The 121,896-nt window shown below is 35.5% G+C and overlaps 11 protein-coding genes, 1 long non-coding RNA gene, 1 other non-coding gene and 2 pseudogenes across 19 annotated transcripts in view; 6 read left to right on the top strand and 9 right to left on the bottom strand.

Annotated features, from left to right (window-relative positions):
* Positions 1 to 863: 863 nt before the first annotated feature.
* On the bottom strand, positions 864 to 7,311 carry LOC121792956 (methylcrotonoyl-CoA carboxylase subunit alpha, mitochondrial). Its single transcript, XM_042191105.1, has 16 exons — positions 6,898 to 7,311; positions 6,201 to 6,322; positions 5,596 to 5,743; positions 4,871 to 5,008; positions 4,535 to 4,630; positions 4,383 to 4,442; positions 4,196 to 4,288; positions 3,997 to 4,108; positions 3,315 to 3,419; positions 2,666 to 2,802; positions 2,244 to 2,478; positions 1,998 to 2,155; positions 1,766 to 1,882; positions 1,385 to 1,630; positions 1,209 to 1,304; positions 864 to 1,122 (listed from the first exon to the last, which is right to left on the bottom strand). The coding sequence occupies exons 1-16, from the start codon at positions 7,219 to 7,221 to the stop codon at positions 1,099 to 1,101; spliced, it is 2,211 nt and encodes a 736-aa protein (XP_042047039.1). The 5' UTR covers positions 7,222 to 7,311; the 3' UTR covers positions 864 to 1,098.
* Positions 7,312 to 13,948: 6,637 nt separating this feature from the next.
* Positions 13,949 to 14,947, bottom strand: LOC121779616. Its single transcript, XR_006045859.1, has 3 exons — positions 14,601 to 14,947; positions 14,393 to 14,521; positions 13,949 to 14,306 (listed from the first exon to the last, which is right to left on the bottom strand). It is a non-coding gene; the product is annotated as an uncharacterized LOC121779616 (long non-coding RNA).
* A 2,438-nt stretch (positions 14,948 to 17,385) lies between these two features.
* LOC121780169 lies at positions 17,386 to 23,963 on the bottom strand (annotated as a pseudogene).
* Positions 23,964 to 24,000: 37 nt separating this feature from the next.
* On the bottom strand, positions 24,001 to 25,320 carry LOC121792954. The gene is made up of 3 exons (XM_042191103.1): positions 24,733 to 25,320; positions 24,506 to 24,646; positions 24,001 to 24,432 (listed from the first exon to the last, which is right to left on the bottom strand). Exons 1-3 carry the CDS (start codon positions 25,255 to 25,257, stop codon positions 24,229 to 24,231), a joined length of 870 nt encoding a protein of 289 aa, XP_042047037.1. The 5' UTR covers positions 25,258 to 25,320; the 3' UTR covers positions 24,001 to 24,228.
* An 8,508-nt stretch (positions 25,321 to 33,828) lies between these two features.
* On the top strand, positions 33,829 to 33,953 carry LOC121793226. The gene has a single exon (XR_006049062.1). It is a non-coding gene; the product is annotated as a U11 spliceosomal RNA (small nuclear RNA).
* A 1,985-nt stretch (positions 33,954 to 35,938) lies between these two features.
* Positions 35,939 to 43,292, bottom strand: LOC121792955. The gene is made up of 9 exons (XM_042191104.1): positions 42,734 to 43,292; positions 42,493 to 42,633; positions 42,247 to 42,419; positions 41,297 to 42,174; positions 41,026 to 41,198; positions 40,681 to 40,938; positions 38,937 to 38,992; positions 36,908 to 37,059; positions 35,939 to 36,314 (listed from the first exon to the last, which is right to left on the bottom strand). Exons 1-4 carry the CDS (start codon positions 43,232 to 43,234, stop codon positions 42,147 to 42,149), a joined length of 843 nt encoding a protein of 280 aa, XP_042047038.1. The 5' UTR covers positions 43,235 to 43,292; the 3' UTR covers positions 35,939 to 36,314; positions 36,908 to 37,059; positions 38,937 to 38,992; positions 40,681 to 40,938; positions 41,026 to 41,198; positions 41,297 to 42,146.
* Positions 43,293 to 44,759: 1,467 nt separating this feature from the next.
* LOC121792953 lies at positions 44,760 to 46,035 on the bottom strand. Its single transcript, XM_042191102.1, has 3 exons — positions 45,440 to 46,035; positions 45,199 to 45,339; positions 44,760 to 45,125 (listed from the first exon to the last, which is right to left on the bottom strand). Exons 1-3 carry the CDS (start codon positions 45,992 to 45,994, stop codon positions 44,922 to 44,924), a joined length of 900 nt encoding a protein of 299 aa, XP_042047036.1. The 5' UTR covers positions 45,995 to 46,035; the 3' UTR covers positions 44,760 to 44,921.
* Positions 46,036 to 55,268: 9,233 nt separating this feature from the next.
* Positions 55,269 to 63,862, top strand: LOC121792951 (protein NETWORKED 1D-like). The gene is made up of 6 exons (XM_042191100.1): positions 55,269 to 55,460; positions 55,805 to 55,882; positions 56,002 to 56,267; positions 56,502 to 56,782; positions 56,863 to 62,280; positions 62,663 to 63,862. Exons 3-6 carry the CDS (start codon positions 56,165 to 56,167, stop codon positions 63,770 to 63,772), a joined length of 6,912 nt encoding a protein of 2,303 aa, XP_042047034.1. The 5' UTR covers positions 55,269 to 55,460; positions 55,805 to 55,882; positions 56,002 to 56,164; the 3' UTR covers positions 63,773 to 63,862.
* A 196-nt stretch (positions 63,863 to 64,058) lies between these two features.
* Positions 64,059 to 65,778, bottom strand: LOC121792952 (protein ANTAGONIST OF LIKE HETEROCHROMATIN PROTEIN 1-like). Of its 2 annotated transcripts, none has more exons than XM_042191101.1 (2): positions 65,581 to 65,778; positions 64,059 to 65,157 (listed from the first exon to the last, which is right to left on the bottom strand). In XM_042191101.1, exons 1-2 carry the CDS (start codon positions 65,753 to 65,755, stop codon positions 64,112 to 64,114), a joined length of 1,221 nt encoding a protein of 406 aa, XP_042047035.1. In that variant the 5' UTR covers positions 65,756 to 65,778; the 3' UTR covers positions 64,059 to 64,111. The 2 variants fall into 2 exon arrangements, 1 of the variants encoding a protein (XP_042047035.1); XR_006048969.1 differs by having other exon boundaries at positions 65,020 to 65,157; positions 65,616 to 65,753.
* Positions 65,779 to 67,326: 1,548 nt separating this feature from the next.
* LOC121792950 (sulfate transporter 3.1-like) lies at positions 67,327 to 72,624 on the bottom strand. The gene is made up of 12 exons (XM_042191098.1): positions 72,219 to 72,624; positions 71,843 to 72,050; positions 71,364 to 71,535; positions 70,429 to 70,494; positions 69,894 to 70,007; positions 69,416 to 69,532; positions 68,998 to 69,124; positions 68,535 to 68,821; positions 68,249 to 68,439; positions 67,894 to 67,979; positions 67,713 to 67,789; positions 67,327 to 67,634 (listed from the first exon to the last, which is right to left on the bottom strand). Exons 1-12 carry the CDS (start codon positions 72,556 to 72,558, stop codon positions 67,458 to 67,460), a joined length of 1,962 nt encoding a protein of 653 aa, XP_042047032.1. The 5' UTR covers positions 72,559 to 72,624; the 3' UTR covers positions 67,327 to 67,457.
* Positions 72,625 to 92,189: 19,565 nt separating this feature from the next.
* On the top strand, positions 92,190 to 96,866 carry LOC121792949 (serine/threonine-protein kinase Nek4). Of its 5 annotated transcripts, none has more exons than XM_042191094.1 (15): positions 92,190 to 92,519; positions 93,470 to 93,613; positions 93,702 to 93,768; positions 93,888 to 93,953; positions 94,209 to 94,255; positions 94,349 to 94,394; positions 94,493 to 94,573; positions 94,658 to 94,700; positions 94,793 to 94,842; positions 94,923 to 95,004; positions 95,096 to 95,145; positions 95,264 to 95,337; positions 95,437 to 95,488; positions 95,569 to 96,024; positions 96,098 to 96,866. In XM_042191094.1, the coding sequence occupies exons 2-15, from the start codon at positions 93,528 to 93,530 to the stop codon at positions 96,707 to 96,709; spliced, it is 1,812 nt and encodes a 603-aa protein (XP_042047028.1). In that variant the 5' UTR covers positions 92,190 to 92,519; positions 93,470 to 93,527; the 3' UTR covers positions 96,710 to 96,866. The 5 variants fall into 5 exon arrangements, with proteins under 5 accessions (XP_042047028.1, XP_042047031.1, XP_042047027.1 ...); XM_042191097.1 differs by having other exon boundaries at positions 92,190 to 92,523; XM_042191093.1 differs by lacking the exon at positions 92,190 to 92,519 and adding an exon at positions 92,563 to 92,870.
* Positions 96,867 to 100,754: 3,888 nt separating this feature from the next.
* Positions 100,755 to 105,833, top strand: LOC121792948 (VAN3-binding protein-like). The gene is made up of 7 exons (XM_042191092.1): positions 100,755 to 101,115; positions 101,193 to 101,312; positions 104,202 to 104,646; positions 104,725 to 104,964; positions 105,233 to 105,282; positions 105,370 to 105,427; positions 105,509 to 105,833. The coding sequence occupies exons 1-7, from the start codon at positions 100,798 to 100,800 to the stop codon at positions 105,721 to 105,723; spliced, it is 1,446 nt and encodes a 481-aa protein (XP_042047026.1). The 5' UTR covers positions 100,755 to 100,797; the 3' UTR covers positions 105,724 to 105,833.
* An 896-nt stretch (positions 105,834 to 106,729) lies between these two features.
* On the top strand, positions 106,730 to 111,008 carry LOC121792946 (protein TIFY 4B-like). 2 transcript variants are annotated; one of them, XM_042191089.1, is made up of 9 exons: positions 106,730 to 107,042; positions 107,108 to 107,274; positions 107,438 to 107,586; positions 107,802 to 107,892; positions 108,014 to 108,173; positions 108,510 to 108,575; positions 109,514 to 109,574; positions 109,665 to 109,864; positions 110,790 to 111,008. In XM_042191089.1, exons 1-9 carry the CDS (start codon positions 106,907 to 106,909, stop codon positions 110,795 to 110,797), a joined length of 1,038 nt encoding a protein of 345 aa, XP_042047023.1. In that variant the 5' UTR covers positions 106,730 to 106,906; the 3' UTR covers positions 110,798 to 111,008. The 2 variants fall into 2 exon arrangements, with proteins under 2 accessions (XP_042047023.1, XP_042047025.1); XM_042191091.1 differs by lacking the exon at positions 110,790 to 111,008 and having other exon boundaries at positions 109,659 to 109,799.
* Positions 111,009 to 111,095: 87 nt separating this feature from the next.
* Positions 111,096 to 115,572, bottom strand: LOC121792945 (annotated as a pseudogene).
* A 5,787-nt stretch (positions 115,573 to 121,359) lies between these two features.
* LOC121767113 (heat stress transcription factor A-7a-like) overlaps positions 121,360 to 121,896 on the top strand; it is a 1,820-nt gene continuing 1,283 nt past the window's right edge. The window contains exon 1 of the mRNA XM_042163309.1: positions 121,360 to 121,812. Within this exon, the coding sequence (XP_042019243.1) occupies positions 121,540 to 121,812 (273 nt within the window). The 5' untranslated portion in view covers positions 121,360 to 121,539. The remainder of the gene's footprint in view (positions 121,813 to 121,896) is intronic.

Genomic DNA, 121,896 nt, shown 5'->3' with positions numbered 1-121,896 from the left:
AAAAAGTATAGTGGGGCCCTCAAATAGTGGTTTAAGGAACGGTATAGGAACAGCGTTGTGGATGGCCTAATGTAAGGGCAAATTGTCGAACAGTCCAAACTTCATATATTTTTTTTGGGCAAATTGATGTTATTTTAATTAGTTTATGGGGTGAACTCATTTTTACCCATGAAAGTTAAAATGAGGCCATCACTGTCGACTCCAACTATGCAGAACACATTCAATTTAGGTCAGATCATGATACAGAGAATTTACTTTTAAAGTGCATAATATTGAAGGACCACTCTTACTCATATAGATGTCACACCGTATTGAAAGATAATTTTACTAGTTTGTTGGGCCAAGTAATAGTAGAACAAAAACACCCCATATCTCAGAATTTTGTCATCTTCGATCCACTCTCTCCGTTCGCAATTAAAAATTGAGTTCGGAGCGGAAAGAAAATAGTAGAATGTTTGGGCTCACTTTTATACATCAGATTTATAATGATATGTAAGTGAAATGGGGTGGTAAAATGATGAACGGAAACAAGACTCCTAATCACACTAGCTAAAACCGACAATGCGAAACTAAGAACTACTAATATAAACCATACACCCAAAATAGATGGTCCAAATCAAATATTAGCCGCAACATCATCGAAAGGGTGTGATTTACGAACCCAAATCAAGAACAATGGCGTGATTTACGAACCCAAATCCTCCCACAAATTTGAGGTTTGGAACTTTAAAGCATAAAACTAATCGAATTAGTACATAGTATAACATACACTTACAAAAATTATACTTCCTTTGTCCCATAAAATTTCATTTTTGGAGACTGCTCCACCACGAATTTCATTATGATATCATGTAGTAATGATATTAAACAGAGAATAACGAGGAAATAAATTTAGACATAAAGATTTAGGAACATGATGACCCACACAACCCACTTGGATACAAGAATAAAGTCTGGCAAACTTCAAATCAACACACACTGGAAAGTGTAAATAGTTGTTTGATCTATTTTTCAAGATTCTTACATCTTTTATATGAGATGTATGGACACATACAAGGTATGAAAGAGGTACATTATCTACCTATTTATTTGGACAACTTACGACACTTCTCCACAGTTTTCCTGTTTCAGATAAAATACAGTATGCTGCATTATCAAAACATGCCCAAAATATTAAAAATATTTATGAGTAATAAATTTATACTTACCTTTACAGTGAATAGAAGAGTACCATCGGAAACTTGTTGGCCGGCAGAAACCCGAAGCCCACTGATGTAACCAGCACGAGTTGCCTTCACAACATGCTGCACACGGAAGTTAACACGAATGGGATAAGGCATCGTAACATAGGTGGAGGAAAGCTTCGTAGGAAATAACGACATACCTCCATTTTCATTGCCTCTAAGACAATTATCGGTTGCCCTTCTGGAACTTTCTCCCCGTCCTTCACCAAAACTTTAACAACTAGGCCAGCCATAGGAGCTGCAACGGAACCAGGAGGATGTGAGGATGCCTCAGTGGTGGGTCTGTGTTGATTGGATTCATCAATGTCAATGAGATCATGTCTGTTTTTCCGTCTGAAATGATGATGGCACGATCCATGCCAGATGTGGATGTGCTCGAACTGATCCTGTGAGTGTGAGCGCAATTCATATTCTTGAATTAGCACAGAAGTGAAAAACGGATAGCATTAACAAGGTGCAATGTTAATCATGTGGCACGAGATATCATGCTTGCTATAATGGTTATTGGCTTAAGATCAAACCTTCTGGTAAACAGCCATGCTGGCATTCATGCTTAAACCATCATGTTCAACTCGGAAATCGTGGTTGCCCAAGTGCACTATGTTCAGCTCGAGATCAGGAAAACTGCTTCCTCCCGTCTGTAAAGGCATATTAATAGTTAAGATGCGGGTTTCCGAAATAAAAAGTGCAATATCTGAAGGAATCCAAAAGCAAAACAAAAATTGGCTCAAGATGAGGGGACAACAAGAAAACCTCAATTAGATATTTCCCTTTCGGCATATGTGTGACATGTACAGGTACGAGTTTTGGGCCACACTTGCTCGATTCATCTTCCCATTCAAGCGCCATCGTGCGTTTAACAAAATGATTCATTCGGAAAGGAGGATTAGCATACCATATAGAAAGGCTACCTGCACAGATTACAGAATATGTATCAACAGATTCTGCTAATACAGCAGCTTTGATGCGTCTAGGGGGTTGAGTCCTAAACAAAATTACCAGGGGAACTTTCACTCGCTGATGCATGCTCTTTTTCACAAAGACAAGCAGCAGCAATGGCTGCACTACGTGCAGCAGAATTGTACACTAGCTTAGTTGATAACTCATCATCGGGATCAACAAACAGATCATCTTTATGCAGCTCGATGAAATGGGTTTCAACTTCTCCTTTCTCAAAAGCTCCGTGATTTGCAAGCTTTGAGAGAAAATCAATATTGGTTGGCAGACCTGCAACCTAAGAAAAAGTAATACATCTAGCAAATTAATTAAATCATTCACTACAATTTAAAATTTATGCATCAAGAAAAACTAAGCTGGTGATTAAATTATGAATTAGATAGCAGAACTCCCATAGCAGTTCGTATAATATAAAATTCATTGAGAGTCTAAAGAACCTTATCAATATTGCCAGTTCATACTACCTGAAACTTCGAAAGGCTGTCCCTCATTTTAATCAATGCACCTGTTCGATCTTCTCCCCACACTACAAGTTTAGCTATCATGGGATCATAATGCATGCTAACTGTATCTCCCTGCTCCACTCCAGTCTCCACCCTAACTGGTAATTGGATTCACTAGATATAAGAAAAGATGTCTACGAAACAAGAAAAGTGCAAAATTCCACATCAAAGAGAATGATATTCAAAACAACAAAAATAAAACAATGAAAGGAGTATTCTATTCGTCAAACAAGCTATAACATTTTGAAAAAAATCATCTAAACTGTTTATTTCTCTTTTCGAGTCTATGGCCACCAAAACTATTTAAGTTTCTGCAAACATTTATGGAATATTAATATTCCTTAGATAATCTGGCTAAAGTGGAATTAGATGGAAACTAGCAGTATAATACTAGTTCAGGAGGCAATTGGAAAAAAAATAATCTTTTGCATGGAAAATGCAAAAGAGAGGCAGAGTTGATCAGAAATAAGCAATTTACCCAAAAGGAGATCAGATTAGTTAAAGATTTCCTTTATTAGAGCCAACAGTTTCCCTGTGCACATTTTTTAGAAGGATAATTTGAGGTATGGCATGCCCTTTCCTTTGATTTAGTCATCATTACTTTGTGTACCTTCTGATGAAGCGTGGACAGGATGATAATGATGAAGAATTCCAGTTGCTGGAAGAAATCCTTTTGGAACATTCTCAGCATATATTCGGGCTTCAAAAGCATGGCCTGTCACAAGAAAATCCTTAAAAGAATCTTGAATAAACCCAAGGAACAGGAAATGTTCAATTAAATTTCAATCCCAGGGTTTGGAGCAAAATAAGGTTAATCATTATATTAAGTAACCTTATCTATACATGAGATGCAAAAAAAACTATACTAGGAGATGTCAACTATACATGACAACAGTCAAGAACATAATACAAGACCCACGAAGGGTGAGAGATGTTTAGTGGAAACTTATACTCCTAAGAAACAGCCTGTCAATAAATTTTTTGACTCAAAATCAGAGCATCCTGACTATGACATTTGCCTATTTCCAGGCATGCAATGACATAAATAGGAATGATAAGATTGGTAATGTTCAACAATTACACATACTTATCCAGTAATCAATAAAAATTTAGATGATCTGAGTTTGGGAATAAAAGCCCTAAAATCTATATACTCTATACAATCTGAGATCCGATCTCAACTCAAGCTCTATATAAAAAGCTCAAAATCAACTCCAAAGCGCGCGCGCGCACACACACACACACCATGTAAACACGGTGAATTTAAATCTCCCACATAGAAGATATCTTACCTAACAAGGGCACCTCTGATTGACTAACTGGAAGAGGTTCTCCATTAGCAACACGTATTTGCCACTCCACGAGATCTTGACCAACAATCATCTCAGTGACTGGATGCTCAACCTGCAAGAAAGGGTGATATACTTTTCTGCATTTAGAGGATATAGACATAGAATAAAGAGAAGAGATGGCTCGGAGTGATTTAATCACCTGGAGACGGGTGTTCATCTCCATAAAATAAAATTCTCCAGACAGAGTATCAACTATAAATTCAACAGTACCCGCACTGTGATAATTCACTGCCTACAAAAACAAAAAAAGACATTTATTATGAGGAGTTACAACAATAAAAGAAATGTGATAATGGACATAGATTATATGGGTGAGCATAGTTCACCTTAGCTGCAGACACAGCTGCTTGTCCCAAGTGTGACCGAAAATCACCACTGATGTTCGGCTGCATATACAAAATTTGTCAGAGATCAGGAAGAAATCATTATGGTTAATCACTATCAGAAATAATGCAGCAAAGTTTGAAAGAGGAATTACAGCAGGAGCTTCTTCAATAATCTTTTGGTGTCTCCTCTGTACACTGCAATCTCTCTCATTTAGATGTATGATATTGCCATGTTTGTCCCCGAATATCTACAATTAGAAACATATATAAGTGTACTGCTGTCCTCACTACCATGGCATTAAGTGGATTACATCTTTCAATCTGTCTTTTGTATCAAATTCTGTGTTTAAAATTTCCAAATAGTAACAATATGACCATTTCATCTCTTAAATCCCCTTACCAGTATATATTGCAAGAGCTTCAGAAACAAAAGTTAACATATGAAAGGTTTTATATAGCCAACTGAATAATCAATGTCAAATGAATACCTGTACTTCTATATGCCTTGGTTTTGTAATATATTTCTCTAGCAGGATAGTGTTTATTCCAAAAGATGCTGCAGCTTCTCTTTGTGCTCCAATAAATGAATCAACAAAATCTTCAGGACTTTGTACAATCCTCATGCCCTAAAGTAGGCAAGAACCCGATAATGCTTCAAGGATATCGATGACATTGACCTAATTCAGGTTATAAATAGAAGGAACGACAAGAAAACATAAAGAAGACAAAAAAGATTTTTTATGATCAGAAAATAACCTAAGTGGCTAATTTTCCCAAATGTCACTTTTTTCAGATTTCAAAATCATTTTCTATACACATTCTTTTTTTCAAAAATGAAACAACAACAAACTCATAAACTACATTGGAATCATTGAAAACTGAATTATGAATGAAATGAACTCGAATAGTAAATATTACACAAAAAATGGTTCAAGCAAGTGTCAAAATCAATGTTGCATAGTTTGAGCACTTACTGCTCATTGAGTATACTTGCTAACTGTTCTCAGATTTAGTACAGTAAAACATGCCCAAACACAATGTGTCTCAGTTCCATGCAATTGTTAGATTTACAAACATTAAAAAAACAGATTCCTACATGCTACCAGTTTTGAAAAAAGTATTCATATGATTAAAACAGAAATGGCATTTCTCCTATGACATTTACACCAACAATAATCTTAGGCATAAGATCATAATAAGAAAGTAGCATCACCTTTCCTCCACCTCCATGTGTTGGCTTTACCAATATAGGATATCCAATCTTCTCGGCTTCTAACTTCATCAGATCAATATCTTGTTCATAGCCATGATACCCAGGCACAAGAGGTACTCCAGCAGCACCCATTATTCTCTTTGAAGCACTGGCAGGGAATAAGAAGGCTAAGAAGAATTTACAAAATCAATAGCTTTATCTCATTTTCTCCATAGCACATAACAATTAGGAACCTTTTGCGCTTACTTTATCACATGCAACATCTACTGTGCCCTTTCTACCATATCTTAGATGTTCAAAATACCAGTCAATCAAGATGAGGAGTAGAACATGTTTATCCTACCCCAACTTTATTTTTCCATCAGGAGTCAAATTATGTCAATAGAACATAGGAAGTACAGTTTTGTGAGATAAGTCAGCTATTACACATAACTACTCGGCATTAACTAAATTCTTACGATAGAGGAGAACCAAATTGCATAAGAAAGGAATGAGCAGGGAGAAAGGAGACGAGAGAGAGGGGATAAAGGGAGTAGAATAATGAAGAAGAAAACGGAGAAGTATGCACAAAAAAAAGAAGGTAACTCAATGCCCTGTTGTTTTACCTTTTATCACCCATGTCACGAATTGCAGATGCAGGAGGTCCAACAAATGTAATCCCCTCATCTTGACAAAGTTGAGCAAACTCTGAGCTTTCTGATAAGAAACCATAACCAGGGTGGATAGCCTAACTATCACAAACAATACATCCCACTCAAAGTGTGTCTCAAAAACTCCAAACAACCACACACATCAAAATACGTAATGCAATATACACCACCTTTGTACCCCTAATTTAATCAAAATGGACTCTAATAGACTATCCATGAAAACTTAGATATCCACTATTACTCATTATTTTAAATTTTACTCATGTTTCAGAACATTTATCCTCAATGAGCATTATCTACACTTCCCTAGCACCAAAGTTACTTTATCCAATCTGACTTTCCACATAAACTGATACATCCAGTTTTACTCATCATTTCTAAATTTCACTCATGTTTTAGAACATTTAAATGCATCATCCACACTTCCCTAGCACCAATTGGTGATTAATAAGTTACTTATCCAAGCTGAATTTCCACAGAAATTGATACATCCAGTTTTACTCATCATTTCAAATTTTCACTCATGTTTTAGATCATTTAACTTCAATGAGCATCATCCACACCTCCCTAGCATCAATTAGTTAATTTATCCAAGCTTACTTTCCACATAAAAATTAACACGGAGTATCAACCAATCAGCACAACGTACAACCTGCGCGCCAGTTCGGGAAGCGGCTTCGATGATGGCGGCAGCGCTCAAGTAGCTGAGCCGAGCCGGTGGCGGTCCGATGCGAACGGCTTCGTCGGCCAATTTGACGTGCAAGCTCCGATCGTCGGCGTCGCTGTACACGGCGACGGTTCGAATCCCCAGCCGCTTCGCCGTTCGCATAATCCTGCACGCAATTTCGCCTCTGTTCGCGATTAACAGCTTCTCGATTCTTCCAGTAGCTCGGTCGATTGAATTCGACGAGAATCCTCTCAGCCGGAGAGGTACTGGCCTGGTTCTTCTGCGGAGTAGAGAAGCTAAAGACGACATCGTTTCGTAGTGTATTATGCGTTTAAAGATGTGAATTTATAGTAAGAAGAAGAAGCTGCTTTGCATTGCATTGCATTGCATTTATGGAGGTTGATTTGTTAATTTTAATTCAAATAATATTATACTATACTTGTATTAATACAGATATGGATAGATGAACAATGCAGGTGCAGCGCTTGCGTGGCATGTTTATCATATTTTGCTTAATAACTTTATGTTTGTTGATAACTTTGTGCACATAAAAAATCTTCCTATATTTATATTAATTTGAGTAAATTTACATTGTGTTGTTCTAAATTATTTCCGACAATTAACAAATCCAAAATGAGTTCAATTACCAGTCATGATTTATTTCTAAAAAGCAATTATGCAAATAGCTCATATTCTATCGCCCCAATTCACTACCATCAAATTTATTGAGTAACAATTTGTTGACAAATAATTGGCCCAATCTCAATGTAAAAAGAGAGATTTTTTATTCAAATCATAGCTTGCTTTTGGATGGGTGAGAGTTAAATTCCAATTCCAATTTTTTTATTTTTATATAGAATCTTTTACAATTGTAGCACTAAAATATAATGACATCATCGTGTTCAAAACAATGTTGATTTTGTCGTTTTGATTTAACCATAGTGGGATAATTGCAAAAAATTGAAAAAGTCAGTGGTTTTATATTCCAATTTCAAAAATTATGGAATAGACTTGAATACAATGAAAAGTTATGATTTAAATAAAATTTATCCATTTCTTAAAACTTGTGAACTAATATTCATTGTCCACAATATAATGACTTCTCGATTCTTCCAGTAGCTCGGTCGATTGAATTCGACGAGAATCCTCTCAGCCGGAGAGGTATCGGCCTGGTTCTTATGCGGAGTGGAGAAGCTATTGAAAGTGTGTGCGAGCGGAGATATGATGAATTTATAGCAAGGAAGAAGCTGCTCGAAGTAGTTTGATTGTTTCAATCAATGGCGGACCCACATGTAAAGAGGGGAGGGCTTTAGCCCCTAATGAATTCAATTTTTAAATTTTTTTTCTATTATAAAATTTTAAATTTTATTCATATTTTGAACATATTGGTATATAAAAGCCCCTAATAATATTTTAAATTACATGAAAATTTATTTTTGTATAAAATTTTGAAAATTTAACCCCTACTCATGTTTATTTCTGCGTCCGCCCCTGATTTTAATTAAAATAAATATTATCTGGATTATTGCAAATAGGAGTAGACTATTCCTTTCATATATCATCATGTAGCTTAGCCACGGTTCTAGTCAAGCAATAAGCTATAATAATTAAAGGTTTTAGTATCAAGCAGAACTCATAAATTGTTGCAGTAGTACTGAAATTTCCTCAACAAAATGACATAATCGTAACTCGTGTGGAGATACAAAAGCAATACTGCAAATAGCAAAACTCAGAAATTGTACCAGCAGTTCAATTATCAGCCATGATTTTATTTCTAAAAAGCAATACTGCAAATAGCTCATATTCTATCGGCCCAATCCGCTACCATCAAATTTATTGATTAACAATTTGTTGGCGAATAATTGGTCCACTACCCTATCTCAATGTAAAAAGACAGATTTTTTATTTGAACCATAGCTTGCTTTTGGATGGGTGAGACTTCATTCCAATCCATATATTTTTTTTATGTAGATTGTTTTACAATTGTAACGCTAAAATATAATGAATCATTGTGTTCAAAACAATGTTGATTTTTGTTGTTAGATTATGATTTAACCAAATGTGGGATAATAATTGCAAAAAATTGAAAAGTTGTTTTTGTTGTTAGATTATGATTTAACCAATGTGGGATAATTGAAAAGTTGTTAATTTTTATTCCAATTTCAAAAATCATGGAACAGTCAACAAACTAACTAGAAGTCAATGAAATTTTATATGATTTAAATGAGATTTATGCATTTGTTAAAACCTGTGAACTTATACTCCTTGTCCATGATATAATGACTTTTTTTGTCTCATCTATGTGACTTAAAAAAATCATATGATAATTAGTCATAGTCAACCCCTTTAAATTAAAATAATTTTACAACTCCATCACAGATTATATCTTAATACTATTTTATCTAGAAAATCGAATACCAGCATAACGTACTAATTATGATACCATGACTAGTTGTTTGAATTATACTCACACATATAGTATTAGATAACGTGTGGAGTAGTTTATTTTAGAAAAAATGGATTAAAACAATCTAAAAATGAACTCCGTAATTTTTACAATCTAATTTTCTTAAAACGAACTAAAAATGAATTTCGTATTATCTAAAAATGATAGCTTTGTTGTTCAACGCTAGGAATTATTTTGACACTGATCATATCCGAACCGAACTAAATAGAAATTTTAAAATTCAGTTCGATTTTTAAAATGCAAAGTTTTTTATTTTTTCGGTTCAGACGGAAAAAAAATTTTGAAAATTCAAATTATATACAATATTATACTATATATTATATATATTCTATTAATTTAATACGAATACTTAAAATGAATGCTGAACCATAAAAGAATACCATAACATATTAACATTAGTATGATTTTCGGTTTTTTGAAATCTCATATAATTTTGATTTTTTCGGTTTAGTTTGATTTTTGTAGTTCGGTTTTTGATTTTTTGGTTCCGGTTCGATTGGGATTTGAACTAAATTTGGCTTTTCGATTTAGGCAAAAAGTGAAACCGAAACCCGAATGCTCACCCCTATACATATTCCACAGTACTACAAACTAGGGATTAATTATTATTGTTTATTAATTTGGCTCTAACCAAGAATTTATGAATAGATTAATCAAAGCATAAAATATAGTAATTTTTAGAAAAAAAAATCAGGATTTAGTGGTATTGAAATATTACATAATCATTTCTTTATTTAAGGGACAATTGGTTTTGGCAACAAGTTTCCTTCGCTGTTGATAGTCACTGGTCAAAAACACGCAAGTCACCTGGTCGGGTGCCATGTCACGACACGGTCACAAACCTATCGCGCAGTCTATGCAGATGGGCGGGGATGATGGGCGAAGGCATCACTTAGGCCGTGAAGCCGGTGGGCAATGCACATGGTTCGTGCATGATTCTCCTTTGAGCCATTTCTCAATCAAAGTTTCATTCTAACTTCGCTTTCATATCTTCCGATGAGAAATAACATAATTGTTTGCGAATACATAAACACAATAAAAACATAAAATTTAAAAAGAAAATGAATTATATTTAATTCACATTAAAGAAGCAACGTTTTTAATTTCACGTATCAAGTGAAACTAGTGATCTTATTTATGATTTACCTAAATATAATTCTAGCTCGCAATGAAAAATAATAATAATGGAATAAAAGTATAATTATAAAAAGTGAAATACACTTTTATTATTTAATACCATATCTCAATTCTCACACGACTCTCCATATTTTATAAATGTAAGCCTCGCAACAAAAAGGAACAAGAAGACCAAGGCTAGTTCACGAGACCGAATCCGGCTGGAGGGAGGCTAGTTCACGAGCCACGAGGGTTGGGAAGGGCTAGTTAGCTTACCAAATGTATCACGAACTCCGATGATGTGTGTGTAAAAAAAATCCACAATGGGGCGGCCGCCCGATGCCTCGGGCGCGCCATCGTCCGCCACTGTGGGTGCACGGACGACGGACGATGCCCTATCGTCCGCATAAAAAAAAAGGAACAAGAAATTCCATCCAAAGAAAGAATGATGACATTTAAACTTCACGCTTTTAGTTCACCCAAAGACAACCGCGCTTTTCAGCTTCTGCTTTTAGGCTTTTAGCCATATCGCAAACACGACTTTTAGTTTAGTGTAATTAATTACACTAAACTAAACTCAGGAGGAGCTCCGAACCATGGCTTCTGAGCTGCAGAATCGGGCTCTTACGCAAGAGAGATCTGGTCTTCTCGATGAGAAGGAGACTCTCACGACACAATTGCAGGAAACAAACAAGAATCTAGAGAAACTCACAGAGAACAACACAGTTCTAGAACTCTCCCTGTCTGATGCACACCATCAGCTTGATGCTTTAAAGGCTAAATCAAAAATCTTGGAAGATTCATGCCAGTTGCTTGTAAATAAGAAAGCTGATTTGATGAGTGAAAATGACAGTTTAACTTCTCAGCTGGAACAGACTCAGAGAAGACTGAGAAACTTCATGGAGAACTTGAAGGAAGATGTGAGAATCTAGAAAATGAGAAAGAATTAACTCTTCGGAAAGTTGAAAAGTTGCAAGTGTCATTGGAGGCAAAGAAGCAAGAACATTCAAACAGTACCGAGATGAACAAAGCTCGACTGACTGTAATTCAATCTGATATGCATGTTCTGAAAGAACACAGAAGAAGAAAGACAGAACTCCTTGATAGTGCCATAACTAGTGAAATTGAGATATTTGTGTTACGCACGACTGCCCAGGTGATGAAAGAAAACTATTGTTCCTTGGTCACAAAGAATCGCAAACTTATTGAGTAGTCTAGGTTATCGGAAAAGGAGATCTCACGGCTAGAACATGACAATCTCAGGCAGCAGTCTGATATCAGATTGACGTCAGCTCATTTCAGTACTCTGAGGTCAGTTATTGAAGGTTCTCAGCATTGCTGAGGATTGTGTCTATGCGGATAACGTGGAACTAGACCAGGTTTACATCAGCCAGCTATCAAGTACACTCCAACATTTGAAGAAATCACTCTATGACGCTGATGAAGAAAATCTGGAGTGGTATGTTGCATTCTCAGTTCTTGTCACATGGATTAAGGAACTGGGATTACATTCAAAGAATGTCGAGGTGGAAAAGGGCAAACTAGAGCATGCGCTCAAGCTGAAGACTGAGCAGGTGTTACAGTTGCAGACTGACTCTTCTACACTCCTTGAGATGAATAAAGAGTAAACACAAAACTGAGGGAGGAAGACCGCAAAAAGGAAGCTCTGATGATCCAGATTTGAGAATTTGAACTCAAAGCTAACAGACATGCAAGTTACTTGCCAGGACTTACATAGTGAAAACTTACAGAGTTCTGAGGAGAAAAGATCTTTAAAGGATAGTATCATGCATTCCGAGGAAAAACATAATGTTTTGGAAGAGGAAAATTATGCCTTATGTGATCAAGTGTTAGCTCTTGAGAAATCAAGATCTGTTGAGTGTTGAGATTGAAATCGGAAAGGACGTTTTGCATCAGATGGCACAAGAACTCCAGGAAGCAGGACAGAAGATAATTCTAGCAGAGAAAAAGAAAATAGAGTTACGTAAACGTGTTGAAGATCTTAGAATGGAATACAATGAGATCAAAATGGCTTGAGATGAGCAAGAGAGTCATATTCTCAAACTCTCTTCAGACAGTGACAATTTGAGCAAGGAGAATAATTTCTTAATGGATAGTATCATGCACTACGAGGAAAAACATAATGTCTTGGAAGAGGAAAATTATGCCTTATGTGATAAAGTGTTAGATCTTGAGAACCTATCATTGATTTTCCAAAGATTCGCAGAAGAGAAACTTAGGGTGCTAGGAGATCTTGGTGATGATCACAACAAACTTAATGTGATGATATATTTACATAGTTACATTATTGATAACGAGTAATATTATAAATAAGTTAATTAGTTAGATGTAAAACAGTACAATTTATAAAAAAACAGATGACATAACATAAGAAAAACACAAAAATAGATAAAGAAACAAAAACAGAAATAATATTATTAATAATAAATAATATAAGAAAAATATATAGATATAAAATAAATTAAAAAAAGCCAAAGTTGGAATTGGAGCCACATAGTTTAGCCATAGATAAGCAAATGCATTCACAATATACTGCTCTTCAAGTTCCATTGAATGAAATCAAACATGATAAAAAAGGGATCATAACATTCACAAATATCCAAAATAACTATATGACCAATCTTCATGCCAGAAGACTAAATATGAATCAAAGCTCATGATTCATTCATTCATTAATCATTTAAAGAAACACTAGGTGGAAAAAATTAATCAAAATTTCATTACTAAGACTAAATCTTATTGCTAATTGAACACAGATACTAGTAGTCTAGGTTTATTTATACGGACTATTATGAGCTTAAAACAATAAACACTAGTTTTAGCAAAGAATAGAAGGACAACTATTGGATTATGAATACTTCGTATTTTAGCTACCAAACTATGACAGATTAATAACCGCAAGTCAGTTATAACTGATTTTTAATGAGCAAACAGAATGCAATTATCACCAGAAACTAGAGAATATATAGAAATTAGCCTTATTGGCAAAATTAAGCTACATGGGCAATTTTCTTGATAACAAAGTTCAATAGTCAAATACTATATCCAAATATGTAAATTGAACCTTGAAGAATGTCACGCATACAACCTTCACGACCTTGACAAGGTGTTACTGTTGGGATATTAAAATAATAATTAAATTGAGTTTGTAGTAGAATTATCTAGATTTGATAAATATCTAGATATTATATAGAATTCTTTAGAATTATGTAATAGAATGTCTAGATATTTTAGTATAAATATCTATATATTTTAGGAGAATAGTCTAGATTATAGATATTATTTAAGAAATATCAAAATTTTTCTAGATAAAAATCTAGATATTTAGAATATAAAAGTAGTAAGTAGATGATTCTAGAATAGAAAGTGGATGCCTATAAATAAGGGCCTTTTCAATTTGAATGACTTAGATATCAAGATGAGATTGTTTTTAAGGCTTATCACAAACTATAACTTGCAAACAAAACAAGCTAGTAAACATATTTGTAAAAACACAAATTTAAATATCTATATAAATTGCTAAACATTTAACTAGTGTATAATGAATATATCTAGTGACAAGCATCAAATAACTAGTGTATAATGAATATATCTTAGTATGTACGGGAACTTAAAAGTCCTTAACAAGGTCACTCCAGATCTTGCAATACCCTCGATAACCCCAATCGAGCCCGTATGAATTCTGAACAATGTAGTACTTGTCGCTGCCGTCATGTTCATAACCTACAAGGGTTACGGAATGCTTTTCATAGCCCAAACACCCTGATGGGCGATCATATTTCAACATATCCTAGCAAGTAACAATTTTATCAATTAATAATGTTATCAATATTAAACTGGAGTGTGAAAAGTTGAGAATTAAAAATGATGTTATACCTCATTCTCACACACTGCTAATTCTGATGTTGCTATTACCACACCGGTTACCGGTTGCTCACGTAGCAATTTTTCAACATTGTTCAGACTTTCCACCTTTGCAAAAATTGTAATCTTGATTTTTTCATGCTGTACCAAAAATGAACAGTTAAAAATATTAGAATTCAGACCTTTTTAAAAAAAATGTATGCACGATAAATTTACTTACATATTGTACTTTATGTGTCCTGACTTCAATAGCACCATCCCACTGGCCTTTCTTCGATCACACATAATAGGTTGTGTAGGATCTGTAGGAACATAACCTCGCACGGTCCCCACCCATGGGTAAATTGTTTTTGGGCATAGGCCATGTCTTTTGATGTACTTAAATGCTGTTTTGTAGTCACACCCAAACCCTGAGGTGACACTTCAAATGGACCCTCGGATTGAACTTTATATGGGCGCTTGTACCAATGTACATAGTCCATTAATTCTTGCACAGATCCTTCTTGGGAGGACCTTCTTTTGCAACCTCTTCACCGTACATCACAACAGTGACGACGAATCCAGTACATAAATCTAAAACAAGCATTGAAAAGGATTAGCGTTGTATAAATATTAAGATAATACTAGCAATAGACAACTATCGGCCTATTTTATTAAAAACTAATTAATAATAACATCATAGATGAAAAAACTAAATAAAATGTACAGCGATGTATACCTCTTTGAAGAATGCAAGGTTTGGTAAATCAGGATCATTTAAAACATCCACAAGTGATCCTGAGAAACATAATAGAATAGAATAGTCAGTTTATAAACAGCCATAGTATTTTGTTTGTATATACCGTCAAGCTTCCAAAAGTAGGATGGTACCTAATCTCTCAAATTAATAGTCAAATTTTGTTATCACAGTTATGCTTGCTGAATACATAAGCTTATAGCCTCTTGTATTGAAATTTGATGACCTAATAACTAATGGGACTAGTTTTCATACTTCAAAGGTGCAATAACAGATGCAATGAATCTAATAAAAGGTTAGCACGAGGAATGGATCTTGTTAGAGCATTTGGATGTGAGCTACTGAAACCTAGGTGTCCCACGAAAATGCCCAAAAAGTCAAGGCATTAAAGGAAATACAAGCTTCAATTACATTTCCTGTTTTTTATTTCTCCAAATAACACTAACTGCAGAACTTGAAGAAACCGCCTAACTGCATCTCAGATGAAGCTACAATGCTGCCTCTGATCAGGTATATATGCTATTAAGGTGTAATGAACACATTGATTTGCACAAATCTCTAAGCAGCATTGTTCTTTTATGAACTTATGCAAAGTGAATCTGTTTTCAAGTTTATTATAGTTCAAAGGCAGGAAAATTTCATGAATAGGGAAGTTCGCTCATTGCTCAATCATGCCCTTAAATTCTATAAAAGTTTGTGTAACTATCATGTCAGTCCAGAGAGTACTCAATTCATATCTACAACAAAAAATCCATGCATGCATGGGTAAGTTTGACAAAAAAATGACTTATACCCCCTCATAAATATCATTCACCAATAATAACAATTTGGTGGTGAAATTCCAGTGGAAAAGAAACAATTCAAGCCTCTTGCAAAAAAAAATCTCCCAGCCTTAATCCCCACTACTTTTCAGTCTAATGACAGTTGAGAGAGTAGTCTTTCCATGGTATGCAAACATTTGCCTTTGTACATAAATACAGATTGGTTGTGGCTTTGGGGTTTTTTGGGAAAGAGCTTGTCAATAGTTTCATCACCACTCTCGTCTCATGGATTTATGTATACAAAACCCATAACTGCAACCGCTCAAACTAGCAGCTCATAATTACAGATATGGACCTTCACACATAGATTTCGTCAGTGATCTTGGATCCTTAACATGATCATAGATGATCAAATTCTTAAGGTTATAGTAATCAATGTTATCATAGATTCATATGTGATACCATGCATGATTTAAGCAAAATGGAGACAGTTTTGAGAAGAGATGAATTGAAAGAAGTATCCAAGGTCAGAAAAATGCAGGTAATTTCTTTCTAGAACGGGAATGCAGTACACGTATGGAAATTAAAAAAAAATATTAAACAACTTCTTCAGAAAGAAGTTTTGATTAAATATAATTACTACTACTCATGATCAACTCTTGACACGTTTTGAAGCATGTATGAGGAATATAGGAGTAGGTTCATTTGATGGTTCCTAATTTTATCATTAAGCAATAACATGAAATTAGTCAATTTTTTACACCTACAGTCAGCCTGGAGCAGACATGTCAAATTTAGAAAATCCATCCAAAGATTATAGACATGGACTATAATTCCCAACAATTTAATAGTTATTGCTACCAACTATGCAAGGAGATCTACGCACCATCCAAAAAATAAGTCATAGTTCCAAAATAAAGAGTTTGATTTTGCTACATTTAATGCAAAATAAAGAACTTCGTATTTGTCTCGTAAATTAAATTCCGTATGTTGATACGAGTGTAAATTAAATTATATAATTGTTATTAGTGATGTGGATAGATAGTGTGAAGGCTATATGAGAGCTATTTGATGTCCAGTTGATGTGGCAAGCTGATGTGGCAGGAGAATTGTAGTGCTGATGATGTGACAGTGTGAAGGCTGTGTGAGGGCTATTTGACGTCCAGTCTTACTGGAGATGCTCTTATGAGAAAGTAATTGCTTGTTTTACACGATGTCAATTAAATAAGGGCTTTTTCAATTTGAATGACTAAGACTAAGATATCAAATTCACGGTATGATTAAAAACCCGAACTATGATTTTGTTCCAAGCCAAATAAAAATCAGAAATTGAAAAATATACAAATTTTTGTATTATAATTAATCTACAGAGATATCATACAAAAAAGCGTCAAACTTTAGATTAAAATAGTGTTACACTATACCATTATTGAAAATGAAAAAATAGGGAAGATGCCAAAATACCCAACAAGAATATCTAAGATAATGAAACCAGAAGAGGAAAATAATTTCCACAACAAGATGAATATGAAATATTGAGATAAAATCAGCTAATCAAGGATCCAAAAAGTTTGCAAATTAGAGATCCATATTTTAACATCACAAGATAAACCTAGTCTTTGAACAGCATTTCAAGCCAAAAAAAAAAAACTAACATAGAGCAGCCAGGCGTTTTCTCTTCTTTAAAGATGACGAGCTCCAACGGGATTTCCCAATGCATCCATGTCACAAGAAAACTGTAACAAAATCAAAGGTTAAATTCGAACTGTTTACACATTGAGCACAATGCTCCTTCTCATCAGGCGACTCAGAGTAGAACCGAAAACAAGTCACAAATGCTGCTCTAGTGCTGTTCCTCAGCTTCAGCCTTCTTCTGACTCCATCTGTAGAATTTTAAACATGCTATCTTGCATCAACTTATCTGTATGATTTTAAATGCGCCGCCTATATCACAAAATTTTTTATGATGTATTATAGCATCATTCCATAATCTGTATACCTAAATACAAAAGTTCACACAGAACTAGGAATTACAGGGAGCTTCAACCATGATGAACAGAAACAAGAATACTCGACTATTATTGCAAATGCAGACCTGCAATGTTATAACACCTGGTGTGAGAGTGTCAAATCAAGCAAAGCACAGCACTGGGATGTTAGCGTTCACTCGTGATACTATTGCTAGTCTAACTATGATTATAACAGCAGACACAAATAGGCATCAGCATCCCCAAAAGCTTATGAAATGTACAAGATCAAATATATATGAGCAACTACAAGAATCACAAACAAATCAAACAAAAATGACTTATGCTCTGCTACAAAGCAAACAAATTTATGCACCATAATTTTGCACATATTCTCCAATTACAAAAAGCAATTTGGATATACATAGAGTGGATTTTATTGGATCTATACTGATATATGTGCCCGAGCTCATCACATTTGATTTATTCAAAAATTTGAGCCCAAACTTCGCACACTTGATTTTATGGAAATTTATTTAGTATAATACACTGGATTTATGTACACTCCAGCTATAGCAACTGTAAATTCCTGTAAAATAAATGTATATATGAATATTAAGGCCTAAGGGATATTCATATCAAGAGAGAAATACGGCAGGGTTATGAACAAGTCCAAGAAAGAAAAAGAGAGTGCAAGCAAAAGAGAGTGCGGGTTAGATTCATATAATTCCATAAGAAATAAAATCCATGCCTATAAGTACATGGATGACTGACACAATGGACACACAACTTGCTTCCACAGTTCACATTCATTGCACAAACATACATATGTTAACAAGGGCATCGAGATCTTTGCTCCATCAAGAGGATTATAATCAAACAGCCATGTCCATTTTCAAAGGTTTGGGCATGTTCATGATGTTTTCTAGTATCAAGCATGTGAACATGCGTTGTTGTGCAAACTTGAGCAAAAACTTAATAAGATGTTAGTACTAGTATTGAGTAGTTTCCAAAAAAAAAAAGAAACTGCACAATTTTGAGGGAAGTGACTATAATTGCAAAATGAGCACACTGACAAGGGAATGGACGTGAGAGTATAGATTAAGAGCAAATGAGTCCACTACAAGAAAAGGGCTAGAGAAACCATCGCTATTCTCAAAAAGTTCATCGTTGATTTAATTAACGACAGTCAGCAACAGTCACAAATTGCCGTTAAATATGGCAACATAGTATCAAAATTAATTGTAATAATACCCCATCCAGGACCTAAATTTCGTTCATTCATGCCATTGATAATTTAAACTAACACAAATTACTGCATTCAAAATTAACCACAATCAGTTCATGATTCTGACCATTTATTTTTTTCTCCAATATTTCTAAGTTAAGAATACATAAATAACTATACATTTCTAATTGGATTACTAATTAAATATCCTCAGCGAACACAAATTTAAAATGATATTGCAATTAGAGGTTTAAAAACACAGATTTTTTAACAGATTTCACTTTTATTAGCCACAATCTGTTTTCTTATGGCTTAAATGCTAGCGTGTCCATAGTTTATTACTACAATTAGTACTTTTGTTATATTACGAACTAAATTTTTGGTTTAAATGATATTACCTCTTTATAATACAAGGGGATAGAATGTTAATGAAAACCATGGCAATTATTGTTAACCCCCTATAGAAATATATGTGTTCTTATAATTTATAAATGACAACTAATGATAAAATTATTACTTCAGGTGATGCAAAATCTCTGGTCTCATATAATGGACTACAGATTCATTTATTTGAATAAACAATACATTCAACTGTTCAAGAAAAGCAATCAGACAAACCCACCTGAGATAAAAGTCCAGAAAGAGACAACCCACGCAGAGAAGTTTTATCAAATGCATCCTTATAAGAAGCTTCATCCAAGGACTACAATTACATAATACTAATAAAAACCAAGGAATGCCAGAAAGACAAAAGGAAAAGTTACTAAAATTCATGATGCTAAATTGTGCAAAAGGCAAGAGGACCAAGTTCCAATGCTGGCAAAAATATGTTGTTCCATCTATCACCACCCATGTGAAAATCAATGTTATACATACACCATTCACTCCAGAAAACTAAAATGTACGCAAACAACCAGAGCAAATGGATCCTTACCATTTTTCTAAGGTTGAATAGATTTATTACAGAAAACACATCAAGAAGTCATGCAGTTTGAGGTTCAAGAGTATATGATATCTGAAGAGACGGGGGGAGAAATATAACAATAACAACAATAACAAAAAATAAAATTTATAGATTATGTTTACCATTCTGGTGCAGTTAAAAATAGATCTTCAAGCACATTTTCCCAAAGAACTCCATCCTATAAAAGCACAAAGGAAGAAAAGGCATAAAGATAGCAGTATCAAATGTTTGATAGTCTATTGGATGAATTTGACTATATTTACATTAGTCAAGAAAAAGAAAGTGTCTACGAAGCAAGAAAATAAAACATTTAATAATATCAACCTAATAAACCAATGAATGTAATCGAGTTTGGATAGGCCCTGAAAGCCTGGAGCTGGTGAGAGTTTAAAACAAAACCAATTTTATGTTGGCGTCTAGCTTGCTATTTTAAACTCATGAGTGTGGGTAAGAAATTTAATGAGTTATGTTCTTAAGAAATCATCAACTGATTTCTCAGTTGTAACATGTACATATTTTTTAAATTAAATATTAACGAAAGTAGTTTGACATATAATGCAATTGAAAGCTCTTATGAATGCAAAAGGTCCAACTCCAAAAGCAATGCCCTAAAACTCCATAATATAATTCCATAGATCAACTTTTGGTTCATGCACTCGAAAGATTTGAGTACTGAATATGGTACTTGTCATTTAGGAGGCATCATCATTGCAGAAGTAATTTTCCTCTTTATAAAAAAAGGAACAGAATGAATTGGTTTTACAAAATTTTAACATCATAACATATACTCCCTCTGTCCCACTCTAAGTGACATTTTCCTTTACATTTCTAAATATCAAAACATCACTCTCTACTTTTTCCATCTTTCTTACTTTATTCTCTCCACTTTATTCACAAAATAACACTGCATAAAATCCCATGTCGAATTAGAAATGCTCCACTTAGAGTGGGACGGAGGGAGGACAATATGTCCAACCAGCTACCAGTAGGTCAGTGCTTGTAACACTTATACCCAGTTTTTTGGCAAAGCACTTATAACTAGTTTTACTAGTGATTAAAAAGAAGTTGAGTTTCAAACAATAGGCAAATAAAGGCATTGATGTGCCAGAAGCAAAATTATCTTCAAGAAATATATTGTTCAACTTGTTCTTTTGTGATTCTTCCTTTTCCTTTTTCAGTAGATAGGTACATTTGTTTGATTTATGGTTCAAATATCCTTAATCCAGCAACGCAACGATTAAGTGCAACGTATCTCAAATAAATGGCATGAACAGGACCCAACATCAAAACAAGACTAAACAAGCACATAAATTATACTCCTAGCAAATTACCTCTACTGAGGGGAGTATACCAATTATACAGACATATGGGTCAATGAAGTAAAATGCACATTCTAAAAGAACTAGTAAGACAGTAACGAGATAAACATACTTCGTCATCATTGAATGTGCTGAAGATTCCTGTTAGAAACTCTACTGCTTGCTTCACTATATATTCAACACTCTGCAAGCTTATGAGCATAAAACAAGGATAAAGTAAATGCTTACAGAGGTCAACCATTAGAAAGATAATGGAATGATATACTTGTACTGTTGTACATCAACTCAAAACATATGCCACCATCAAATAATTTTAATTAATAACTACTTAAATCATTACTGTGTTTGGACTTCATTGATAAGAGGCTGAAGATTATTTAATTTTTTTTAAACTTTTATGGGCTGTTCTCTACCTATATACCAGTACCACACATTACTATACGTCATCAAACAGTTTAAATATTTATTCATATCTTTAATCTGAAAAAACTCATTTTGAAATGAAAAAACTAAGATTTAAGGATCTTCCACCAACTCGGCATCCAGCTACAGGCGCTTCACCCACTAAGATTTTATGTTAATTCAAATAAATACTATCACAGTCATATTGCTCAATGAATAGAGACACGCCTGGCAATACCTGATCTGGGGACTTGGGAAAGGATAAATAATCATCCCCAAGTTTTAGCACATCATTGTACTCGAACTTTCTCAAAACAGTCCATGTGGTCTCAATTCGTCCTCTCTCTAAAAAAAGAGCGTGTGAAGAAAAAGAAACCCTGCAAAGGTAAGACCAAGTTCCTACACCCCTTCAGGCAACTTTTCTCACCTAAGTAAAGGAGAAATGAAGCACTTCACCTAAGTAAAAGAAGTTAGATAGAGTTAACGAAATGTAAAGTAGAAACTTTATCATCAAGTTTTAGATAAGAAGCAAAATAAAAATACCCGAAATTCATTTAGCTCGTCATCACTGAGAGCACCATCCATGTCAAGATCACAAAGAAAGATATCCTTTGCGCTCTCATGCATCATGGTCTTAAAGCTTGGGTTTCTTGATCAAACAGAGGTGCTGTAGGGCGAAGGATAGCCTTTTGAGCAAAGTAGAACACTTCTTGGATCTAAAACAATTTATGAAGACTTCAGTTATCTGAAAAATCTCATTTATCTAGGGAATTTCAAATGGAAGTCATAAAGCAGGTTAAACATTGTCTTAAACCTGGAGCATATTAGCTGCAGTATATTCTGTGCAAGTCTCAATCTCCTGAAACTGATCCATAAGAGCATCATTTCAACACTCAAACTGTACTCTTCATCTCACCTGACGAGCTTGCAACCAGCCACAATTACCGGTGCTCTGATCTAAGCAAACCAAATCTACAAGTTCAAATAAAACAACGAAAAACACCAATACAACTCAACACAAAGATGATCAATTTCCTCAGCATATATCAGTTGCAAATGGACAATAAACATCCATAGCTGCACATGCATCTCAGGTACTGTACAAATGAACCTTTTAAGGGAGTGGAGTTGTGGGCAGTTAACAAAGAAAAGAGGCAGTTTCTATAATATTGGTTCAGGTCAAACTCAAATGGATTCTCTTATCAGCCAATTTCTGAATGGTGTACTACTAAGAAAAAAAATCAGCATGATAATCGAGCTCACTCACTTTCCAGTTAGTTATGCAGCAGCAATCAGCTGTTCAATCCCCTGAGCAGCTCATACAAAATACTAGGGTAGGTAACAATACGTCTCGCTGAACAAACACAGTTCTTCATATATCATCAACGACGGAGGCCTTTGCATTACCAGCAAGATCAGCATATTTTCTTCACCTTCTATATCCAATAACAGCACAATACCAAACAATTCGAACCTCCAACCTTCGAAGCCCATGGAGCCAGACCGTACTGAGGTAATTCAGTGTCAGATGTTGATCGCATGCATAAGTCAACACTACAGCATTGACTGACGCGCTTCAATTCCTTAGCAATTCTTCCCTTTATACTCCAAACTGCAATGACAGATCAATGAATCAGAATCAATTATTATATGCAAGTGACAAAAATATGTGTGTGGCGTGCACCTGCTGGAGATGTCTACAATGATGATGATGGGGACATTACCGGGATAGTAATCTGATGGACGGGAGGAACTTCAGGGAGGCGGAAGGACTCGACTGCAGCAGCAGCGATGAGACTGAATTTGCCGGTGCTGAGGTCACAAATGACAGCGATTCAGAAGCTCGTGCGGGTGCAGGAGGTTGCACCGCCACCTTGCATCAATTTGGCACTTGTTTTATGGGTTGATTTTGGTGATTATGATTAGATTTTTACACTTGATTTTTCAACTCCAGTTTTAAATCTGCAATTAAAAAGTTGTGTCCACCAAATTCTTCTACTATTTTTTATCTTATTTTAGGAGGTACATGATTTAAAAACTCAATATCTTTTTTCCATTTTTTGTAAGTGGAGTCCACACTTCACTAAATCACCATTACTCTCACGTTCTGTTGAAAAGGTAAATGAGTGTAATGGTATTAACTCAAACAGGGGAGTAGTACTATATACACATCCATTCACTACCACATACTAGAACAATGCGGCATTTTATGACTTGTAAAAGGGAATTCAAATATTCTTGAATTGGTAGACGAGACAGCATAATTCAGATAACAAGTTGAATTAGATTCTACAAGAGTTGTTCAAACATAACATATCTAATACTACTATTATAGTGCATACTTGAATTGGTAGACGAGACAGCATAATTCAGATAACAAGTTGAATTAGATTCTACAAGAGTTGTTCAAACATAACATATCTAATACTACTATTATAGTGCATAAATGGATAAACGCAGAGATGGAAGAATCAAGGGCTGGCGTCTAGTTTAAACATCCACTGATCGAGTTTGAAAGGTTTAGCAATGGGTTGATTGACAATTGCTTGGATAGTCATAGTAGCAGCTCCTTCTGCTTCGGCTTTTTTTACAACAAGAGTCAAAAACATTAGCATCCCTGGGTTGTACACGTAGACAGCCTTAGCAATTTCCACAAACTCATAAGTTTTGCTTTCCTGCAAACGATGTTTCAATCATAAACAAACAAACAAATTTGATCATCAACAAATATACATGCATGTACCATACCAAGTCAACATTGATTTCTTCAATTGCAAACCTTGCTGCCCTATGCACATGATCATGATAGATGGGGTCAGACACATCAGCGGGGACGAATTTCAGATAACTCACCAGCCAAGAAGGAAGGCGCACATCCACATCAAAACCCTACATCATCAATCATTACTCATAATCTCCAAATTAAATATGAATCAATCATAATATTCGGATGGGATTGGATCAGATTTACTTACAAAGCTATTGCGGACTTGACTGATGTATTTGAGAATGGTCTCGCGGTCGCAAGTATCTTCTTCAGTATCCTCCACCATTGCATCGTTTCCAGTCTCGTCCTCCATACCCTCCAACATATGTAGATTACCTTTCCCATCTTCCTCACTTGAGTAATCATCATTCCTTGTGGGATCATAAGTTTCATCTTCGAATGGCATCTTTCCGTTGTACCGCTGAAATAAATTATATCTATCTACGAATTTCAGTACCTGTCTCGTTTCTTTTTCCTCTTTCATGGCGGAACCACCACCGGAATCGATTTTCGCAATATCGCCACCACCGGAATCGACTTTCGCAATCTTGCCACCACAGCCACCGGAATCGATTTTCGAAATCTCGCCACAACAGCCATCGGAATCGATCTTCGCGATCTCGCCACCACAGCCACCGGAATCGATTTCCTCTGTTTCCTGAATCTCTCCTCTTTTCCGTTTACCACCCACAACGGAATCGACGGAATCGGTGTCGGATTCCCCCAAAGCCATTTCTCCAATCTGGATTTTAGGGTTTTCCGTATTTTCAGAATCACTAGTAGTATTATTTTTTTCAGTGGTGATAAATTAACAAAGTTAATTACTATATTAATTAGTTTCCTATATTACATAATTACCCTTCTACGATACTTTAGTAAAGATTGATTAAGTTTTTCACAATCAGCAGTATTAGAAAATGATTGACTGAATCTTCCGTAATAAATTGCTTAACTTATAATTAGGTAAATAATACTAGTAGTACACATTAGTGGCATAATTTCTTTCAAGAGGATATTTCTTCATTCCTATTTCTCAATATTTAAAATCCACCATACAAACAAAATTACGTAGATAATAAACATCATTCTCAATATTTAAACTCTACCCAACAAACTAAATTATGTAGATAATATACATTAGTTGCATAATTTCTTCTTACATAATTTAAACTAAATTTAAACTCTTCCCTATAGATTAAATTATCTATTAAAATACGTTCGCACTAATTATTAATTAGTATTAAATAATCTTTACATTTCTAAGTTAAAAAAACGACTATGTATATAATTAATATCCTAGGGTTATCACCAAATGAAATAAAAAATAATAGTAATAGTTTCACATTCACATTCAATTATTTTAAAATTCTAAATTTAAAAAATGACTCTATGTGTATATTAATTTCTTTATAGTAATAATAATAATGGTAGTTCTCATCCAAAGAAATAATAATGGCAGTTCGCATCCAAATAATCTTAAAAATTCTACTCCATCTATCTCAGCTAAGATGACACATTTCTCTTTCGCACTTGTTTTAGAAAAATTATAGTAGGAATAATAAATAGATAAAGTTAACATAAAGTAAAGTAAGAGAGAATAATATAGAAGAGACTCTCCTCTATATTATTCTATATCTTACTTTACTTTTTCTCAATTTTAATTATTTATTGTCATTTTTTTAAAATACATACAAAAAAACAACGTGTCATCTTAGCTGGGACCGAGAAATTAAGCTATAAAAACGACTTATGTGTGTATAATAATTTCTTAGTCATCCAAAAAAATAAATATAGTCATTCACATCCAATTAGTTCATTATTAAATCATATTTAAATTTATAAGTTATAAAACTGTCTTCATGTGTATATAATCAATTTCTAGTGTTATTATCCAAATAAACAATCGTAATTATTTGCATTCAATTATTTTATTAATAAATAATCATGGTCATCCAACGAATAATCATAGTTATTCACATTCAATTATTTCATTATTGTATCAAATAATTCTTAAAATTCAAAGTTATAAAAACGACTACATGCATATATAATAAATTCATATCATTACATCAAGTGAAACATAAAATAAAAATAGTCATTCGCATACAATTATAAGTTATAAAAATGATTACATACGTATATAATCAATTTCTTTTTGTTATCATCCAATGATAATAGTCATTCACATTTAATTATTTTATTATTAAATCATCTTAAAAAAAATTTAAGTAATAATAACACTACATGTGTATATAATTAAAATTTTAGTGTTATCATCCAACTAAATAATCGTAGTAGTTCGCATCTAATTATTTTATTAATAAATAATTCTTAAAAATTCAAATTATAAAAACGAGTACATGCATATAAACATACATTCTTAATACTAACATCACACAAAATAAACATAATCATTCGCAACCTTTTAAGTCTTTACTATATTAAATAAACATAATCATTCGCAACCTTTTAAGTCTTTACTATATTATTCATATATAATTTAGAATTGGCATATACTCCGTAGTAATGTAATAGCATAAGAGCATCCGCAATGGGCGGACGATGGCACGCCCGATAGCGCATCATCCGCGCCATCCATCATCCGCACCCATTGCAGGTGCGTGCCATAGGCCGCGGACGATAGTCGCAGCCTATACTTCGGGCGCGGAGGATAGCGCGGACGATGCCCATCGTCCGCGCCATCGTCCGCTCCATTGCGGCTTTCGCGGACGATGGCTGCGGACGATGGCCATCGTCCGCCCCATTGTGGAGGCCGCGGACGATCGACGCGGACGATGGCACGCGGTTTTGATTTTCTATTTAAATCTCGTTTCTCATTTAGTTGTGCATACGAACATATCGACTATCTCTTTACATATTCTCTCTCAACATCCAACCAAAATGAATCTCGGCGACGACACCAATAGTTCTAGTTCGTCTGATTCCGGTCGTTCGATTGACGAAGCATTAGATGCAGCCGTTGAACAGGCCATGGCGACATGCTATGCGCAAATGCAGCGCGACAAGGAGGCCGCTGCAGCAGCGGCGGCTGAGCAAGTCCATAGGCCTATTCGACATAGGACGTATGTCCGACGCGACCACCAGGAAGCTCACAGACGTCTGGTTGAAGACTATTTTGCCGATCAACCATGATGGGGCCCGACTGTTTTCCGCCGCCGATTTAGAATGTCGAGGTACCTTTTTCTCAGCATTGTTCGGACATTGTCTTCACGTGATGAATACTTCACGTTTCGGGAGGACGGCATCGGGAAACCCGGCCTTACACCATTGCAAAAGTGCACGAATGCTATTCGTCAGTTGACATACGGCACCACGGCGGACCTTTTTGACGAGTACCTCCACTGTGGGGAGACTACAGGCCGCGAGTGTCTGAAGAGCTTTTGTCGGGGGATAGTAGAGGCCTATGGCGACACATATTTGCGCAAGCCGACAGCCACTGATTGCCAGGGTCTGATGCAGATGCACAAGAGGGCGCATGGGTTTCCTGGGATGCTCGGGAGCATCGACTGTATGCACTGGGATGTTGTAGCCTGGTGTCCATTTTCTCATTTTAACTTTTTCGTTTCGTTAATTTGTACATGAAATTAATTTAAATCAAAAAGTAACAGTATTTGTGTTTGTATGTTTAATTTTGTTATATTGTTATAATTTTGTAAATTTCAATGTTAATAAGTGGCCGAGTGGGAAATTATGTATTTTATGTCTTGTTCTTTTCGTAAATTTATAATAAAATATAATTTTGTTTATTTTTGTTTTTTTCATAAATTTCTGTAATAAATCAGTTTAAAATTATTAAATAATAATATTTATATTTGATTTTAGAATTGTTTGTGCCATTAAGAATAAGAAATAATTGCAACCTAATATGATTCCACCCTAAATAAGAACGTAACATGAAGTATATGAATCAAAATGGCTAAGAAAACTATTTGATCCAGCAATATATCCATATTTTTGTTGTAGTGATCTTCCATATTTTCACATTTTCATCAATATAACTTAATAGTGATTTAACTTTACAAATATAACAAACTGGCAATTAAGTAAAGAAATAATAGCTAGTAAAAAACTGATTTTTATCAAAACTGGTTTAATATGCAAGAGCATTTTGTTTACACAGGTTTTGTTAATTTATCTTTACTCTATTTTTTTGATGATAATATAAGAGAAAAGAAAACCTTGCATGAAATGAAAATAGAAAATATTCCATTTATAAAATATGATATAAGTACCATGCTATTCTTCTAAAACGTCAAGTAATATGGTTTACTCAATAATTTTCTTCAAAGCACCCCACACACAAAATATAATCTACAGTTTCTATCTAAAACTAGTAGTATAAAAGCCAAGTTTTGAGTCTCTAATATAATTACTACATTTTTTAAAATAAATTTGTTATTGTTAATTTAATTCTTAATTTTAGAGCATTTACAAACCTATAATCATCAATAGAAATATAAATGCTACTACGACATATAATTATTTTATAATAATTAATTATTTTATATTGATCAAATTAAATTTTAACTAATGTCTCTACATTGCAATGAATGCTACGTACAGTTAAATGAGAACCACCATTCCACCTCCAAATTACTACTTGGACTCTTCATACATAAAAATAAAAATCAAAATAAAAATCAAAATAAAACGTTTTTAATTAACATGTAGTACTAATCATCTTTACATTTTCCATTTCTTAATCATCTTTTACAAACTTTAATTATCTTTATAGCACCTAATTTATGTACGAAATTGATTTGACCCAATGTTAATCACGTTTTTATAGGTTATAAGAGCATCCGCAATGGCGCATAGCGCACCGCCCAGCCGAGCGCCGGCGCTAGGTTGTGCGCTAGGCGAACCATTACCTCCGCCTAGCGGTTTTCGGATTAAAAAACCGCCTAGCGCTAGGCGATTTTGTGGCGCTTGGCGATCCGCTCGGCGCCATTGCAGCGTTCGGATCGCCTAGCGGATTTTTTAATATTTTTTTATTTTCGAAACATTATATATACGCGGTTTGCACGTCATTTTCATTCGCACCACTTGTTTTAACGAGTACTCTCTCTATCTTAATTTATGTACAATATCAACACCAAGAAATGGAGAACACCAACGAAGGTACTCCAGTGACGAGCGGGTCTCAAACTCCCCCAGTACCCGTGGGAGGTGGATGGGCTCCGATGCCAGGGTACTACAACATGTACCCTTGGCAGGGGATGATACCCGGGATGGCAGCTGGGGGGAGTATGTTGGCGTGGCAAGGGGTACCGGGGATGCAGCCCGGTGTGCATATGATGCCGGGGTGGGCACCCGGGATGCAGATGATGCCTGGGGGGGACGACGATGCAGCCCCCGAAGCAGGGGATGTCAGGGTGGGTACAACCCCCGACAGGGGGGGTACCGGGGATGCAGGGGACGCCGGGGGGAGGAAAACGTCTATCGCCCCAGTTTTGATTTTTCAACTGCTTCTTCGCACACTTCGACCCCAGCGGAGGCGCAGTTCACGCAATTTGAAACTTTCTCCTTAGAGGAGTTGGGGTTTGATATGCTCGGTGTTCCGGAAACTCCCGTTCAAACGGGGGGAGCAGTGCGGGGCGCCCTGAAGTGTAATTTTAGGTTTACTACAATAAGATTATATAACACTCAAGTTCAATTATTTAACCCAAAATTACTACTTCGCTGCAAGATTACAGGGTCGTGTGTAGTACTTTGAATGTCGATCCACAGGGAAGGTAACGATTATTTAATTCCAAAACACAGAAAAGACATAATAAAAGAAATTTTGGTTTGAAGATTTTGATTAAAGATCAAGCAAAAACAATTACAAGAAATTAAACGATTGAGACAAGTGAAGAGAAGAAACGGTCACTCCAAACAGTTATAGACAACAAGAAGATTTATCTTATATATTCGATTCTATCTCATAACATGCGGGACAAAAGCAAGCTATATAAGATGAAATCACTAAACATGATAATCATCAATGGTTAGAGGATAGCTAGACACATATACCTAAAACCAAATTCCACCACTCTAAAAATCCTACGGAAGCGCTAGATTCAAAGAACAGTTTCGATTATGCTCAACGTCCATTACCAATTTGTCATCTGAACAAATCCAATTGATAATCCAATACTACTTTAATCTATCTCATTTCAAGCTAAAGAGGCGTCAAAATAAGATTATTAAACTATCACAAAAGATGCACCTTGAGGGATAATTTCATTCAATGTACAAGTAGTAGAGACGATCATGAAATAGATACGAACATTGGATAAATCACGAAATTTACTTGTCTACAACATGTTTGGAGCAACACTAAGATTTCTAGCCAAGCATTTCCAAAGTAGCGATAATAATAAATGGAGAGTCAACAATTAAAACCATGGACCACATTTCCAAGTGACTTGGTTATTTCTTCTTCACGATCGTGCTTCTCCAATTCTCAATTCAACTCTTTGTAGTGCCATTCTACCCAAAATCAATGCTTCATTTCTCCCCTGATTTTCGTCTCGCCTCCCCCTACAAAAAAACGTCTCTTTTCTCCCCACCAAAGCAACCGCCGCGAAAACTGCCATAGTGCAGTTACGACATCAAATGCCCGACCGAGCGTTTTTAAGAGACTAAATAGCCCGACCGGGTGCCTGCTTCTTGTTCACGCCGTGCACATTTCGCCCGACCGGGCGTTTCCCGTTCTAAAAATCGCCCGATCGGGCAAACTTTCTGGACTCCTCATGCGTTTCGCCCGACCGGGCGTTTTGGCAGCAAAGAATCGCCCGATCGGGCAAAGAATCTGACCTCTGCAAGCTTTCTGTATTGAACGAACCCCATGCTTAAATTACTCCAACTGAAAAAGTATCCAAGAATCGCCTTGAAGCTGAGGTTGATTCGAGGCTGGAGGGGGTAATTATGTTGCCACAGCTGGGGACGACTTGTCTGCAGTTGAGATTTGGGATGTTAATATTGCTGAAAAGCTTGTGAAGCTGCCTAGGAGCTCATTGGATCGTTCTGCAAAGTCGAGAGGAATGTGCATGGCTGTTGGAGCCTTTTTGCCATCTGAATCAGAGGTTTATGCACATGTTGTTGCTGGATTTGAGGATGGATCAATGGTGTTATGGGATTTGAGAAATCCTTCCTTGTCGGTGACTGGTGTGAAATTTCACTCGGATGCAGTCCTAAGCTTGTCAATTGACAGTTCATGAGTTATAATTTACATAAAAAAATGTAGTCTAAGGGGAAAAAATATAGAAAATATGCTTCGCATCACGCCCCAAAGAAGAAGGGCAAGGGGAAGAAGAAGGGCGAGTCGTCGCAGCCGGGTGAGGATAGCCAGATCCGGAGGAGGTGGACGGACGCTGAGAACGTCACGCTGTGCAAGGCGTGGGTCAGTGTTTGCGATGATCCTCTCGCTTCGAACAACCAGATGATCGTCAACTTGTGGGGCAAGATAGCAGAGCCTACAAGACATTTTGCCCGGAGGGGAGGCCACGCAACGGGGAGGATTGCCGGAAGGGGTGGGACCGAATTAGGGCTGCGGTCTCCCGATTTGCGGGCTTGTACACCAACGTCCCCCGCATGCAGCGCAGTGGCCAAACGGAGGATGACTGCAGGAGGATAGCGGAGAAAGCCTTCCCCCAGCCCGGGTTGTATAAGGAGTTCACCTACTGGAATTGCTATCTTGTGCTAAACGACTCCGAGAAGTTCCGGGCAGGTGTCGACGCTAGCTGGCCGAAGAAGCACCGACTGAACTATACCGGTGATTACAACGGCAGCAGCGGTGGTTCCCACGACCTCCCCGAGACGGCCCAGGAGGTCCCGACCCCTCGTTCGTTCGCTCGCCGAACTCGACCGGCTGGGCAAAGGAGGGCGCAACGGGAGGCAAGGGGGGCGCCGAGGGTTCCCAGGAGGTCCAGTCGGCATCCCCCCTTGGCCAGTCCACAGAGGATCTCAAATTCTTCGCGCGTCAACAAACGCGCGCTCTGATGTTGAAGACGTTAGCCGAATGGCGGGCGGCGACGGACCCCGGCGAGAAGAGGTTTCTTCACTCATTGCTCGAGAGCATGCGTGACGATTTGGAGGCGGCACGGGGGTACCGGCGGGAGTGGAGGCGGCGGCGACGGTGGCAACTTTGGCGGCGGCGATGGTGGCGACAGAGGCGGGGGCGAGGGTGGCGACATCGACGGAGGAGGCGACGATGGAGACGAGGAGTGAACTTTTTTTTATTAATGTACTTTTTTAATTATTGTAATTTTTTTAAATTATTGTACTTTTTTTTAATTAATGTACTTTTTAAAATTTTAATAGTATTATTAAATTTTCCCGTATATGTGTCGTAAATTTAATTCTGTATGTTGTGTGATTGTTAATTATTTGTTTTATATAATTTTGAGTGATGTGGCTAGGCTATGGCTGGACTATTTGCTTGTCTTGATGATGTGACAAGAGGATTTTTAAGGCTAATGATGTGGCAGGAGGAGTTTGTGGCTTGGCTATTGCTAGGCTATTGCTGGGCTATTGCTGGGCTATTCCTATTGTGGATGCTCTAATATTGGAAAATTTAAAGAGTTTTTCTTATTGCATCAAGTATAGAAAGTGAAAGGATTTTGGAAGAATCTCGTAATAATTTTTTTGTCTAGAAATATGGTAGTATGATAGTATTTGGTGAATCAACATTTAGAGCATCCACAATGGTCTACGACCTCCAATAGCCCCCACATAGCCTTCCCACTGCCACATCATCCAGCACTAAAATCCTCCTGCCACATCATCTCGCCACATCAACTGGACATTCAATAGCCCTCACATAGCCTTCCCATAACCTATCCATATCACTAATAACAATTATATAATTTAATTTACAATCGTAGCAACATATGGAATTTAATTTACGAGACAAATACGGGAAAATTGAATAATACTATTAAAATTTTAAAAAGTGCAATAATTTTTTTAAAAAAAGTCCATTAATTTAAAAAAAAGTACAAAAATTAAAAAGTACAATTAAAAAAGTACAATATTTCTATATGGAAATATAAAACATTCAAGGATGTCTCTATAAAAGAGAGACAACCTAGAATGGTTTTTGTCCCACATCGAATGTGAAACATAAAACATTCAAATGTCTCTATAAAAGAGAGACAACCTAGAATGATTTTTGTCCCACATCGAATGTGAAACATAAAACATTCAAGGATGTCTCTATAAAAGAGAGACAACCTAGAATGATTTTTTGTCCCACATCGAATGTGAAACATAAAACATTCAAGGATGTCTCTATAAAAAAAAGGGTCGGTTGGCTAAAATGCCATGCTAGCCTTAGTTCGGTTAGTGCTGTATGGAAATCAAGACATGCGGCCGACATCATTTTTGGAAACTTCTAGGGTTGGCTCCTTGGCCGACCCTTTTGAAAAAAAAGAAAAATGATGTCTCGATAAAAGAGAGACAACCTAGAATGGTTTTCATAAATTCGCAAGCCCATTAAATATATATGGGTTATTACGAATTTCTTGTATAAATTTATTTGTAAAAATTGTTTTTAAATATAAAAAACAATTTTCATAAATAAATAGTATTTTTTAAAATTTGTTTTTTTTTTAAAAAAAAATTCGAATTTTAAAAATTCAAATTAAAAAAAAATAAAATCTGACGTCGGTCTGACGCCGATCCGGGGCCTACAATGGCGCCGTGAGGATCGGCGTTAGAACCGGTGTCAGAACACGAATCGGCATGGGCACGCCCAAGTTGACGCCGATTTCGCCGACGCCGGTTGCAATGGTTCGGCGTCAGGACCGGCGTCGGCGAAAAATCGGCGTGCCGGTTTTGACGCCTCCATTGCGGATGCTCTTTAGTGTAAATGCATTAATTCTCATTTCCCTAGCTACGAATTTTCTACAAATATTTATCGGAAAGGGTCAGATCGGTTGACTATTTGAACTTTTGGCTATTGTTCCCCAAATGAATGCGCTTGTAAACAATTCTTTTTACTCTGCTGGATTTTATTTTTTACATTCCTATTTTATTTTTTTTTTGTATTTCTATCTCGGTTTGTTCATTGATTTGTATTTGTAAATTACTATGTTTTCACCCACATAAAAACTAAAGTTGGCAAAATAAGTGCCTTGATCAATGGATATTATATTTAGCTAATATTTAAGCAAGAAAGTCACAAGTAGTGATATAAGACAACCACTACTTAAATGCATAACTATAGAACACGAATTCAGTTCATTGTAAGAGCGATTTAGCTCACTCTAAAAGCGTTTTACTTTAACACAAATTTAAAAATACGAAGTGAACCAAAGTGTAATTATAGTGAACTCAATATTTCACGGAGTAAATACAATTCATTATCAAGTTATAGTGAACTAAATCGCTCTTATTATGAACTAAAATCGTTCTTATAGTGAGTTAAATTTGTGTTCTCTGATTATACACTTAAGGCTAGTCATATTTTGATCATCTCCCAGAAAGTCAATATATAAAAAAAGATAAGTTAGATTTATTACAACAAAATTTTCATATATAACAGATCTCTATTTTCAGCCTACATAGGTTCAGGTTCAGCGTTAGTTTTCTTCTACCATTTCTATTTCAATCACTTCATTTTTATGTGAGTTGATCAAAAAGAATATTAGATACATTTGAACGTATAAAACAAATCTCCAAATGAATTTTCAATTTTGTTAATTTTCAGCTTTGATAAATGAAATCAATGTTCAATTCCAACCTATTATTAGAAGCATGTACTCGAAATTCTAAAAATAGTAATGGTAATTATGAGTAAGAACAAGAATCTACTTTCAATTTGCTAAAGAAAAATAAATAAATAAATTGATGTTTGAGCTTTGAATTTGATATTCGAATTTGAAGATGGACTCTAGGTTGGAATATCAGTGTTGCCCAACTGTTTTGGGTGAGAGACAGAGAGGCGTGGTTGGAGGAAGCAATTGAATTGCTATTTTTTTCCTTCTTTACTCTCTCCGTCCCCGATTAAAAGTCACACTTTTCTATTTCGGTCCGTCTTCAATTAAGAGTCACACTTCATTTTTATCATAAATGGTAAGTAGGCACCACATTCCACTAACTCACTTCGCTCACATTTTATTATAAAACCAATATAAAAGTAGGTCTCACATTCCACTAACTTTTTCAACCAACTTTTCTTTACATTTTTAAAATCCGTGTCCGGTCAAAGTGTAACTCTTAATTGAGGACGGAAGGAGTATTTGTTATCTCCGGATTGCAATAGTCAACTGAAAACAGAAATGTGATATGATCTTCAAATATCATTTACTTTATGGCTCGTATATGATAGTATCTGTACCAGGAAATATTTACCCAATTTTACTAATACATTTCACCCATTTTTTTATATTTCTTAAAACTGACTCTTAATCGCAGAAACAGTATATGTCAGTGACTCTTCAAGCATTAACACAAAATTTCAGATTCCAGAAGATACAGAGATGCTGCATTTCAGTTTGTGTCAATCTACACAAGACTACGCACACAAATGTAAAAGTATGCCTTCTAATTTGTACACAACTAATCTAAGCTCATACACGAAAATTCACTAAGGCTCAGAATTATCCAAAGCACACTATATCATTTCACATGATATTCATCGAGGCATGTTAGCAACATAGCAAACAAATTCACATGACACCATAAGAAATAATGGTACTTACAATTCCCTCGGCCATTTTTCAATAGCGCTTGTTGGACACCTTCCGGAGATACATCACTACTAATGTTTAGGCTCTCTGCCTGTGGAGTAAACAAAGAACAAGTTGGATATTCGGAAGCCATATAATCAGTAGCCTAAGAATATCATGATAATAACAAGGGTAGAAATGAGGCAAGAAAAAATAAGGAAAAAAAGGAGTATATAGATATAATAACAAGAATAAACGTTCACAAAAGTTGCACCCATTAATTCTATCAAGTAAAAACATTGATAAGGTTAGAAACCATTTTCAGCAAAAGAAATTCAAAAAACCAATGAATAGACAAAGAAAGATGCACACAAGATGCTTGACCTGATCTACTCATTGGTGCAAGGTACATTAGTTCAGAGCCTTAAACTGTAGAGTTTGATCATAGAAGTCCCTATCCGGAAAGCTCTTTTATGTACTGAACATTTTATGACTGCATATCTATTTTTTCATAAGGAACTATGGAAATTCAAAACCTCAAAGAGAAAGGCAGAGGCTACATATAGACACATGGAAATGGGAATTATACTTTAGTTTAGTGAATATGGTAAGGGCATTCATCAAAAGGATCAAAACAAAACTCAAAAGAAGTAAAGCACATGATTCAGATCATAAATTTACACATGTTAAGTGACAAATGAAAACCTGATAAAGCAGCAAAATAAGAGCACACCCTAATGTACCCTGATGAAAGTGCCACTAACATAATAAGCAGCCTCCCTACCCAAGTCCGTAGCTGCTTCAACTGAGGGCACACCAAATTGCACCATAACTGAATCGGTATCTCCAAATATGACCTGTGAATTTAAGGTTTCAATTATCAAAATACGAACATGACCTAAGAGACCTTGAAAACGAACTAGAGATTACAAGGAGTATATGATATAGAAAAAAAAAGGAATAGAGTGACAGCCAAAGTTAAACAGTGAGTAAATGACCAGGAAGACAAATTACTAAAGACATTAGTATTCTTCTACATAACATGTTTGTGCATATATATTGGTAATAAGACAAAGGGGGAGATGATATGTGGTTCCTCTGGGACTATGTATCATAAAATAAAAGGGTTCGCCTAACTAGCCCCTTCAGTATCATGTCTACACGACAGAAGAAATAAGGAACTATTTAATCAGCTCCCAAAGAAGTCAAGTCAGATACATTTCACTACTGTGAATTCCAAGGTTAGAAGTAATCTGCCAACTTCATGTTCAGTAAACCATATCCAATTTTCTAGCATAAAGAATGAACCTCACTGTATAGCACTATTACAGTTATGCATATCATCTCTGCTTCTTTCTTACTTCAAAATTTTCAAGGAGCAATGCTTCCCTTAGTTTGTACCAATGGTATTGCAATGAAGCAATTACCATTTAGGTGGCATGCGTCTTTTATGTTGTAAATGCAAAATTTAAGAAAGCAGCGTTGTAATTGCAACAATTGCAAAATAAATACCAAATAACTAAGGATACACAGGGAGTGCAGGGCAGGGAATGTACTCCGTCAGTGAGCGTTCCATCCATTAGTGCAGGGAAGTCCTCTATCAATTTATTACTCAGTGTATTTTGGTTTTGCACACGAACTTAATTGTAGTAACAATTTGATGGAAGTTGATGTGGCTTGTAACAATTAGACTGGAAATAACAATGAATTATGCAGCCCAAAAGTTGTCTTAAGATTACTTTTCCTGAACAGAAGAAAAGTCCCTAACAAACTTGAAAAGAAATTTTTTCTCAAATTTATCTGGAACAAGTATACATGTGGCATAGTAAAATATGAATATATCTATGAATAAAATATGTAACTGTAGTGAGTCTAAATTCACATTTGAAAGGTAAAACGTACAAGGTAGTAAAAAAAATAATTTACTTAAGTCCCTTCAAATCTGCCTTGGCCCTTCTACGAGCAGTCAAAATTGCAGGCATAATTCCCCCAGTTGAATGAATTTGACCCCACGATCCCATCACCGCCTCATATAAAGAGAATGCATTTCGTGTGAGTCACAAGAAAACAGAGAGAGATGTAAAAGTATTCCTTATGATGTGCACAACTAATCTAGCTCATACATGCAAATTTGTTAAGGCTCAGATTCATCCATAGCACATTATATCAAATTCGTTAAGGCTCAGATTCGTCAAGTTCTATCAACTGCATCCTTGTAAGGATCTTCATTCAAGGACTAAAATTACATAACAAAAACAAGGGGCGGAGCTAGGAATTAAACTCAAGAGGGGCAAAAATATACACAAGCAAATAATTGAAAATTTAAGAAGGAAATCAAATAAATATTTAAATTTAAAGAAAAATTAGTATAGAAGAACATTTTTGAACAGGGGCAATTGCCCCACTACATATACATGTGGATCCGCCCATGACAAAAGCCAAGGAATACCAGACAGACAGAATAAAAAGTTGCTAAGACCAAGATCCAATTGCTAGGAAAAATATGTTGTTCCATCTATCACCACCCATGTGAAAATCATTCACTCCAGAAGACCAAAACGTACACACACAACCAGAGCAAATGGATCTTTACCATTCTAAGGTTCATGAGATTTATTACAGAAAACACATCAAGAAACCATGCAGTTTGAGGTTCAATATATTCGACATCTGAAGAGAAGGGGTAGAAAAATAACAACAATAACAAAAAATAAAATTTACAGATTATGTTTACCTTTATGGTGCAGTTAAAAATAGATCTTCAAGCTCATTTTCCCGAAGAACTCCATCCTATAAAAGCAAAAAGGAAGAAACAGGCATAAAGAAAGCAGTATCGAATGTTCGATAGTCTATTGGATGGATCTGAATATCTTTAGATTAGTCAAGAAAACAGAAGTGTCTATGAAGCAAGAGAATAATATCACCCTAATAAAAAAAATGAATGTAATATAGTTTGTCTAGGCCCTGAAAGCCTGGAGCTGGTGAGAGTTTAAATCAAAACCAATTTTATGTTGGCGTCTAGCTTGCCATTTTAACCTCATGATTATGGATTAGAAATTTAATGAGCTATGTTCTTAAGAAATCATCAACTGATTTCTCAGTTATAACCTATTCAGTACATATTTTAAATTATGTATTACTGAATGTAGTCTGACATATAATTCATTTGAAAGTTCTTATGAATGCAAAAGGTCCAACTCCAAGAGCAATGCCCTAAAACTCCATAATATAATTCCATAGATCAACTTTTGGTGCATGCACTCAAAAGATTTGAGTGCGGAATATGGTAACTAACACAGTATAGTAGTTGTCATAAATTTCCAAATTACTTGCCATTTAGGAGGCATCATCGTTGCAGTAAGTAGTTTTCCGCTTTATAAAAAAAAGGAACAGAAATGAATTGGTTTTACAAAATTTTAACAGCATAACATATAGTACAATATGCCCACCAGGAGGTCAGTGATTGAAACACTTATAGCCAGTTTTTTGGCAAAGCACTTGTAGCTAGTTTTACTAGTGATTAAAAAGAAGTTGAGTTTCAAAAACACGCAAATAAAGGCCTTGATGTGGCAGAAGCAAAATTATCTACAAGAAATATACTGTTCAACTTGTTCTTTTGTGATTCTTCCTTTTCCTTTTTCGGTAGATAGGTACATTTGTTTGATAATGGTTCAAATATTCTTAAGCCAGCAACGCAATGATTAAGTGCAACATATCTCAAATAAATGGCATGAACATGACCCAAACATTGAAGCAAGACTAAACAAGCACATAAGTTATGGTAAATGACCTCTACTGAGGGGACTAAACAAGCACATCATAACGTATCTCGATTTAATAACTACTTAATTCATTACTGTGTTTGAACTTCATTGATATGAAGCTGAAGATAAAAGAAACATATATCATCCATTTATCTGGTTTTAACTTTAGGTTGTGCTCTACCTATATACCAGTACCACACATTGCTATGCCTCATAATACAGTTTAAATATTTATTCATGTCTTCAATCTGAAAAAACTTATTCAACACTCTGCAAGCTTATGAGCATAAAACAAGGATAAAGTAAATGCTTACAGAGGTCAACCATTAGAAAGATAATGGAATGATATACTTGTACTGTTGTACATCAACTCAAAACATATGCCACCATCAAATAATTTTAATTAATAACTACTTAATTCATTACTGTGTTTGGACTTCATTGATAAGAGACTGAAGATTATTTAATTTTTTTTTAACTTTTATGGGCTGTTCTCTACCTATATACCAGAACCACACATTACTATACGTCATCAAACAGTTTAAATATTTATTCATATCTTTAATCTGAAAAAACTCATTTTAAAAATGAAAAAACTAAGATTTGAGGATCATCCACCAACTCGGCATCCAGCTACAGACGCTTCATCCACTAAGATTTCTGTTAATTCAAATAAATATAATCACAGTCAATGCTCAATGAATAGAGACACACCTGGCAATCACCTGATCTGGGGATGTGGGAAAGGATAAACAATCATCCCCAAATTTTAGCACATCATTGTACCCGAACTTTTTCCAAAGAGTCCATGTGGTCTCAATTTGTCCTTTCCCTATTAAAAGAGAGTGAAGAAAAAAAAAAGCCTGCCAAGGTAAGACCAAGTTCCTTCACCCCTTCAGGCAACTTTTCTCGAACCAAACTCTTAATAGCCACTACTTCAGCAGGTTGTAAAGGAGAAATGAAGCACTTCACCTAAGTAAAAGAAATTAGATAGAGTTAACGAAATGTAAAGTAGAAACTTTATCATCAAGTTTTAGGTAAGAAGAAAAATAAAAATACCAGAAATTCATTTAGCTCGTCATCACTGAGAGCACCATCCATGTCAAGATCACAAAGAAAAATATCCTTTGCGCTCTCATGCATCATGGTCTTAAAGCTTGGGTTTCTTGATCAAACAGAGGTGCTGTAGGGTGAAGGATAGCCTTTTGAGCAAAGTAGAACACTTCTTGGATCTAAAACAATTTATGAAGACATCAGTTATCTGAAAAATCTAATTTATCTAGGGAATTTCAAATGGAAGTCATAAAGCAGGTTAAACATTGTCTTAAACCTGGAGCATATTAGCTGCAGTATATTCTGTGCAAGTCTCAATCTCCTGAAACTGATCCATAAGAGCATCATTTCAACACTCAAACTGTACTCTTCATCTCACCTGACGAGCTTGCAACCAGCCACAATTACCGGTGCTCTGATCTAAGCAAACCAAATCTACAAGTTCAAATAAAACAATGAAAAACACCAATACAACTCAACACAAAGATGATCAATTTCCTCAGCATATATCAGTTGCAAAAGGACAATAAACATCCATAGCTGCACATGCATCTCAGGTACCATATAAATGAATCTTTTAAGGGAGTGGAGTTGTGGGCAGTTAACAAAGAAAAGAGGCAGTTTCTATAATATTGGTTCAGGTCAAACTCAAATGGATTCTCTTATCAGCCAATTTCTGAATGGTGTACTACTAAGAAAAAAAAATCAGCATGATAATCGAGCTCACTCACTTTCCAGTTAGTTATGCAGCAGCAATCAGCTGTTCAATCCCCTGACCAGCTCATACAAAATACTAGGGTAGGTAACAATACATCTCGCCGAACAAACATTCAGTTATTCATACATCTTCAACGACGGAGGCCTTTGCATTACCAGCAAGATCAGCATATTTTCTTCACCTTCTAAATTAATTAATTAAGATGGAAAAAGGATGCAAGAAAAAATAACTCACATGTATTACAAAAGTTTAAACCAATTATTTCATCCAATAACAGCACAATACCAAACAATTCGAACCTCCAACCTTCGAAGCCCATGGAGCCAGACCGTACTGAGGCGATTCAGTGTCAGATGTTGATCGCATGCATAAGTCAACACTACAGCATTGACTGACGCGCTTCAATTCCTCAGCAATTCTTCCCTTTATACTCCAAACTGCATTGACGGATCAATGAATCAGAATCAATTATTATATGCAAGTGACAAAAATATGTGTGTTGCGTGCACCTGCTGGAGGTGTCAACAATGATGATGATGATGATGATGGGGACAACAAGAGTCATAGTAGCAGCTCCTTCTGCTTCGATTTTTTTTACAACAAGAGTCAAAAACATTAGCGCCCCTGGGTTGTACACGTAGACAGCCTTAGCAATTTCCACAAACTCATAAGTTTTGCTTTCCTGCAAACGATGTTTCAATCATAAACAAACAAACAAATTTGATCATCAACAAATATACATGTATGTACCATACCATGTCAACATTGATTTCTTCAATTGCAAACCTTGCTGCCCTATGCACATGATCATGATAGATGGGGTCAGACACATCAGCGGGGAGGAATTTCAGATAACTCAGCAGCCAAGAAGGAAGGCGCACATCCACATCAAAACCCTACCTCATATCATTATCAATCAATTACTCATAATCTCCAAATTAAATATGAATCAATCATAATATTCAGATTGGATTGTATTGAATCAGATGTACTTACAAAGCTATTGCGGACTTGACTGATGTATTTGAGAATGGTCTCGCGGTCGCAAGTATCTTTTTCAGTATCCTCCACCATTGCATCGTTTCCAATCCCCTCCCACATTTCCCCATCTTCCTCACTTGAGTAATCATCATTCCTTGTGGGATCATAAGTTTCATCTTCGAATGGCATCTTTCCGTTGTACCGCTGAAATAAATTATATATATCTTCGAATTTCAGTACCTTTCTCGTTTCTTTTTCCTCTTTCATGGCGGAACCACCACCGGAATCGATTTTCGCAATATCGCCACCACCGGAATCGACTTTCGCAATCTTGCCACCACAGCCACCGGAATCGATTTTCGAAATCTCGCCACAACAGCCATCGGAATCGATTTTCGCGTTCTCGCCACCACAGCCACCGGAATCGATTTCCTCTGTTTCCTGAATCTCTCCTCTTTTCCGTTTACCACACACAACGGAATCGACGGAATCGGTGTCGGATTCCCCCAAAGCCATTTCTCCAATCTGGATTTTAGGGTTTTCCGTATTATCAGAATCACAAGTAGTATTATTTTTTTCAGAGGTGATAAATTACTATTAATTAGTTTCCTATATTACATAATTACCCTTGTACGATACTTTAGTAAAGATTGATTTAAGTTTTTCACAATCAGCAGTATTAGAAAATGATTGACTGAATCTTCCGTAATAAATTGCATAACTTATAATTAGGTAAATAATACTAGTAGTACACATTAGTGGCATAATTTCTTTCAAGAGGATATTTCTTCATTCCTATTTCTCAATATTTAAAATCCACCATACAAACAAAATTAATAATAAACATCATTCTCACTATTTAAACTCTACCCAACAAACTAAATTATGTAGATAATATACATTAGTTGCATAATTTCTTCTTACATAATTTAAACTAAATTTAAACTCTTCCCTACAGATTAAATTCTCTTTTAAAATACTTTCGCACTAATTATTAATTAGTATTAAATAATCTTTACATTTCTAAGTTAGAAAACGACTATGTATATAATTAATATCTTAGTGTTATCACTAAATAAAATAAAAAATAATAGTAATAGTCATTCACATTCAATTATTTTAAAATTTTAAATTAAAAAAACTACTCTATGTGTATATTAATTTCTTTATAGTAATAATAATAATCGTAGTTCGCATCCAAATAAATAATAATAGTAGTTCGCATCCAAATAATCTTTAAAATTATACTCCCTCTGTCTCAGCTAAGATGACACATTTCTCTTTCGCACTTGTTTTACAAAAATTATAGTAGGAGTAATAAATAGTTAAAGTTAAGATAAAGTAAAATAAGAGAGAGAATAATGTAGAAGAGACTCTCCTTTATATTATTCTATCTCTTACTTTACTTTTCTCAATTTCTCAATTTTAACTATTTATTGTATTTTTTTAAAACACATGCGAAAAAACAGCGTGTCATCTTAGCTGAGACTGAGAAAGTAAGTTATAAAAACAACTTATGTGTGTATAATAATTTCTTAGTGCTGTCATCTAAAAAATAGATATAATCATTCACATTCAATTAGTTCATTATTAAATCATATTTAAATTTGTAAGTTATAAAACGTTTTCATGTGTATATAATTAATTTATAGTGTTATTATCCAACTAAACAATCGTAATTATTTGCATTCAATTATTTTATTAATAAATAATAATTGTCATCCAAAGAATAATCATACTTATTCATATTCAATTATTTTATTATTGTATCAAATAATTCTTAAAATTCAAAGTTATAAAAACGACTACATGCATATATAATAAATTCATATCGTTACATCAAATGAAATACAAAATAATAATAGTCATTCACATACAATTATAAGTTATAAAAATGATTACATACGTATATAATTAATTTCTTATTGTTATCATCCAACGATAATAGCCATTCACATTTAATTATTTTATTATTAACTCAAACAGGGGAGTAGTACTATATACACATCCCTTCACTACCACATACTAGAACAATGCAACATTTTATGACTTGTAAAAGGGAATTCAAATATTCTTGAATTGGTAGACGAGACAGCATAATCCAGATAACAACTTGAATTAGATTCTACCAGAGTTGTTCAAACATAACATATCTAATACTACTATTATAGTGCATAAATGGATAAACGCAGAGATGGAAGAATCAAGGGTTGGCATCTAGTTTAACCTTCCACTGATCGAGTTTGAAAGGTTTAGTAATGGGTTGATTGACAATTGCTTGGATAGTCATAGTAGCAGCTCCTTCTGCTTCGACTTTTTTTACAACAAGAGTCAAAAACATTAGCATCCCTGGGTTGAACACGTAGACAGCCTTAGCAATTTCCACAAACTCATAAGTTTTGCTTTCCTGCAAACAATGTTTCAATCATAAACAAACAAACAAATTTGATCATCAACAAATATAAATGTGTGTACCATACCATGTCAACATTGATTTCTTCAATTGCAAACCTTGCTGCCCTATGCATATGATCATGATAGATGGGGTCAGACACATCGGCGGGGAGGAATTTCAGATAACTCACCAGCCAAGAAGGAAGGCGCACATCCACATCAAAACCCTACATCATATCATTATCAATCAATTACTCATAATCCTCAAATTAAATATGAATCAATCATAATATTCAGATTGGATTGTATTGGATCAGATTTACTTACAAAGCTATTGCGGACTTGACTGATGTATTTGAGAATGGTCTCGCGGTCGCAAGTATCTTTTTCAGTATCCTCCACCATTGCATCGTTTCCAATCTCGTCCCCCATACCCTCATTTCCAATCCCCTCCCACATTTCCCCATCTTCCTCACTTGAGTAATCATTCCTTGCGGGAACATAAGTTTCATCTTCGAATGGCATCTTTCCTTTGTACAGCTCAAATAAACCATATCTATCATCGAATTGCGGTACCTGTCTCGTTTCCTTTTCCTCTTTCATGGCGGAACCACCACCGGAATCGATTTTCGCAATCTCGCCACCACCGGAATCGACTTTCGCAATCTCGCCACCACAGCCACCGGAATCGATTTTCGAAATCTCGCCACAACAGCCATCGGAATCGATTTTCGCGATCTCACCACCACAGCCACCGGAATCGATTTCCTCTGTTTCCTGAATCTCTCCTCTTTTCCGTTTACCACACACAACGGAATCGACGGAATCGGTGTCGGATTCCCCCAAACCTGTTTCTCCGATGTGGAAATTAGGGTTTGCCATGATTTTCAGAATCGTAATTTGGTTTACACAATAATTTTTCTTCAAAGCACACCACACTCGAATAATAATAATAATAATAATAATAATAATAATAATAATAATAATAATAATAATAATTAACAAAACTATATAGTGTACTAATTTTAATATTCATGACTAATTGATTGAATTATTTAGCACACATATAGATAGTATTAGATAATATGTGGAGTAGTTTATTTTAGAAAAAAATGAACTAGAACGATCTACAAATGAACTCCGTAATTTTTACAATCTGAATATTTTAAAACTATCTAAAAATCATAGTTTTGTTGTTCAACGCTAGAAATTATTTTGACATTGATCATATCCGAACCGAACAAAATCGAAATTTTAAAATTTGGTACGATTTTATAAATGCAAAATTTTCGGTTTTTTAGGTTCTGACGGAAAAAAAATTGAAAATTCAAATTATTTACAATATTATATTTCCTCCGTCCTAACTAAGTCGTGTTGTATTTTTTTGGGTTGTCCCAACTTAGTTGAGTCATTTCTTTTTTTTGACAAAAAACAAAACATCTAATCAATTTTACCTTTTTCCATCACTTACTTTACTCCCTTTATCTTTTCTACCTTATTAATCTCTCCTACTTTTCAACATGATTTCTTAATCTCCGTGCCCAAAAGTTATGACTCAACTTAGTTGGAACGAATGGGGTAGTATATATTATATATTCTATTATATTTAATACTAATACTTAAATGAATTCTAAACCATAAAAGAATACCATAACATTATATAATTTCCGTTTTCTCGGTTTTTTGAAATCTCATATAATTTCACTTTTTCGGTTTATTTCGATTTTTGTAGTTCGGTTTTTGGTTTTTTTGGTTTCTATTCGGTCATTTTAAACTAAATTAGGCTTTTCGATTTAGGCAAAAAACGGAACCGAAACTCGAATGCTCACCCCTATACATATTCCACAATTCTACAAATTAGGGATTAATTATAATTGTTAATTAATTTAGCTCTAACAAAGAATTTAAGAATAGATTAATCAAAGCATAAAATATAAGTTTTAGAAAAAATAAGGATTTAATGGTACTGAAATATTACATAAAAAAATATTTCTAATTTTTCTTTTTTGCTAATTATTAATGTACTTTTATTGTGTTTTTAAATAAATACATCAAACAAAAATAGAAATATGAAAAAAAGAGAAGGAAGAGAAAATAAGTAAAAACCGTGTATCCTAATTATCAAGGTGGCTCATTTTAATTCAGTAGTATTAAATAGACAAGGTTTTACTATTATTTAAAACCGATAAAATCTTCTATCCTATTCACGTCTTCTTCACTCATTCATGGAAGATGAGTGTTGCTTAATTGCTTAATTTGCACCATACAATCGTATGCTTCCTTCCTTTTGATTTTCAGTGGAGATTTTTTGGCTAGTAGTAAACGGGAATTCAAATATTCTTGAATCGGTAGAAGAGACAACATAATTCGGATAACAAGTTGAATCAGATTCTACAAGAGTTGTTACTACTTCATCCGTCCCACAAGAATATGCACTCTTTCCTTTTTAGTCTGTTTCACAATAACAGTAAAAAACATTAGAAAGCGTGGGTTGTACACGTAGACTGCCTTAGCAATTTCCACGAACTCATAAGTTTTGCTTTCCTGCAAACGATGTTTCAATCATAAACAAACTGTTGCAAACGTGAAGGAAATAGAGAAGCCTCAAGCTTTTCATTTCCTAAGCCTTTTGGCTTTTCACTCCCAAGGTAACCTCCAAAATGTTTATGAGGTGACTTAATGCCGAGACTCTTCATGTAGGTACTCCCATCCTATAAATAGGTGGAGCTTGGGAGAGTAGAACACAACACCAACACTACAACAAGCATTCTCACTTCTCTCTCTAGTTATCTACATCATAGTGTGCATTCTAGGAGCATTGCATAGCTCAATTCTCGGAACTCCATCAAGTTCGCCGGTGCCTAGCGGGTTTGAGGTGCTTCTACACGCTAGGAAGAAGTCGTTTTATCTTTGGGGGCAATACGTCATTCCGTGAGCACTAGCCGGGGCGTAATTTGTCTTGCGGAAAGAGGGTTTTCCTCGACTCGACTTATAAATTTGGTTTGCTTTATTTCCATGGTAATTTTCATTCATCTTTTTGTTGCAAGTGTGAAAATGTTATATTGACCAAGTATGGAAAGTTCATAGGTGAAGGTCACCTAGTGAATGAACTTTTTGAGCTGAATGTTACGGTCATTCACCGTGGAAAAAGGAATAAGCAATAAGGAAGATGACACTTCCTCTTATTTGCTTGAATGCTCTGATTTAAATTATGGCATAATAGATTGGGACATGTAAATCTAAATGCTATAAAAATATTAGTAAATCTTAATTTACTGAAAGTAGATAAGTTTAACTCACAAGAAAGATGTGAAGTGTGTGTTGAAGCCAAAATGGCTAAACTGCTGTTCCATTCGGTAGAGCGAAGCACAAAACCTCTTGAATTGGTCCATACAGACGTATATGATTTGAAATTTGTGCAAACAAGAGGAGGTAAAAAGTACTTCATCACATTTATAGATGATTGCACAAGGTATTGTTACATTTATTTATTAAGAAGTAAAGATGAGGCAATTGAAGCGTTTAAAGACTTCAAAAATGAAGCCGAAAATCAACTTAATTGTCGAATTAAGTGTGTTCGAAGTGATAGAGGTGGTGAGTATGTAGCGCCGTTTGTAGAATTATGCCATGCAAGTGGTATAATTCACCAAACCACAGCTCCATATTCTCCTCAATCAAATGGCGTTGCTGAACGCAAAAATCGAACACTAAAAGAGATGATGAATATAAGCCCGATGGTACTATAGATAAATCTCCAGACTTCATAACTTTTATGTTGGATGACGAACCAAAGTCAGTGACGGAAGCTTTGTCTGGCCCAGACGCAGCATGGTGGCAAGAAGCTATCAACAGTGAAATTGAATCCATCATGAGAAATAACACTTGGGTGTTAGTAGACTTGCCTGAAGGCTGTAAGGCTTTAGGGTGCAAGTGGATTCTGAAAAGGAAATATAAGCCCGATGGTACTATAGATAAGTACAAAGCTCGCCTAGTTGTCAAAGGCTTTAAGCAGAAAGAAGGGCATGACTTCTTTGATACATTTTCACCTGTTACGAGAATCACTTCCATTCGGGTGCTTCTTGCGATTGCTGCTTTGCACAATCTTGAGATTCACCAAATGGATGTGAAAACTGCGTTTCTGAATGGTGATCTGGAAAAAGAAATATATATGGAACAACCCGAAGGGTTTGTAGTGCCTGTACAAGAGCGTAAAGTATGCAAACTGGTAAAATCATTATATGGGTTGAAGCAGGCAACGTTACAATGGCACTTGAAATTTGACAATGTGATGTTGTCAAATGGGTTCACTATCAATGAGTGTGATAAGTGTGTTTACATTAAGAACACAGATAACGGTTTTGTTACTGTGTGTCTTTATGTAGATGATATGTTGATTATGGGCAGCAATAGTGCCATTATCAATGAAACCAAAAATATGTTGAAGAGAAATTTCGACATGAAAGATATGGGTTTAGCTGATGTGATTCTCGGAATCAAAATTAAAAGGAATCATGAGGGAATTGCTCTGACACAATCTCATTATATTGAGAAAATGCTAAAGAAATTTCACTCGTTCGATTGTGAGCCAGCTAAGACTCCATTGGAACCCAACGTGCATTTGAGTAAGCACACGGGTGAGCCTGTAGCTCAAGAAGAATATGCAAGGATCATAGGGAGTTTGATGTTTATCACAAACTGCACCCGACCAGATCTTGCGTGTACGGTGAATAAGCTGAGTCGATTTACGAGCAACCCAAGCAAGGAACATTGGAAAGCTCTGCGTAGGGTTTTAAGATACTTGAAGTATACTCTTAACTTTGAGCTGCAGCACACAAGATATCTCCAAGTACTTGAAGGGTATTGTGATGCAAATTGGATCTCTGATTCAAAAGACTCGTTCTCGACAAGTGGTTATGTGTTCACTGTGGGGGGTGGAGCTGTTTCGTGGAAGTCAACGAAACAGACGTGTATTGCTCGATCCACCATGGAATCTGAGTTTATCGCATTGGATAAAGCAGGGGAAGAAGCCGAGTGGCTCAGAAATTTCCTAGAATGTATTCCATGTTGGAAGAAGCCAGTGCCGACAGTAGTGATATACTGTGATAGCCAAGCAGCTATAGGGAGAGCACATAGTGGCTTATACAATGGTAAGTCTTGACATATTCGTCGACGACATAATACCGTCAGATAATTGATCACAAGTGGTGTTATCACAGTTGACTATGTAAGGTCAGTGGATAACTTAGCGGATCCGTTTACAAAAGGTTTAAACCGTGATCAAATGCATAAATTGCTAAAAGAAATGGGACTGAAAACCACATCTTAAAAGATGATTATAGTGGTAACCCAACCATACGATTGGAGATCCCATGGGCTTGGTTCAATGGGAAAACGAAGCTATATGAATCTAGTTGTAACACTCGGAAGATTTTTAATCTTCGCCCATTCTTTAGAAAGCATTGAGTGTTGTAACCTGCATGTGGTAAGAGGCTAAGTTTTGACTTTTAATGATTCTTAGAAACCTCGAGGAGGTGGGTATTGCAGAATACCTAGAAAAGAATTACCTATGTAAGTGAAGAAGTGTGGGCCGCTTCAACATGTGAATCACTTATGAATCCAAAGTGGTGTTCCATGGCCAGTAAAGGACACAAACGTGAGAACTGATGAGTTTGTAAATAATATTGTGTCAATATTATTGTCTCGGTATACACCAAGGAGCAATGGTTCAAGGCATCACGTCCACCAGGCCGCCGGTATGCCCGATAGTGTTGACTATGGAAAGTTCAAAGCCCCAAGCTACTATTCCAAATGCAATATTGTTTCTCGAGAATTGAACAAAAGAGTCTGCATACATGCATTTTGTGTCTGGTGTTGGTTTGAGCTTGCAGCGCTCTAACCAATGTGGGGGATTGTTGAAAACGTGAAGGAAATAGGAGAAGCCTCAAGCTTTTCATTTCCTAAGCCTTTTGGCTTTTCACTCCCAAGGTAACCTCCAAAATGTTTATGAGGTGGCTTAATGCCGAGACTCTTCATGTAGGTACTCCCATCCTATAAATAGGTGGAGCTTGGGAGAGTAGGACACAACACCAACACTACAACAAGCATTCTCACTTCTCTCTCTAGTTATCTACATCATAGTGTGCATTCTAGGAGCATTGCATAGCTCAATTCTCGGAACTCCATCAAGTTGCCAGTGCCTAGCGGGTTTGAGGTGCTTCTACACGCTAGGAGGAAGTCGTTTTATCTTTGGGGGCAATACGCCATTCCGTGAGCACTAGCCGGGGCGTAATTTGTCTTGCGGAAAGAGGGCTTTCCTCGACTCGACTTATAAATTTGGTTTGCTTTATTTCGATTGTAATTTTCATTCATCTTTTTGTTGCAAGTTTCCTTTCGATTGTAATAGTTAGAGTACCGCCTGTACACGGCTTGGGAATTTCTTCCCTTATTTCTAACACAAACAAACAAACAAATTTGATCATTAACAAAGTTCTGAATCTATTAGCTTGACTGATGTATTTGAGAACGGTCTCGCGGTCATAAGGATCGTTTTCAGTCTCGTCCAACATATATACTTTAGCTTCACCATCATCACTTGAGTAATCATCATCTTTCCTCAAAGGATCGTAATCTTCATCTTCGAAGGACATCTTTCCTTTATAGCGCTGAAATAAACCATATCTATCTTCGAATTTCATTACCTGTCTCGTTTTCTTTTCCTCTTCCGTGGCAGAACCACCATCGGAATTGATCTTCTCTGTTTCCTGAATCTCTCCTCTTTTCCGTTTACCACACACAACGGAATCGGTATCGGATTCCCCCGAAGTTGTTTCTCCAATCTGGAAATTAGGGGTTTCCATGATTTCCAGAATATCTATTTTTGTGTTTTAATGGAGAAAGGATAATAACTAATGATGAAAAGAAAACCTTGCATGAGATAAAATAGAAAATATTCCATTTACTATAAAATATTGACATTATGGCATAACTATCTATGTGGAGATGTCATGTAATTTGGTTAACACAATATTTTTTCTTCAAACCACACCACACTCAAAATATAATAATAATAATAATAATAATAATAATAATAATCCATAATGAAGGATTATGTGTCTTGATCAGCAGTACCTTCACGGCTTCACCACGGTTAACAACTACAGTACTACACCTTGAAATGAATTAACAAAATTATATAGTGTAATAATTTTGATATTCATGACTAATTGATTGAATATATTTATTTATCACACACATAGTAGTAGATAACATGTGGAATAGTTTATTTTAAAAAGAATTAAAACGATCTAAAAATAATTTTCATATATTTTTAAATGAACTAAAACAGACTAAAAATAAATTATATGTTATCTAAAAAATGACAGTTTGTGGTTCGACGCTAGCAATTATTTTGATATTGATCGTAATCCTATAAATGTATATATTCCACAATCCTATTAATTGTTATTGTTAATTAATTTATCTCCAACCAAGATATTTAAGATTAGATTAAGCAAAACATAAAATATAGAGTAATTTTTAGAAAAAATAAGGATATATTGGTATTGGAATATGACATAAAAGATCATTTCTTTATATATGGGACAATTGGTTTTGGCAGCAAGTTTCTTTGGTCACAAGTCACTCGGTCGGGTGCCATGTCAAGACACGGTCACCCAATCGGATGTGAGGTGCAGCTGGATCTGGAGATTTCCGCACGGCCTTGTGCAGGTGAGAAACCCATCGCACAGTCTGTTCGGATGGGTGGGGATGTTGTGCGAAGGCATCCCACGGGCCGTGCAGCCGGTGGGCAACGCACGTGGTTCGTGCATGGTTTCTTCTTTGAAACACAATAATAACTTGAAATTAAAAAAGAAAATGAATCATACTTAATTCACATTAAAGAAGCAACTTTTTAAAATTCCACATAACAAGTGAAACTAGTGATCTCATTTATGATTTATCTAAACATAATTTTATCTTGCGATAAAAAATGCAATAACAGAACAAAAGCATAATTATAAAAACTGAAATACACTTTTTTATTTATTTAATACCATCTCAGTTCTCACACAAGAAAAAGGGACAAGAAATTTCACCCAAAGAAAGAATGATGATTTATAAACTTTACGAACAACACACGATTTTCATCTTTACGCTTTTAGTTCACCCAAACACCACCAACCACGCTTTTCAGCTTCTGCTTTAGGCCATATCCCAAGCACGACTTCTAATTTAGTAATTAATTTTTAATCAGTCGCATTCTTATAAATTCTTTCACTATCAATCACTGTTAGAAGCCTTGTTTGGAATTTTCAAAGATATCTTTTTTTCTTACCAAACTGGTAAATTCCCTTCTCAACCTAATTTTATTTTCTTGGATACTAAATTCCAAAATTGAAAACGATAATTTTGTTAATCTTTATTAATGTGGAGTTTCGTATTCATAGAGAAGATAAAGTTTATGATTTGTTAGCCTCTTTCGGCACATAAGCCAAAACACCATCTTTCTTCATTGTCATCATAAAGATAGTGTTTAGTTTGTCAAAATTAAAATATGGTCAAAATTTGTGTATTTACCTTAGCTAAGCTTGTCATTGTTTTGTATTTCAAATTAAAAGAAGTGTTTGGTTTAGTTTTTTTTTTATAAAACAAAGAGCAGTTTGATACCAAGGACATAAACATCGTTCAAAACCTCACCTATGATAGTAATTATTAAGTACTACTAACTAGTTAAAAAAGAAAAGCCTTAAGTGAATACTAACCTTTAATCCAGATGCATATTAGAATAATTCATATCAATAAACTTGATTAAATGTAAAATTTAAAATATTTAAAAAGTTCCCACCACAAATAAATTTAAGGACAATTTATCATCGGAAAAAGAATTATTTGTGTTACATCACACAACAAAATTATAAGCCCGCAATCATTTCACACATGATTAACGTGGGCCCAACTTCAGGGCATCTATTTCGTGGACGGCCATTAAACGACACCGTCCAAGCAACCCAAACCCCACATTTAAAAGACGGTTTGTCAATAAGAGCAAAGCATCCATTGCAAAATTACTAATATAACCCCAAACCTACTTTTCCAAAGCTGGCAAATTACGGAATCTTTTCCTCTTTTACGTTAGATTTTCTCATAGGGATCAGATTTGCAGTCTAAAAAAAATACTACTGTTGCTCAACATGTTACTACTACTTGATTTTACTTATATATCATTTTAATTATATGTTGCTCAACATATTAGTGTTGCTCTTTCGTAGTTTTTGCTCAACTTATTACTACTGTCAATTCTTGATTGTTGCTCAACGTATACAGTAATTCGTGATATTAATGTGTTTTACGTAATGGAATTCAAAGATAAGTATCAACTCACAAGTCCATTCACACACATATAAATTTATATCGGTAATTTAATTTTTTTATACATGTAAATGATATAAATTAACTCTTTATGGCCGGCCACATTATGACCATTTAGCATCACTCTTTTGAAAATGATTTTAATAAAGAATCTTGCATTTTGTTTTCACACAACCCACGAGTAAAACTTAAAGCATAATCATAGAAATTTGCAAACACGAGGTACCACAATCCCAACTCCCAAGGATAACTATAAGAAAAAAGAAAACAATGTTTAAAAATCAACAAAAGGAATTGAGTGAAATTGCGGAATCGTTTTGGTTTCTAGCTAATCCGTCATGTCAAATGAGCTTCGAAATATGTAGGAGTATGATTTTTTTATCAACTAATCTTATATATCAATAATTCTATATACAGTATATAATAAATGAATATACAACAAGTCAACAAATAATAAGAATTCACTCATATTTGGCTAATTCTACAAGAATTGGGTTATTTTCGCTGACTATTTAATTTAGAGGTTTATACTCTGCTATTTTTTGCGAGCTATATGAACTTTGAGTCCCACCTAATTCAATAGTCAATTATTCGGGTCAAATTATGAATTTTGGATTGAAATCCATAACCACTACTTATTTATTTATAAATACTGTGATAGTACTAAAATAATTGATTATATTAAACATAATAATAATAATAATTAAAAGTACTACTCCATATTATTATAAGTATAAAAAACAATATTTTCACAGCGCAGCATATACATACAGAACATATTATACGTATATCCGCTGATAAACAGAAGCAAACAGAATTCATTTCTAGCGTGATGGAGCTGTAGAGAGAGAAAGACAAGTGAAAGATCTGAAAACAAAAGTAAATGGGGAGAGTGAGATGTGGGAGAAGCTTAAAGCAATGTTTTCTTTTATGACCACCAATTTTTGTTTTCATTTTCCGTTTCCTTTTGCCTTATGCAGTAAGTTTTTCCTTATTTCCTTCTTTGTTTTCGATGCTAAAATTCTATGAGTTCTGGTTTGGTATATATTTGAACTCTTTTTTTTTATCTGGACGTTGATGGAGCATTTATTTTTGGTTGACTTAGTTTCATGTATTTTGAATTTTTCAGTGGTTTTAGAGAGATTTTTATTTTGTGATCGCGGCGGAGTCGCTTCGATGGTCCGATTTTTGCTTGATCAAAATCAGATCCTGTTTTAGCGAAATGTGTTTTTTTCGGTTGAATTTACCAAAATGTGCTTGTTGATTAAAATGATTCTGGTAGAATTGTTATTTTCACTAAATTTGTTCGTGAAATTTGACCAGGTCAAGATGCTTGTTGATGAATTTCTCAGTTGAAGGAGGCAGCTGTCTTTTCTGGAATTATTGGAGAGTTAAACTTCTGTAAGCCCCAAATTTGATACCTTTTGATACCTCAGTTAGTTCTCTGGTTTAGTTGTTAACAACTTCTTCAACTCATACTCTGATAATCTGATGATTCCTTTGTGTTCCTCTATGTGCAGAGGCTCAAGGGAAACTACACTCAATTCTGACTATTTACTCTTGAATTGAGTGCTCGCAGAATTTTTGTTGAGTTTTTTTTTCTTCCATACCGAATCTGTTTTATCTGAGCCTTGGATTGCTATTCGGTGGAAAATCTGCAACTAGGCAGCATCAAATTGAAGGATGGCCAAATTGTCGCATTCGGATTCCAGGCGAATGTATTCATGGTGGTGGGATAGCCATATCAGCCCCAAAAATTCAAAATGGCTCCAGGAGAATCTCACAGGTACATGATGGATGTGTGTGCTACGTTAAACATTGAAAATGATCCTTCTTCAGTTCTATCATTTTATGATCAATCTAATGATGATTTAATCTGATCTTGTTTGATGCACTTAAAACTGAAATTATCCTCAGCAGACTATTAGACAATTTGTGAACTCATAGCAGTGAAATGCATCACTGTGGAAGGATGCAATACTTGTGCATCTACTGAAAACCCCCTTGTGTGCTTTTGTAGATATGGATGTCAAAGTTAAATCAATGATAAAGCTTCTTGAAGCGGAAGAGGACTCCTTTGCGAGGAGAGCAGAGATGTACTACAAGAAAAGACCAGAGCTTATGAAAATGGTTGAGGAGTTTTACAGAGCCTATCGTGCATTGGCCGAAAGATATGATCATGCGACTGGTGTGATTAGACATGCCCATCGAACTATGACTGAAGCTCAAGTGCCTATGGTGTTTGCTGATGATTCACCTGCTAGTTCTCTTTCTGGAGCTGATCCTAGAACACCAGATTTGGTAAGTAATTATGTGGAATTGATTGGCTGACAATGTATTGCTGGATTCTGTTTTCGTCTGATTCTCGTTTCGCCAAACAGATTGGAGGGCTCACTGATGATTCTGATAATGGGACTAGAAAAAGGACTTCAAAACCGTTCATTGGTTCATTCAGGCCAATTGAGCGGGTGAGGAGAGGTCTGAATTTTGACGAGGCGGGTGATAAAGTTGAAGGCGTGTTTAGCAATGAGAACAACCATGTTGATGATAAAAGTTCATTAAACTTGGAACAGCAAAGTGATTCTAAGGAGATTATAGCATTGAAGGAAGCCATTGCCAAACTGGAAGCCGAAAAAGAAGCTAGCATTGTTCAGCACCAGCAAACTTTAGATAAACTGTCACAACTGGAGACTGAAATCTCCAGAACCAGGGAGGATTTTAGTATGCTTAACGATCATGCAAATAAGGCTGATACTGAAGTTGCTGTGCTAAACAGAGCTCTAGCGACATTAGAAGCTGAAAAGGAATCCAAGTTTCAAGACTACCAAAACTGCTTGGACAGGATATCTGAGCTACAGACTACAGTATCTACGACACAAGATGATGCCCAGAAACTTGGTGAAAGAGCTAAGAGTGCTGAAGTTGAAGCACAATCGTTGAAAAGTGATCTGGATATATTAGCTGTCGAGAAGGATGCTGCTCTCAATCAGTACATGGAATCGCTGAAGATAATATCAAACACGGAGAATAAATTACGGCTTGCTGAAGAAAATTCTTCTGGGTTTAAAGTGAGAGCTGAAAAAGCAGAAAGTGAAGTGGAAAGTCTTAGACAAGCGATCTCCAAATTGACCGAGGAAAAGGAAAGTACAGCTCTGCAGTACCAGCAGTGCTTGGAGACAATTTCAAGTCTGGAGCAGAAACTCACATTGGCCAACGAGGAGGCGAAGCGCCTCAATGGGGAGATAGAAAATGGAGTGTCCAAGTTAAAAGGTGCTGAGGAACAATGTCTGATCTTGGAAAAATCCAACCAGTCTCTTCAGTCTGAGTTGGAATCTTTGATGTTGAAGATGGGAACTCAATCTCAAGAGCTTACTGAGAAGCAGAAGGAACTGGGAAGACTTTGGGCTGCCGTACAAGAAGAACGATTGCGCTTTGTAGATGCTGAAACTGCGTTCCAGACTTTACAGCATTTGCATGCACAAACTCAGGAGGAGCTCCGAACTATGGCTTCTGAGCTGCAGAATCGGGCTCAACTCTTGAAGGTTGCCGAGACCCAAAATCACACTTTACAAGATGAAGTTCTAAAGGTTAAGCAGGAGAACAAGCATCTAGATGAGCTGAACTCATCTTCTGCATTATCAATACAGGATATGCGAAATGAGATTTCTAGCTTAACGGAATCAACAGAAAAACTTGAGGAGGAAGTTGAGCTAAGGCTAGACCAGAGAAACGCTCTGCAGCGAGAGATCTATTGCTTGAAAGAGGAACTAAATGATCTGAACATGAAGCACCTTTCAATTTTGAACCAGGTACATGAAGTAGGCTTGAATCCAGAATCCTTGGGATCGTCAGTGAAGGAATTGCAGGATGAGAATTCCAATCTGAAAGAAACTTGCCAGAGGGAATGTACTGATAAAGCAGATCTCCTGCTGAAATTGGAGATTATGGAACAGCTTCTCGAGAAAAACTCGCTCTTGGAGACCTCCCTTTCTGGTTTGAATGCTGAACTAAATGCTGTTAGAGGGAAGATAGAAGAGCTAGAACAATCTTGCCAATCTCTTACGCAAGAGAGATCTGGTCTTCTCGATGAGAAGGAGACTCTCACGACACAATTGCTGGAAACAAACAAGAATCTAGAGAAACTCACAGAGAACAACACAGTTCTAGAACTCTCCCTGTCTGATGCACACCATCAGCTTGAAGCTTTAAAGGCTAAATCAAAAATCTTGGAAGATTCATGCCAGTTGCTTGTAAACGAGAAAGCTGATTTGATGAGTGAAAATGACAGTTTAACTTCTCAGCTGGAACAGACTCAGAGAAGACTGGTAGATCTGGAGAAACTTCATGGAGAACTTGAAGGAAGATGTGAGAATCTAGAAAATGAGAAAGAATCAACTCTTCGGAAAGTTGAAGAGTTGCAAGTGTCATTGGAGGCAGAGAAGCAAGAACATTCAAGCAGTATCGAGATGAACAAAGCTCGACTGACTGGGTTCCAATCTGACATGCATGTTCTGCAAGAAGAACACAGAAGAAGTAAGAGAGAACTCGATCATGTGCATGATAGTGCCATAGCTAGTGAAATTGAGATATTTGTGTTACGCACGACTGCCCAGGTGATGAAAGAAAACTATTGCTCCCTGGTCACAAAGAATCGCAGACTTATTGAGCAGTCTAGTTTATCGGAAAAGGAGATCTCACGGCTAGAGCATGACAATCTCTGGCATCAGTCTGAAATTAGATTGATGTCAGATCATGTTAGTACTCTAAGATCAGGGACTCGTCAGTTATTGAAGGTTCTCAGCATTGCTGAGGATTGTGTCTCTGCGGATAATGTGGAACTAGATCAGGTTTACATCAGCCAGCTATCAAGTACACTCCGCCATTTGAAGAAATCATTCTGTGACGCTGATGAAGAAAATCTGGAGTGGTCTGTTGCATTCTCGGTTCTTGTCACATGGATTAAGGAACTGGGATTACATTCAAAGAATGTCGAGGTTGAAAAGGGCAAACTAGAGCATGAGTTCAAGCTGAAGACTGAGCAGGTGTTACAGTTGCAGAGTGACTCTTCTACACTCCTTGAGATAAATGAAGAATTAAAGTCAAAACTGAGGGAGGAAGACCGCCATAAGGAAGCTCTGATGGTCCAGATTGAGAATTTGAACTCAAAGCTAACAGACATGCAAGTAACTTGCCAGGACTTACAAAGTGAAAAACTACAGAGTTCTGAGGAGAAAAGATCTTTAATGGATAGTATCATGCACTCCGAGGAAAAACATAATCTTCTGGAAGAGGAATATTATGTCTTATGTGATAAAGTGTTAGCTCTTGAGAACCTATCCTTCATTTTCCAAAGCTTCGCTGAAGAGAAACTTAGGGTGCTAAGAGATCTTGGTGATGATCACAATAAACTTAACGTGGTGAACACTGCCCTTATCGGAAAGTTGAGTGTGGCTGAGGGCAGGCTTGAAGAGTCAAAACTCGAGAATCTTCATCTCAAGGAGCGGCTGCAGAAGACTGATAATGAGCTCAAGGCTGTAGCAACAGACAAAGAGCAGTTGAGTGTTGAGATTGAAAATGGAAAGAAAATTTTGCATCAGATGGCACAAGAACTCCAGGAAGCAGAAGAGAAGATAATTCTAGCAGAGAAAAAGAAACTAGAGTTGAGTAAAAGTGTTGAAGATCTTAGAATGGAATACAATCAGATCAAAATGGCTCGAGATGAGCAAGAGAGTCAGATTCTCAAACTCTCCACAGACAGTGACAATTTGAGTAAGGAGAATAATTTCTTAAAGGATAGTATCATGCACTACGAGGAAAAACATAATGTCCTGGAAGAGGAAAATTATGTCTTATGTGATAAAGTGTTCGCTCTTGAGAACCTATCCTTGATTTTCCAAAGCTTCGCTGAGGAGAAACTTAGGGTGCTAAGAGATCTTGGTGATGATCACAACAAACTTAATGTGATGAACACTGCTCTTATTGGAAAGTTGAGCGTGACTGAGGGCATGCTTGGAGAGTCAAAACTCGAGAATCTTCATCTCAAGGAGAGGCTGCAGAAGACAGATAATGAGCTCAAGGCTGTAGCAACAGACAAAGATCATTTGAGTGTTGAGATAGAAATTGGAAAGGAAGTTTTGCATCAGATGACACAAGAACTTCAGGAAGCAGGAGAGAAGATAATTCTAGCAGAGAAAAAGAAACTAGAGTTGATTAAAAGTGTTGAAGATCTTAGAATGGAATACAATGAGATCAAAATGGCTCGAGAGCAGCAAGAGAGTCAGATTCTCCAACTCTCCATAGACAGTGAAAATTTGAGCAAGAAGAATAATTTCTTAATGGATAGTATCATGCAGTACGAGGAAAAACATAATGTCCTGGAAGAGGAAAATTATGTCTTATGTGATAAAGTGCTTGCTCTTGAGAACCTATCCTTGATTTTCCAATGCTTTGCCGATGAGAAACTTAGGGTGCTAAGAGATGTTGGTGATGATCACAGCAAACTTAATGTAATGAACACTGCTCTTATTGGAAATTTGAGTGTGGCTGAGGGCAAGTTTGAAGAATCAAAACTCAAGAATCTTCATCTCACGGAGAGGCTGCAGAAGACAGATAGCGAGCTCAAGGCTGTAGCAACAGACAAAGATCTGTTGAGTCTTGAGATCGAAATCGGAAAGGAAGTTTTGCATCAGATGGCACAAGAACTTCAGGAGGCTGGAGAGAAGATAATTCTAGCAGAGAAAAAGAAAAAAGAGTTAAGTAAATGTGTTGAAAATCTCAGGATGGAAAACAATGAGGTCAAAATAGCTCGAGATAAGCAAGAGAATCAGATTCTCAAACTCTCCACAGATGGTGACAATTTGAGAAAGGAGAATAATTTCTTAATGGATAGTATCATGCACTACGAGGAAAAACATAATGTCCTGGAAGAGGAAAATTATGTCTTATGTGATAAAGTGTTAGCTCTTGAGAACCTGTCCTTGATTTTCCAAAGCTTCGCTGATGAGAAACTTAGGGTGCTAAGAGATCTTGGTGATGATCACAATAAACTTAATGTGATGAACACTGCTCTTATTGGAAAGTTGAGCGCGGCTGAGGGCAGGCTTGAAGAATCAAAACTGGAGAATCTTCAACTCAAGGAGAGGCTGCAGAAGACAGATAATGAGCTCAAGGCTGTAGTAACAGACAAAGATCAGTTGAGTGTTGAGATTGAAATCGGGAAGGAAATTTTACATCAGATGGCACAAGAATTTCAGGAAGCAGGAGAGAGGATAATTCTAGCAGAGAAAAAGACACTAGAGTTAAGTAACAGTTCTGAAGATCTCAGAATGGAATACAATGAGGTCAAAATAGCTCGAGATGAGCAAGAGAATCTGATTCTCAAACTCTCCACAGACAGTGGCAATTTGAGCAAGGAGAATAATTTCTTGCGTGATGCAACTCAGAAACTGGAATCTAGTCTGCAGGTATTGCAAGATAATCATGATAAGAGTAAACTCCAAGAAGAGAATCTGCATTTGCAGCTGGACAAGAAAATCAACGAGATCAATGAGTTGGGGGCTCAAACTGTTTCACTTTTTGGTCAACTGCAACATTCCATGATCAGTCAGGTTCTCTACGAGCAGAAGTTTTATGAGCTCTATGATGCATGCCTTGGATACATTGATCAAAATGAAGTCCTCAAAAATCAACTGGATGCATTTCGGCCAGAGATTGTATCATTTAAGGAATGTATTTCATCCTTGGAGGACCAAACTGATATACACATAAAGTTTCAAAATCCCGAAGACGGGGATTTGCAGGTAATTCTAAACACTGGAAATATTTTGCAACTGATTGTTATGATTTTCAGAAACTAGTCAAATCTGATAGTGCTGCCTTTCACTTCAACTAGACAACGTTTGAAATGCTGGTGCAGCCTTAAGATTTTTATGTACCATTTTTCATAGATTTCTTGTACTCCACTAGATTAGCTTGTTTTCTGCTTTTCTTTCCCGGAAAGGTTTATTTATTTCTAAGAGTAGAACGAAGTATTTATTTATTTTCCACCTAACAAATTTAGTACAGGACTCGTCTCTGGAGGTCCATTGAGTAGTAATGGGTTTATCTTTATTCTATTTTGTACATTTCTATTTTTCACTCTTTTTTGGCTAATTCTTTATCCTGCTATATGATCCATTTCAGGATGGTCAGGGCACAGGCATTTCACCTGAAAGCATTCGAAGTGAAGACAAGAAAGTGTTGTCGCCGGTTTCTGATTTGCATGATCTCCGGGTTAGGCTTGAAGCTGTTGTGAAGGCAGCAGTCGAGATAAAGGATCTAATGGTACAGGAGAACATTGTTCTGCACTCCAAGCTTGATCAATCATTGAGGCAAATCGAGTTGCTGCAATCTGAAAGTGGGAAGCACCATAGAAACAGGAGGCCTACTTCCGAAATCACTGTGGAAGACAGTGCACTTTTGACAAAAGATATCGTTCTTGATCAGGTCTCCGACGGTTCGTACCACTACAGCAAGAAAGAAGCCGCTGACGTGGACAGCCAAATCGTCGAGTTATGGGAAACCGCAGAACCAGATGGCACCGTGGGTCTCACCATTGGCAAGTCAAACAGAACCATTCCTCCTTCCACCACCGCGACCTCTGATATCCGTCGTTCTAAATCGACGAGGAAACAGAAAGGCAGTTTTGCAGCCTCGTCCGATGCAATCGATGAGGACTTGAGCGTGGACAAATTAGAGATCTCCAAAAGATCCACCAATTCCTTTCAAGAAGGGAACAAGAGGAAGGTCTTGGAGAGGCTCGATTCGGACGTCCAGAAACTGGCGAATCTCCAGATCACGGTCCATGACTTGAAGAGGAAACTCGAGGTCACTGAGAAGGGCAAGCGGGGCAAAGCTGTTATCGAATGTGAGACGTTGAAGAGACAGCTGGACGAAGCTGACAGGTCCGTGATGCAACTGTTTGATCTGAATGGCAGGTTGATGAAGAGCATCGATGACAGGTCGTTCTCAGATTCAAAGTCCTCGTTCGACTTTGAAGGTGAGGATGGCGCCCGGAGGAGGAGAGTGTCGGAGCAAGCACGACGAATGTCTGAGAAAATTGGGAGGATACAGTTGGAAGTACAGAAGTTGCAGTTCATTCTGCTGAAACTAGACGAGAAGGACGGTGTGTCGAAGATGTCGGACCGGAGAATCTTGTTGAGGGATTACCTCTACGGAGGAGGCAGAGGGGGCCAGAGGCGTAAGAAAGGGCATTTTTGTGCTTGTGTTAAGCCTTCAACACTTGAAGATTGAGAGATTGTTGATTGCATAATAATTGGAAATTTTCATAAAACTATGCCAAAAATTATTCCTTTTTATTTACCTTAATTGCTTCTTCTATTAGATATTTTGTGTCTCAATATATATAGGATTGTATTCATCTCCGAACCATTCTTATATCAAAACTAAGATAAAGTCTCAGCCATTGGATTGAGGTTTTGGACGAACCATTCTTATATCAAAACTAAGATAAAGTCTCAGCCATTGGATTGAGGTTTTGGACGGACGAGATTCGCGACACAAATACCCTTCTCAAAAGAGCTTAAACCAAACCTGGTCATACAATCAAGAACATAATATCTGTCAATCAAATCAAGAACACAAAACATTTCCATTTCTACACAACAAATGCTTAACCAACCTGTCCCTAACATCTCTCCCCACATCATCAATTTGCTTACAAACATGCCCTCTATAGTCGGAGTCGTGATGCGCGGACAAGGCAACGCTGGGATCCAAGTTATCCCCGCAATCGATAATGATATTATGAAGTAAACAACATACCAAGATGATGCTCGGTAGCTTCCTCTTGTCAGGCCGCCACATCACCTTGTTGAGGATTCTCCAGCCGCCCTTCAGCTGCGCGAAGGCCTTCACAGCAGCGGACCTTGCAGTCTCGAGAACCGGATTGAACTCTGACAATGAGGTTGGTTCGCCTCCTTCAAATGGAGTCACGAGCCACGGGAGAAGAGGGTAACTAGCACCACCAACAATGTACTCTCTAATATCTTCTCCCGCAGATAGTTTTTTCACGTTACCATTCAGGCGCGCGCCACTTTCACAGAGTTTGTAGAAGCCAGAGCATTTGAGAAGTCGGGAAATAGGCATGCCGCCAGGCCATCCAGTAACTATGTCGAGAAACCGCATCTCAAAGTCGAAAACGCCCTGCACAAACATGCTGTAATTGTTCTCCTGATCGCACCAATCGTTTGAGGTTTGAACAGCAGGAAGGGTCATAACAATGTGAGTGGAATCTATCGCTCCGCAGCAATTAGGCAACCCACACAACGCTTCGAAGCCAGATTTGATTCGCCCGATTTGGCTCGAGTCAGGCCACTTGAGGTGATGCCTCGCACGCTCCTCCATGGCCTCAATAAATCTCCAAGTAACCTGGGAAACCGTCGACTGCCCCACCCCAAAGGAAGCTCCTACCGAAACCTGAGACTCGCCAGAAGCCAATCTCCGTAATGCAATAGCAACCTGCTTCTCGACACTGAGGAGTCTTCCCTCGATGTTGATGAGCCCCGAAGGAGGCCTGGAGATGAGATCTTCCCTTACGAGAGAACAAATGTACTCGAAAGTTCTCTTCGAAACCCGAAAGAAATGCTTGAATCCTTCATCCTCATCAAGTGGAACATCTGAAAATGCACAACAAGAATCCTCATTCAAACCAACACATTTACAAGACAAACTAAGGTCCAAATTTCCACTCAATTTCTCACATTTTGCATCATTAGCTGCATTACTATAAAACAACACTCAAAACCCATTGCAAGCACATGAAATTCTACCAACACCAAGTGAAATAAACAATAAAAAAAAATTCAGTTCTTGCAATTCCAAGAATTCAAGAAAAGGGCTATTTAACTAGACCATCCATTACCCTTGGCCTTAACATATAAAATTATGACTTCACTCAAAGCTTAACCTCATAAACCGACATATGAGTAAACAACAAAATTCATGTCAACAATTTGCAGCATTAAACCAAGAAATTTCAAGAAAAGGGTCAGAGATAGGAAAAACCCCAAAATGCAATCTTTGATATGCAGAATTGTTAACCGAAGTAGAATTCCTCTTCCAGAAAATATCCCACCATTCGGAATCAATAGCTTTACTGTCTACTGCAGCTGTCTTATTGATGATCTTGATCTTCTTTTTCTTCTTCTTTTTCTTCCCTTTCTGGATTTTCTTCGAATCTTTGTTCATTTTGTTGGGTTTTTTCGGTGGAGGCATGCTTGATTTCTCGGGATTTTTCTTTTTTTTTTTGTTGTAGACTACTGTTATCATTTCTCGAGTGTACTAGGCTTTTTTTAAATTCCGGCTTTGGGAGAGACGCATGATCCTCATGCGTCACCCGTTAATGAAACGCATGAGCATATAAGACGCATGAGGGTCATGCGTTTTTCATTTTTTTTATTTTAATTGAAAGACGCATGAGGGTCATGCGTCTTAGGGTAAAACGCATGACACTCATGTTTGTAGGAGAGACGCATGAGTGTCATGCGTTTTACCCTAAGACGCATGACCCTCATGCGTCTTTCAATTAAAATAAAAAAAATTGAAAAACGCATGACGGCTTATCCATAGACGAATCACGGTCATGCGTTTAATTAACGGGTGACGCATGAGGGTCATGCGTCTCTCCCAAAGCCGGAATTTAAAAAAAACCTAGATTTCCCCGGGTAGAGTTGAAAAGGTTTTACAGTTGAATTTATTTGAATCGGTCGAAGCTTTTTCTGTGAGCTAAAATTGTGCGGCATTAAACGCGATCTCAATTTTTATAGGCCCATATGATTTCGGGCCTATATTATAATGGGCTAAGTGGTAAATAGGCCCAAATAAAGAGAGTGGATCGAAACGCATCTACTTTAGCATAAGTCAAACATTCATATTGATGAATTACTACTATCTTACATTAATTGTTATCATGATCTCAGAATGATTTATATTTGAATGTCTATACATGTAGATTAATATAAACACACATCTTATATAACATGAGAGCACTTCACATATATAATTATTATACTTGTCATTAGTATAGTACTAGTATGACATAATATTAGGTATCGAGTTTATATGTTCCCGACTTGATGCCAGCTGGTATTTTGTAACCGATATCCAATTTTACGTTATATTGTATAAGATTAGATAATACTCCCTTTGTCTAAATAAATATGAAACTTATGGGTTTTGGCATGGAAAATTATATAGGGTTATTTTGTGAATTAACAAAGAGATGGCATATCAAGAGATGTGAAAGAGTAAAGTTGATGTTATTTCTATTTTAGAAAACGTTTCATTTTTAATAGGACAACCCAGAAGGAATCGTTTCACTTTTAATGGGACAGGGGGAGTATGAATTAGGATATGTCGTGTGTCTGTTATACTGGTTACCCGATTAATATATGATTATCTGTTTATAGTGTTTTTTAATTAGAAATTAATCACTATAAGCCTAGTAGTTTAGTATCCCACACAAGCATTTAATCCTCAATAATCTGTATTGATAATATATCGGCACCATTTCAAATATTCGGGTACCCAATTAGTCAAGTTAAGATACCCGTATCAGATATTCAACTACCCGAAAAAATAGATCAGACTGGAGACCAAATGGGGTGCCAAGGCTAATTTCGGGTGCGGGTACTTGTTTCGCCACTCCTGGTTTTCACAGTCCAAGAATTGAAATAATTCTCACATTAAAAAAGATTCTCATCGAACATATGGTTTTCATAATTATACTAGGACCATAGCATACTAATTTCCTATGAACTACTACAATCGATACTAGAAAAAGTCAATGAGAGAAACAATGGGAAATCAACCCGATTTCTTGTTAATTAATTTAGGAAGCAATCGAATACACACATGATACAAGCAGGGGAAGAATTTGCCTTCTCACATACAACCTCTTCGTCATACATACATTGTCTCAAACATTATTGCTATATTTCTCAGAATCTTGTGGCTTGCACGTGTGAAGCATGTAATTACAGGCTCCCACAGCTTCTCCGATCGTCAAGAAGATCCATTCTTGTCCCAATGTTTCTAGAAACTTCGATTTATCGAGCTTCTTCATCACCTCCGCCACCGGATTCACCACTACCAACTGTTTATTCAAATTGGATTAGTTCACCTTAATTTAATTTATTCACTAATTAAATTATAGTATGTAGATATTACTTACCTTGAGCCCTCTCCGATCAATAATCTTCTTAATCTCATCCATCATGCTAATCCCACTTGTATCAATGTTTCCCACCGCTGAAAAGGTTACATTTTTATCAATCAATCAAATCAAATCAATTTAAATCACAAATAAGTTCCCTAAAATTGAATTTTGCTCAAATTTCATTATATATACTTACCACTCATGTCGAGCACAACGTACTGCAATCCAGCCTCACCGGAGGCTTTGATCCTCTCTTCTTCCTCGTCGATCCATCTTATAATCCTGAAAAAAACAACGTAGTGTTGAGTATCGAGTCTGAAAGCTAGTTAATCAATACACGACCGCTTCTTAGTTCGTTTTTTTGTCTATATGTATTCACTTTGTCATTGTAAATTATATAATAAAATCTCTAGTTTGGCATCGCCTCAGACACATCGTATCAAGCTGTATAAATAATTCGTACTCTTTTCGTTAATGTCCATGATTATCTACGTTTATTTCCTAACCATAAGGAAACATGCTCATTTTCCTAAATTTGTTTAGTTTTTTACCTCTCTCTCAAGTAGTTGGAATTAGCAAAGTAAATGGGAGCGTCGATTTCAAGAATTAGAACTCCGGGGATACTTTGAGCTTTCTCATAATGATCGATGTTTCTATACTCCTTAGAGCCAGGAAGATTCCCAAGAACTAATGTTCTTGGTCTTGCCACAAAAAGCAAAACCCTAATTATGGAAAGTCCAATCTGCAGTCATTATCAAAGTATAATTAATCATTATTAATCGAAATAAATTATTAAAAATTTTTAAAAAAAAACAAAAGTGTTGTGTGGTTAATTACCGCGAGCATGAGTCCGATCTGAATGCTGCCGAAGACGACGCCGACGTAGGCGGCCATGCACACGAGAAAGTCGAATTTGTCCACGTGCCACAAATGCATCGCTGCCTCGTAGTCGATGAGGCCAAGCATCGCCGCCACAATGATCGCCGCTAGCACCACTAGTGGCGTGTAATGGAACAACGGCGTTAGGAACAACAATGTCGCCATCACCGCCACCGCCATCACTATGTTCGACACCGCCGTCTTGCAACCCGCGTTGAAGTTCACCGCCGACCTCGAAAACGGCCCTGTTTTCAAATTCCACAACAATAAACCACAAATTAAAATCAACATAGAAATTTCTCGGGTTTGGGTGGGCTCGAGCCCACCTTAATAAAAATCGTAATCATTGTAGAATTCGGGTTTGTTAATTTTCATGTTATGTCTCGTATTTAATTAATCCAAATTGGTATAATTAATTTACCTGTGGTAAGATAGCAAGAGGTGCAAGAACCAACAATGTTCATCATTCCAAAAGCAATCATTTCTTTGTTTCCATCAATGTGATAGTTCTTGAACATGGCAAAGCTTCTCCCCACTGCCATACCCTCCTGTCAAACATAAACATAAATAATTTATTAGTATTTCATTAAAATAGAAAGTGATAATTAAATTCAATTTAGAATTTACAATCGAAATATGTACTTATAATGTCAAGTTGCTATAGAAGAATAGGGAACTTTAAGTCAGTCAAGTTGCTATCTTGATGCACTATTTTACTAGGCCATTTTAAAGTCACATCAATAACAAGTGATCCAAAGGGTTTCAAAATTGGGTACCCGCACCCGACATTGTGGGCACCCGCACCCCGATATTCGACAAATTTATGTATGTATACTTACCGCCATCGAAATGATGCCCGTGATGATGCCAGTCTTGATTGCTGTGGGTAGATATCTTGAATCAAAGTTGAGATCCATAAATGAAGGTGGATTTATCCCCTTCTTCAAATGTCCTATCTGCATTATTTAAAAAAATCCATGTAAAAACAATCAATATATTAATTTTGTCCTAGACATGTCCTCGCACATTGCCAAATTTCAACTTCAACATCCTTTTGTTCTTACATATACCTTCCTAATTAAATTAATCAAGTTGTCATCATGTGACATAAAACTATAGTAAATGCCCAACGCTCGATGCAAGAATCATTGTTGGTATATATATTTATGAAAATATCATTTTCGAAATACAAGATGTTTCACGAAGACTATTATTAGACATAATTTGGCATCAACCCGGATAAATAATTCCTTTATTTATTTCATTTATATTCATGATTACTTTTGCGTTTATTTTGTAATAAGAGGAATGACTCACCACTTGGACCCCGTGCTTTTCAGCATGGGTCAAGTACACAAGAATGCTTCCCAATATCACTGATGTTAATGGAGCCATTGCCGATACCCAGAATAGATTTGGCCTCTTCTTGCTCTGCATTAATTAGTAAACAAAATAAATAATTGTTACTACTAATTTCCCTTTTAAAAAGTAATGGAAAAGTGGGATCATGACAAGGCTAATTGACTAGTTTCTCGGAAGAAGACTGAAAATAGCAATTGTTTGACATTTCTACCAAAAAAAAGGTTAAAGTTAATCTTGATCAACCTTTAATTAGTTGGGTTTGAACATGAGGGAATTTGTTAGGACTAATTAAACAAACTTTTAGTGTAGAAATAATTGAAGAGTTCTTGGTGTGTGGGCCCCCTTACGAGGTCACGTGATTCTTTTTTTTCTTGACTTTGTTGTCAATTTAGTTTTGGTAGAACATCCTATCAATAATTTATTTTGGGCATGATATAATCATATAAGTACTGCATATAATAGTAGAAATTAAGTTGAGAGATGAACTTACAAAGTATTTCGAAATTAGGAGATAGAATAGGAAAACAAATCCCAATAGAGCACTTTCCCATCTCCACTGCAAATTACCATAGTCATAGTGAGAAAAAAAATGATATAAAACTAGGTAAAATTATTATGAAATAAAAAACAAATCACAAATACCACGAATGACCTCGACATTCCCAATTCATGGACTCATCTAAATCATCAATACTGTAGGGCCAATTTTTTGTATAATGATAAATAAAATAAAATAAAATAAAATAAAATAAAATAAAAACATCATTGAATTTTCCAGAATTGAAAAGTCATTTTCTAGAGCCGTGACGTGCACAAAGTGAATATTCATTTTAACACAAATTGATAAATATATGGTGAGATATACCGGACAAATGGTCGGATTTTAAAGTTGAGATAAGGAGAGATATCTAATTTGATTTTCAAGAATAAATTCATTAAGCCTAATTGAATAAAATCCCTCGATTAATCTCTCAAATCGGCCAAGAATATATCAAAGATAATCCTAATTAAGTGATTCTGTAGACAAGAGTATATTCACTCGACCCATTAATGAGAAAAGATTTGTGCCATAACTTATCACTATCCAATATTAATAGTCATTGACGCTTTTTTTTAAAGAATATGTTAAGTTTATCCAAAATCATTTAATCATTTAATGAAAATTAATGAATAATCCTAACTAAGCAACATCTAATAATTAATAATTCCTTTTGCTAAGGTTCCTCTTTATCCACCAACCCAATAGAAAAGGGAAAAAGGAAGAAAAGGCAAAGACTAATTTAACTAGACAAACATTTACTAGCAAACAATTTTTTTTCTTTTCCAATGACAAATTCCATCCACACACAGAAGAAATATGGGCATACTACTAGTACATAATTGAGGAGAGAGAAAATAAAATGGAGTATAAAATTAGAATTATACCTCGTGAGTTTGTGTGAAAATAGAATGCAATACATCGATGACGTCAGTCTTGTGAGTAAAATGTTCAAGCCCTAAAACACCTTTCAATTGTTGCAAAATCACAACCGTTGCTGCTCCTGCCATGAATCCTACTATTGTTGCATGTGATAGAAAATCCACAATGAACCCTAGCCTGTCACAAATTAAAGTTTTAAAAACGATGAAATTTGATCAAATTATAGTCCGCGTGATGGTTTTAGAAATAAAGTGAAAAACTATATACTTAAAATTTGTTTGCAATTATGGCACGATGAAAAAATCTAGTGAAATTATACCAAATACGATAATAAAAAAATCTTACACGGACTTATGTGTCCAAATTTTTCAATGTGAAATAATTACGAATAAATCCAAATTCTTTTTTTTTTTCTGTTGTACTTGTATCAAATCACATGGCATATAATATATTATGATTTGAGATGTAACATGCAAATACATACCTGAAAATGCCCATGGCCGCCTCGAAGAGGCCGGCGAAGAAAGTTGCCGTGAAGGCGAGATGGAGATAGAGCTGGGGGTCTTGCTGCGGGTCGACGACTTCCCCGAGCATGGCGGCCGTCAGGAGCGACGCGACAGCCACTGTCCCGACGGCCAAGTCCCGCGAGCTCCCCATTATTGCGTAGATCAACGGCGGAACAAAGCTTGAATCTACACATTAATTACACCACAAATACAGACCAAACATAAGAACTCATCTAAAAAAAATTACTAGTACGTGGTCCCTCACACGTCAGGTGTGTCTTTAAGACACAGCTGACGTGGGACATTAGAGTCTGTAACAGAATCCCCAAAAAAAGACAAAAGTATAACACTCACAAAGGCCAAGAATTGGAGGCAAATTGGCAAGCTTGGCATAGCTGATTCCCTGAGGAATGGCGAGGCTGGCGATGGTGATTCCGGCGATGAGGTCGGCTTTAAAGAAGCCGAGAGTGTAATGGCGGCCCCACTCGATGATCGGGAAGACGTACTGCAGCCCGAGGAGGAGCCGCCGCCGCGGAGGCTGGTTCTTGAACTGGCGGAGGGGGTCGTCCGGGAAGAATGTCTCCTTCAGGGTGTTCTTCAGCGACGTCGAGAACGGCTGTCGAGGCGGGATCTCCACGCGGTGCCCCGCGGTGGCGCCGCTGTAGTAAGGGTCTACGTGATCGGCGGTGCCCATTTTTTTTTGTGTGCGTGTGAGTTTTTTTTCTTGGCTTTGGAAGGTTTTTTCTTTTTTCTCTTGATTTGGATTAGTTTTGTGTGTTTGAGTGAAGAATGGTGTTTATATAGGCATGAAATTGAGTGCTTTGTGGGGCCCCACACACGCACATACTGAAATTTTATTTTGAAAGAAATTTTTTTGTCAAAGAGTGGTTATTTTAATCTTCAATTTATAAGTATATATTTGAAGGGGTGTTTTTGAATTAATTGTTAGAGTTAATTATTTATAAAACTATGAATTTTATAAAATTCTGATTTTATTATATTTTTTAAAGTGTGAATGATACATTATGAGGTTTTACTAAATTCTAAATTTTATAATATTTTTTAAATTTTCATTTTATATAGGTATAAAATTGAGTGCTTTGTGGGGCCCACGTGATAAAATTTGAAATTTAAAGAAAATGTGTGTTAAAGAGTGGTTATTTTTACGGATAACTGCCTTAAAAGTCATCAACTTTGCCCGAATTTCGGTTTTTTCTACTACCTATAAAATTGGCGTATAAAGTCACCAACTTTGACGGGTCGCTGGTATCTCCCAAATTGACCCAACCAGGTGTTTTCCGGCAACTAAGTATCCTATGTGGCATGCCTGAATGTTGACGTGGAATGCGAGAAACAGTTGCACAATTTTGACCCTTTTAATGTCTTCATTTCCACTAATTAAATAATCCAATCCTTCTTAAAAGTTAAAACCCCTCTAATTAAAATATTTTTTAATCTCTCTCTCTCTAAAGCTTAATCTCTCTTGTTTTGCCAACTTCCTAAATTAGGTTTTTCAGTTCTGCAGCAACAGCATACTTCAATCGAAAACTGCACGTTCTAATTTGTTGCAATCAAATTGAAGGAGCCAAATGAGACAGCAGCGATTATGTGCAGCCGCGACTTGCCAAAGAGGATGGAGAATTACAATCAAGGAGATCTAACCGACATAATCAGAGCCACTGGAGGCGCCAATCCGCCAGCTGAACCCCCCCTGCCGCAACGGAGTGGCAGTTTCCGACCAACTGCAATCTCATGTCAATAATTTTGTTTTTTAATTCCCCGTTATTTTTGCGGTGGCGAGATCCGGATCTAGGGTTCGGCAATTGTGCCTGAGGATGTGGTGGCAGAAGAGGAGATCGGCGGGGAGAATTGATTGGTGTGGTACCAGGATTTGTGGAGATCGGCGGGGAGGGTGCGGCGGAACTCAGAGGCGGCGCGGCCGTAGCTGTGGTTGGAGATGATGTCGCATTCCCAATTCCAGAAGTCGAGTTCGGTGCAATTGGGGACGACGAGGTCGCGATTGAAGGATGGGGGAGGTCGTAGGAGAAGACGCCGCCGGAGGGGCAATCGTCGGTGTATAGGGCGGGGGGAGGCTTCGGGAGGGTGGTGGTATTGGAGTGAATCGGGACGTAGCGGACGGAGGGGGAGGGGAGGAGGAGCGGTCGGTGAAGCAGAGGGGGGAGTGCGGGCGATGGAGATGATGAGGGCTTGGGCCCAAAGGAAGGCGATGAAGAGCCAAAAACGGGGGTGGGAGGAAGACGATGAAGGCTTGGGGGTGGGAGGAAGAAGATGAAGGCTTGGGCCCTAATTGTTTTTTTAATTTTGTTTTTTAAGTTTATTTTTTTTATTGCACAGTCAATAATTGTTGCACATGTCAGCCGCCACGAGACGCCACATCAATTAAGTACGACACGTCAGCGCACTCTTTCGCCGGAAAAACCATCATGGGAAATCGGCGACTGAATGCAAAGTTGGTGACTTTATACGCCAATTTTATAGGTCGTGGGAAAAACCAGAATTCGGACAAAGTTGGTGACTTTTAAGGCAGTTATCCCTTATTTTTATCTTCGATTTTTGTACATAAAAATTTGAAGGGGTGTTCTTCAATTATTTATTTTTAATTTTGTTTTATGGAGTTTATCATATATGGAAGGAAAGTTCTTATCGCTATCCAATAACTAATTATAAGGATATTGTTTCTAGCCATTTTCACTAAATCCCACATTTTCAAAATGCGAAAAGGAAGGTTGACAAAATTTGACCGAATCACTCTGATAAGTCGTCTTGTTTTTGGATTCTACTATCATGTATGATAAAATGGCCGGAAGGGATCAATCACCTTATACTTGTATAAGTATACTACATTTCTTAATACACTATTAAAAATTTGATAAATGGATCTCATTTTATGGAAATAAAAGTTATTGCATTCCATGTGGATTTTCTTTATAATAAAAAAGTAAGGACTTCAATTCCAACTTTCCTAATATATCTTCTACTACACTAATACAAAAATAATAAAATTCAACTTTTCCAAATTTCATTAATTTTTAAAATTAAAATATAATAGAAATAAAATAAATAATGATAAAAAATTATCGCCAAGTCGTATAAGATAGGATGTGCCTAGTATTTAGCATTTAAAGTTATTTTCTACTTATTACAATATGTGCATTTTATAAATTAAGTTTGTATAAGTATCAATTTTATTATAACTAATCATCAAAATATTAGTAATTTAGTATTATTAATTTACGCAAAAATTGTATCAATTTTATTAAAATGAATCATCAAAATATTAGTGCTATTAATTTACACAAAACTTGTGTCATCGTGCATATGGCCTTTTCTATTGTTTTCAATTTTTATTATATTATTTAAAAAATAATATAATATTTTTTCCCCATTTTCTGTATAGCTCATAAGTATAAACAATTTTATTAGTATTCATTTTATTCAACGAATATTATTATTTCAGTTAATTATTAATACTTTTTAAATAATTTTTTTAAATATGGTAATTGCTCACAATTTTTATTACTACAATAGTATAAAATAGACATATGAGCAGTTTTTATAAAAATAAAAGGACTAAAATTTCAATATTCTTATACTAATAAAATATGTTTAGTTATTTATTTTCAATATAAAAAACAATGAAATTTGGAAAAATTGAAATTTTATTTTAGATTAGTGTAGTAGATGATGTATTAGGAAAGTTAGAATTGAAATGTTATTGTTTATTGATAAAGAATATCCACGTGGAATGCAATAACTTTTATTTCTATAAAATGAGATGCATTTGTCAATTTTTTAATAGTGTATTAAGAAATGTAGTATACTATGTATGAGGTGATCCCTTATGTAAAACGGCATGCGGGTCGAATAGATAATTAGAAATGATTAATACAAATTTATAAATTTTGGTGGTAATGAAAATCATGCCAATTTAGGGAAATATAATACGTACCTAACAGTTGGATTCGATGCAGATATTTAATTCATAGCATATACAAAAATTTAAAATTAAATTTGAAGTTGACATCCAATCATACATTTCCAATTGTTGCAATATTGTCTATCATTCAAGCTTATGATTTAATGAAGAAACTGATATGTACTGGCAATTCAGTTACAACTTATAAGAGTTTGATTCAATTTTTAATTTGTGCCTAGCTTTTTAAAAGTGTTTGGCTCAGAGATATCCCCTAATTTTTGCTCTTTCGTTACTGCATTTTTTCATTATAATTACAATCGATATCTAATATACGACTTTTATCCCCTGCCGATTTACTAATTAATAAAAAATAATGCTACAACATGTGCTACTTTTTTTTTATATAGAATACTTACTTTTTGTACAAGTTAATTTGGCTACTTAGCCATTTTTTGGCTTACATAAAAAAAATGATCGTCCAAGTCGATGGTTAGGAAATTACGTTGTCGAAATTATAAATGAAATTATATATACATTATTTGATATGAGAGCTTGATTATGTAACTATCTATGTCTTTTATTTGTTACTTTTAGCTATTTATTTATTCGTTCTGGACTAATTCTTTTAGAAAGAACCAAAAATAGGGTGTGTAGGGTACGTAAGGTGTTTATGGAATACAATTTATCTCACAAATTTTCAATTTTGTCTACAATAGGGTGTGTATATCAATAGAATTAGCTATCAAAGTATAAAAGAGTCGACTACAAAACTGAATTTTTAAGGTTGAATCTTTGCGGTACCTAAAAGAAGTTATTGTGGAAGTTCTTTGAACTTGCACTTTGCACGTTTGAGATGCTTTTGCACTTTTATAACCAGTTATCGGATAAAAATGCCCCTAAATCTATAATGGTCATTTTTATAAATATCAAATCAATTCATATTTTCAATTGATAGTTTGATCATTGTTTCTTCTTTGTTCTTTTTAAAATATGCAATTTTGCATAGGAGAACTAAATGTAAGAGATAAAGGAATTAAAAAAAAGAGGAAAAATCAGATTTTTTTAAAAAAAAAAGAGAAAGAAACATCGGTCAAACCATTAATTGAAAAGATGAATTATTTGACGTTTAATGAAAACAGCACTCAGTGGGAAAGAGATATACGGAAATGTCTCTTATAGGTCTGGGAGCATTTTAGTCCGAAAATTTGTTGAAAAATACAAAAATCACTAAATGTACAAAGTCGAAAATTCAGAGACCTTTCGCGATATATTCTTTAAGGGCCGAAAAGATTCAACCTAAAATGTTCAAATCTTTATTAAGTAGTTCACTATATATAAAAAGGTTTGTAAATAGATACTAAAATGCTCACAAATTGTGGTTGGATGCAGATCCGCCGTGTTTGAGATCAAGGGAAGAGCACTTAGGAGGTGTTCAGTTGGCAAGATTAAATCTCATGATTAAATATGTATCATGTTTGGTTCATAAGATTGAACCATTCAACTTAATCCTAGATGGATAGTCTCATGATAATTAGTCATAGCATCCCCTCCAACTAAAATAATCTCACAACTTAATCTTAGATGGATAGTCTCATGATATTAGTTATGGCAACCGAACGCCACCTTAGTGTACATGTTATGTAAATTGAATTTTAAATAGAAAAGTTACAAATTCAATTAACAAACAACATAACGTACTACACATTTTTTTCTACATGTTTGTTAATTGAAATTTAAATAGTTACTACGTATGTATACCACCATTAAATTCATTGCACTACTATCAAGAAATTCTATGAGTAGCCGTATATAACTTTATAGTGTGTGTGACTTTTTTCTGGTCAATTGTTTACACACATGGTGATACGGGAATGGATCCCCTGCTGTGGCAAATTGCACAGTAGGGGCTGCTGTCTATAAAAAGCAGAATTTTGAACACAAAACGCATGTCATTGATTTCATATGGATAATTTGTTTTCTTACGTTTTTTTATTGCTACTAAAAAGCACAGTATTGCATCCATTTTCACAATTATATAATTTAATATGCATGCCATCTTTATTTTTTCTTTCATGGTTAATAATTTATATAAGTAATGTTTTTAAGACAGCTAATTAATACTAATATCTTTCATGTTAATTTCATTTCAGTAATTATTTTATTTTAGAATGATAGTTGAGTTCATTTATTTGTGATTGGATTTTGTAGTAGTGTGTTTCAAGGACTAAAACTATTTAAGATAAGAATAAAGATTAATGAATGTTTAAAAGAATAAAATATTATTTTCTGAATGACAAATGTTTTTTCTGTACAGCAGGATATGATAATCATATTTCGGAATGATAATCATAACTATATTATTTTTAGTTTTGTTGTATTCAAAACATGAAAAATGTAAGAAAAAAATAAAATGATGAAAAAGAAAGAAAGAAAACGACATACGTTTAATACTTAAAATAATTATCAAAATGAAAGATATTAGAACTAATTAGCCGTAAAAAAATAACCTATAAAAATAATTAACAAAGAAAGTAAAATTAAAGCTGACAAAGTGATATAACAATAAATAAATGCAAGGATAATAAAATAATGCATATAAACATATGAAAAATCAACTACCTGCGTTTTATAGTCAAAATTCTGCGTTTTGTATACACAGCAACCCCTGCTGTGCAATTTACCACAGCAGGGGATCCATTCCCGCTTGCTACTTAGATGGAAATGCATGTGTTTTACCTTTTAAATGTTCAAAAATAATTCGTGGATGCCTACATAGATGACATAGTTTATATGATTTTATTTCTTATTTAGTTATGTTGAAGTTTTGGAGATGAATTTTTATGAGATTTTGTACATATTATATTCTCGTGAGAGATATCAAAATCTAAAGACAAATAAATATGAATAAGGATAAAATTACAAATTTGTAGACTTAGGCTGCACCTCACGTCAACCACCTCTTGCCTCTTATACAGTTATACTCACTAAATTGACGACTCAATTCCAGTTTTCGGCAAATCGTAACTAGTCTGACAGTGTCGAGAGCATGAATCGGACTAGACGATTCCAGATTGAATCGAACCTTCGATTCAATTAAAATCGGACATCATTCATGATTTCGGTTCTGGACCGAACCGTAGACCCAATGAAAACCGGGCATCACGATTAACTTAATAAAAAAACATATGATCGCAATTTGATGGGGCTTTTTTTCTAATTCAGAGAATGCTTTCAATACGCACTTCATTTTTTGGCTTGAAAACGACTATAAGTACTTATGTAGTTATTTTCAGTTGCACATTCCACATGTTACTATATTTCCTCCATAAACACATTATTTGTACATTTATAATTTTATTATAGTAGTATATCATTATTCAGGTAACCTATCCCTCTCGGATCTATTATTGTGGGTCAGGTTTGGATCCACACCTGACCCGAGTCCACATATGCGTTCCATGTCATCTTATTTTTTTAACACCAATTAATAATAATACTAATGATTAATAATAAGTGATCAAGTATTTTTATGCGTGGGACCTTTGCATTATTAATTGGAAAAATAATTAATCATTGAAGAAAACTCCAATTTCGTCACTCTGATTTAGAACGATTAACAAAGGGCCACATGATTTGAAATCATTCGACAATCTTCTCACGATCGATTTAATATCACTTCTTAGCAATATGTCTACTAGGGTCTAGGTCTATAATCGTTCTAAAATAATACGACCTTCTTTCCATATTAATTACTCCGTTTCTATGGGCACAAGAAAAATAAGAAAAACATATTTTATAATATAAATTTAAAAAGAATAAAGTAAATATACATAATAACGTAAGAAAAATAATAGAGAATATAGTGGAAACTAGTATAGTAAATAGGAGTGAGAGGATAGAAAAATTTTGTATCAAAGAGAAAATGAGTCAATTAACTTCGGATGTTCTAAATAGAAATATGAGTCAACTAACTTGAGCTTAGCGAATAACTGGATCATTTAGAAGAGAATATATGTTTGTATCGAGGTTAAATCTATCTTTACCAAATCAATGATAATCAATATAGATTTAATCAATTTAAAATAATTTTACAAGTCAATATAATTCCTTACATTAGATCGACCTTGTCGAATGTCAATATTCACATTGCTCACTAGTCACTATTGACATCTTTCTTGGACCACCACTCCACGGGCTATTATTTCAAGTTGTCAAATCTCTAAATAAAAGCATCATTATTATAGATCAAATATAAAAACTTATTCCAAAAGATTGATATATATATATATATATATATATATATATATATATATATATATATATATATATATATATATATGAAGGAACTCATTTGAAATTAACCTCATATCTTGACTATAATTTTTTACTCGACTTTCGATTTCTATGATCCATAAATTAATCTCTAAGTAGTAAAACAACTTTAAAATAATTTAGTCCTAATATCTTATAGTACTACTAAAAAGAGTATTAAAATATTGTCAACATATTCGTCGTAGTCAAAGGTATACATCTGCGAAATGTCACGGGCGCAAGTTTGTTTCCCACTAGATGACACGACGCCGTTTAATTAAACAATACCTTAATCTGCCTAAACCCTACTAATTATCTTGTCTTTGTGCTTCATTATTTTAATAATTATACCTAATTACCTAGCACAACTATAATACATCACGAATCATTTCTGTTTTTGAAAAAATAACATTTTCTCTCTTCATCTCTCTTATTTTATTAACTATCTCCACCTAACACACAATTTTTAATTTTCATGCTGAAAGCAATTTCTCAATTAACAAGGAACGAATGAAGTATTTCTAAATTTCTTCATCTTATCATCTTACAATTCGATTATCGTGATATTCTAGCAAAAGTTATCGTATCTTGTACTCCTATAATATTATGGAGTCAATTGTTAAGTATTGCATGTTTATCAATATCCTAGTAGAAGTTTTTGTAGATTGCATGTGTTTTTCATCGAATTAAATGGTTAATTGGTGAACAAAAGTTCAGGACAACGATCAAGAATTAACAAAGTTATTGAGACGAACACTGAGAAGTTAAAATGGTGAGGCACCCGATTTCACTAGCAAACTATTACAAGGACATAAAAAATATGTGGACATGTAGCGGGAAATACAAAAGACCTTATTTTAACAGGGTGGGATCCTCTGCTGTGCTGAAAGCCCCTGCTGCTCCATGCAAACTATTAAAATAGTGAGTATCTAATAACAAAGACAGAAAAAAAACTACCTATAAATTTGTTTTTTAGTGAGTATGGCTTGTTCATGCCCCTTTATACACTATTATTCTAGTATTCATTCTTAAATCATTTTTTTTCTTATCTTGATTTTATTACATATGATGAACACAAATGGAACCAATATGTTTTCTCCTTGTGAGCAATCACGGGCGAAGAACAGTAGAAAAAAAAGAAAACGCTGCCGAAAGTGGAAAAGAAGAAGAAAAATTAGTGGAATAATTCATACTTAATTATCACTAATAAGTAAAATTTGACTTTTTAGTGGAATTTAGCAAATTAATCGAATTGGAGATTAACTACTTTCTGATCTCATGCATCACGAGGAATCGAGGATTGCCGGATAATGACTTGAACTGTTCATTTATCTATGTTTTCTTATTTACGTATCAGTTTTAGATAGATATTTTATTTTATTATTTTTATAATTGTTTATTTTATGCACCGTTTGCTAGTTGGTCGTTTTTTGGCTTAAGCATTTAGTATCATCAACAAAAAAATTACACTGGCGATGAATTTTTACCCTATTTGTATATATATATACTCTTCCTATATAAATGCACACACATTTTAATGGTGTCAATAAGAATTTATATAAAACTTTTCTAAATATATTGGTCTTCTATATCTGGTCAACTAATTAGCTAAAATTGGAGTTGAAAAGTAAATCACTTAATTGAAAATTGAATCAAGCCAATTCCTAATTTTTTTCATAATTAAAGGAAAGAAAACAAAATGACAGTCTATATTTAAACAAGATTCCTTTGTGGTAAGATTTAAAACTCATTCCCTTTTAAAAAAAATAAAAATAATGAGATTGAGCATATAATATTTTTTTTAAAAGGGCGACACATATATGTATTGAGTTTAGCTCAGCTGAAATGTGTATTTTAAGGTGGAATTTAATTAAATAATTTTTTGGTTATGGACTAGGAATTATTACCATACACGTGTTGGCACCAACTAATGAATTACATATCTATAACTTTGCTGTCTGGATAAAACCTTCTCAAGTTAAAAAGTTCCTAGTTAGTACCTAGTTATTGAGTATCATTAACTAATTTATCTCTAAATATTCATATCATGCGTCAATTATTGGGTATTTTGTAGATGAATAATTGCGTATAAAATCAACAATTTCATCATTTAGCTTTTTAGCATCTAATGATTACTCTATAGAGATGAACCAAATACGACTACGATTTTACAACGGTAGTCATATTTTTACATTTTATATTATAATGTAAGCCAAAATCGATCTATCTGTCACTTTTTTAAAAGTTTTTTGTCCTAATAGGGTGAAACATATTTTTCATTATTAATAATTTTAATCAATTTTTTCTTACTTCTCTTATATTTAACTACTTATTTTATACTAAACGTTTATTATTTACTATCAAAATTATTAGTAGTGGAGGGAGGATTACAATATGTAGATTGGAAAATAATTTTGACATAAATTTAGTTAGTACTCCCATGATAATTAACTGTATATGTCGTTCATATATATAATAAGAATTATTATAAGATTGTGAAATCATTGTGAAAATTAATAAATTCGTTATGAAAAAATAATGGACCAATTAATCGTAATACTAGTGCTCTGCATGATATTCAAATGCACCAAGTGATAGAGAGGCAATGCTTGAAGTTAAAGATCTCGTGGTCGAGTTCTTCGTGGCGTGATCTTTAAATTCAAATTATTTATCCATAAAAAAAAGTGTATTTTGATTGAAATAAATATGGTAAAATGATGAATTTGTTTAGAAAAGAAGAGGTTAATGGCAAAAAAATAGTATCAATTATAGTGTGGTGGAAAAAATACATGAAATTTTAGTTTGTAATCAATTTTCCACGATAAAGTATTATAGCAAAATTAAATCTTATGTGGTGGTGGAAATTTTAAACACCTTGGAGTCGGCGTGATAAAGTTTGTGTCAAAATGGTAAATTAACACATCTAAATGATATTGTTTTGGTGATTAATTAGGTGTATCTTAATATACATACTCTCTAGTTCTATACAAATATAATGAATTTTTTTCTTATTTATCTCATAGAATAGTTCATATTCATTTATGGAAAATTTTCCCTCTTTTCATTTATAGGTCTCATCATGCACAATAGTATTTCAACTACTTTTTCACCTTCTCTTTTACTTTATTAATTACGAATTAAAATCCATATTACTCAAATGATTTAGTTCTATTTAATGTATTTTTTAACGAAGCAACATAATATTAGTCTAGTTAACAATTCAAATAACTAGCTCAGACCAAGACGATTTCGTTTTGAACATTTCAACATGTCATATTGGATTCAATTTGATCGATTTCTACCTTTTTATATCTATTAATAATTTCTTTTTTCTTCTACCAGATTAAAGTGCAGATTGCTATTGAGACCTTTGAGCATAAAAAAGGCAATCTTATTTCCATGTGCTTGCGAATGAAAATCCACTTAGTGGTCTATAATATATAGTTAATTGAGCCTATATTTTGCTCCCTTTTCTCAAGCATTGAATTTTATATTCAACTATGTAACAATTTAACTTTGGATCTTATACCCGCCACGAATATAAAAATGAACTTTTCTTGATTTTTATCCAAGTGTGCGTTTTCCATCACACCCTCACAGCACTAAGGTGAAAATTGTATAATCAATTTAAAATAAATTGAGATTAATCAAGATAGATGATCTTTTTCATGTCGACATGATACACTTGTATAATTTCAACTCGTTTTGTTTTATCCAAGTTTTGTAGCAGGTATTATCAAGGTAGTGATAAAATATAAATTCTATATATAGTATAAACTCTATACTTTTTAATACAGTGTCAATACAACATTAATATAATGTCTAACGCATTATAAAATTTCAAGACTTTGATGTAAATACAATGTCAACACGATGTCAATCGTTAGACATTGTGTTGACATTTTCTGTTGTCGTTATTTTGTCATCTGTTGTCATTTTCTAACAGTCCAGATCATAGTTCAAATTCGTACAATACTTAGAGTTTGTATTTGATTACATCCCGATATTATTATTATAAAGTATTAGATTCAATTAAATAAAATATTCAATTAAAAAAGAATGACATCAAGTTGAGAAATAATGATTTACAAAGTTGAAATGAGAAACATAATCTAAAATTTATTAACCCAATCAAATGGAAAGGTAATTATACATAACAGAATAAATCCCACAAAGATAATGACTTTCCGAGTGTTGGAAACATCACTAAAACATGAGACAAAGATAGCCACTTGATTTAATTATACATATAAACGTTAAGTGTGATATATATTGCAAACGAGTTGTTTTGAAATTCTAAACTTATTATAATTGAGTTACTACAACACTCCTTATTCGTTTATTTCAGTTTACATTCCGAGAAATTATTGAGGCTCGAAACAATATTGTGAGAAATATAAATATTAACATCGACTCCACTATAAACGAGTCAACCTTGATCTAATTCTCAACACATGTTGATATTACAACATTAAATTAAGCCATATTATTATGAGAAATTGGACTTGGAACGTGTTTTGTCACTCTCATTATCATTCTTTATGCGCAATGCGTCACAAATAAAAAACCAAAATTATTGAGTCTAAGTCAATGCAGATTAATGATTGGCGTTGATGATAAAAAGAGTAAAATGATAGCAACCTAGTCGTCGTGTATTATCCACAAAACCACTTCATTGATTAAAAATATAGGATTAATTAATGATATTGTAAGCTTATTTTAGTTAGGGTTTCAATATTGTAGATATAATCATTTTTTATGATGCTCTTATTTGGTCCTTAGTAGTAATCATGGTCAAGGCAATATATATAATGTGATTATTAAATGTTTAAATGTTGGGGAATTTTTGTTAATTAATTGTACAATTACCCATGCATCATATGCTAGTGTATTCTATTAATTTGAGTAACTAAAAAGGACTTGAACAAATAATATTAGGGTGAATGCCTGAATGATAAAGTTGAAGGCTTTTCCAACAAGGCCAACAAACTATCATACTAAAAATAGATTCGATTCGATTTGCTCGATCCAAGCTTAAATATTTCTTAGTCCCCTCCAACAAAATTCTAGCTCCGTCATTGCACCTATTAATCCAAAAAATTAACCAATCATCAATTTAAAACTTTTGAACTCATACCCGTGTCAAAACGGAATCTATATATACCAGATTCAGTTTTGACACGAGTATAGCCATTAATCCAAAAATCAACAAAAAAATTGAATCCATACGTACCAGTTGACTTCTTGAATTTGTGTATCAAATCTCATTTTGTAAATTTGGAATTGGAAGGCACAATGAGTAAGTTCCCCATTACTGCACTAATTATACAACATTATTGTACTCCAAAAAAACTGTTTATGCAATTGTGTTGTTGTTAACACTATTTCATGATATCCATTTTTGTGGTAATAAATGATTTGATTCATAACATGACATGTGATATTTCATGGCCCTCCATCACCAACTGTTACACCATATATTAACCACTGTTGACTTCCATCATCAATCACCAAATGAGCATATATTTTTCTAGTAGAAATGAATTCTTGCTTTTTAATTATGGCTTCTTGATTTTTCTTACAATTATGGGTGGAATTTTCAGTTTAAATGAGCACATTCTTTTCTACAACCTTATATTTGAGATCCACTTATCCTACTTTTTGGCAATCCATGTGTGACATACATCCACTTTTTTTTAGTTTAATTTTTACTATAAATTAAGATTGATGTATTCAACTAGGGTGTATATATACTTATTTTTATTTTTTTAACTGTCAGTTAATAATTTGTTGTTAATATATGTACTTCAAAATTAGGACTTATTCGTTCTTAAAATTTTAATGAATAATAATTTGGGATTATTAGACCATAATTAATGGATTTTATTTGTCTCTCCTAAAATATTTGTCTCATGTGGAGTTGTTGTGTGATCAACCTCTCTCCGGTGGAAATCATTGACAGATAAGGTCATGTTGCGTTATTTACGTTTTCGTGTTTTATGTATGTTATTTTTCTTTTCTAATGGTTTTGGTTTGAGTAATTTTATTTATACGTTAATTTTTTTTAGCATTTTGTTAATGTCTATGAACTGTTAATTTTATGTACCACTGGTAACCATGTTATTGGTTTAGTTCATGTCACTTAATTAGTGGATCAAGATGATTGTTCACTTTTTAAAAAATTTAGATTGTTTTGCAGTATAATTTGACAATTACGATTACCAAATTTACTAATACTTAACAAATAACAATAAATCCGTCTTTAAACGTTTATCCAAATAAGGCCAAACATGGAAAATATTATTTAATTACATTTATGACACTTGTCCATTGGATACTAATTGGCCAATATCAATTTAAGGGCAAAACTAGGGCCGAGTAAATATACCGAAAAAACGGTATAGCCATCGTATCGTACTGAAAACATCAAATTTTTGGTATACCAAAATTTTCGGTACGATACAATACCCTATCATAAATTTTTGATACGATAACGATATGAATTTTCTTATACCGCGGTATACTGTTTTATATCGAATTTTTGATATATGTCGATATTATCGGTATACCGAAATATATCGAAAAACAATACGTATTGAATTATCGATACATACCGTTTATACTTATTATAATAATAATATAATTTATTTTTTAAAGATTAAAAGTTTAAAATCATATATAGATATCCATTTAATTTATTTATATATTCACAAAATATTTATTGAAAACCCTAAAATCATAAATATATATCCGTTTAATATTGATATACCGTTCAGAACGGTATACCGAAGTTCGGTACGATATACCGAAATTTCGATACGGTGACGGTATAGATATTATCCATACCGAAATTTCAGTATACCGAAACTTTCGATACAGTAACGATATGAAATTCTTTCATATCGATATTTTTGATACGATAACGATACAAAATTTTCGATACGATATATCGTATCGACCCACCCCTAGGCAAAACCACTTTAGTCACACCGTGAGAGTGGTCCGGCTGCAAATGTAAACGATTTTGTTTGTCTCTTTTTTTATTATTATTGTGAAATTCATCTATGTAATTAACCGATTGATTTCATGTAGTACGATAAATTACTTCTATTTGGTAAAGCCCAATTCAAATTTAGGAGGTTGACTTGTGAAATTGACAGCCCTTATGTACATGTGTGCCCATTGCCCATCAAAATTAATATCCATGGATTTACTAGGGACATGGGCAAATATTTGGTACATCTATATTTTATAGGAGTATCATCTCATAGTATATTTTGGAAAATAAATAATGAAGTCATAATATTCAAAGATTATCAACCCAACTCGGAGATGAAACAAGAAGAATTTTTTAGAATTAATATGTGGATTAACGAATGATGCCCATAATTTCCTTTTTCGTTGAGATAGATTAATGAAGACTTCACGGATTTTAGACATTGGCATTGAGGTTTGAAACTTCAAAGAGCTTGTTCCTTGATTCCAAGTTCGTGCCCCGGTCCTTGGTTGTTTGGTTTTGGTATTGTTCGGGTTTGGTGTCTCTATTGTTAGTGTCAATTGAGATTGATAGTTTCTTGTTAGTTTTGAGAGTTTTGTTTTTTGGTCTCAAAAGGCAAGTTTGTATAGGTCTATAATGCCCTACAAACTGCTAGTTAGTTCGCTTGTTGGTCCATGATATACATCGGTTATAACCATTCTATCACTCAATAAAATAACAAAAAAAGAATTAATTGTTCGTTATTAGTCTCAACACTAAGTGAAACTACTAGGTTCAAGATTTCACATAGAATGAAATCATTTTCTAACAAATATATATGTCACGGTTTTGACATATTTTTTAGGTAGGTTCTTGTCTTGAATTTCAACGTGAAATATAGGTAGTCTATCCATATATATATATTCATCGATTTGTTTCATGCTTGTCGATAATATTATTCCTTCGATCAATAATCCATATAGAAAATGCCAATAGATGCATGGATATTCTAGTTGCTTTTTAGTTGTCTAGTCTTTGCCATTTCGTCATATAATTTCTTCAAAAGTTTTCTCTTCACATTAAAATAATCATCATTTCAAGCCTCATTATGTGGTAAACTCCATCCAACATGTCAATTTTGTGTTTTGTGCTCTCTATTATTGCACCCCTTTATTCTATCAAGTCTATGTCTCAAATATATGGTATTCAATATCTTGCTTTTTCTTTATCACTTCTTCCCCATCTCGAATATTTGTGTAAACATCAATATATGTCTATATTAAACTAACCCTTTCTATGAAAGCACGCTACTACCTTTGTATGTAAAAAATACAGACTTAATTAGTAGTAGATTTTACAAATTTTAATGTAAAATTAGAAAAGCAATAAAGAGAATAAGAGAAAGAGAGACTAGAGAGTCCAGAGCCTTTGTCCTAGCGGCAAAGAGCTTAGATATTATTATATGATGTGCCGAGTTCGAGTAAAAAAGAAAAAGAAAAGAAAAGAAAGAGATACTTGAAATTTATTACTACCTCCATGAGAGAAGAATTGGTAAAGTATGAAAGATAAAGAGAAAATTGGGTAAAGTAAGAAAGAAGAATAAAAAAAAGAAGTGAAGGTAGTATTAGTGGAGTGTGGAGTCCACTTTCTAAAATCAAAAGTTTTCATTTTGAAGGGACAGGCCAACATGGAAATTGTTTCTATTTTTAAGGAACTTGATATAGTATAAATAAGTAGAGATTAATTTTTGTTGAACATTTAAATAAAAAATATGAATATTTTTTTGTTGACTTAATTAAGTTTAGTCAAAAAGGGCTGGTCAAAAAAATTTACTAATATAGAAAACCAATAAAGTTATTTTAAGCTTTTTTGAGTGACAATAAGATATTCCACGATCAAGTATGGGTTGGGCCTGCCGTCTATATTTAGCAGAAACAAATTTTGAAGTTATCTTTTTATTTCGATATTGCATTACGATGTGTATTCAATTAATTGGATTGGACTCCGAAAATAAATAAAAGTTTTCAGTAATATGCAATATCATGCGCTTGTTAATATGGAATAATATAACGTCAGTTTTGGGCCTCAAACATGGGCTCTGAAAATATCGGGGGCCCATAACCAATACATGTTGACATACATTATGGGTTGTTATAGTGCAATTGTTGGTGTGGTTGTAGGCCTATTAGCTAAAAATAGTTTCCAGCCTGAATGAACAAATGGAAAAATGATAAAAAAAAGTTTTATATTAGTATTATTTTTAATACTATTGACTTTTTCCTAATTGATTGACAGGCACCTCAGAGAATTTATACTAAAATATATAATGCACCGGAATAAAGTAAACTAGAGAAAATAAATTGGGTAACAAGATGGAAATGAGTACAGCTAGGCTTATAATTCGGTCATCGGTTAGTCGGTTAACCGATGACCGAACCGATCACCTCGGTTCTCGGTTAACTGAGAACCGCCCCATTCGGTTATCGGTTATATTCGGTTCCAAATTCTGCATGTCTTGATCGGTTCTCGGTATCGGTTTAACCGATTATTAAATTAAAGAACCGATTAACGGATTAAACACTAAAACTACAATGCAGTGCAAGTGGTGGCCAAGGTGGGAATTTTTCGTGTGCAACGTCCAAGGATCAATACTTGTAAACTACATAATTTTTTTTTAATTCGGTTCCGGTTCAGTTAACCGGAACTGAACCGACACTATTCGGTTAGGAACCGAACCGAACCGAGGCCAATTCGGTTTCGGTTCCGGTGCTTCAGTCTCGATTAGGCTTGGGCTCGGTTAACCGTGTTCTCGGTTCGGTTCTAACCAAACCGACCGAATTACCTGCCCGGCAAATGAAAGTGTTTATTAGTAGTATAATACAGTATTGTTCTGTTGCCTATAAATTAATATGATATTGTTTGGTTTAATATTTGATAGTATCATGTAAGTCATCAAAGTTAGGTCAAACACTAAATTTCGTTTATGCATTAATTACATTCATAAGATAAAAGTCTCCATTAAGAAAATGTAGTAAGTACTAAATTTCAGTACAATAATTTAAATTCTGATTACAAAATTATTGCCAACCGTGTGCACCGACTAAAGTCTTTGCCATTGTCAAATTTCATTTCATTTATGGTATATAGATATTTTAAAGTAGACATGCCCCATAAAATATTCGGTGACGAAATTACAAATCACCATAATTATCTATTTCTTGTCAAATGTCAAAACCTCGAGATATGTTTATATCAAATTATATACCACCACATTATTTAACAGGTTGGAAAATCAAAATTTCATCTAAATAATTTGGAACACTTTTTTTTGTGAACCTCTTGTTTCTCATTAGTTAGGTGATCAGTCAATTAGATGAAGATTGTAAAGGTAATACTGAATCATTGATTTAGATTTTTATGATTACCATCAACCAATAATATTATGATATGATACAATTGTTTTGTGACTATTTCGAGGTTAATACAATATTTTAAGTTTGATAAATCGAGTATGTGAATGATTTTTAGAGTCAATGATTCCAGTTCTCATATAGATAACTATATATTAGGTAAATTCTCGGAAAAATAATCAAATTTTGGTCAATTTTAAATAAACCTAGCGTAGCTTGAAAAAAATACCAATTATCTCATTTTTAAAGTTACAAAATATTGATCAAATTTAATGTTTTTTTCAGGGAATTTGCCTTTTAGGCTGAAAGGGATATATGAACATTTTATGTTACACACAATTATCTCCAGTTGCCAATTAGGCATTTGTAAGTCAGAAATTACTTCAAGAGTAAAATAGGCATAAAATTAATTTTGAAACTAGAATAATAAAAAATTTAACCGATGAAAACTACATAATAAAATTAATTAAGTGACACTATATAAAATGAATGACACTTTTAATTTTTCAATTTTTAATAGTTCAACAATTTTAATTTTTCAATTTTTAATCATCTTCCACTATATAAAATTAAATGACACTATAAAAAACAATATTATTCCATTACAAATAATAAAATTTATAAAGTTGAGCGTGTTGATATTTTTAGAATTTAAAATCGCAAATTAAATACAAAAAATTATATTATTAAATTTCCTAAAAATTATACTCCCTATACTCCAAAAAATATAGTTTCATGTATATCATAATTTTGAATTAAAATTTTTTGAAAAAATGGCATGCAGTTCGTTGAGGGTACCCAAACCCAATGCCCCACCTCTCCCACGGTGCCATGCCGGTGGCCTCTCTTCCTCCAGCAACGCAGGGTATCTGAGATCATACCCCTCCGAGCGGTCCGACACCCATCCTCCGATTAAAAATACCAATGCTAGTAATAAGTGTGTAATTATGATGCTTACAATTATGCACGGGAGTGTGCACGGATTTGATGGGTAGAGAACCAAATTGCAAAATCTTTTTATGATAGGTGGTTGGCATTGGTATACTACGGTTGGCACATTAATTATTTCTCTATGTTTCTTCGACAAATTTTTAAAATAACCCACACTACTTTCTTGTAATCTAGGCCCACGCATGTTCATGTACGTCGTCAAGTACATTTTTGTCCACTTCGAGCAAATAAAAGAAAAAAAAAGAGAGAGAGATAGAATGATAATCATACACTAATTATGCTTATCATAAGTGTAGCCTTAAAGTGGTTAACAAACATTCATCATTTGATTTTGTTGGTGAATATGAAAAGTGGAAAGTATGATAGGATACAAATTACATTATAGTAGTACTATACTTGCTTAGTTACTATAAATCCTAAATATGTTAGAAATCTAAAATTTTATGGAAAATAATCAGTCCAAATGGTTCGAAAATCCGAATTAAAAAATTCTGAATTTGAACTATGAAATTTGATCTGATCCAAATAATCAGAAATTTCAATACCGAAGTCTGATTTCAAATCCCATTAATAAATTGTTGCAATTAAGAGTTCAGGTTAATTGGTTCTTAGTTGATTAACCGATTACGTTTATTACAAAAAAAAATTTGAAGAATAATTAAATGATACAATGAAGAATAATTAAAAATGCAATTAAGAGTAATTAAAGATGGAAAAACCCTCACCACCTACCTTGTCTAAGTCACACCTTTCTGAAATCGAAATCGGAAATCGAAATCGAACAATAATTCGAGAGAATCGCACAAAGAAAGGGCGATTCTTGAAATCCGAGTGCCCCACCACCACCATTCTTAAAATACTAGCATTGGTCTACTGTCCTTTTCCATATTTTACCATTTTCTGCTGTTTCTTTGACTCTTTAAATCACTCACGATCACGCGGTGTGAGTGAGTGAGTGAGTGCTCATCCATAAACGGCGATTCAATGCGGCATTAATTGGTGGATAGATTTATTAAGGTCGAATTGATGCGATTAAGCGTTACCTTTCAGCTCGCCTCCGTGAAGAAGAAGTGGGTAGCATTTCCTTTTCTTTCTTTCTGGATTGTGGTTAGGGAATCGCATTTTCGAGTTTGAAAATCCCTTTCTTTTTTGTGTGTGGGGTTTATCGATTGACATTGGCTTTTGTCTTCTTTTGCCGCTGCGAACCAAATCATCAAATACTATAAAATATTTTATGTTTATTGTTTCCTAAATTCACTCATTGTGCTTGAGTTTAGACATCTGCATTTTATCTGGCCGCCTTTGATATTTAATTGCATATCTTCTGTGTTTTGTTCTGAGCTAGTTTGAAGTTGCCCTTGTTTGCAAAACCCCTTTAGGGGTTTATTGATTTTGGGTTGATTGTGAAATGCAGTACAAATGTAAGTCCTTTTGAAGTAAACCAATTAGGTAGTTTGTGATTTTTCAACCATGTACCGAATAATTTGTTTCGTCGAAAATATCAAGGGAAATACTTATGTTAACTGGTTGTTCTTGGGTTTAATCATATGATGTAGTAGTACTTCTTTTTCGCTCAAAGCAAAAATTGCATTTAATTTCCTTTTTTGGCCTTTTTGTTTCTTGAAAGTTTTTGAGAAAATGTTATATCTCAAATGAGGATGGTTCTTTCTTGCTTTTCTGCCGTTTCTTTGTTTATTAGAAAGAGGGGTTATAATTTTCAGTTATTGGAAGAGAGAGTTTTTGCTGAGGTTTCTGTGTTGTGGTAAATTTCCAATGCTTGAACCAAATTTCATTGTCGGTTGTGGTTCATAGTTTTTTTGGCCATGTAAGTTCTGCTGTGGTTTTGCAAATGTTTTGGTGTGGTCTTAACTAGATCTGTAAGTTGTGTGCGATACAGTTATGTCCTATTTCTGGCATCTAAGACGATTCACTCTATCAAGAACTTGGTGTGTAAATTTTATGCATTTGGCAGCTTATTTGGTAGTCTGATTACTGATAATTTTCTTTGTGATACTGAAAGGTGTTGCGTTTTGTGATGTTATTTTGGGAGATATAAGTCGTCGCTGAAACTGTTTAAAATGGAGAACTATGATATACTGGAGCAGATTGGTAAAGGGTCATTTGGCTCCGCGCTGCTTGTTAAGCATAGACAAGAGAAGAAGAAGTAAGGGGACATTGTAACTAGAATCTATCGTTTTTGTTGGAGTTTATACTTTTCTTTTAGCTGATTTCTGTTTCTGTTTCTTTTGAAGGTATGTTATGAAAAAAATCCGTCTTGCTCGGCAGACTGATCGGACCCGCAGATCTGCCCACCAGGAGGTGATACTTTGTTTAAATTGTCTGAAATATTAAAAAAGTATCTATGCGATATGTGTTTTGCTTGGCACTTGCCCGATTTTATATACTTATGGTTTAGATCTTATTTCTCCATTGTGCAGATGGAGCTCATTTCCAGAGTGAAGAATCCATTTATTGTGGAGTACAAAGATTCCTGGGTGGAAAGGGTATGTGAGTCGTATCAAACTTACAAATGAAAGGATATGAATAATTTTCATGTTTATTCATTTACATAAGAAATGTATAACCTTGGAACTGTTTTACGGTTACCTTGTTGCTTGTGGTCGGGGACATGGAGTTAGGCTAGGTCACAAGTATTAAAAATAATCACAGCTTGCTACAAATACACTCTTTTTCTTGCTTAATATTTGTTTTGTATCATTATATTATCCTATAGCAAGTAAAACTTTTGTTATTTTCAGGGGTGTTATGTGTGCATCGTGATTGGTTACTGTGAGGGAGGAGACGTGTAAGTTGCTAGTTTCTAGAATTGTATTCGCAGATTTTTAGTCGTACTTTATTCTGCTCAACTCTGATTATGTTGCCGTCTATTATGTATTAGGGCCGAAGCTATTAAAAAAAGAAATGGAATTCATTTCCCTGAGGAGGTTGTACAAAAACTCATTTTTTTCTGTTCTTTTAGTTTTTTCATGAAACTTAGTTGTTAATAATTACATTTGTTTGTTGAAACTTGAATTACGAGCAGAAGCTTTGCAAATGGTTGGTTCAACTGTTGATGGCACTGGATTACTTGCACTCTAACCACATCCTTCATCGTGACGTCAAGGTATTAATCACCCATCATTTAACATATTTGTATACGATAAACAAAACAGCACATATTAAAGACTCTTCGCCAATTCCTCCTCAGTGCTCGAATATATTTCTGACGAAAGATCAAGACATACGTTTAGGTACCTAACTGCAGCTGCTATTTTGACGCCTTCATGAAATTTTTTAATACGCAACGGCATCCATTTTTTGACATTCTGTTGTAATGCTTCAGGGGACTTTGGCCTTGCGAAAGTATTGGTTTCTGACGATCTAGCTTCTTCTGTGAGTATAACGACGAACTAGATTCAGATTTCTTCATGATCTCCTTAGTTCACATGTTTAAATACGCTATCAAATTGCAGGTAGTGGGTACGCCTAGTTACATGTGCCCTGAGCTTCTTGCGGATATACCTTATGGTTCCAAGTCAGATATCTGGTCCTTGGGTAACATTCTTGTGATCTCGTGATTCTTGAATGTGCTACACTGTTTTGGTTCGTTTTGTCGACCATTTATGAATTTTAACGTCTTAAACAGGGTGCTGTCTTTATGAAATGGCTGCTTACAGGCCTGCATTTAAAGCCTTTGTAAGTCTTACTTCTATTTTGTCTAAACATGTTATGATTGATGACATTGTAATACATTCGTTCACTAAACAACTCGTCGTCTTGCTTTCTTAATATTGTCGTTGCTTTTCATGAACAGGATATACAAGGTCTCATCCACAAGATAAATAAATCGATTGTCTCCCCACTTCCAACCATGTATACCGCTCCATTGTAAGTCCGTTAACTAGAATAATTTATACACCGGGTTTTCTGCAACGACAATTTCTCTTTTTGCTAACTCGCATCTTTGACCGTCTCCCTTTCTGCTAGCCGTGGGCTAATCAAGAGTATGCTTCGGAAAAATCCAGAGCTCAGACCAAGCGTATGTTCCATTTCTATGCTTTTCCTTCCTTGTCAGGTGCATGAATATTTCCGATGATATGGTTCAATTTCCTTGTGCAGGCTGCAGAGTTGCTCCGACATCCACATCTCCGGCCCTATATCCTCGATATGCATCTCATGTTGAACAACCCCAGGAGGCATACTTTCCCAGCTCGGCACTCTGATGCCAATTTTGCCAAGAAAACGGGATTCGTTGAAGCTGATACTGTCAAACAAGAAAAAAGGCTGTCAGTCGGCAACAACAGGGCGTTGAATCCTAGCATATCTGGAAACGAACTCGACAGTCCGTTCTCTTCTGGAAGAGCTCAAAAAACGTTCAGCCATTTGAATGATAAACTGTCCGACTTATCGGTTGGTAGCGCGGGCGATGATATTGGAGTGCAGAAGTTGGCGAATGCCACCAAGTTCAGTGCTGTCAAAGCTTCGAGAACGGCTTCAGCAAAGGCTTATTCGAATAATAGAAGGCAGTCCACGACCCCGTCAAGAATATCAAACCCTGGCTCGACTCGCGAATTGGTGCGTTCGAAGTTTAATTCGATCTAATTCTCGATAGTTCAGCTATTGATTCATTGTTTTGCATATATGCCAGCTTCCTGTGTCGCACACTCTGGTGAGAAAACCATCCCAGGCGGCACGCAGAGCGTCTCTTCCGCTGTCCACACGAGCTAAACCTAGCGTCGTCGGTCCACTCGGTAGTATCAATTCCTCCGACGTCTCCGTCAACGCGCCGCATATCGACAAGATGGTCGACTTTCCGTTGGCGTCCGCAGACGAGCCTCCACGAAGCCGCCGCAGCTCATTCTCCTCAGCTCAGTGCTCGTACACCCCGCCGTACAGCGTCGACCGTTCCATCACGAAAGACAAATGCACGGTCCAGATTCTCGACAGGCCGATCTCCGCTCAAGGTGCGCAGTACAACGGGAGCGAGTGCTCGGACCACAACCCAGTCGTCGTCAGCGGCGGAGGAGGAGGGTGTTCGAGCCGCTCGTCGTCGGATTCCCGACAGCGGAGGTTCGACACGACGTCGTACCAGCAGCGCGCGGAGGCTCTGGAGGGGCTGCTGGAGTTCAGTGCGACGCTGCTGCAGCAGGAGCGGTTTGACGAGCTGCAGGTGCTGCTGAAGCCGTTCGGGCCGGAGAAGGTGTCGCCTCGCGAGACTGCGATATGGCTGACGAAGAGCTTCAAGGAGAACTCGGCGTGATCACATCTCTCAGACTAACAGCAGCTAACCGCAGGTACGAAGGAATTTAGCACGTGGTGGTTTGGCATAAAAATGTAGTAGGTTTTTGTTTTTGGATTTTCATAAATGGCTAATACTAATACTACTATGATATATGATGATGTTACAATTTGTTGTTTGTTTCTTTTTCCATTATTAGTTTACCATGTTTATAACTCAGTGCTCAAGCACGAATAGACGCGTTAGCGTCGCAGTGCTCAAGCACGCCCCCGCGGATGCTTAAAAGAAGACCAAATGCAAGAGATCTCTGAAATGAATTAAAAAGGAATCTTTCCAAGAATTTTGAATCTCTGGTAAATTATGACAGCAGACATAACTCAGTAAAAAAGAAAACTGGGGAGCCACAACAATCTGCTTAAAAGCTCTGAATAATTTTGCATGCGGTTTATTTGTGAAACTCGAGGGACATTACATTGCTCCCCCCTCTCTCTCTCTCTGCATATTTAACTCTGTTTCGATTTACTTTTGCGCAGTAAAAAGTTAAACAGATTATTACATTGTGAGAAAGTTGTGACAACTGATACTTGATCGAGTATAAAACAGGTTGAATTTCAATTGCTCATTTAGCAAATAATTTTATCTGTAATAAGTATGATTTACATGTGTTCCACAACGAGTATCTCTCCCCATATCTCTAGTCTCTCACACCATTATTCTCCTCAATTTCTTTGTCATATCACAACTCTAGCTGCATAATTGAACCGTCGACTTTCACCCAAAATCCGCCGGTAATTTGCTGGTATTTTTTTAGCGGACATTTCGCTAGTTTGAGTAATCCGCCGATATATAGGCGAAAAATGTCTGCCCTGGAAAAAGGAGTATTTTTTGTAGCACTACAACAAATACTCCATAGAAGATAAAATTTTATAAAGGCTCGGTTCTAGTACAACCACATATCTTAAGTACTACTATCTTTTATCGAAGGTCGTCTGTGTTCAAGTGAAGAGACACAAGTCTCTGTCTTTCTCTACAAACAAACCCGAAAATAAACTAAGTCAGAAAAGTACACAATTCCAACAATGGTTCAACGGGAATAATTGGCAAGATCTCACTCAAACGTTCAAGTTCCTCGAATCTCATGGCACAATGACAAAACTCACGGCCTTATCGGATAGTTGAATCCGATCACCGGGCAACTCAATTTAGGTAGGTTGCCACATATTATTATGTAAGTTGGTATGTTAAATATGTTGATTATGAAATTGATTTGAGGCAATGATCATGTGGGTGTGAGGCAAAGGGAATAAAGCAGTGTGTGTATAGTAGGAAGCAGTTGCTGCTGCCATGGTCCCAATCTCTATGAATTGCTGAAAAGCTTCAAATATTTTGGTATGTGTTTTCAAAAGCAATGGATCATTTCATCTATAGCCATTGTTGAGAAGGCACGCCTTTTTCCTTACACAATTTGGCAGTTTGGAGTTTGGAGCATCCAAACAAATAACAATCTTGGTCGGCTCTTGATGTTGCCAACACAATACTCATCTTTTTCAACTTACAAACATTTCCCTCTCTCATTTTCTATATTATCATTCTTTCTTCATCCCAATACTTGGATTCAAATTAAATAATTGCTTACAATTTTGTTAATATTGTATTATGTGTTTGATAACTTACCATATTACAAAGACTATGGATAGATTAGGATAATGATCTAGTAATTAATTATTGTTAGCTATAAATTAATCAAACCAGATAAGGAAAATAAGCTCATTGGCCTATGGCCCACAACCTAAAATTTTCAAGAATTTCTTCTGTAGAACTATTGCACTGGGAATTGTTCTTTCATCAGATATATTAGGTAACAAATATGTTATCTAATTGTCCCGTTTGAAAGTTCAAACATGCAATATTTGTTATCAATTCAGATTTGATTTTTGTCCTCAAATTTCCATTGCACACTATTAAATGAAGACAAGAATTTCTAACAAAACATATGCAAGGAGGTCGAAATAGTGTAATCCTTTCCATGGCATCAAAAGAGGTGAGATTAGTAGCTAGTATATGAAATCATGGAAAAATAGAGGGATTAAACTCAACCTAGGAAATTGTGATTTGAAATTATGTACTTAAATGTTTTCTACACTTCTTTAGTCAGACTAATTACATAACTCAACAAATTCTCCATTAATTTTCTTTATGTGTTTCACTTTTTACCCATTGCCTCCCTATGAATACAGTACTTAGTTACAAAACTAAGATACTAGTACTATTATTTTATTGATGAAGTAATAATTTTCCAAGTCTCTGGAAATCTTGATGTCAGGATCCAAATTTGCATCATCTGTAAACATATAGTCCCTCCATCCTATTCTTTTTTAGCATAGAATTTTATATAGTGTTATTTAGTGAATTAAGTATAAAAGATAAAATATGAGAGAGAAAAAATATAAATAATAATATTTTTATTTTAAGAAAATAAATTATAAGATAAAATATGAGAGAAAAAATATAAATAATAATATTTTTATTTTAAGAAAATAAATTATTTAGAATGTAACATTCCAAAAAGAAAAATATGTCACTTGGAGCCTTAGGAGTGGGCAACATATTCGATAAATAAGAATGATGTTGGATTCCTCATTAATAAGAAAAATACAATGATATGAGATGTACTAGTACTACTATACAAATAATAATAATGGAAAAACAAATTGTTGATGACGAGCATGTGTAGAAAATAGTGTATCAATCAGAAAAAGAAGATGCCAAGTGATGATAAAACTATACAAGCAGCAATCCCAATGAGGAAAAAGAAAAGTTATAACTAAGTAGAAGAGTAAATGAATCATGTTTTCACAAATAATTGTTGTCACACACCTTTTGCCTTGAATAACCAAAACCAAGAAAAGAAATTTACCCACTTTCGAAAAAATAAAGAAAAAGAAAAAAAGAGCAACGCACTTATCTCTTTTATTTCCCACCGTCCGTTCTTTTCAATGTCTACAGTGCACGCCGTTGTACCTCTTCAACGTACAACACAATATGAAGGTGGAAACGGACGAACCGCAAAATACCCCACTGCAGACAAAGTCCCCATTGACCCGAATTTTGTTGACTGAGTGGGACCCGGCTGTGGGGCCGACTAGTCACCATCCTAGGCACTCTCAAATCCCCCCTACTCTATAATTAATCCCCCTACTCTATTTTAGAAAATGTTTCCTTTTTGTAATGAGACAACCAAAAAAGGAAAACGTTTTATTTTTAATAGGACAGAGGGAATATTAAATTATTAATAGTAAGGAGTAGAATAATTTGTGTATGAAATCCTAAATTTTCTAAACTTTTGTCATCATGTAAATAATGAATTAATTTATTCCGAGGTAATAATAAAACTATTGATTTGTTTATTTTTCGCAATCAATCGATATTTCGAAGACGACCTAGCTTTTTGAATAATGTTGTGTTATCGAAATATCAACTAAAATGACATGTGCATCACATCAAATTATACAAAATTAAAAAAATTACATTTGTTAGAAATATAATTTATATAAAGAAAATAAGGAAATGGAGGGAGGAAACGAGATATGAAAAATAAGCAACGAGATAGAATGAAATACAACACATGAAATTACACAATTTAGTACGACACTGTGTCATTAGTTACAATACGGCGTCATTTAGGTTTGTCATCCATACCAACACCAAAATCTTACTACATCCGTCCCTGAAAATTTGTCTCATTTTTCCATTTTCGTTCATCCTTCAAATTTTGTCTCATTTCACTTTTTACCATTTTTTGTAGTGGACCCTATATTCCACTAACTCATTCCTACTCACATTTTATTATAAAACTAATATATAAAAGTAGGACCAACCATCCACTAACTTTTTCAACTCACTTTCCATTACACTTCTTAAAACTCGTGCCGGGTCAAAGTAGGACAAATTTTTGGGGACGGAGTTAGTAATTGATTACAAAATCAAAATAAATAATCCATTAATAAAATAGTAGTAAGTCTATATAAACTCAGACCAACACACACTATTCATGCAACCATTCCCCCAAAGCAAACACAATAGCCATAAAGCCACCATACTCTCACACCATGTACAACACTAGCGGTAAAATGGACATGTTGTGGGCCGAGAAGGGCCCGAACGACGAGCTCCCATTGCCGGAAAGCCCAAGAGGGCCCATCGAGTTTCTCTCCCGGTCATGGAGCGCCTCCGCCCTCCAACTCTCCAAAGCCATCACTCCCTCCAATCCCACCGCAATGCTCGTCAAAACCACCTCCGCCGCCGCCTCCATACCGGAAAACCACGCCGCCGAAGAAGAGGAGAATTCTAAGCTTTCCGGCAACACCTTTTCCTTCGCTTCCACCGCCACTTCTCAGCTCATTCTCGAGCGCATCATGTCTCAATCTGTAAGCTTTTTTTTTTAATTTAGATTATTAAATTGTTTATGTGATAAAATTAATTTAATTTTGAAATGAAAATGTAGGAGATTTCACCACTCACGTCGGGAAGGCTCTCTCATAGTAGCGGCCCTCTCAATTGCCTCACCGAGGAAACCGAGTCGCCTCCGATTTCGCCCTCCGACGAATACGAGGACGTCGTTAAGGTACGGGGACAAGACTCTATCGAGCCTATTTTATCGATTAAGTCTTCAAATTTATCCAAATTTTATTTAAATTATTATGCAAAATTCGTAGCTGGCTTTTTTATTTTTCTGCGTCCGCACCTAATGTGACTTTCTTTACTACGAATTCATAATTGATCGCTAATTTTTCGCACATTATGTAATTGAATAATTTTATACATTTGTGATATACATGTTGATGATTAGTCAATGATTTGGTGTTAAGAGTAAAAAGTTTATTACTATTAGAACACAAGGCCGCCATTATTTTTCAGATTTCACAACGTATTACTGCAAAAAGTGAAGAAACAAAGATTGCTTTTGTCACTTTCGTTATTTACTTTTGTTTCTTTGTAAGAATGCTTTAGCCGTCTCAAAACTTGCCTTTTGACTTTTCCATACACACAAGCAAATGGATTCCTTTGAAATAGTACTACTACTTTAATCAAAGCTACTGCTAAATGGGATTAATTAAACAATATCTTAAATTAGATAAAGTTCATTTATGGCAGTATTTTAATCAAGGAATCTTAATTTTTGTACAACCCTCAATAAACTTCGAAGAAATTATGCCCTTTTTTTTCAAAATCTAGATGTTTATAATATCCTTATATGAGAATTGATCTGCTAGGCGTCAATATGTGAGCGATTTATGACGTGGCAACATCACCGTCAATTTTCTCTCTCCCTGTTTCTCTCTCGCCTCTTATCGTCACTAATTCTCACTCCCTCTTCCTCCTATAGAGTAAAATACTCTCGCTTCCATTCTTCTCCTGTGGCCATTTACTATTTTTGGATCTGCATCAACTCTCTCGCTCTAACCTATCTCCTCTCTCACGCCATTCTCTATCTTTTCTGTCTCAATTCTTTCTTCCCCAAATCACCTCACTTCTCTTTTCCAATTCGTCACCCCTAAATTGGAACTGCCATAGCCGATTTCTCCTCCAGTTGCTGCATGTTCATCGCCGGGGCGAGATAGCCAGCGCTCGTACGTCGCTGTTCCGTCCTCTACCTCTTTATTTATCTATCTATCTATCTATCTATCTATCTATCTATCTATCTATCTATCTATCTATCTCTTTCGTTCAACACAAAATCTCTAAATCGAGGACTCGAGCCTCCCCTGTGCGCAGGCATCGACTATCCTCCAGATCCGCCGCGCCGGTGAGCGGCAGCCAATGCCATTCGCCTGCCGAAACGGGAACACCGGTACCGTCGGGTTCACCGCCACCGTTTGAAGGCGTGCATCCGTCGTTACCTTGGCGGCATTTCTCAAATTTACAGTCCAAATTGTTCCAAGAGTTTTCTGAGAAAATTGTACTCCTATAACAAAATTGATGCAGATTAGAAAGTAAATGTCTACGGGAGGAGACACTAGAGATGTCAATGTAGCCCGTAACCTGTGGACTGGCCCGAATAGCCTGCCAAATTTATTGAGTTAGGACTGGAAATTTATAACTAGATAAAATCAAAACCCGATTAACCCGTAACCCGTTAGGACCAGACCTGAAAACCCGATGGGCTGGTCCGAAAACCCGATAAAGTTTCTATTATTCTATTTTTTACTCCTAATTCGACACTTCATTGATTAATTTTAACTAAAAAATAACTTTTAATTTTATATTAAATATACAAATTATATATTAAAATTTTATTAATATAATAATTGATAAATAAATTAAAAACTTCAAATTCACTAAAAAAATATTTAAATTTCTAAAACATGCATTGAATTCCATGAAATATCTCAAATATTAGTATTTGATCATGTTTATGATTGAGTTTAAGCATATATCTCAAGTATATCATAATTAAATGTTTTACATTGTATGAATATTAGTAATTTTAATCATTATTTATTGGATTGATCGCATGTTAATATTATCGGTAGTAATCCGCTAGGCTAGTCCGAAACCCGAGCTTTTAGGACTAGGGTTGAACTTTTATAACCCGAAAGGAACCACAACCCGATTATCCCCCACATTGACACGCAACCAGGGTAGGGTTGGCCCGAAACCCAACGGATCGGCCCGATTAACATCCCTAAGTGAAAGTATTACTAGGAGGAGAGAGAAGGAAAGACGGAATTACAGAGGACGAGAGAAATTAGTGACAATGAGAGAGGAGAGAGAAAATACGAGAGAAATTGACGATGACGTTGCCACGTCCCCTTTCCCTCACCAAACGCTCCCATAGTGACGCCTAGGAGATCAATTCTCATACTTATATAGTGGAAAAATATCACAATTTAAAGAATCCTACGGTAGAAATTTAAACACACAATTGCAAACAAATTATAGAAAAAAACAACTGGTTGAGTGCATAAATGGTCATACTATTGGTGCAGATTTCCTAGGAAAATAAATGAAGTATACTGCTTTAAGATTTGAAACTACTGCCACTGATTTGCCAGAATTGCTCTACCATTTTGATGCAAACTGATTTTTTTTTGCTCAACATTTACTTCACATCACACCATACTTCCATATACATAAGATACAAGTCTCCTCATCCAAATAATTTTTTTTAACCTATTCCTATTTTCCTCCAATATTTTCACTTTTCCCAACCTCGGAATGCGTTGTATATCTCTGCAATTCATCAAGCGGTAATTATTGACAGTACTTACAATATGTAACAAAATAATTTCATCAAAATATTATTCAAAAATCATTTGAAAAGTAATGGACATTGTTATTTCTATCAAATTAATCTTTAATCTTTTTATGCATGTCATGTAAAGACTCTTACTTTCTTAATCAAGTGCTTAACAGTGATTAAAAAATCATTTATTATTAGGATTATTACTCATAAAATCACGAAAATTAGTTAAATTCTGATTAATTTAATTGCACAAAATGAAAATTGCAGTATTTACGAGCAAACAACACGCTGCAACCGCTCTTCACCGGCACGCCGCGGGCCGGCTTCGCGGCGGCCGCGGCCGTCGGCGGCCCGACCACGCCGGGCGGAAAGACGGTGGGGAGGTGGCTGAAGGAGCGGAGGGAGAAGAAGAAAGAGGAGACACGGGCACACAACGCGCAGCTCCACGCCGCCGTCTCCGTCGCCGGCGTGGCCGCCGCCATCGCGGCCATAGCGGCCGCCACCGCCGCCTCGTCGTCGAACGGCAAGGACGGGGAGATGGCGAAGACGGACATGGCTGTCGCCTCGGCCGCGACCTTAGTCGCGGCCCAGTGCGTGGAGGCCGCGGAGGCGATGGGCGCCGACCGCGACCACCTCATCTCCGCCGTGAGCTCAGCCGTCAACGTCCGGTCCCACGGTGACATATCGACCCTCACCGCGGCCGCCGCCACCGGTGAGTTCCTAATTTAATTTGATCAATTTAATTTTGAATGAATTAAGTACTAATTTATATGATCAATCGTGTTTTCAGCTCTACGAGGGGTGGCGACGTTGAAGGCGAGGGCTCTGAAAGAAGTGTGGAACGTGGCGGCGGCGGTGCCGGTGGCGCCGGTGGAGAGAGGGGTGAGTTCCGGCAACGGGAATAACAGCTCCAGCAGCAACAACTCCGGCAGCTACTGCGAGGAGCTCTTGCCGGAGGAGAATTTCCTTGCTTCTTGCAATCAAGAGATGCTTGCTCGCGGCACCGAGCTTCTCAAACGAACTCGCAAAGGTTCGTTATCCCGTAAAATTATAAATTTTGGTCAAATTATTGAAACTTTAAAATCAACTGGACAAAATCATAAATTTGGATTTGCGAGTTAAGCGATATCTTCTATTCACGGAAGAGGTCTGTTTAGTTGAAATATTACTAATAACTTATTATATGACCGGAATTAAATTCAAATTTCATGAATTTTCTAATAATATCAAAATTTGACTAAACTTCATTTTCCCCCGATAATTTGCACTAAATTGATGCCATGATGATATGGTTGCAGGCGATCTTCACTGGAAAGTTATATCTGTATACATTCATAGGAGTGGGAATGTAAGTTTGGCTTATATAAATTTATATATATATACACACAAAGATGGTTTTTTTTGCACGTGTGATGATGTGAGTGTATTGGTGCAGGTGATGCTTAAGATGAAGAGTAGGCACGTGGGAAATACCTTCACCAAGAAGAAAAAGAGTAAAGACACATTAGCCTATAATCTTATGTGATTTGGGTTAGACTAGAGTTGTTTAATTAATTAAAGATGATTTGGTGCAGATGTGGTGGTGGATGTTCTGAAAGACATGGCGGCGTGGCCGGGGAGGCACCTGTTCGAGGACGGGGAGCAGAGGCGGTACTTCGGGCTGAAGACGGAAGGGCGCGGGGTGGTGGAGTTCGAGTGCAGGAATGCACGAGAGTACGAGATGTGGACGCAAGGCGTGTCGAGACTCCTCTCCATGGTTGCCCATAGGAAAAGGAGCCATTATAAATAGTTTTTTAGTAGACGATTAGTAATGCATTCATATTTATTTTCGTAATTATGTTGACTTGAACATTCGACCTATTAGTTAAATTATTATAAATAACTCTGTTTTTTTTCTTATGTCGAATTTGTCGAAATATTCTTCATATTCAAACGAAAAGCCCAATGGACTTCAAACGAATGGCAAGCCCATACTTATTTCACAATAATATGTCCACGATTTGGTTGGGGACCAAACAAAAATATCTAGAATATTAATAATCCAAGGTAGTCACTGGCTGCCGGTGGATATTTTGATAATTACCAAAAAAAAATCCAAGTAGTTTTATTTTTTCATTTGATTATTTCATCAAAATTAGTAAAACCTTACTGATTTTGCATTAATATATATATATATATATATATCACTATCATAACTATTTTTTATAGATGAAGATAATATGTATTATAGATATTTCACTATAGTTAATCCATCACTATATTCAGTTGTGTATCAAATTTAAATCACAAATTATTTTTTGCATATCCTACTATTGACATAAAACACTAAACAACACAACCGCCGTCTCTAATAAACATGTGTTTATTGGACGATGAAGAGCAACTTTACATCTATATCCAATTAATAAGTACTCCCTCTGTCAATAAAAAAATATGGATTTTGAGTTCAACACGAGTTTTAATGCAAAACTGATAAGTGAGAGAGATGTTGAGAGAAAAAAATAATTAAAATATTATTAGTAGAGCATGAGTTCTAATAGTTTTTAAAATTAGAAATAGATGGGATGGACTAAAAAGAAAAGATTTATATTTTTGTTGTAGGGATGGAATACAAAATTCCAGTTATTTCAAAAATAAATAAATAAAAATTATTGATATTTTTATAATTAAAAAAAATCGCGCCCACGTGGCACTCTAGGGATGCACCTACATGGCACCCGGGCGGCCGGGCCCCACCACCAAACCCATAAAGAAAAAGGGAAAATTAAAAAAGTAAAAAAGAAATAACGCACTAAGACAAAGCTGCGACGCCGCGGCCATATTTCCCGCAACCACCAGTCCACCACACTCACTCGCTCCACACCCTCAAATTTACCAAAATAGCCTCAAATTCCGCTCAAATTCCCCTCTTTAGCCCTCGATCTGCCGCCTCGCTTTCGCCGGAGAGCTAATCGTCCACTTCATCGGAATAGATGCCGGAATCTAGCCCCGCGCGGCCGGAGGAGACCGCCGCTAAGTCGCCGCTCGCCAAGCCGCTCCACCTGCTCACGGAGGATGACATTGCTCAGGTCACTCGCGAAGACTGCCGCCGTTACCTCAAGGAGAAAGGTACGGAGCTGGACCGAACAATCAGGGCTATTATTTGTTTTGGCGTTAATTTTGGTTTGGTGCAGGAATGAGGAGGCCTTCGTGGAACAAGTCTCAGGCGATTCAGCAGGTGATAATGCTCAAGACGCTCCTCGAATCGACGCCGGATTCGGACGCTGCTGGTGAGCGCAAGCGCCTCCGCATTTCGCGCCCTAACAATACCGATAGCAGCAGCAATGTTGCTATGGAGAGCGTGCGTAGTTCTTCTTCTGTGTTGGTTCATCTCATTATTTAATTGTTTGATGGAATTTGGGGATGGATGGATAAATAATAGTACTAGTAGAATATGCGCATGTTCTGCCTTGAATTGAGTGATTGCAACAAAATCTGTTTAATTTATTAATTAATATATGTAGGTTCCCAGAGGAACAACTGCTGAGGAGGAGAATTCTTTATCCGCTGAGGAAACGACGCCGCATTCTGTGAAAGATCTCGACAAACCTGATTCTTCGGGTGGTTTGTCTAGCCGTTTTGCCGCCGCAAATGATGAATCTGCTCAGCTTAGGTTATTACTAATTTTGATCAATTCTACACCGTGAAATTGTTGTTTTTCGAATTAAGTATTTTACTTCCTAAATAAGTACTAGAGCTGAGCGACATGTTCAATAAATCAGTGAATTAGCTGAGTTGTGAGTTATGTACTCTTTGTTTTTATGTTGTTCTTTAAATGCAGTATATTACTCTGCCTTTCTGATGAAGAGAGCATTTTCTTTCTTCCAGAACCCCAGGTTCGAGAAATATGCCTATCGGCCAAATGACGATATTCTATTGTGGGAAAGTAAATGTGTATGATGATGTCCCTGCAGATAAGGTATTGAGGCTTTTGTTCCCTACTTAGATGTTATTGTCACTCTTTTCTTGCTTGATTTGATGCAGTTATGCCCGTGGATACTATATTGGTCTTTACTATAACAAACTGCTGTATTTCTCAGGTACGGGCATTAATGCATATTGCTGCAAGTCCTCTACAGGTTCCGGATGAACAGCCAGTTGAGGGTTTTGTAGGACTGCAACCTTTACCATGCATCCCGAAAACTGTTAGCTCTGCTCGTCAGGATTCAGCTGTTCTTATCTTGCCAACTCTCCCAGCAGGTATGGAGGCCTTTGTCTTGGGACTATCACTTAAACAGTTTAATTCATTTTCACAAGGCTTCCTCATTTTCTGCATTGATCAGAAATTTGTGTGATCGCATGCTTGTATGGTGTGTGTATGTTCATGTACAACGTCATACTTTAACACTTGAAGAATGCTAGTTCTGATGCTGACTATTCTTACCCTTTTTAGCCGTCTATATTGATTGTGATTGATTCCAGGAATTCCTGGAAGAGTTTGGTGATCTTTTTCTTTTTATATACTACTATATAAATATATTTAAATTACTCTTCATTAACTATTAACTTTATTGGATTTTTTAATTTGTTTTGCAGAGAAAATGAATGAAAGCTCCTCACTGCCTGGAGAAGAAACGAAAAAGCTACGAGAAGAAACCCCTGGTAAGCATTTTGACACTTGTCTTAAGTTCTTCTGGTATTGGATAGCTAGTTATATATAGCCACTCTTTTATTTCAATTTATATTTATTGTATAATTGCTTTGGGAATACATCAGTTTGCTTTATTTATTTGTGGCAAGATACATAAAGAGATTACTCTCAACCCAAACGGCCAACGATGATCAACTACTCAATAATTAGTGCAAGTTACCTCTCCTAAGCGAAATGATGCTGATGGGCATTGAATCTTCGATCTCCTTCCCAGTTTTACAGATATGGCCTTCTTGTAACTGCTTCAGATAATGCTCTTTGGAGGGATGAATGTCTAGTTTTCAGTTATCCTGATAAAATGGTTGATGCGAATTAGATAGATAGGGTGAGCATGATATCATGTCGAATGTCGATAAGATAAGACCAAAGAGTTAGAGCAAGCGTAGCTGTAAATGTTTTGTCTTTACTAGTTGTATTGGTCCCTTGTCATTTTTGGTCTGAGTTCAACTATGTTTTCCTTTGAGCAAAATGATCTTATCATGTATTAAGTGAAATAGTATTTGTTTCTTTTTGGGAAAGAAAATTTATTGAGATTTTGTACACATCAAATGCTTTCATTTTGGTTCACCATTACAACTGTTGCTCCTGTGTCCATATCTAAACACATCTCCACTGTGCTTCGTATGGCATTGTTGATATAAATTAGCCTCATCGCTCTGAAACTTCTGCATAATATGGCTTTATTTTACACCACTTGTGTAATAAATGTGGTCTAGTGTGTGTATAATGCCTTGATTTTCATACAATCTGCATTTGTGCTTGCTCTGATGCAATATTAAATTGTATGTCTACAAACTATCTAGCGAAACTAAAGCTATGAGCTGTGAAAGAACTTAATGGCATATTTCAGAAAATTTCATTCTAATGTAAATTCTCGTCTTCAAATCAGTGGAAGGACCGTCAACCAGAAAAGCATCTGTACAAAGATACCTTGAGAAGAGAAAAGACAGGTACCCCAAATAATTTGACAAGAATTAAAAAAACCTAGAAAGTGTTTCGGGTTCTTGTTTGCTGTTTCCTCATATCTCTGTTAGGTGAAGGTTTAAGAGCAAGGGAAAGGCTGGAATGACCTCGTGTGCGAGATTGGATGTTTATATTAACCATCAAATGGGTAATCGACTGCCAAGAATTGACACTACCATAACCCGAATCAGAAATCCTTCTAACCCTACACGATGCAGTTCAATGGAAAATGATTCAGTGAAGAAAGTTTGCCTTTCTACTGGTCTGAGTCACAAAGGTGAGATTATTCCTTTTAAAGGTCTTTTACCTATTTGATTGCTGGCCACAATAATTGACATAATGATTATTTATAGTGGCCAAGATTTTATTTCCTTAATATATCCATCTACACTTGATATGAATAGGTAAAGAATGAAAGACCTTGAAACCCTTATACTCCCTCCGTCCCTCTGCAGTAGAGGCGTTTCATTTTGAGCACTCGTTTTTAAAAAATGATAATAAATAGTTAAAGTGGAGAGAAAAAATAAAGTAAGAGAGAATAATATAGAGAAGAGTCTTCTCTATATTATTATCTCACTTGTTTTACTTTTTCTCTACTTTAATTATTTATTATCATTTTTCCAAAACAAGTGCTGAAAATGAAACGTCTCTACTGCAGAGGGACGGAGGGAGTAATATTCAATCCAGTTTTCTGTCACCTAATTAAATGTTAAATATGCTGATTGTTTAAGGAATTGTATCACAGTAAATTGTGGGTAAAGAATCCAGAATGATCATCTCATTGGATTACTTTTTGTTAGCAACATCCTCATTGGGCAATTTGTAGGAAAAACTGATAGTTCATGCTCATCGCTCATCTGATTACATTATTCATAATGTTAATCAAAGGTTGCACGAGTGCTTGTGCAAGCCCCGGAAATTAATCAATTAGATTATATAATCAATATATTCGTATGGATAAGCTTGGTCACATTATTATGGACCTTAAATCTGTTCCCCAGTTGTGAGATCTGTCTGAAATTTATTCATAGTGATACCAAAGGTTGCAGTGACTTTGCTATCACATAGCTGTTCCATTTAGATGTTAAATTTTGCATATAGCTTTACTTCACCTTCTTTGTTGTGTTCGTTTCTTGGGAACGGGAAAGAACTAAGAGAATGAAACTGTAAGGTTGGAGTTCTAACGAACTACTACGTTGCAGGTGTATAGGTGGAGGCACGCGCCTTGTTGCCACGCGAGTCTGTAGGGCTGAGTTTGTTCTTCGTCGGTTGACTATCTCATCCCTCCCATGTATGCTCTTTGCTATCTTGTGTCAATTAGGTTCAACCATCCCTTAGTTTTAATGGACACCTAAACAGTAGTACCTGTCAAATTCATCGGATGTTGACAATCTTTCAAAATGGAGCTGTTGATTTCCTCAGTTTCTAGTCAATCCATTCCCTATCCAAATATAATTGATGTTATAATGATTAAATTTATAGAAACATCACAAGATTCTTGGCAACAATAAACAGGAACAAGTGCATCAACTTGGCACCAGGTATAAAATTATATTAACAATATATTCCAAGTATACAAAATTCAGGTAAGTTGGGAGGGATAATCCAATTGACCCAAAATCCTCAAGGTTCTTGGCTGTTCACACGGCTATGAAGCTCAAGCATCTCTTGATGATTCGGGTCGACGGAGAGTGCAGCTCAACAGTCACGCAGCGCGCCCATAACATCGCCAATGTGCTCGTGGAACGCAGCCCGGAGGTGAAAAAGATGAACATCCGCCTTGAACGCTATTGCCCTCGAGAGTTCAGCGATGGTTTCCTTATCCTTATGGCTGTCCATCAGAACTGCAAGTCGAAAAGGGTGTTTACTTTGAGAGATAGTAAGATTTTAGAAAAATCAAACAAGTTCATTTTTTTTCTAACCTGCCGCTCTGTAACGATATGGGTAGACCCGAAGAGGATCGAGGCGGGTGACCATCTCGAGGTCCGCCTTCGTGAGGTCGCGGTCGCAGTACTCTGACCGTTTTTCATACGCGGACGCGTTGTTCATTGCCTTCTCGATCAGGTTGGTCATCTCTGCATATGCGGCATTCTTGTCGTTCCTAAGGTGATGGACACGGGCGAGGCCATGGTGAGCCCGAGTATGCCGGATCTTGAGGGCATTGATGTAGCAGTCGGCTGCAGCGTCGAGCTTCCTGCAGTCAATGTACACGCTTCCGAGGTTGTTCAGCGCCTGGGATCAGGATAGAAAATTAGTCGAACATTACATATGATCGAGTGTTTGAAGGATAAGATGATCAAACGAACTCAAAAAATTAATCAGCTTGTCCTATATTTTATCTATCTAAGCCATGACACAAAGTAAACACCACATCAAGAAACAGATAAGGAGAAACAATAATAAAGAGTCGAACGCCAAAATCCGTGTAGACGAGCCATCTAATATACGGATGCAAGGACTGTTTCTCAAGATGAAGCAACCTTCGTGGCCAGGGGCGGATCTACATGCACTAATAGAACCTCATATTTTTACATTCATGTAGATATTATATACATTTTTTAATTTATTTCTTTCAATTTCTTACTAAATGCTCTTCCTCAAATTCTTGAAATTTTTTCGTAAGTAATTTTGCCCCTCTCCTTACAAATTCCTGGCTTTGCCCTTGTTCGTGGCTACAAATCAAAATTCGAAATTCCAAAGGGGGAAGAAAGCATCATACCTGACCCTTGCGAAGTCGATCTGACGGACACTTCAGAGCTTCTTCAAGAAGCAATACAACAGTGGACGAGCAAGAAGGATCTTGATAGGAGTCGGCTAAAGCATAAGCTTTCAAGAAAAAAGCTTCAAAAGATCTCTGGAGCTTAATGGACTCCTCAGCTTTTCGGTAGCCCTTCTTCGCAATGACCTGTATCGTATAAGATCCATCCCTCGTATACTAATCTTTCGGGTTCACTTGATGCATGCTCACGAGCTAGCTGCAAACTCCTCATCGCTGCTTCGGGACAGTTTAATCTGATCACATATAGTATTATTCATCAGAATTATATAAAAAATTAAAGATGAATGATTTGAGTATTAGTTACCTGAAGAGAAGTAGAGACAGTCTAAAGTATAGAACGCCCTTTGGTGCATCAGACTCGAGCATCTGATAGATCACAGACAGTGATCCAATATCATCGACTAAGGACCGTGTATCATAGAGCTGTAGCCAGCAATCCGCAGTTGTCCAGCTCTCGACATGTTCCCGCACAAGAATGCGGAGTTGGGAAGCCCCAACTCGCCCGCCAAACATCCTATAATCTGGAGAGAGTGTGAGAATCGCTTGCACATCGCACAAAGCTGATTGGTAATCCTCGAGAGCAAGATAGAAACAGAAACGCAGCTCCAAGCACTCCAATGCCAGTTTGAAGCCAAGAACCCTGTTTATCTCTGCAAGGGCAGCTTGAACGTCCTGCTTTCTCATCAAGGAGGCAGCTCGATACATGAAGGGGTAAGTCAAGGAGGGATCTAGCTCAGTAGCTTTCTCGAGTTCTTCCCATCGTTTATCACCATCACAGTATAATGATCTCTCTTGATATATCCATCCAAGAGGTGTATAAGAGGATATGACAGAACTGATCTTTTCGTACGACTGTTTGCTATGCCCTCTCATATGACATAACCTCGCTAACCCGAGAATGGAATAAACATGCCCTTCACTCAAAGCAGCTTCAAACAGCGTCTCTGCTTCGGCACATTCTTTTCTGAGGAGTCTAATGCATCCCAACTGATGAAGTGCAATCATTTTCTGCCGTCTATTTCCAGCGCCGTCTACCAACTGCTTACCGAAAAGAACTGCTCTGTCTGAGGAGGGATTAAAATTCATGGAAACTTCCGCCAACAAGGAATATAGAGAGAACGAGGCAGGTCCAGCCATTATTGACTGCTGTTGCCTATCCAAACTGCACAACAATTCAACTACCTGATCGTCATTCAGTGAGTCAGGAAGCTCGTGCAGAAATACTTGCAAACAAGAGGCAGCTAGTACAGGAGAATTCTGCTCGAGAGCGAATTCAATAAGTTCTACTGCATCCTGTCTGCACAAAACCAAAGAAGCAAGTTTCCGATCACAAGCATCCTTCAGACCTTCACAGCAAAATCTGTTTCCAAATACCAAAATTTCCATCAAAAGACTAGGAGCTAGTTCACTTAAACTTCCTGTTTTACTGAAATCGCTAATTGCTCTCATCCCTGAAGCAGAAATGTCGTTTTCTGAAAGATCTATGTCAACACAAACCGATTCTGTGAAGCATCCATTGAGCATTGCTTGAAATGGAGCAGAAAGTACAGCAATCTTACGCCTCTCACATGTTATTCTCTCATCACCGATTTGAAAAGAAACAACACGTGGGAGATTAGTGTCGTTCACCATTCCAAGCGTGCTTGAAGTTTTAACAACAGGGAATTCAGATGCAATATCTATAGATCCGAACTCCTTAGCACATTTACCACAAGAGGACAGCAAGTCGGATATTCTATCATCACCATGCTTCTCATACTTCAACCAAGCTCCAAAGACAAGTTTTTCGTGAACTGTACTTGCCTTCGACCAAGCAGAGCGAAGGCTTCTCTGCATCAACTTTGATTGCCCAAGTCCTTTAAAGACCTGATATTGCAGCAAGTAAAGACTCGACCTTTCTGTAGGGTGACACGACTCAAGTTCTTCATGAATTTCAGCTAGCACTTTTACGTAATCAACAGGCTTATAGAATGGAAGAATTGAGGGTTCGGGAACCTTGATAAGGGATTCTCTACAAACAATGTTAAAATCTCGTTCAATATTCAATCACATCAAACACGAAGCAGCCTGCCTAATACACAATGAATTATTCACACGAAACACAGTCACACACACATGTTATTCTCTACAAACAATGCTAAATCTCGGTCAATATGGAATCACATCAAACATGAAGCAGCCTGCCTAATACAGAAGTAATTAGTCACATGAAACACACATGTTATTCTCTACAAACAATGCTAAATTTTGTTTAATATTCAATCGCATCAAACATGAAGAAGCCTGCCTAATACACAGTTAATTAGCCACAGAAAAACACACATGTTATTCTCTACAAGCAATGTTAAATCTTGTTTAAAATTCAATCACATGATCACATCAAGCAGGAGGTAGCTCAATACACAATCAATCAGTCCCACAAAACACACACATAGATTACACTCTACACACATGATGAGTGGAAAGGGAGCTCACATCGAAGAAGGAGACTGCGGCACAAATTTAGTGAGTTTGCCTCTTTCCACTTGGAGCCATGACTGAGGATTGATAGCACTAACAAATGGCTCATTACATGACTCCCTCATAGAACAAAAAACACTAAGAAGCTCCCAAATATCCACAGTAGCAATAAATTATGTACCCCCAAAATCTTCAAGTGTAAAGAGAAATGTTGAAATATACATATATACAGAAAGAAGAAAACAACCCCTTCACATATCAGTCTCTATCTCTCCTGAAAAAGCAATCAAAAGATCAAAATAATTCAAACAACTTCAACAGTAGCTACAGTTAAGCTTTCCTGCAATTCTAATCAATTCAAAAACCAGCATAAATAGACAAATGGAATCTGAAAAGATCAAAAGGAGTGACGCAAGATCTCTACCGGAAAAGTGACCAAAAACCACATTTTGCGCCTGAAATTATCGGGAAATTGACCAATCGGCGACTAAAACCGAAATCAAGAGCGGAATCGTGACTCCATTGGTCTCCATTTCAGAAAATCGAGGATCGGGAGGTGAGCTGCCGCGTGGATCAAAGTGATGGGAGTGGAATTGAATGAGGAGAAAAACTACAGTCTTTCATTTTCTTTCTTTTCTCTCGTATTGGTAAAACAAGTCTTAATTTTATTTTGTGTTATAAAATTTTGTCACTTAAATTTATGGGCAGAAAGCCTACAAATCTTATTGTGAAAAACTTGAATAATTAGAAAAATAAATAAATGTATAGAGAGAAGAAATCTTTTTGTATGTACCCAAACATGATAGCCTAAATAAAAATTAAATTGATCGCCAACTATAGTTAGGTAAAAATTGGGCAACCACATGTAGTTAGGAAAAAAATTAGCATTTTACAAAAATATAAAATTTCCTCTTATAATAAAATTGGAATGTAATCTAGACTCATTAGAAATGTTTTTGGAAAATGGTAATCATAGAGCCGTTTATTTAATACTAATAAATAAATAGTCCCCCCTCAGTGTGCTGATTTAAATTGTGAGGATATGTATATTTAATTAATCGAGTCATATTTGAATTTAATTACCATCTCCAACCGTAAAATGCAAAATGGAGTGAAGAATCTCTTCCAATCATTCACCAAAATTCACAGTAAAACCTTAACCTTTTGCGTTTTTGAACCATAACCCAACAATATAATTTAGTACTACTTGCATACACGAAAATCATATGCAGACTTATCATTTCTTCAATTTGAGATCAGTCTTGGGCTTAAGTTATCCAACTACTACTAATTAAGTTCAAATGCAATTGTTAATTTTGTAATGGTATCAAATACGCGACTCAATCTTGCTATCACAACAAGATCGATTCCGGAACAAGAAGAACAAACACTCGATATGAAAATGAATAAAGCTAAGAACAACTCTCGGAGAATTAATGGAAATCTTGTATTCAATTTCTTGTGGAAGATTACAAACTGATGGATGAAAAATCTTTCTCTCACTCTCTTGCACAGCTCGGTTATTCACTCTATATAACACTAATCTAACAACCAAAACAAATCCAACGGCTGTCATTTAAGCTAACTAACTAATCGCATCCGACGGCTCACGTTTGTCTATGCATCAGTTAATAACAACGGCCAACACCGAACTCGACTAAGTTCGGCCAACACCGAACTCGACTAAGTTCGGCTAATACCGAACTCGACTAAGTTCGGCCAAAACCGAGCACCAGCAAGCTCGGCTAATCACCGAGCACGATTAAGCTCGGCTAATCACCGAGCACGATTAAGCTCGGCTAACACCGAGCTGCAATCAATCACCTAACAGTATATCAGTCCCTGCCGCGCACGATTAAGCTCGGCTAACACCGAGCTTGACTGATTGTGCAGTTTTGCCCCAATCCTCATAACAAATTTATTACTCAATCAATCTCCTGTATAATTATCCAAAACGCTTCGAAGCTTTTCAACTAAGTATTTCTCTGAGCCACTAATTAACTTGCCAACGTTAAAACATATTTTGAAAATTTTGGGTGTGACTGAAATGATGGGTTAGATTATTCAGCAAGCATTATTTAGTTGAAAATGTTGTTGCTTCTCACATTCGAACCCAATAGATGTTTTCATCAAAGAGATGCATGTGTTATAATAGAACTATAAAGATTTAACTTTAAATTCGTTCATCAACCCAAATAAAAAAAAAACATTGAAAATAATTTCTGCACTAGTAAATATTCTCATTTGAACCTATACGGGTATAGTCGTATAGGATAGGGTTGGGTTGATTAAAATATTAGGAACATATAGAATCATTGTAAGTATTTATAATGAAATCAATAGCATTGAGTGAAATTTCAAGCACATGTTGGTGCTTGAAATTGTGTGTTAGGTAAATAGTAGTAATTTTTTTGTGTGTGTGAAATTAAGGAAAAAAATCACTCTTAATACGTTTCGAACCATAATAGTGTAGATCATCGGGGAACACACTTGACCAAGATATTTTTTCTATCTTATTCTTATAATGATGTTAAGGATTTAATATTTTGAGTTAATTATTGTGCAAAAGGTCTAATTATCACAAAAACATATCTAGGAAAATTATATTTTAGACGTTTCGAATAAGAAATTAGAATATACAGCCTCCTATCCACCGAAATTTTTTTTCTTCCATCCCTAGTGTTTCGCAATTGAAGTAATACTAAAAATTATTCTTCGTACTCACAATAAAAATGAATATATATTTACATGAATATATATATCTGAATCCTTCTAATTATTTAGAGTGGTATTAAAAATAGAGTAATGTTATGCGGCCATAATGTGGCCAGCCACACAATGGCATTTTTGTAAATAATTATAAAAGTCAATGCAATAAATTAATAGTAATAATTAGTGCTAAGATAATTTTACTTAATTACCATTTTCTTAATTTTTTACTTCAAATTTAAATTTACAACATTCTCTCTCCATAATAATTTATGCACAATTTACGAGCCCTATCAATAATTTATGTATTAAACACTAAGGTGTATTATAATCTAATAATAATATATTATATTGTACTATGATATACGATTATTAGATTGTGAAATATTATGACAACATAGTATTGAAACTTAATATTAAGTTATAACTAAATTATGAATTTATGATAGCTTTTTTCGTTATACTTAATTTATAAAAATAAAAATAATAATAGTAATGATAAAAATATTTCTTAAGATTACAATATATGTCGAGTAATATTATTTTAAACAAAAATCTGAATAAAAAGCAAAAGGACATAAAGTACTCTAATGAAACGTAAATATCATCTAAAAATAATAAAAACATTGTTGGATGGACGAATATAAAGTACTTAGTTTATAAACTAAGGCAGGGGTAGAGTTGTCTTAAGAGTTTTGATACTTTTAAGGTGAGTTAATTATTAAGTGAACTCATTTATTTTTAGCTATAAACAAATTATGACTGACCACATGACCATTTAGCACCACTCTTAAAAATATTAGTATATGATAGAGTCCACATCCGGTGGGCGACAAAATTAATTGCGGTTTATACCCCACACCCATTTGCTGGACTTTTATTACATGCTTTCATTTCTTTCAATATAAAATTAGCAATACTGATTTTTATATTATTATTTTCTCTTTCCGAGGCCTAAATTATTAAAATCTACGCTCATAGAGATTCTACAAATGAATTACTAGTAAGTTCCAGAACAAAAAATTTTTATACCGAAAGTTCGAGAGAAGTATTTAGGGAAAGTTGGAGAACAAGTATGGGCGACTGACATGGGAAGCACAGATGCATAAATTTAGCAATACACAATGATCTTTGGATTGCGTTATGCCTATTGTCGCATGTTCTTATTTTATTTTTATATCCCAAAATAGCTTTAGTTGCTAATGACACTTGTCTCCACACGCCAGCGCCACATGCTATCATGTAGTTGTAATTTATTTACCAATTTTAAGGTTTGCTCGGAAATGTACAATGATATCTCTATTTTATTTTTTTTATTTTTTTTATTTGATATGAAACTATTAGTTCATGTCCGTAATCTATAAGAACGTGAAACACAGGGAATGCATTGTGAAGGCGTTAATTAACTAAGTCAAGTGTAAAAAATTGGATATATTCTATGCATATTTGTGTTGATTTCATGACAATTTCACTTGTTTTCATTTTTTTATGTTTTTTTCTTTTTCTTTTTCTAATGTTATATTCAAATTAGTTTGTGAATTTAACTAGGATATAATTTTTTAAGTTTCCATTGAGTTTATTGGATTTAGTTTTTCATGAATTTTATATTTAAAATTGTCATGATTTTTTTTTAACATTCAATAATTTGTAATTTTAGGGTTTTAATTATGTATATTTCGACTGTAATTTTATACTAGTACTAATTTTTAATTATATATTTTTACTAAATTTTAGTAAATTTTTATTAAGGAATTCTCTTCCAATAATTAAAATGTCCCATCGTGCTGTTTAGCATCTTCTTGTGTGTGTGGAACAAGAATTTGGGTTATACTATTGAGTTTGAGAGGTAGCAAATGTCTCTGTCCTTGATAAATCATGAGATTTGTCCTTTAAATACTCTAACTTTTATTTATTGTGCATCTCACAATGAATAAATCATTTAGACAAGGATAAAAATCAACACATAAAAACAAAAGTGAAAATAACAGTGTCAAAATCATGAACCTTGTCCTATACTATTTGCAAAATTATATACGCCAACATTAATTTCGTTTTCGTGTTTTTGTTTTTTACCTAAATACTTTAAACTTGTTTTTGAGTGAATTGAAAATTTATATTTTACCAAAATTATATACTATTTGTTTTTTTAATTTGTTAGTGAATTGAAAAATTAAATACACTTTAAACTTAAACAATTGTCTCTGTCTTCTCTTTTTTATTATTCCGTTTTTCAGAGTTTCTTTGTCTTATCGAACATGAATCATTTCTGCAACGCCAACACCAAACCTTTTTTCCCTTGCCTATTTCTCTATGTCTCTAAACACTCACTCACTTACCATATTGTGTAGAATTACATCCAATGGTATTAATTGCATGATTGGATTGATTGTTTGAAATTTTATATACTAGTATATATTAATGATTGTATATGGTGGCCGCCGAAAATAAAAGTGTAAGAGAAAATGTGCTTTACTTTTGTATTTATTCCAAGTTGATTTTTTTATCACATGCATTATCGTTTATCATATCACTATCCAAAGTGAGTTTTTAATAGTTATAGGCCGTTGACTTTGTGAAATGCCATAAAAATGATTTTGAATTTTCTTTGATGATTTGAGGAAATTAAGGGGACAACTCGACAGTAAGCTCAGTTGTTCATGAGAATTAGCAATTTTATTTGGATAGCTTTAACAAACATTATTAGAAAGGAAAATATTAAAATATCAATAGTTATACAAATAATAGAATTTCAACTATTCAAAGTCTTAATCCATGATGTTTTTCACTTTTATTTGCATTATGTACCTTTACAAAAGCATGTAAGTACTATAAATAGAGTGAAGGAAAGAATAAGTGTTTGGAAGTTGACCTTAATTCTTAAAAACTTCCATGACAAACATGTACTAACAAACTTTTATGATTTTGCTTAATTAGTCAACAAATATATTTGTCGTTTTTTCCTGATCTGCTAATAATTTTGCTTTGCAGCTATTTTGGTCAATTCATATGGAGTACTAGTATAAACTATAATCAACTACTACAAAAATAAATAATTTAAGATTTCCAATAGTAGAAAATGTCTAGTTCAAAACAAGACCGTTTGATAAAATCAGAATCAGACCGCATTTTTTTTTTGAAATAAAAACCATCTCTCATATGTTGAATGAAAACTAGCTTGCATACCCATTTTTACCGGTCAGAATCATAAACAATGATTTACCACTGATTTCAACAAGAAAATCACATAAAACAAAAAAAAAATTTATTAAAACCACCAAAAATCAAAACTAGTTACTACATTTTTAATTTCTTTAAAACCAAAATCGACAGTTCCACGCCCATAATTCCAAATTACCACCCTTGGATGTTGCGAAAAGATAATCTCGAAAGACTAACATGGCCCTTAAAGTAATAATCAATCAATTATATTAGTACTCTACTATTATACATTATCATTAAAGCACCTTACATCATATTTAAACACATAACTCCCAACACCCATTTATATATTCGAAAACGAAATATATTTATATAATAGAAAGTGAGGTGGAGGTTATCCTGATGTCAAAGTGGTCCCCACCCAATCCACCAATCACAGCCCCCCAATCCATTACTCTAAATCCATGCCACCTCATCTCCCCTACCCCTCAATTCCCTCCAGAAGTTTCCACTCCACCAATCCTAGAACCTTCTAATTAAAATAAAAAAAACAACACTAAAATATTGCAAGTTGCAATGGAAGGTTCAATCCAAAACCTCCATTTCTAGAACTTTCCAAGATAAATATCTACCCTCCCTTCCTATATAAACAAGGAAAATCCCCAATCACTAGCGAAGCATCTTCTTCCTGTTCACACTCACTCCCATCTTCTTTAACCGTTTTCTTTCCAAAACAGAACACAACTGAAAAAAAAAATCAAATCTCACAGCTGTCTGATTTTCTTTCCCTAATCGGAAATTCATGTTTTCCTCTGCTTTTCGGTTAAATCGCGTAAGTGAAATAGATGTTTCCGGTGAAGGAGGAGTATCGAGGAGACTCTTCGTCGAGCGATGCGGCGCCGATGCCGATGGAAGGGCTGCACGAAATGGGGCCGCCGCCGTTCCTGACGAAGACGTTCGACATGGTCGACGATCCGGCCACGGACGGCGTCGTTTCGTGGAGCAGAGGAGGCCACAGCTTCGTCGTGTGGGACCCGCACGCCTTCTCCTCCTCTCTGCTCCCTCGCTATTTCAAGCACTCCAACTTCTCCAGCTTCGTCAGACAGCTCAATACTTATGTAAGTAAAATCCCCCTTTTTCTTCTCCTGTTTTCGATTTGATTTTGATGAGAAGGAAGAAAGAGATAATGTGTCTGGTCAATC

The sequence above is a fragment of the Salvia splendens genome, chromosome 2 (assembly GCF_004379255.2).
Source record: "Salvia splendens isolate huo1 chromosome 2, SspV2, whole genome shotgun sequence".
NCBI classification, from domain to species: domain Eukaryota; kingdom Viridiplantae; phylum Streptophyta; class Magnoliopsida; order Lamiales; family Lamiaceae; genus Salvia; species Salvia splendens.
The sequence above is the reverse complement of the archived record's forward strand: the minus strand, read 5'-3'. Positions and strand labels throughout refer to the sequence as shown.

What these genes read in the sequence shown, in the direction of transcription:
- LOC121792956 (XM_042191105.1), bottom strand. Translation starts at nt 7,221, where the DNA reads ATGTCGTCTTTAGCTTCTCTACTCCGCAGAAGAACCAGGCCAGTACCT. An exon ending in ATCAGAGGTGCCCTTGTTAG is followed by an intron (nt 3,420 to 3,996) that starts GTAAGATATCTT and finishes TTCTTGTGACAG; the next exon opens with GCCATGCTTTTGAAGCCCGA. An exon ending in ACAGCCTTTCGAAGTTTCAG is followed by an intron (nt 2,479 to 2,665) that starts GTAGTATGAACT and finishes ACTTTTTCTTAG; the next exon opens with GTTGCAGGTCTGCCAACCAA.
- LOC121792954 (XM_042191103.1), bottom strand. Translation starts at nt 25,257, where the DNA reads ATGGCTTTGGGGGAATCCGACACCGATTCCGTCGATTCCGTTGTGGGT. An exon ending in GTCAAGTCCGCAATAGCTTT is followed by an intron (nt 24,647 to 24,732) that starts GTAAGTAAATCT and finishes TTGATGATGTAG; the next exon opens with GGTTTTGATGTGGATGTGCG. An exon ending in AAGAAATCAATGTTGACTTG is followed by an intron (nt 24,433 to 24,505) that starts GTATGGTACATG and finishes CATCGTTTGCAG; the next exon opens with GAAAGCAAAACTTATGAGTT.
- LOC121792955 (XM_042191104.1), bottom strand. Translation starts at nt 43,234, where the DNA reads ATGGCTTTGGGGGAATCCGACACCGATTCCGTCGATTCCGTTGTGTGT. An exon ending in GTCAAGTCCGCAATAGCTTT is followed by an intron (nt 42,634 to 42,733) that starts GTAAGTACATCT and finishes GATATGAGGTAG; the next exon opens with GGTTTTGATGTGGATGTGCG. An exon ending in AAGAAATCAATGTTGACATG is followed by an intron (nt 42,420 to 42,492) that starts GTATGGTACATA and finishes CATCGTTTGCAG; the next exon opens with GAAAGCAAAACTTATGAGTT.
- LOC121792953 (XM_042191102.1), bottom strand. Translation starts at nt 45,994, where the DNA reads ATGGCAAACCCTAATTTCCACATCGGAGAAACAGGTTTGGGGGAATCC. An exon ending in GTCAAGTCCGCAATAGCTTT is followed by an intron (nt 45,340 to 45,439) that starts GTAAGTAAATCT and finishes GATATGATGTAG; the next exon opens with GGTTTTGATGTGGATGTGCG. An exon ending in AAGAAATCAATGTTGACATG is followed by an intron (nt 45,126 to 45,198) that starts GTATGGTACACA and finishes CATTGTTTGCAG; the next exon opens with GAAAGCAAAACTTATGAGTT.
- LOC121792951 (XM_042191100.1), top strand. Translation starts at nt 56,165, where the DNA reads ATGGCCAAATTGTCGCATTCGGATTCCAGGCGAATGTATTCATGGTGG. An exon ending in ATCCTAGAACACCAGATTTG is followed by an intron (nt 56,783 to 56,862) that starts GTAAGTAATTAT and finishes TTCGCCAAACAG; the next exon opens with ATTGGAGGGCTCACTGATGA. An exon ending in CCGAAGACGGGGATTTGCAG is followed by an intron (nt 62,281 to 62,662) that starts GTAATTCTAAAC and finishes GATCCATTTCAG; the next exon opens with GATGGTCAGGGCACAGGCAT.
- LOC121792952 (XM_042191101.1), bottom strand. Translation starts at nt 65,755, where the DNA reads ATGCCTCCACCGAAAAAACCCAACAAAATGAACAAAGATTCGAAGAAA. An exon ending in GAAGAGGAATTCTACTTCGG is followed by an intron (nt 65,158 to 65,580) that starts TTAACAATTCTG and finishes GTGCATTTTCAG; the next exon opens with ATGTTCCACTTGATGAGGAT.
- LOC121792950 (XM_042191098.1), bottom strand. Translation starts at nt 72,558, where the DNA reads ATGGGCACCGCCGATCACGTAGACCCTTACTACAGCGGCGCCACCGCG. An exon ending in TCCAACTACTTGAGAGAGAG is followed by an intron (nt 67,980 to 68,248) that starts GTAAAAAACTAA and finishes TGTTTTTTTCAG; the next exon opens with GATTATAAGATGGATCGACG. An exon ending in CGTTGTGCTCGACATGAGTG is followed by an intron (nt 67,790 to 67,893) that starts GTAAGTATATAT and finishes TAACCTTTTCAG; the next exon opens with CGGTGGGAAACATTGATACA.
- LOC121792949 (XM_042191094.1), top strand. Translation starts at nt 93,528, where the DNA reads ATGGAGAACTATGATATACTGGAGCAGATTGGTAAAGGGTCATTTGGC. An exon ending in TCCTTCATCGTGACGTCAAG is followed by an intron (nt 94,574 to 94,657) that starts GTATTAATCACC and finishes ATTCCTCCTCAG; the next exon opens with TGCTCGAATATATTTCTGAC. An exon ending in CTGACGATCTAGCTTCTTCT is followed by an intron (nt 94,843 to 94,922) that starts GTGAGTATAACG and finishes ATCAAATTGCAG; the next exon opens with GTAGTGGGTACGCCTAGTTA.
- LOC121792948 (XM_042191092.1), top strand. Translation starts at nt 100,798, where the DNA reads ATGTACAACACTAGCGGTAAAATGGACATGTTGTGGGCCGAGAAGGGC. An exon ending in TCTCAAACGAACTCGCAAAG is followed by an intron (nt 104,965 to 105,232) that starts GTTCGTTATCCC and finishes ATATGGTTGCAG; the next exon opens with GCGATCTTCACTGGAAAGTT. An exon ending in CTTCACCAAGAAGAAAAAGA is followed by an intron (nt 105,428 to 105,508) that starts GTAAAGACACAT and finishes GATTTGGTGCAG; the next exon opens with ATGTGGTGGTGGATGTTCTG.
- LOC121792946 (XM_042191089.1), top strand. Translation starts at nt 106,907, where the DNA reads ATGCCGGAATCTAGCCCCGCGCGGCCGGAGGAGACCGCCGCTAAGTCG. An exon ending in CCGTTACCTCAAGGAGAAAG is followed by an intron (nt 107,043 to 107,107) that starts GTACGGAGCTGG and finishes GGTTTGGTGCAG; the next exon opens with GAATGAGGAGGCCTTCGTGG. An exon ending in CTTGCCAACTCTCCCAGCAG is followed by an intron (nt 108,174 to 108,509) that starts GTATGGAGGCCT and finishes TTTGTTTTGCAG; the next exon opens with AGAAAATGAATGAAAGCTCC.